At 45.0% G+C, this 117,442-nt stretch overlaps 7 protein-coding genes across 18 annotated transcripts; 3 read left to right on the top strand and 4 right to left on the bottom strand.

The window, feature by feature from the left end:
• Nucleotides 1–2,772: 2,772 nt before the first annotated feature.
• Nucleotides 2,773–16,644, bottom strand: LOC101945372 (tricarboxylate transport protein, mitochondrial-like). Of its 8 annotated transcripts, XM_065573020.1 has the most exons (13): nt 16,270–16,287; nt 15,167–15,273; nt 14,681–14,790; nt 13,548–13,655; nt 13,306–13,405; nt 11,599–11,737; nt 10,805–10,889; nt 10,456–10,560; nt 10,091–10,206; nt 9,249–9,322; nt 8,521–8,617; nt 4,248–4,393; nt 2,773–3,846 (listed from the first exon to the last, which is right to left on the bottom strand). In XM_065573020.1, exons 6-13 carry the CDS (start codon nt 11,728–11,730, stop codon nt 3,717–3,719), a joined length of 885 nt encoding a protein of 294 aa, XP_065429092.1. In that variant the 5' UTR covers nt 11,731–11,737; nt 13,306–13,405; nt 13,548–13,655; nt 14,681–14,790; nt 15,167–15,273; nt 16,270–16,287; the 3' UTR covers nt 2,773–3,716. The 8 variants fall into 8 exon arrangements, with proteins under 8 accessions (XP_065429092.1, XP_065429093.1, XP_065429095.1 ...); XM_065573021.1 differs by lacking the exons at nt 15,167–15,273; nt 16,270–16,287 and adding an exon at nt 16,419–16,558; XM_065573023.1 differs by lacking the exon at nt 14,681–14,790.
• Nucleotides 16,645–19,533: 2,889 nt separating this feature from the next.
• Nucleotides 19,534–27,837, top strand: TEKT1 (tektin 1). 2 transcript variants are annotated; one of them, XM_005298926.5, is made up of 8 exons: nt 19,534–19,690; nt 20,661–20,907; nt 21,831–21,996; nt 23,086–23,214; nt 23,770–23,913; nt 24,609–24,831; nt 25,848–26,044; nt 27,419–27,837. In XM_005298926.5, the coding sequence occupies exons 2-8, from the start codon at nt 20,718–20,720 to the stop codon at nt 27,576–27,578; spliced, it is 1,209 nt and encodes a 402-aa protein (XP_005298983.1). In that variant the 5' UTR covers nt 19,534–19,690; nt 20,661–20,717; the 3' UTR covers nt 27,579–27,837. The 2 variants fall into 2 exon arrangements, with proteins under 2 accessions (XP_005298983.1, XP_005298984.1); XM_005298927.5 differs by lacking the exon at nt 23,086–23,214.
• A 713-nt stretch (nt 27,838–28,550) lies between these two features.
• On the bottom strand, nt 28,551–31,057 carry LOC101937644 (F-box only protein 39). Its single transcript, XM_005298925.3, has 3 exons — nt 29,909–31,057; nt 29,524–29,700; nt 28,551–28,725 (listed from the first exon to the last, which is right to left on the bottom strand). Exons 1-3 carry the CDS (start codon nt 30,920–30,922, stop codon nt 28,597–28,599), a joined length of 1,320 nt encoding a protein of 439 aa, XP_005298982.2. The 5' UTR covers nt 30,923–31,057; the 3' UTR covers nt 28,551–28,596.
• A 3,277-nt stretch (nt 31,058–34,334) lies between these two features.
• Nucleotides 34,335–90,419, top strand: SLC13A5 (solute carrier family 13 member 5). 2 transcript variants are annotated; one of them, XM_005298923.4, is made up of 13 exons: nt 34,335–34,425; nt 62,228–62,403; nt 66,112–66,240; nt 68,199–68,335; nt 70,140–70,354; nt 72,583–72,754; nt 74,607–74,729; nt 75,425–75,637; nt 77,726–77,847; nt 78,775–78,893; nt 81,444–81,605; nt 86,108–86,245; nt 87,458–90,419. In XM_005298923.4, the coding sequence occupies exons 2-13, from the start codon at nt 62,299–62,301 to the stop codon at nt 87,584–87,586; spliced, it is 1,764 nt and encodes a 587-aa protein (XP_005298980.3). In that variant the 5' UTR covers nt 34,335–34,425; nt 62,228–62,298; the 3' UTR covers nt 87,587–90,419. The 2 variants fall into 2 exon arrangements, with proteins under 2 accessions (XP_005298980.3, XP_065429084.1); XM_065573012.1 differs by lacking the exons at nt 34,335–34,425; nt 68,199–68,335 and having other exon boundaries at nt 62,262–62,403.
• XAF1 (XIAP associated factor 1) lies at nt 36,259–48,243 on the bottom strand. Of its 3 annotated transcripts, XM_005298924.5 has the most exons (8): nt 48,098–48,243; nt 45,847–45,982; nt 45,006–45,062; nt 43,742–44,000; nt 42,325–42,392; nt 41,207–41,554; nt 38,705–38,774; nt 36,259–37,319 (listed from the first exon to the last, which is right to left on the bottom strand). In XM_005298924.5, exons 1-8 carry the CDS (start codon nt 48,127–48,129, stop codon nt 37,306–37,308), a joined length of 984 nt encoding a protein of 327 aa, XP_005298981.2. In that variant the 5' UTR covers nt 48,130–48,243; the 3' UTR covers nt 36,259–37,305. The 3 variants fall into 3 exon arrangements, with proteins under 3 accessions (XP_005298981.2, XP_042713752.2, XP_008177092.2); XM_042857818.2 differs by lacking the exon at nt 38,705–38,774 and having other exon boundaries at nt 37,161–37,319; XM_008178870.4 differs by lacking the exon at nt 36,259–37,319 and having other exon boundaries at nt 38,549–38,774.
• Nucleotides 90,420–99,828: 9,409 nt separating the features above from the next.
• Nucleotides 99,829–108,080, bottom strand: LOC112058692 (tRNA uridine(34) hydroxylase-like). Its single transcript, XM_024099738.3, has 3 exons — nt 107,847–108,080; nt 101,298–101,406; nt 99,829–100,240 (listed from the first exon to the last, which is right to left on the bottom strand). Exons 1-3 carry the CDS (start codon nt 108,015–108,017, stop codon nt 99,972–99,974), a joined length of 549 nt encoding a protein of 182 aa, XP_023955506.2. The 5' UTR covers nt 108,018–108,080; the 3' UTR covers nt 99,829–99,971.
• A 1,661-nt stretch (nt 108,081–109,741) lies between these two features.
• Nucleotides 109,742–115,822, top strand: MED31 (mediator complex subunit 31). The gene is made up of 4 exons (XM_005298920.5): nt 109,742–109,879; nt 112,323–112,400; nt 113,180–113,276; nt 114,367–115,822. The coding sequence occupies exons 1-4, from the start codon at nt 109,870–109,872 to the stop codon at nt 114,557–114,559; spliced, it is 378 nt and encodes a 125-aa protein (XP_005298977.1). The 5' UTR covers nt 109,742–109,869; the 3' UTR covers nt 114,560–115,822.
• The last annotated feature ends 1,620 nt before the right edge of the window (nt 115,823–117,442 follow it).

Below are 117,442 nucleotides of genomic sequence, written 5' to 3'. Positions count from 1 at the left end.
CTGCCACTGCCATCCTGTGTGACCTGGGCCAAGTCACTTAGTCTCTCTCAGCCTCAGTTTCTCATCTGTACAACGGGGAAAATAGCACTATCCTACTGCCATGGGGTGTTGTGAGGATAAATACAGTAAGATGTGCTGATGCTATGGTGATGGGAGGTGTATGTGTTCCTAAGATAGATATAGCTCGGATTCTGTCCCATAGATCATCCTGCTTCTCCTCAGTTGGCTTCTAGAGCCAGCAACTGCTGCCTGCCCTGCTTTACCAAAAACTGGCAACAAGATTCTTTTAAAAAGGTAAATATTAGTTGAAACTACAGGTCTTTTAGCATGTACAGTTCAAACGCCAGACCTGCTAAATATCCCAGGCCAGATCCTCAGCTGGGGTCAATCTCCATGGCATCCTTGAAGTCAATGGAGCTACAGCAATCTGGCTGACCTATGTCATTGCATTCCCCTTTTGCACAATGCACACGCTTACTCAACTGAGTCAACATCGAGGGACAGGAGGCTGGACACTCACTGCAGAGTTAGGAGCCAGCCCAAGAGGGATAATGATGCTAACACTGATTGCTAAATGCACCATCCCTGGAGGATTTTCACTACTTTGGCCACACTCCTATTCCTGTTGAATGTCAATGACAAAACTTCCCTTGGTTTCAATGGGAGCAGGATCACTCTTTTCCTTATAACAACTACACTGTCTGAGCAACCACTACAGAACCAGCACGAGTCAACGTGTGTGCAACTGTTGAAAAAAATTACTAAGCAGGCTGAGATGGTTCAGGCAGGTCCAGATCTGTTCATCCAATGGACTGAACTCAGCAAATGAATGTACATGGTCAGATCATAGTTTGTTGAGTTACAGATCTTCTCCCCCTCACTGCCACGTTGTCTCATTTTATCCAGCCTATTTTATTCCAAACATCTGAAGCAAGACTTATACATACCGTACAGAAATAATTACATCACAAGCCTAGGGCTGAGGCCCTCCTGTGCCCACTGCATAGCAATGGCCAGGCAATAGCTAAGTATTCTCTCACTACAACTTTCTAAAGTTTGGTTGTTCTAGATTGTGGGCCAGTGGATAAGCTGGTGTAAACAGGGCAACTCCATTAATTTCCAAGGCGCTGCTCTCAGTTACTCAGCCTAAGTTTGGCCTGAAACTGTGAACAAACCAACACATGGGGGTAGGGCGGAGGACAACAAGCAGAAGAGCTATTGACTATGTAGTTACCCCCACTTCCCTCATGGTTTTCAAAGGGAATCCCTCAAACAAGAAACACACACTGAAGTTTCCAAGTTGCATCTCAATTGTGAAATGTTTTGTATCCCCTTTATGCTGAAAAGTGTTGTCTCAATTCAATCAGAGAGATGAGCCCAAGCTACACCATTCCAATCTGGGTCTGAACTTCCCCAAAGTTCAGAAGGATTTGGATGGAGAGTTTTCTTCCAATCCAAATAGTTTGGACAGAGTTTTGGATCAGGTACCAAACAACCCAAAGTTCAATGGCGTTTGGAGTGGGAGTTTGGCTCAGGCCCCATCTCTTGTAGAATATATTATTGCCCAATATAAACAAGGCTGAAGCTCTTGCTTTTCTAGCAGACTGAAAAAGAATAAGGAAAAGCCATTAACTGAATACGTAAACTGACAGTTCAAGCTGGGGAGCATCCTCTGCTGTTTATAATGCAGATATCCTGTTGCTAATGTCACAGTGGAAACAATTCGAAAGCCTTTATGCACATCTGAAAAATATAAGGTGCCACTGGCGCCGCACCCCAGTTACCGCTAACCTTCTAGCTTTTACGGAAGTGGAGAGAGGTTTGGCACGCTTTTGCATACTTGTCAGATAACGTTTTGGTGTTCTGAGTTTTAACACGGTCTTGAATGACCAAAATCATGATGGAGAGTAAATGTATACACACACACACACACACACACACACACACACACACACACACACACACAACTATTGCGCCACAAAATGTGTTCTGAGTAGGAAAGCTCTAGATTTCTATTTCACAGTAACAGTTAAAGTCTTTTTCCTGTTGAAATGCTATGAAAGCAAACCTGTCTTTAGAGCCAGACCATACTGTGGTTACAGACCCTTTCTTACAGCATAGCATCACTATTTTCTCCATTAACATGGTCAGTAGGGCATTACCGTAGGATTCTTACTAGCCATATACCTTGCATCACCCCGGATTCATTCATATAGGCCCCCGCTCAAAGGGCTTGCGTTCCGTTGATTTCAATAGGACACAAGCATAGACTTAGGTGCTTTGCCAAATCAAGGCCAAATGCAAATCTACTGAGGCACAGAAAGCTGAAATGACTTGCCCAAGGTCCTCCAGCAAACCTGAGTTATATTCCTGGCTCTGCTACTTGTATGCCCCAGTTTCCCCATCTGTAAAAATTGGGATAATGATAGTGACCTGATTTGTACAGAGCTCTGTGAGATACACTGATGAAAAGCATTACTAGACAGTATTTGGTCCTGCCATGAGGGCAGGGGACTGGACTTGATGACCTGCATTTAGCTAGCAGCAAGTAACTGCTATGCTCCACCCATGAAAAGCTTATGCTCCAATACATCTGTTAGTCTTAAAGGTACCACAAGACCCTCTGTTGCTATTATCTTACAATTATGTTATATTCTTGGACATCTGTTTAAAAGCAGTAGAAATATTAGAGCTCATTATAAAAAATGAACCCACTTTCAACTAAATTTAGCCTTGTCTGAAGTTCCTTTTGATTTAGAAAAAACAAAAAAAAACATTGCAAGTTTTGAAAATTTTCAAACCAGCTCTAAAACACACACACACACACACACACACACACACACACACACATATATGTATCTTGCACCGCAACTTTTACCCATTCTTGATTTTGTCTGCTTTCTCAATTTGTTAACTGTACGTGATCTAATTTATAATGAAATATAAAACTAGTTTTAACGCAAGCACATGCACAACTAAAGCCTTTAAGTGACACCTCTGCCGGATTTCTTTATATTATTTTTCTGGCTCCACAAATACCTATTCTTAGAAAGGGAGAATAGGAAACCAGCATCTAATAGAAATTAATATAAGTGGTATACATCAGATTCAACAGCAAATGGCAGTTTTGAAATAGATAGCTCACCGGTTTTCTAATGTCCTTCTAAAACTTCAGAGCCAGTCCACAATGCATACAAAAGAGAAATCATATTATTCAGTGGCAATTCGAGCCTCCTTGTAAGGCCAGATTATTTTGCATTCAATTTCTGCAACACTCAACGTGTTAATTTTTCCTTTTCAGAGATTTCCTGGATTTCAGTGTAACTGATTAGGGGGCCCAAGCCTGCAAATCCTCACTTTTGGGAGCAGGGTTTGCAGACTGAGGCCTTCAGTAAATATAGTTATCAAATTGTAGGCTCCTTAGAATAGAGACTTGTCATGTTTTATTTGGTTGTAAAGGGTCAGTCACACCTATCTAAATCAGCTGCTTACTACCAATAACAGTGACTGAACATTTCCCTGATGTACTTCTTTCTAAGCATTTGCAGTAGAACACTGACCTCTAATGGCTAGAAATCAGTTCAAGATCACTCTGTGGAGTGCAAATTCAACTATGCAAATGCATTTGAACACATTCCCAAATTGCATGTACAGTTTAGAGGATTGTTTGAAATATCTGTAATGACGTTTTAAAAAGTGATCAATAGTAACTTTAATTACATCAGAGACAAAGTAAGATACATGTGTAGCACCAGGGGGATCTGAATAAATAAAGGAGATGTCACATTGCCAAGAACGCCAACAAACTTCAGTGCAGCCAGACCGTCACTATCGTACCTGCCTCCCCTAGTGAATGCAACAGGCAACACTCAGAAGAACATGGTTTCACTTTCCATTCCCCCAGACTCTCTCAAACCTTACCCCTATGCAACCCTGCTAGTGAGAAGTGAGAAACCCTTTAGAAGACATTTGGGACTGCATTCATAAAAGTTGTGCACACACTTCCATTTGGAGTGCTTGAACATTGTAATCTTATCAGTATAGGTTGTGAATATGCATTTTCATATGATGAATTTCTATATATCAGTTAGTGTGCAGCCTACAAGGAACCCCATATCTAGATTTCAAGAACCAATTACCACTGTATCTATTTAAGGGCCCCAAGTGTGTCTCCATAGTAAAAATGCAGGGATAGAACAAGTTAAATTAAAACAATCACCTTCAGTAGCTGAATAGATGCTTCCTACCTCTGTTCCATCCAGTAGTTATGTGGAGTTTCTAAGGAGAACACTGCCAGTGATGCTGAATGAGAAGAGGATGTCCAAGCATAATTACTTTCCCATCCATATAATTCTACTGAATTTCTGAGATGGTTTCCTTCTGCACCATCCAGCTGTGGAGAATACAGAGGTATATAGAACAAATATCTTTTGCAGAAGGGCTTGTGTTAGTTGGATATATTTACCCAAATAATATGAACTACAGCACTAATCAGATCACAGTGGCAAATTCTGCTCTCATTTATTTGTGAAAGCAACAAGATTGCATTGGTTTAAACTTTAAAGCAAGAGCAAAATTTGGTCCATTATCTTCTCACTCAGTGATTAGCACTTTTGAAAGGTATCAAATTCTCATTTGTTTTCCCTGATAAAATCCACTTAAACAGAAATTTAAGAAGCTCCATATTTAGATGTTTTTATTTTTTTTGAAAGAGAAAAGATTGAACTTGTAAACAATTATTTAACATTAAAAATAAATGTCGCAAACAAGTTAGAAATGTTAAAGAAACACTAAAAAGGCACAAACATTAGAAAGTGGCTTTCCTTGAAGCATTGATCAATATAGCATTCCCTGGTTACGGTGCCCAGTAATGGATAAAATTAGAGACCTTCTTGTAATTCCATGCATTACCGACCAGACCAACTGGCAAGTCCATATACTACTGACCCAACCAATACTAGGTATCGTACAAATAAGCATAACTATGTACAGTATTTTTACTTGCCAATTTGTAAAGATGCTGTCTGTAGGTAAACACAATCATTCTGATTTTGCCACAACTGAAAATGACGAGTTTTTATTTCTGGTCCAGCAGATTCGGGATAACAAAATAGGTGGCTTATGAGCCAGTATGGCTAAATGAACAAAGCTAAATACACTAAGTCCCTAAACCCACATACAACTCAACACAGCTGTCAGTATTTCTAAAAGTCACCCCCCTCAACTTTTAAACTTCATGATCAGACTTGATGCTTTCCTGTCACTTCCTCAGCTCTCTCCTGTTTAAGGGTAATGTCCTAGTATTTAAAGTTTTATTGCGATTTCTATTTGATAGGCCAGAGCCAACTCCCATAGCCACTGTTATAACTATTTAAGTCACTGTAGTTTGTCATGTTAGGCGTTGCTTCCTCCTCAGCTGAGCTCTGAAACTAAGTGGCCACTAAAGCCATTTTTAGTAATGAATCATACTTAGTCTCTGTGGCAATGAGGAACTTGGAACATTTACAAAGGCTCTGAACTGGTTATCTATACCAGAGCTGAAGTGGCTGATGCAGCTATAAATGGCAGACACCTAAGGTTGAAGGTAGAGCTGTAGAATCAGAGAACAGTCGGCCAAGAGAACTCATCTGGTGTCCCTTTGATGGCGCAGTTAAGACAGATGGGTCACTGGGGATCAAGAAGTTTCGGCAACTACAGAGTGATTTTAGTGGACACAATTTTGGTCAATGTGAAAACTCCAATCAATAGCGCATGGGGACAGCCTTGCTGTTTATTGAGACAGTAAAGAGGGTTGTAATGACTTTGGCAATAAATTATTCTTTAAGTTATGAAGGTGGAAGCCCTGCCTATTCTGGAGGTATCAGTGACTATGTAAAGGAGCCATATTATGGCAGCTATGAAGTAATGCATATAGCTTTAGAGCTTGGTGTCTTAAAATTTCAATAATTCAGCAGACGTGTTAAATACAGTATTCCTTGATGGCCAGTTAAAAGCAACCTGTTATAGGTCTTAACATGGCTCTCAATTCTAGAGGAGTTCCTAATATGCTCTGTATGTCCCCAACCTCGACAGCATGTGCTTTGTATTTACCAAAACCCAGCAGCAAATTATCTGCAAGTCTCAGATTATAGAACTACTTTAATATCGAATGTAAATGGACAATTCATAGAGAAACATGCACCACTTGGTTGGCCAATGCTTGCTGAGAGCAAGTGAGAGTGGACTGGCACAAGTTTCCTGTACAGTAAAGGAAGCTTCTACAACTAAGTTTCAAATTTTAATTGATGCAATATGGCAATCTCTTGTACTTGGTGACAAATCCAACCAAATGCTAGTGGTGAGAACCACAAGAGGAAGGAATGTTCAGATACTACAGGAGACAGGACAGTACCTTTGCTTGGACATGATCCTTTGCCTAAATTGCCGTGAGTTTAGCTCTAGTCAGACATTTTCTGGCTTGTCCAAGTCTAAATGCCACAGCAAGTCTATGCTATAGGATACAGTATGTTAGATGACATTATCTCTACACTGATTTGGTCCTTTCCTCAACTTTTTTTAATGCTTGTCTTTTTTAAACTGTATGCACCTCGGACCCAAATTATCTTCAGATTCACTGGTGTAACCCTTGAATTAATTCTGAAATTACACTAGCGTAAGACAGAGGTATTTCCCCCACCCCCATTCCCCAGAGGAGCCATGCTCACAGATTAAAAACGTCTTCAAATGCCTTAATGATTAACGTACCACCAAAATAAAGAGGTCAACTGGGATCATTTTTGAAGAACAAGTGTTATAATGTCTGAAGTTTATTCTCTCTTTCAGGGACAAAAACCCCCACCTGCCATGCTCAGTGTTCCAGTTTGGCAGGCTGATTACTAAAGCGTATCTTAAGAACCAACATATTTATCCATTCATAAATACAAAGACTACAAAATATGTTTTAGGGCATTATCTAACCCTTGAAGATGCAGCTCCCTGAGTTCCTATTCCAGACAGAACATCAGAGCAACTTTCAGTGATGTCCCTCAAGAAGCTGGAAGCAGGGGCTAGTGAAACCTGGGGCCAGATCTCCAGTAAGATTGCAATGGCAAAGTAAAGTTACCAGAATACAGACAGAGCATGAAACCCTGTAGAAGTTTTGGAAACTTTATTCTGCAATTTCAGAATAGCGCTAGACCTGCAGTCCTTACTCAAGTAAGCCTCACTGAATTCAACATGAGCTTTATTTAAGTAAATATAGCAGGACTGGGCCCTTAGAGAGTAGGGATGTAAAAGGTTAAATGGTTAACCGGTAAGCATTAGACTTATCGTTAACTGGACCTTAACCGTTAACCCCGGGGGCCGGCTGTGCTGGGCCAAAGCAGTCCGAGCTGCGTCGGGCTAGCTGGCTGGCGCAATCCCAGCCCCACAGCCCCAGCCAGGCCCTCAGCCCCAGCGGGGCCCCTGCGCTGGAGCGGCGTCGGTTAACCAATTAAATGATATAATTTTAATAGTCTTAAAGGTTAACTTTTTTAACCGATATTTACATCCCTATTATAGGCCAGTGATCTGGTCCCAAGTATTCCTGGCCACTTCTAGTGCCTTGGATCAGAAAGCTGGTCTAGCATTCTCACAGCAGGAGCCCAAAAGGCGGCTTCCTCCTGGCCCAGAAATCCAACTCCAAAGTAAAAAATAAATAAATAAGAAATAAAGCTATTTACACAGTTGCTATTCAGCCTGACAGATGCTGTCAGCCAGCATGGGAAGCGTGCGCCCTTCTCCAATTTTTCAGCATATGTGATCTTTCAAGAACAGTGAGGCAGACTCTGCTCTCAATTATACCCAGTGGAGGTAAACAGTAACTCTATTGAAGGCACTCAAGCCTTGTCTACACACACAAGTTGCACATATTTAAGAATCAGATTACCTAAACCTGTTCTGGAACCAGTGCACTTTTAATTAGACATAAAACTAGTTTATGTGGTTCACCCTGCGTCAGGGTAAATTTAGCTATACAAGCCTGGTTTAAATTAAAAGAGAGTGTCCATACATGGGTTAATGGTTTAACTAAAATACATTTAAAACCAAACCAAACAAAAGATTTCTAGTTGTTTGACACAGCATTGTGTTTAGATGGGGCCTCTTTGGAGTTTAATGGTCAACAAAATTAATCCAGAGATACACTCATGTAAACAGCAGAATCTAGCCAAGTGTTTTTACTTTAATTGGTTTTCTGCCTACCAAGATCACCAATTTCAGCTGTGTTAGGAGCCAGCATGTATGCAGTTAGTAATATTGCCCTACTAGCCTTTTCGCTACACCATACAACTTATAAACTTTGAAGTAGTGTAATGCCTGGATTACAGTTTTGTCACTTTAAAGAATGAAGATGGAATAATAGCGTTTGCATTTCAAACACCTATGATAATAAACCACAGGCAATAAACTCAATTTAGATCTGCACTCATTGGACTTGGCTAGCCAGCTATCCAAACTGTCCTCGTCAGCCTTATACAAGCAGCATCAGGCAGTTTTCCAGACCTTGTTGAGAACATTGACCACTTCTTCATAAATAACAAACACAATTGCTACATCCAAACAGACTCGGCCAAGACGGGGAACTGTTCCTTTGTAAAATCTGTAGGTAGAAGAATTATAAATAAGAAAATGCTTCACAGAAGGAAGAAGATATTTTTAGTTTTTGGAATAAAAAGTCAGACGACTTGAACAATGAAGTTTCGTATACAGCTATAAATCTATTTCACAAAGTCAATTTCAACGGCAAGTTGAACTTTTACAGTTTTGCAAATAGTTTCTAATAAGTATTCCTAAAACAAGTTGCCTACAGTAACTGATTATATCAGATTCATAAACTGGCAAATAGGCAACAGTTCTTATAGAAGATCAACATCATAAACTGTTCCAGACGCGTGTATGGAAAGGAGTGAAAGTTATCAAATATGCTTCCACCTTCTTTTCCTCTGGGACCAGTGTGCATGTGACAGACATATAGTCATTTGGGGCAGGGGAGGGTAAGGAACAGTAGTTGTAAATGGCATATGCTAGTTCTAAACTGCACTAAAAAAAGTGAACCCATGAAAAAAAAAAAAAGACACCAAAAGAACAGTACTAAGATAAATGCCATTCTAGCAAAGAGGTGTAGGCTGGGCTAAAAAGCGTCACCCATCAAAATATGGAAAACAATAGTTTCACTGAAATATTGCAGCTATAATATCCCACATATATAGACAATAGTTGAATCTACTTACGCTAATAAGCCCTCCTTTTTGAGGATCTGATAGGCACAATCTAGTGTATTTTTATATTTATGGGCTTCCAGGCCCTGAAATGCAAAATATAAATGAAGTGAGTTGAGTGATTAGAGATCTCAGCTTTTAGCAGATTCTAGTATGAACTGTAATTAAGAAATGGCTTTTTGGAAAGAGGTCACCTCCCCGCCCCTCAATCAGAATCCCAGAACTGTCACAGTACCATCTGCTAAAATGATACGAACAGTGGAAAAACATGGGAGGCCCAGAGAGAAAACTGCAGGATTTCCACAAAATTCTACCTGCCACTTTGGATTCATTTCTCTGTGGAAAAAAAATCCCAGTAACAAATTTTGAAGCCTTTATGCCTAGTTTTCATTTTTAAAGACAAATCCAATGATATGCCATCATTAATACACCTTTCCTTTACAAATGGAAATTAAGCTTGTAAAACTTCAGCAGAAACCAAGCAAATCCAAGGATTTCTTCACAAAATGTGGTTCCCTTTAGGGTAGTTGTGCTGCGGGGTACCTGACACAGCCACTAGCAGAGCACTATGCTAGATCTCAAGTCAAATGCAAACTTTTTGGTTAAATGCGTCTTTTTGCTCGGTGTTTGTTCCGTGCATAGCACACTGGGGTACTGGTCAACGACTAGGGCTCCTACATACTACAGTAATAATAATCCTCAAGAGTCACAATAACCCAGATAGAGTGTAGGTGTAAGAGACCAGCGTATGAGGTTCTTATTGCCTTCTTAAATGAAACATCAGAGCTCTGCTAAGTGTCCTGATATCCACTATCCCAGTTCATTTTAAGATTAGTTTCTATAGTGATTTTTACCTGCATCCTGGTTTTGATGACATCTAATGGAGTATTGCCAAAGACACTGGCTGCACCTGCAGTAGCACCAAATGCAGCTGTAATAAATGGATTCATCTTTTTGTGGGGATTATCACCTGATCAAGTACATATAGGAGATAAAGCAATTAGACCATATACCTCTACAAATGCTAATGCTTTTAGAAATAATTTAGTTCTTAATTTAGAATATAGTCTCATATTCAATTAAAGTGGTCAACAAAACAGTAGGAAGTACTGATCAAACTTTTATAACATTGCCATTTAAGCAAGTTTAAAAAAAATATTAAATAAGATTTTATCTACTTTTCATAATACAATTAAATTGCCAGCCTGACTCATTTTACCTAGATACCAATTTCGAAGGGAAGTCATCACAAAGAAACGGATAGCCTGGTTTGAACCTTGTTTGAGGACAGTAGCTGTCAGCCCCTGATATGTTCCACGTAAGCCTGTAATAGATTACATAATTTTCATTTTATATATAAATTTTAAAAGTGTGAGTGAAAATTAGACAGCCAGAATGAACCTACCAGTCTACTGAAAGACTGGATAATTCACTGGAACAAACCGTGTTCTATCTCAACACATTTATCTTGTACGATTAGGCTCAAATAGAGCCAAGGATGTTTATGGTTCCCCCATTAAGTTATGCAGCGATAAAAGCCCACAGTAGTTTTTGCTACATGATTATACCTTGTTCCCGAACAATCTCACGGACACCTTGGAAAAACCCTTTGTACTTTGGATTTGAAGAGGACTGATCATGAATGAACTTCACCTGTAACAATTTAAAACAAAACTTTAAGCACAACATTGTCTCACGACTATTATCCTCTAGTCCAGTGGTTCCCAAACTTGTTCCGCCGTTTGTGCAAGGAAAGCCCCTGGCAGGCCGGGCCGGTTTGTGTACCTGCCGCGTCCGCAGGTTTGGCTGATCGCGGCTCCCAGTGGCTGCGGTTCGCTGCTCCAGGCCAATTGGAGCTGCTGGAAGCGGCGGCCAGTATGTCCCTCGGTCTGCGCCACTTCCCGCAGCTCCCATTGGCCCGGAGCAGCAAACCACAGCCAGTGGGAGCCACGATCAGCCAAACCTGCGGACACGGCAGGTACACAAACTGGCCCGGCCTGCCAGGGGCTTTCCCTGCACAAGTGGCGGAACAAGTTTGGGAATCACTGCTCTAGTCCATCATTTAATATGAATAGGGGCTATTTTGTTAGGTTCTGCAAAACTGCCAACTTCACGATTTATGGGAAAACTCCCTCTCCTGCCTTTTAAACAAAAATATTTCATAACTACGTAAGTTTGCACAGTAAAGTGATAATACTTTTGTCTAGTTGCCCTAAGACAGATGAAAATAGCACAAGCTAAAATGTGGTAGGCCATTTTAAAAACACAATGAGGAAACAGCGATGGACTTGTTTAGCTGACAGGAAGAAGTTTCCAAGAAGTAGATGATGTTCTAGTCTATGAATATTAACATTCTGCCCACCTTTATAGTTTCCATTGGACAGACTACTAGGACAGCTTCTGCAACACCAGCTCCAAGGCCACAAAGTAAACTCCTTTTGTTGTCTAGTTTCCCATTTGAATCCTTTGCAATATTGCTGAGGAACTCAAACATTCCAAACCTGCAGGGAACATAAGAGTTTGTTTTCTCAACTACAGATTTCCTCAAAAGCAGACAGGAAGCATCTTGAACGACAGTGTCAGAAGTATCCAGCCCACTGTTCTATCCTCTCTCTTTTGCAAAAAAAAGTAATGGTCCTCAGCTATGGATGTTTAATTACTTTTAATGAGGACTGGCATCCAATATCCCAGCAACTCACCAAGACTAAAAAAACCTGTGGTTTGGAAAACTTCTCTCCTTCAGTCCTTTAACCAAAGTCCTTCTATTATGAAAATAAATATTTTCCAAACAGAAATAAAATTGCTAAATTAAATGTGCCATTCTTCTCCCCTATCCAATGTTAGTAAAGTGGAAATGAAGACAAGTTGTGGGTGAGATGATGACTTTGCCACATGCCTGAGAGAAGGGCAATGAACAATTAAGCTGCCCAAGAAAAAGAACAGACCACAGTCCTGCTTACAGCCACAGTATGGTTCCATGATCCCACCATACTCTGGGAGGGGGAGGGAGCAAAAAGAGATGGAATCTGCACCAGCTCTATACCCAGCACAGATTACAGTCCCCTCTGTATTGGTACAACATTGGGGAGAGGGACCCAAGGCTACAGCCACTCCCCACTTCTGCCCTACCACTCCTTGCCTATGTACATGGGAGGCGAAGCACTGTCCAGGCCCACATTGCTACTTACAATAAAGGTAACCCACACGGGGACTGAAGGGCACACCTTACACCACCAAGTAGGGAGAGTGACAATCTTATCCTGTGTGCTTTGGTATGTTTCCCTTGATATTACTTCAGTAATAACTATGACAAACAAGTCAAAAGGAGACTGTGCTATCATAACAGCCTTATTCCAAATGGTAATGCTCAGTAAAGCACCAGCTAAGAAATGCAAAGAGAAGACAGAAATACAGAATGAAACAATATCACGTCTAAGTAGTAAAAATGTCATCTTATTCTTACCAGCAGCAGCCAATAAGATAATGAAGTTGACATTTTGCAGCCATCACTATCTGACCCTGGAATGTTTGATCCAGTGCATACCACAAATAGCCTTGTGATGTTAAATCCATAGTATTTACTACTTTATTTAAAACACTATGATCCCAAACTGGGTCTTTATTAAGAGTGAAAAAGTATAAAATGGACCATTCACACTATTTTCCCCTTTCAAACTGTGTAACAGTCAAACTGAAGTTATGTCTTTTTTCCAGATGTTCACCTGGCCTAAGAATCTGCATAAAGTTTCAATACAGAACATTATTTTTCCAAGACCTATATTGCAAGGCCAATAAAATACAGATGGAGCTCAAGAGAGAGAACTGTACTGAGCACACCGCAGTCTTTTAGAAATTGGGGGGGGGAGGAGGGGAAGAGGGAAAAATGGTTGCAAATGATATAGTTACAAATAAGAAAAAAGCAGAAAGCAAAAACCAGTCTCATTTAGCACTTTGAGATCTATGGATGAAAAAGCACGCTATAAAATGGATAAAAACCTATCAGTGAAGTCCTGCCACAAATCGGACATTTTTATTATATTTACAAATAATAATTTAGAGATCACCTTACCTGACAGCAGATTTTGGAATAGAGCCATACAACAAAGAGCTTAGGCCCCTGTACAGACCCTTCACACCATGTTCCTGAATGGTTAGCCTCACACAGTGACCTGCAAGACAATTTCCAAGTCTTGATAACCAACTTTTACTTTACAAATGAATCACAGAGATTTGCCTGCTAGGCTAATAGTCTACTAGAAACTTTGTTTGATATTTTAAAATGCACATAAATAGGAGTTGTTATCCTCTTACCAATGCTTCTATACCGAGGGGGATTTGCTCTTTCATCCAATTGTAATTGTGTTTTTACGTATTCTGTGGGAAAGGTGATACAGATTTCAATACCTCCAGCAATGCCACCTGCATAGAAGAGAGGTAGAAATGTTATGCTGTTATTTTATAGAAACAAAAAGTAAGCATCACACAAATTGCGCCATACTGCACTGTGCCAATCCACATTGCAAATGATCCTATTAACAGTTTTGGCAACAATGCAATAAGTACAGCAACACAGTAGAAACATTTCGAAACCAGAAAACACCCAGAAAAAACCACTGGCTCAGCCAGTAATTATTACAAACCAAGCAGCCAAGACAAAAGAGGAGAGGATCAAAGAATTCCATTGAGACAATGAGAAATAATTCCTAAATTACACATGCAATACACCAACAATCTGAAAACAAAAAGCATGGTTACTTATAGTGAAGTTTAAGTGCAGTTAGAGAGGAGAGATTCCATTAAAACATCAAAAAGGCAAAAATATTAACTATGGAAATCACAAGGATGGTGGTATAACTTTAGCTTAACACCCATCTCACACATACACACAGATCATTAAACAAACCAATAAACATACCAATACAAATCCAACGGCCACACTTCTTGATTTTAGTGGGAGTTGGATCAGGTGATTTTCACTTTAGACTTCAGCTGGAGTTGTGGGTACTCAGCATTTGTGAAAATCCAGCCCAATATTTTAGATACCCATTTTTGGAAATCTTGTTCCCCATCCCTTTGACTCTTCCGAATATCCAATCGAAAGTTTTATTATTCTTTGGACCATATCTATAAAAGCTTTAAGAGGTCCCCTTTCTCTCTTCACCCACAGAATTCTTCTTAGAGTAATATATTACTCAGCAACAATTAACCAAGGAATATTTCATCTCAGGCTTCTGCTAAATTCAAAATAACCTTTTTAGAAGCCCTCACTGGAATGTGAAATCACTTTTCAGGATCTCCATACAGCCTCATCCTTCTCCCACTGAAGTTAAAGGCAGGATTCCAGTTGACTTTAATGTTAGAAGTATCAGGCCCCTAGTTGTTACATTGCACACATGCTATCCATGCTTTTCAAGAGGTCAGTCCTGATTTTTAAGCTAACTTACCATTTTTACCCCCGTGCCATTCATCCAGAAACCCCTCCAAGCCATTATATTTCAATGCAGTTCAAGGGTGTGTGTTTCCAGCTTTCAAATGATGGATATGATGGATATGACTGCAAATCAATTTTTTTACAACTTGATTCTCCACTGCCTTGTACCAATGTAATCATTTATCCCAGTACAAAACGGTTGTAAAAACTCTACTAAAGCAAAACAGTAGAGTTTTACATGCACTTTGAATATGAATTAGTGATTAAACAAGGTGCAAAGCAGGGGAGAATACAGCCCTTACGTGGGTCCCTAAATGGGAGTTTTTGGAAGTCTGGCCTTCAGTGCCAGGGACTGACAATTTCTTGCAGAAGGGAGGATGAAGGAAACCCATATGGCTCCACTCACCCCAAAAATCTCTCTGCATAACACAGCCCCCTCCTTGCGACCATTCCCTACCCCTTGGGGGAAGCTCACTCTATGCCATTAAAGGAAACGAACACAAAAAGAAGTGGGACTCAGCAGCCAGGTCAGCACCACTGTCTTTGGGACGAAGCTAGAGCAGCAAGGAACCAGGAGCAACATCAGTGCCACCTTCCATGGTGCTCCTAGTACACAGTAAATTACAGCTATCATGATCCTGCCAGCACCCCCTTTCACCTCCTACCAAACCACCCCCACCCCACCCCCAACAGGCCCTCCCTTGCCCAGCCCCACTGAGACCAGCCCCTCTCCTCCAGCCGCACTGAGACCAACCCCCCCACCTCAAACAGGCCCTCCCTTGCCCAGCCCCACTGAGACCAGCCCCTCTCCTCCAGCCCCACTGAGACCAACCCCCCCCACCTCCAACAGGCCCTCCCTTGCCAAGCCCCACTGAGACTAGCCTGCCCTCCAACAGGCCCTCCCTTGCCAAGCCCCACTGAGACCAGCCCCTCTCCTCCAGCCCCACTGAGACCAACCCCCCCCCTCCAGCCCCACTGAGACCAACCCCCCCCCTCCAGCCCCACTGAGACCAACCCCCCCACCTCCAACAGGCCCTCCCTTGCCAAGCCCCACTGAGACTAGCCCCTCTCCTCCAGCCCCACTGAGACCAACCCCCCCACCTCCAACAGGCCCTCCCTTGCCAAGCCCCACTGAGACCAGGCCCTCCCTTGCCAAGCCCCACTGAGACTAGCCCGCCCTCCAACAGGCCCACCCTTGCCCAGCCCCGCTCCTCCAGCCCCACTGAGACCAACCGCCCCCCCCCCACCTCCAAGAGGCCCTCCCTTGCCAAGCCCCACTGAAACCACCCCCTCTTACCCCCACTGAGACCAACCTCACACCCTCACCCAGCCCCACTGAGACCAACAGGCCCTCCCTTACCCAGCCCCACTGAGACCACCCCCCAACAGCCCCACTGAAGCCGACCTCTACCGCCCCCAGCAGGCCCCCGTCGCCCAGCCCCGCTGAGACCGACCCCCCCCCCAGCACCCCACACTCGAGCCAACGCCCCCTCACACCAGCACGCGCTGCCACGCCCCCCCGCATCACCGCAACCGGCCCCCCGCCCCGCCCCGCCCCCCAGCTGGGACTCAGGAAAGCCGCGGCCGGGGCGGGTTACACACGGTGACACCCCTGTGGCAGGGGAGGCGCGGTGCGGGCGGGCACTTAGGGAGTCTGAATTTCCCCCGGCCTATCCTTGCGCCTAGGGCGGGGCGGGCAGCGGCTCCTCCTCCTCCCTCCCTGCGCGGGGACGGCCGGGGAGGCTCCTTACCGGCCAGGATCGCCTTGCCCGGGTGGGTGAGCTTGGTTCCTGCGGTGGCTGCGGCGGCAGCCCCGGCCCGAGGAACCGCTGGCTGAGCGCACATGGAGGCGGCTCTGTCTGCGCCCTCCCGCATCGCAATTCAATCGCGGCCGCGCCGCTGTTCTGCCCGCCAATGTGCGAACGATCTCGGCTGCCCCCATCGGCCGCCCGGCTTTGCATATTCATGAGACCTTATGAATATCGATGAGTGGTGCAGCGGGGCGGGCTCAGCCTGGGGGCAGCTGATTGGCTGCGGGGATAGTGCGGCTCGGGGATTGGCTGGCTGTGGGTGAGGCGAGGGGGGCGGGGCGGGGAGATGCTGCAGGGTCTGTGCATTGAGGGGGATGCTGCAACCAAAGCCCAGTGCATTGAAGGGGATGGGGGCCTCATCAAGCAAAATTCTTCAGCAGGAAAGCAGAGGAGAAGATCAAAGAAGTTGGTGGAGCCTGTGTGCTTGTGGCATAAAGGATTTTGTAATCAAGTTTGAATAAAGACTGTATCAAATGTCAAAATAAAATAATAATAATAATGCCTCCTAGGACAAGGGGTAATGGGCTTAATATGCAGCAAGGGAAATGTAGGTTATATGGAGGGAAAATCTAACCGTAAGGATAGTTAAATACCGAAATAGGCTTCCAAGGGAGGTTGTGGAATCCCCCAGCCTTGGAGGTTTTAAGAGCAGGTTAGACAAACACTTGTCAGGCATGGCCAGGTTGCCTCAGCATGAGGGGATGGACTAGATGACCTCTTGAGTAGAGCCCTGTGCGGATGCAAAATGTGTATCCGTGGATGCTGATATCTATATAAAGCGGAGATCTGTGGAGCTGCAGGGCTCTACCAGGAACCGCAGCAGTGAAACCAGCAGCATGTCGGGTCGCTGCTCACAGGAGCCAGCACCCAGCCTAGGCAGCAACTCCAGCATGGCTGTACCGCCCCCCAGTCCTGCCCACTGGAGTGGGCACCAGGCTCACTAGCAACTGTCCCACGTCACGCTAGCATTTGTGAGCGGCTCCCAGACAGGCGTCCCTTCCACACAGCAGTGTGTGCAGGACCGGCTCTAGGCACCAGCAAAGCAAGCACGTGCTTGGGGCGGCACATTTCCAGGGGCGGCATTCCGGCCATCCTTTTTTTCCGTGGCAGTTGCGCTCTCGGAGCTGCTCCACTTAGATGGGGCAAGGGCGCCGTGCCCCTGGCCGCAGCAGGAAGGGGAAGCTCCAGTCCCGGGATGCTGAACTGCCAGGGCCCAGCCGCTACCTGCAGGGCCGGCTCCAGGCACCAGTCTGGCAAGCAGGTGCTTGGGGCAGCCACTCTGGAGAGGGGCGGCACGTCCAGGTATTCGGCGGCAATTCAGCGGACGGTCCCTCACTCCCGCTCAGAGCGAAGGACCTCCCGCCGAATTGCCGCCGCAGATCGCGATCGCGGCTTTTATTTTATTTTTTTTTGTGTCGCCTGGGGCGGCAAAAACCCTGGAGCCGGCCCTGGCTACCTGGGGAGGAGAGGGCGAGTCCTGCTGGGGAGGCGGGACTGCGCCGCCTCATCTGCGCACTGGCTGCTGCGCTACCTTGTGCCACCCCTTATATCGGGGCTTCTTCGCATGGCCAGATGGGGGAGGGGGTAAAGCCTTTGCAGGCGCTGGGAGAAGGTGACATCACTCCCTCCGCTTCCAGCGCTGCCTGTGAGCCCCAGCCCCACCTGAGCTTGGGGCGGCAAAAAACCTAGAGCTGGCCCTGAGTGTGTGTCCCCTGTCTGGGAGCATGCGAGCTGCTCACACACACTAGTGTGACCAGGGACAGCTGGTGGTGAGCCTGGTACCCCAGTGGGCAGGGCTGGGGGCGGAACAGCCACGCTGGAGGAGCTGCCGGGCTGGATCTTGCGAGCAGCGACCCAACATTTTGCTGCTTTCGCCGCTCCGTTTCCTGGTAGAGCCCTGCAGCTCCGCGGATATCTGCTTTATATCCGCGGATATCAGCATCCGTGGATGTAAATTTTGTATCCATGCAGGGCTCTACTTTTGAGGTCCCTGCCAGCCCTACATCTCTATGATTCTATCTGAGGTTATTAAATACCTTATTTTTATTTATTTTTTAAAAATTATTAAAATCAGAAAAATTTGAAAGATCACATTTCCTTTTCCCTTTATGGTGTTCAGTTGCTTATTTTTGTTTGTTTATTATTACATTTAATTCAAACAGGGAAACTGGACTGCTCAGTTTCTCTTTCTGGATTAGCATGAGATGGTGTCTGGGTTCACAATGGCCTAGGAATGTTAAAAATTGTTTTAATTATTAAGAATAAAATGATTCTGATTTTTAACTTTAAAAAATCCTCTCCATCCATATTAAGTTTAATTAAAACTTGTGTTAACCATAATTTAAGTTAGGGAATAAAATTATTTGATGGTGTTTCTTTAAGGGTTCCCTGTGAGGTTTTAAAAATAAAGAGGAAGTTTTAGATACATAAACCAATAAACAGGATATGTGTAGGCTTGATATTTACAAATAAATATGTTTTACAAACAAAATATTTTGAGAGTATTTCCTCTTGGACTTGAGTTCAAAGTTTTATGTTTTCCCTTCTCCAGTTGATGGCAATAACACAGGTAAGGATGAGGGCTGCAAGAGAAATACAGAACATTTATTTCAGGTAAAAAGATTCACCAGTTCTTAGTGGCTTTACATAATAGATAATAAGCTGCGTCTGACGAAGTGGGTATTCACCCACGAAAGCTTATGCTCCAATACATCTGTTAGTCTATAAGGTGCCACAGGACTTTTTGTTGCTTTTTACAGATCCAGACTAACATGGCTACCCCTCTGATACTTAAAGCTCTTGTTACTAGGTTTCAGTACAAGGTAGATGATAATTCATTTAGTTAGCTAGATTTAAAATAATAAAGCCGCTTGTCCCAGGCTGTAGGCACCCTAACATAATTAATTGTAACAATAAATCCAAGTGCATTAAGTGTCTGCGTGAGAGAGAGAGAGATGCTCATGTACTGGAAGGAAAAGCACTATTATTCTCCAGCCATGTGTCTCTTCCAGAACCCCGCCTCTGTTGCCAAGGTGAAGTGTTGCCTTGTTCCCATAGGAACGCGTTTGTGTATATTCCAGGCTGTTTCTGAGTCTGTTCCTGGAATATTCAGTCTCAGGGGAAAAACATGCTTCACTGCTGCAGCGACTGAGGCTGAAGTCACAATCTGGAGTGAATCTGCTGGTTAAGGGAAGCCAAGATCTTAGAACTGGGTGAGCTTTTGCCATAAGCAACAGTCAGGCCAGTAGCCACACCAGCAAAGTATGTGTGTGGTTTGAGGGGACAGATTGGTGTGGATGGGTTTGGCGGCATAGACTGATTTATGTCTGTATTTGTTGGGTAGCGATGGGAGTGGGATGGATTTAAAGGGAGGGATTGGTGTGTTGTGTGCGTTTAGGGAAGGGATTGTTGGGGAAATAGTAGGATGGAAGCACAAAATCACCTTTTCAGCACAAGGGTATATTCTAATACGTTTATATATTGTACCAAATTCATGTATTTTATCATGACCACTTGGCATCACCATTCCCATAAGTAACAAAAATTACCTTAGTTGGTCTTAGTTTTTGTTTTGTTTTCTTCTGTCCTTCCTTCTACTTTCTCCTTCCCTTGTACCTCTTGGTGTATTTTCTCCTCCATCTTTTTTCAGGTCTGTTTTCCCTTAGTCTAATGTTTCTGCTTAATCCTTTTTAAAATGTTCAGCTCATGTCACCTCTACCCCTGTTCCTACATCTCTTCTTTCTCTTCAAGAGACTTTTTCTGATGTTGCCTTCCTCTCTTTTTTTAATTTTCCCTATTTGTCCCCTGAATAATTTCGCTCTCCTTTTTCTCCTTTCCCCATGTTTTTTCTTTCTTTCCCTATGTTATCTCTCACCTTCTTCCATATTCCTTTTCAGTTTCTCTCCCTACTCTTCCCTGCCCTACAAGCCCCGTCTCTCCCTTTATTCCATCCCCCGGATTTCCATGAGCCATGATTTTGCTTTATGTGGTTTGGCTGCCAGTGCCTTCCTTCTCCCTCATCATCCTCCAAGCTGACCCGAAGTCTGGTCCACGTGAAGTCTTCACCTACTTCATCCAGGGGCTACTACTTACCCAGTTTCCACCCTATCCTCTCTGACCTGAAGGCAGATTGTTTTGCTATCTGTGCCCAAATGACCTGATACAATATTATCCCATTTTCAGGTTCTCCATCCTAAGAGCTAAGCTGCTGCTTTACGTTCAGGATCTTTCAAAAAGACAATGGCCAAACTGTTGCAAGCTCCACCCAAGTTCCTCCCCCCAGAGTGGCATATTGCAAACAAGACACAGTATGCCAGTGCGGAGAGTCAGAGATCCAGGTCAGAGCGACTTGTAGCTGAGAGCCAGAGGCTGGTGGATGAAATCGAAAAAACAACTCAGAAAACCCAAAGTGACGTTAACAAGAAAATAGGTGATCATGTGGGCTTTGTGGGCTTCATTATTTTATTGGAATGATTAAGGGAGACTCCCAAAGCAGGAGATATTAAGTAGTTTTAACGGCTTATTTCTCCTTCCCTGAGAAAAATGGGGATGCATTTCCAAATCCTTTAAAAAATACTTTGTGATGGATTTTATAACCAAACAGTTTCAGGCATCTGTTAGATATAGGGAGACAAATTCAGTCCTGGTGTAATATTTACTAACTAATTGTTAAGGCGAGAGCCTGGACTGAGTAAAAAAGAAAAAAAAACATATCTGGGCTCACACTGAGTCACACATTACATTGTCCCACCATGGAAATGGTGTAGCTCCACCATGTTCCATGGGGAATTCAGAGAGAGATTGTGCATCAGGGTGCCAGGGGTAAGATGGATGCAGTTGTGATTTGCACTTGAGAATCCTCTTTCTTACCCATGTATCTCTGCAAAGGCCAGTTACAATCTGACCCTTTGAAAGCATTATTATTTTTATTACAATAGTACCTGAGGCACCCAGTGTGGCCAGAGCTTCATTGTACACTGTACATAGATGTAGTAAGAGGCAGCCCCCTACCCCAATGAGCTTACAGTCTAATGAGATAAGACAGACAAAGGAAGTATCATTATCATCGCCTCCATTTCACAAATAAAGAGCGTAGCCACAGAGAAATCAAGCAACTTGCCCAAGGTCACACGGGAAGTCTGTGGCAGAGGCAGGAATTGAACCACATCTCCTGGCTCATAGTCCAGTGGTTTGGCAAAACCATTGCAGTACATCAGCATACAGAGCTATGTGCACAGCACTTTTTGGGGCTCGAGTCCTTTTCTGCCCATGGCTAAGGCTGGGCCGTGAGGCTCTGTAGAAAAAGCTGGGCTTTTATTTATTATTAATTTGCAATCTCTCTTCATTCCGTAGAACAGAGACTTGATGAAATAAAATTCTGGAAGCAAGAATTAGACGACAAACTAGAACAGATTGTTAATGAGACAGAGGTGCTGTTGACTTTTAAGACAAGGCTAGAGAAAGCATTGGAGAGCTGTAAAGAGCCACTATTCATCGCTCAAGAGTGTCTCTTGAACAGGTAAGCGTAATAGCCAAACAACAACAACAACAATAATAATAATTAAGGGGGTAAGAAAATTAATTACTAAGCTGTTAAAAAAATGAAAAACCTGACAGTGTTATGGATAAATGATATGTTTGGGCCTGGGATGTATGACACGTAAGGCCCAATCCTGCAAAGTGCAGAGCCCCTGCAACCCCTGCTAAAGATGGAGTTTCTAAAAGGGGGTCTATGGGAAATAGGTGCTGAGCTCCCATTGACATCCAATGGGAGTTGGGAACTTTGCTCTCGTAGATGTCTTTGGAAATCCCAGCCAAAGTCAGCAGGATTTGCAGGCTCGTCATAAGAGAGGCAGACACCCAGAGAGAAGGAAGTGCTTTGTACCCTGCGCTCCAGTAGAGGAGATCTGGGTTGGATTCCCAGCCTCCGTCTCCCATATGGGTCCAGGCCAGCAGGAGCTGGGAGTGCAATGGAGGCAGTGCTTTCAAGCCTCTGTTGGGAAAATAAGGGAAATCCAAGAGCATCCCATTGGGCTGAGCGGAGAGCAGCGCTGATCGGTTTCAAGTGCACTGCAGGCTTCCTCCTCTGGAAGGATGGTGACAATGAAGCGGGTCATCAAGTTGCAGGGTGTAAAGTGGATGAAACTTGAGGAATTCTAGGACTTTGATAGCAGGCCTGGAGGACGGCCCTGAGAGCTCAGGTCCGGATGGATTCTCAACAGTGCTGAGCACCCACAGCTCCCATCGGCTTCACTGCGTCTAAGCATGTGAAGAAAGGCTGCAGGACCAGGCCCATTCGTCGTGTGTTCTGAGCAGATATCCTTGCTTTATTCATCTTAAAAAAACCTTTGTAAAATAAGCCAGGAAAGAGAAAAGCAGCATTATTCCTGACCTTGCAAATGAAGGGCCTGATTCTCTTTTTGGTTGCCTTCCATGGAGTCACTCCTGATTTACACTAATGTAAACCAGAGGAGAATCGGGTCCTAGGAGCAGAAAGGTGACTATTTCCAATCAGTTATAACAAGAACAAGGGCTTTGGGTCTCCAGAGCTGAGCTGCAATACTCAAATGGTCGACACAGAGTGATGGCTCTCTCCTCTTTCTCTTAGGCAGAGGCGAGTTGGGATTGACTTGGTCCATGACGAAGTGGAGCGGGAACTGATAAAGGAAGTTGAAGTGCTCCAAGGGGTTATGGCTTTGCTTGAGCGCACACTGGAACAAACCAATGAGCAAATTAGGTATCATGGGGTCAACAGAGGAACAAACCACCGGATAGCTCAGATTGGGGAGTGCTTCTGGAGAGGTTGTAGGATTGCTAGTGTCAAATCCTCACATGTGCTGAAATCAGAGGGGAGTTGCAGGAGTTAGTACTTCTCAGGGCCTAGACCATGCCATTCGATTTTTAGCAGCACTGATTTCAGTGGAGAGTTCTGTTTAGACACTGACGGCACAATATGCCCCAGCATCCGTTGACTCCCAGGGCCTCTGTCCTGGTCCCACACCACTGAAGCCTGCAGGAGTTTTACCATTGACTTCAATGGCGGCAGCAGCAGCACCATGCCCTAGATTTTTACAACTTGTAACTCACAGTATTGCCTATTATGATAATAACATTCATATTTTCTTATTTATCTGATCCTGCCATCAAGCTGCATGGATGTCAGTGGGATTTTTGAGGGCCAGCGGATGGCAAAATTTGGCCCTTTAATGGTGGTTTACCTCCATTAAAAAGAGAAGGGGATAATTATTTTGTTAGGTTTCAGATTAACAGAGTCTAATTGTTTTCCCCCGAGGTTAAACCGTTCAGCTAAATACAATCTGGAGATGGATCTGAAAGACAAGTTCACCGCTTTGACAATTGATAACTATTGTTCCAACTTGACAAACAATACACCTGATATAAGATATGCCAGAAATGTGGTGAAGGTTGAAGGAAAGTAAGTGGTTATTTCCCTAGCTCCGCATCCAATAGTTATGCAAACATAATATAAACTGTCCCTATAATACAAGGCCTAACATACCCACTCCAGTTTATAATAAGGCTATCTGTCTGTCTGTCTATCTTAGGGATTTATACTGCGGCCCATACCATAGTATCTGAGTGCCTTTCATCTAAAATCAATACTAATAACGAAGTTCCTAATGGACTATAGTTCTGTTGAATGGATCTGGTGCTAATTGTTTATGAAAGCAAAACTCCATGTCACTGGAAACCCACAATGGATTTACTAATCTAACTTCCAGTCCCACATCTTAATGGCTGCAGAGTGTGGTCCAGTAGATTGGCCATTGGAGTAGGATTCAAGAGATCTAGGTTCAGTTTCTGGCTCTGTCATTAATCTGCTGTATGACCTTGGCAAGTTGCTTCCTCTGTTTCCCCACCCAACTTTTGACAATTTCACTCTTAAGCTAAAGTATTTTACTATGTGTTTGTACAATGCCTAGCACCATTGAGCCTAATATTGATTGTGGCCAATAATTATAATGATGCTTAATAATGATGAACATAATAATAAGCAATAATAATACTGCTTCTTTCGTATTAATAGAGATCTTCTGTCGTTAATGCACATTTATGAATACACAAAGAGGGCTGAAGATACATAAAGAGACCTTTTTTATTTTATTATAGTTCTGTGAGCCCTGAAGACTGGGTAGATTTCTCAAATGTAAATGTTGAAAAGGCCGACAAGCAGAGGAACAACTCTTTGGCACTCAGGGCCTTGATTGACCGAATCTTATCCCAGACAGCAAGTGACATGCGCAAGCAGTGCGAGACGGTGAACGTTGCTTTTAAGAACCGGGTGAAGGAGACAAAAGATGCAAAGAACAAACTGGAGATCCACCTTGCTAAGGTAAACACCAGGGACAGCAGAGAAAATAGGACAGGGACATCAGCCAATTCTATTGATCCAATGCCTTGAGCTATTGTGCCTTAAGAATTCAAACTTTGCATTTCCAAGCTGGACAAAGCCCTGTGCTTTTTCTGTTTTATAACTAAAGTACCATTAGCTTTTCCATTCCCAGTATACAAATCCTCATGACTGCATGTGCTACAAGGCACATGAAAGCTTGGAGGCTCTTGATGATAACACAGTGCTACATATTAGATAGTAGCCATTCAGAGGCAGCTATGGTCTAGTGGCAGCGTCTGGACCTGGGAATCAGATGACATGGCATCTGTTCCCAGCTCTATCACTCACTTGCTATGTGACCTTGGACAAGTCATTTAAGCTCAGATTTTCAAAAGTGGCCTCTAATTATGGATTCTTCAGTGTTTGGGTGCCCAACCTAAGACCCCTGGAGTGAAATCCCAGCCCATTCAACTCAACAAGAGTTTTGTGACTGACTTCAGTAGTGCCAGGATTTCACCCCTGAGTTTTAGAGATGCTCTACTCCACAGGTGTCCACAACTCAAATAGATTTGTCCCTGTCCTCGGGAGCCAAAAAAATCTTACCATGTTATAGGTGAAACCGCGTTATATCGAAATTGCTTTGATCCACCGGAGTGCGCAACCCCGCCCCCCCAGAGCGCTGCTTTACCGCGTTATATCCGAATTCATGTTATATCGGGCCGCGTTATATCGGGGTAGAGGTGTACCTCTGAAAATCAGGCCCTAAATATCTCGAATTGAACACCCAAAACATTGAGTGTTAGAGACCACTTTTAAAAATCTCGGCCTTAATCCTTCCCTCCCCAATGTGCTGCAGTTATCCCATCAGTAAAATGGGGGTAATAATCCTCGCTCACCTCTGTACTTTGAGATCCACGAATGAAGTAACGCCTTAGAATTGCAAAGTATCATTATTAAAGAGGATATCAAGTTTTCAAGTGGCACCATGCAGCACTTCCCTTTGTTGCTTTACTAAGGTGATGGATGAGATTACGTCCCAGGAAAAGAACATTGCGGCCTTAAAGAAAGCTATCATCGATAAAGAAGGACCTGCGAAGGTGGCTCACACACGTTTAGAGACGAGGACCCATCGTCCCAACGTGGAGCTATGTCGTGATATGGTGCAATACAGGCTGATCAGTGAGGTTCAGGAGATCACAAACAATATTCAGAGGTAAGTGAAATGGTGAAACAGCAAGAAGTCAGTGGTGTAGGTCACTGGGCAAATGTAACCAGCCAAAGACGTAATAAATCCAGGCACATGTACTTACATGTACGTTCGCACACAGTCACCACACTTTTTCAATATTCTGTATACCTATTTTTCTAGATATGATGGTAGGGTAACAGAACCCTTTTAAGGGTGTGTCTACACAGCAAAAACTAGGCATTGCCTTGTCTACATGAATTAAGTTGAATCCAGCTAGTGAGGGTAACAACAGCTGTGAAGACAGTGCAACATGGATAGTACAAACCCAGCCCAGGCCCTGGCTACATATTTGTCTCACTAGCCTGCTCAGAAGCTTGTGCTGTGCTCTCTTCATTGCAGTCATTACCTGTGTTAGCTGGATTCAAACTACCGTGGGTAGGCTAGCCTGTGCACAGCTTAGCTGTGTAGACATACCCTTACTGTCATGTTGTTTTCCCTGCGAGAGTTATGGATATTACTGTGATTTTTCCACTCGTTAGATCTTGAAATTATGAAAAAGAAGATGTGATGGGAATGCCTGGAACATCCCAGCCCCGGCTTCGCCATTATTGTCAAGAAAAAAATGATACTTTTTACATGTTGTCCTTTCATTATACCATTTCCCATCTGCTTCTGCTTGTGGCTTAGCAACCTTCTTCGAATCATTTTAATTGGGAGAGTCAGTTCTGCAAAATTGTCAGCACCCAGCATGTTCCCGATCAAATGGTGCTGTTTACAAGGGGAGGGAGGTTGCACCTCTTGGATCGTAGGAAGAGACCCTTAGCCAATGGACTTATCCCCTCCCATGTGGAAGTGGGGTTCAGCCACTTCTGGGCATTGTCTCCCAGGCTATGTGGAGTGCTCTTTGCTGATCTGATGATATATCTGGGGGAAGGGCTGGCAGGGTTGTTATGGGGATTTGGGGATTAGTGGCATCCCCCTGTACCCAGCAGAGTTTATAAGGAGAAGGTAATGGAGCCTGGAGCCATATTATCTTGCCATTTGAGACCCCTTTTTAAGAGGGAGAGGGGAAAGGCTCCTGGACAACCATGGCCAGGAGGAGTCCCTGATAGCGTGGCTCTGAAAGAGCAAAAGCGGGACAGAGAGGATCAAACACCTGGAGGCACAGGACCTCCATGTAGGAGGCCACGGGACCTGCAGGGTATGGGCGCATCTGTCCTGCATGGATGGGTCACCCCCCAGTGGAACAATGTGGGGAGAAACCAAAGGGGATCTTCACAGAGATTTCCTCCCGCCATGTCCCATCCTGTGGGTTTCACGTTGGGAGGAAGCGATGCCGCTCAATAGCAAGGAGGTACATGTAGTCAAAACTAATGTCTCGCTTTGTTTCACCCCTAGACTAAAGGACACGTTGGCACAAGCTGAGGTGGAGTTGAAAGGTCTGAGCCGTCGACAGCTTTCATTGGAGGAGGAGATCCAGGTCAAGGAGAACACCCTGTACATCGACGAAGTGCTGTGCATGCAGATGAGGGAGTCCATTTCCATTAACAGCTTCTGAAGCCCTGATGTCAGAGACAGCATTCCCCGCCACTAGGCCAGATTCTGCTGGGAGATACACCAGGGCAAAGCCGGAGTAACTCCACTGAACATTAACCTAGCACTCTGTGTTTACACGAGTGTGACTCAGAGCAGAACCTGGCCTAGGTGTGTGAATTAATTAAAACAGACCTAAATGCCTCCTCCCCACCTGCCTGTGTCCCAGAAAGTCTATTGTAAGCTTTCCAGTAGACATTAAAGTTATGGAACAACAAGAAAAATTCCTTCATTCCAGCCATTTAGCGACTCTTGGGTGCTGTCAGTGTCACTGCTTTTCATTGACAGATTTTTTGAACTACATAAACTAGAACAGATATTCCTACACAAAGTCACTAGTTATGTTAGAGAGACAGGAAGCCAGCAACAGTGCTAGTTAGGGCCAGTTGTGGTGATGTGTACACCTGTCCACTGACAAATGGATGGAGAATGTACTTCAGCCAAACATAGGATAACTGCTGGCAGAAGCAGTGTTGCCTAATGGATAGGGCACTGGACTAGGAATTAGGAGACCTCACTTCTATTCTGGCTCGTCAATGGCCTGATGGGTGACCTTGGGTTAGTCACAGCCTCACTCTGGGCCTCAGTTTCCCCATCTCTAAAATGGGGATAATGATTTCCTTTGTAAAGCACGCTGAGCTTTACTGATCAAAAGCATTATATAAGAGCTAGGTATTATTGTAAATGTGACTGTCCTGGCAGAATAATATTCTCTGCTTCCTTCGGTGCCATTGCAAAGACAAGACAAAATAACAAAGATGAGACACCGCGGGCCATCCGCGAAAGCCAGAATTTTAATACGTGGGCCTCTAAAATTGCTCACTGCTTGTTACAGTTCTAGTGGACTTTCCCTTTCAGTGGCTTTCCCTTTCAGGGACATTGCTAATACTATTAGTCTCCGCACAGACTTCCTCAGAGGAACAGATCAGACATTTCCTAGTGTGACTGGTTTTTATTTTAACTCCTGGCTCATCACACACTGCTCACACCATTGGGTAGGCGATGACAAAATAATTAAGCTCTGAGTCAATCAGGTTTCTGAACTTCTTGTAAATGTCTCGCAGCAGTCGGTCCTCTTCGCTGGTCTCATGCCTGGTTGTGTAAATCCTCACCTGTGTGGATGGACAGCAATCACAGACACACAAAGCAGCCCACTGCAGTTAAGCTAGTAATAGGGAGAAGCCCAGGTGGCTGTTGAGACTGCTAGCTAAGCCAGCCAGCTAATAAATGTGGTCAAATCCTGAAGTCCTTACTCAGTTTTTGCTCAGACAAGATTCCCAGGGACATCAGTGAGAACTTGCCTTATTACAGACTGAGTGAAAATCTAGGCTTCCCTGCCTTTTGGGATTTCAACAGCAGAATAGCTGGGAAAAAGAGTGCCTCATTCTCTGCCCCAAGAACCCCTTGATCCCCAGGATCAGCTCTTGGGTCTCTGCTGGAGGCACAGGGCTCTGGGGTTCTGCTAGCTCCCTGGCAGGATGATTTCCCCTGGCTGCAGCTGTCCCTGCCCACGATTCAGGAGAGCATCCCTATTCAGGATGGAATATAAGCACATGTTTATATGAAGTCAATAGGACTTACGGATGTGTTTAAATGTTTTCTTGAATAAGGACCTTCTTTATAGGGGGCTCCCCAGCACGGGGGGGGGGGGGGGATTCTGGAAGAGGTGACACTGGGGTTATCATGACCTTTTCTGAGCATTCTCTGTGGGGCTGGTCAGGACTTGGGAGACCCGTCTCTGCGAGTGAACCTTGGGAATACACGTAGGATTCTTACACTTCTTCACAACTCCTTTCCCGGCATATTAATGGTAACTTTCAAACCACATTCAGAGGCAGGACTGCATTAGTATGTTCGTAAACTACATTTTGATGGGGTGGAGGGCAGGAGGTTTGGAAAGAGCTTTTTACCTTTATGGTACACAAGACACATTTCCCTTCTGCCCGATTTTGCAGCAGCCTCTCCACAAATGCCACACTGAGGAAGGCCCAGACTTTGAGGAAGAACAGCCTCTCGCACGATAACACAAGCTGCAGCAGCTCCTCATCCAGCAATTCATGGTCATTGTTGAACTCTAGCGTTAATTTCTTGAAAATAAATAACAGTGTCAATGTCGGGACCAACGGGCAGGACAGTTATGTGCGGGACTCATCTCTTGTGAAAACTGCCTTGTGGAGCTCTAATGACCTCATGGGTCAGGGTTTCACTTTTACACTGACAATTTGGTACAACGCCCACACAGCTACCTGGTTAGATTAGTGACAAAACGGTAAAATGTTGCTGTTCCCACTATACCTGCAGAATGTGCTTGTAGGCTGGTAAGAGATTGGTGAGGGTCGGCCTCATCGACCAATCCGGGTCACTGAAATAGCAGCTCCGTAGACTGATGCTCCTGAGTGGGATCTCGGCTAAAAGTATCCTGGCTAGACTGTTATGCTTCATGACTCTTTCAAAGAAGAAGTTCACTTTCAGTTTGGGTGCTCTCTTGGCTAGGTTGGCCCAGGACATCCCCCAAACCACCTGCCCATGAGGGTCATGGATGTGGCACTTGATGTTTATAGTCCAGAGAGAATGGGCGTTGTGCTCGCACAGGATGTCCAGCAATTCATCCGAGATGCAGTTGTAATTGAGAGTCAGGATGACCAGGTTGCGGAACGTGGACATAGTCTGGTGGAACAAGGGGCTGCTGTAGATGGAAAGATGGTGGCTGAAGAAGTCTTCTATGTTGATTTCGGAGGCAAAACTTTTGTTTTTCAAGTAGCTCAAAGAGCTCAAAAGCTCACAGCCTTCTTCCAGCATCACTCTTGCTCCTTTCAGGTTGAGATAATCAAGGTGCTTGCTCATTCTTTTCAGGAAAGTACTTACGTTCTTGATGAACTGAGTCCTGATCCCATTTTTCCAGACCAATCGGTCCAACTCCAGATGCTGAATAGTCAGGGATACCAGGCGGCTGTTACATTTGCCCAAGCGCGAGAGAAGCCCCCTCATAGTCACTTGAAATTTTCGGGTCAACACAGCATTGTAAGGGTTCAGGAACTTGATCTCTAGGTGTTCCAAGTACTTGCCGAATCTCTTGACGTACCACAGAGCAGATTCAAACTCGGATGTGTTTGACCTGGACGGCCGCCCACTGAAGGTGATTGTTCTGGTTCTCCAGAGAGAGCCTGAGTACATGGCTTGATTCCATTTTTTACAGACTAAAGCAGCCCGAGATCTGTCTCTGTCGTCTAGCCACCAGAACATGTTGCTCAGGCAGACGTCAGGCAAATAGGCCCAGCAACTCTGCTCCGGTTCACTGTCATCCTCCATGAAGGAGACAGTCAGTTCCTGTTGGGTGCAGAATCAAACCTAGATGGTTTCTAGATCAGGAAGGCTGTGGCTAGTTTGTTTGCTGCAACGAGAACGTTCCAAGTGAATAACAAAAATCCTGCCTCTTTACATCCGAACGCCAGTGACCACATGAGCTCTTGGGTCTAAACTGTGATCTAACCGAAAGAGAAAATAAGCATTATGCTGTTATGCTGATAGCTGGAGACAATAAAAGGCATGAGGACTACGCAGAGCTAAATCACATGGGTTGAAAGGCTTACTTGATTGCCAGTGCAAGGGGCTAGAGTATTGTTTTGCAAGGTGTGCATACACAAGCGTGCACATATATTAAAGGAAACCAGCAGAAAGCCAGAGACGCCGTTGTGAGTGTAACCTTGAGGTTATGTTCATTAGGAAAAAAGGTGTGTTAACTTGAGTTTACTAAAGTAAACTCCTAGGGAAGACAAGGCAGTTTGTAGTTTTCACGTAAGTTAGCGGGTCGCGTTAAAAACCACCTGCTCACTTGTGTGACAACTTCAACTGCCTCCTCTTCACTAGGATTTACTTCAAGTTATCTAACTCATGTTAAGAATATACCTCGTTTTCTCCAGCAAAGACGAGGCCTGAGAGGAAACAGAGACAGAGCTTCTGGGCACAGAACTTGCTGGAGTGGCAGTCCTGGGAATTTCTGAGCAAGGACTGGTGTCTGTTTCTACTTTGTTCAGGGAGACAGGACTTGCTGTACATTCTTTGTAAGTTAACAGGATTGCAACAAAAAAATACCTGACTCATATAATCAATTTCTCCTCTCAACAGAAACAACCCTGCAAAGCTCCAAGCGTTGGCTCACTGCTCAGGCCAAAGAGGAAATGGTAAAATTATAGCAACAGCAAAGGACACTCTTTCAGTTCCTTGGCCTCCAATAATTTTTTTTTTTTAATGGAGATATCCCATCTCCTAGAACTGGAAGGGACCTTGAAAGGTCATTGAGTCCAGCCCCCTGCCTTCACTAGCAGGACCAAGTACTGATTTTGCCCCAGATCCCCAAGTGGCCCCCTCAAGGATTGAACTCACAACCCTGGGTTTAGCAGGCCAATGCTCAAACCACTGAGCTATCCCTCCCCTCCTTGCTTAATGCTTAAACCTTTGATGGTAAAATGATATAGAAGTTCCAGATCAATTTGTTAAATTTTCTATCTATGCAGACTCCAGAAGCTCCTGGAAAACACCAATGTAATTGAAGATGGATTTTCTGCGTGATCAGTTATTCCTTGAGCAGCCCCAACTCAGCGTGCTTGGTACTGTACAAAGAGTTGCTTTCCGTTGTACTGCACAGATTAACTGCACCGCCTGAGATGAACCAGCGAAACCTGCTGATTTCAGCTGCTCTTCTGGGTTAACATGACAGCCTATTTTGGGTGGCACTGTAAAGACCTGCTGAAGCTTTCCAAAAAACTTTGAAAATTGGTCTATTGAAACATCACATCCAGGGAGTCAGGGAAATAAACATTAAGCTGTTCAGCCAATGGAGTGATCCAATCATTCAGTCCATTTTAGGAGTCCAGTGTGGTCCAGTGGATAAGGCACAGGTAGGGAGTCAGGAAACCTGAGGGAGGGTTGTAAAAATGAGTCGAACAAGGCATATGATGCAAGAGGAATTAGTTACCGGTTCTGATTTCCATGCTGGACTGGTGGGAAGGCATTCATACCCCAGCACTCTTCCCCCTCTGAGCTTGTCCTGGCAGGGCTCAGTGGGCACTGAGACATGTCATGTGCCTGCACTCAGCCATTATGAGGGAACAGCAGATAGCTTCTGTGATGTCGCAGGCACAGCCTGGCTTTATCCCAGTACAAATGGGGAGGAAGTCGGTTGACCAGTGTCCTTGATGTGAAGGCAGGAAGTAGAGAAAGCTGCATTGTTTGGGAGCTCAGTGCAAACAGCACACAAGGAACCTTGGGGGCTGCTGCAGTACATTCTCCCTTTCCCTCTCCGAAACCAGGTGATGCGTCTGGAAGCTGCAAGGGAAGAAAGTGGTGCTTGCTCCAGCTTTTAACCTAGGAGCCCCACACCTCATGCGTGCAACGCAAGCTGGTTTCCACTTATGACAAGATAGTGCTTCCATCCTTTTACAGACCACTCAACGCAAAACAAGCGTATGGAATAATCTGCACATATTTGCTCCGTTTTCTGACACGGGGTTTTGATCTGCGTGAGGAAGATGTTAGGCTATAGTTTCCCACAGAGTTTTCACTTATTTAACATGTTACGGATCAAATGCATCTGAAGCTGGTGGATTGTAAATATTTTTGCACTCATCGGAGAGTGAATTTATCTTTACAGAAAATAGCCCCACAGCACTCAAGCTTTAGGTTAAGTAGCTAAAATCACTTTCAGCCCTGCGGCAGTGAAATTGGAAAGAAAGCTTTGTACTCTCTCAAGCACCACCCACAAGTTGAGCCCCACCCACTCGTGACACCAGTGTAAGGTGCTACTCACAATATACTGTTCAGATTTTCCTAATATGATCATCCCTACATGCTTTGATTAGCTGTGAAGTAAACAAAGCTGACATTTGAACCGTCATTCTTAACTTCAACTTCAGGTTTAACACCCCATTGAGATGAATGAGAGCAACTCCCAGCTCCCCGCGCTATGGTTATAGGCTGTCCACATACTCAAGCAGACTTGTCACTGTGTCAGTACAACTTTTGAAAATTCTCTTTGTAACAACAAGGGATATATATTTATATTTACACAAACACTTAGGTTTTTGGAGCACAAGCTGTCTGTTCCATTCAACCCCAGCCCACTTGGTTTAATTGTTGTACCACAGTGTTTTGTTTTACATGTGACCCACATGCCAGAGAAGTCAAAGCATGAGTGCACCAGGGTTCTACAACCTTGCTTTTAACTCTGATGGGCCTGAGCCAATGCCTATGCTCAGCGAGGCGCGTCCCAGGGTTTGAGGGGGTTGAAATACAGATCTGATTTACAGCCCAAGTTCCATCTCTTGTTTTTTGGTGGCTGTCCTTATGTTACTACACCCAAATGGCTGCTATTAAACAGAGAGGGCGGTTAGCAAGAGAATCCAATTCTGCCCTTAGACTTCAGTGGGAATTGCACACATGTGTCTGAAGATCAAATTTAGCCCATATAGAAGATGCAGCAGTTGGTGGCACGGCTGATCTAGTTATCATACTTATTAGCTCTCCATTACTGTAGTTATCTGAGCACTTCACAGTCCTTGATGTTGTTATTCTCACAACATCCCTGCGAGTTAGAGTAGTTGTAACAAGGTGGCCTGCTCCTCTAAAGGCCAGGGGGTGCCAGCCCTGTTCCATTATCACACCCAGCTGGGAAGGGATCAGGTGATCCCTGTAAAGGGCTGAAAGGGGCTCATTGAGAAGAAAACTACAGAAAGCGAACAGGCTTCTGTGGCAGGCCTCGGAACAGAGGGTGAGGCCTTTGTTGTCTGCTTTGGTCAAGGGACTAGCTTTGTTTGGTGAGTTTTGTGTTTGAATAATAAAGTGAGGAAGAGGGCCTATTCCAGACTCTGGGCAGGGTGTCAGACTAATGGGCTACAGAAATGCTGCTGTTATGCCCCTTTTACAGATGGTAAATTGAGGCCTACAGAGGCTAGGCGACTTGCCTGAGCTCTCACAAGACATCTGTGGTAGAGCAGGGATTTGAACCTAGCTCTCCCACTTCCTAAACTAGGAGCCTAGCTACCAAACTAGCCTTAAATGAATCTGCCTTTATCTAATCCCGGCCCCCTGCAGCTGTGTCTCTATCTGCTTCCCAGGGCTAAGCAAGCAGGGGTTTTTTGGAGTCTCATGTCTTTGGTGGATTCAGTCCATATTGAGCTGTTATGAGTCAAATTCATCCCTGCTATGAGCAGGACCAACACTCCATGAAGGCAGTGGAGTTAAACCTGAATTTGTTCCCATCCGCCCTTGTTTGCAGGGGGCTAAATGCTTCTCTGTTAAAACCTGTACAACTCCATTGACATAAGGGGGGTTGCTGGAGGGGAGGGGGTGCGCAGGGTTATAGCAGACTTTGTTCTGGACTCCCAGGAAATTAATGAGAGGCTGGGGGTGGGGGTGGAAAACTTTTTGTTCCAATGACATTTAAAACATATTGTTCACTCACTCGCCTCCCCCGCCCTTTTCCCCATCTCCTTGGACCCCTCCCATAATCAACCTGCTATGTTAATTATTATTTCCAGTGATGTGGAGCTTAACATGATTACCACAATCAGCCAAGGAGTGTGACCTTCTGCCCCACCACCCCACCCCACCCCACCCCACCATCTGAAACATTTGCTGTAGTTACTGGGCTACATTGCAGCACCGCGGCTCTCCCTCTCAATGGAGGGAGGGGATTCTAATGATGAGTGCTGGTTAGAACAGTATTTCTGTGGGGAAAAAATTGAAGCTGTTTTTAGTTCAAAGGGTTTGAAACAGACCCAATTATAATTCATTTACTGCAAATAAAAGTCTAGGACCCAAAGACCCCAGATCTAGGCCTCTGTGTGCTGTGCAGACAAAAATGAAGAGACTAATCTAGTCGATCTTTCTATTATAATAAAAAATTATTGGAGTAGCGCTGAGGAACAAACCCCAGTCAAGGATCAGGGCCCCGTCATGGTAGGGCTCTGCACAGACAATAAACGCTCTTTGCTTCAGAGACAATACAATCTTATGGATTTTTGCACATTACAATGACTTGGGATACTAAATTTATTATCCTGTGCACACCTGTAAAACAAACACTGAATGTAAAATAATGTAAGAAACTGCTCCAGAGTGTGAGTTAGCCCTTATACCCCAGCTACACACCCATTTCCCCCCAAAAAACCAATTGTGTAGCTATCTATATTCCATAACATGGAGTTGTTCAGCAGATATTTAGAATGGGTTTGTCAAAAGCGATGGACATCTTTAAAAGTCAGCTATTGACTTCAGTGGAAGCAATGAGTTGGCTAGTGCTGGCAGCCTTGGAAAATCCCATCCTGCTTAGAGCTATCTTGTAGGTCTCATTTCGATAGTCAAACTAGGTTCATTCTGATAGCTGGACTTTTGCTGATGAGAACGTGAGATGGGAAGCAAAGTGTATCCGGTCACGTTTTAGTGGCTTGGCAGCCTGGCTTCTTCAGATAACATAAATCAACATTCATTTTCAAATGGATTGATGAACTGGGTGAGAACGCACTTAGCAAACAATTTCACTTGATTGCTGCACTCCGCTTCCAGCAACCAGTGGATAGGATCACATACCGCAAGGAGCACTCCAGCGCAGGGAAAACATGGTACCAATGAAATAACCTTATGTGTTCACAGTTAACATTTTTATTTGTTCCCACTCAACTAGAGTTCAACATCTGCCTCAATATACAACCCCCACTAGTGCTGGAGATTTAACTTTTCCAGCATTTGCCTCTGTCAATTCAAGGTGAAGCAGATTGGGCTCAGTAGTACCAGGGGCTGAACACTCATCTTCCAATGAGGGTGCTCAGCACTTGGGGGCTAAGCCGTGTGGGCTACAGTCCTGCAATCCATGGCTAAGCTCCCATAAAGTTCAATGAGACCAGTAGTTAGCCCTTTGTTGTGCTGGGCCGAACTCACAACCCTGGGTTTAGCAGGCCAATGCTCAAACCACTGAGCTATCCCTCCTACCTTGAGGCAGTGAGGCCCTCAGCTCTCACTGAAGTCAATGGGAATGGCAGATGCTCAGCATCGGGCCCAATACATCTATAGTGCTTCTAAATTCCTTGAGGGGAAATATTTTCCCCAGTAAGTGACCATGATGCATAGGCTGCTCTCAGTGGTGAGGAGTGTGTGTGTGTGTGTGTGTGTATGGCTGGGAGAGAAGGGCTGTGAACGAGCCCAGCAGACCTGAGTACAACCTGTCTAGTGGTGTGGGATGGATCACTATGGGAAGTTAGGGTCAAAGTTGAAAGCCAATACCTTGAAGGCTTCAGTGGAAGCACTGAAGGCCAAGTACTTCTGTTACGTTACTGCACCTTCAGCCGCGACACACCAATATAGCTGAGAGGAGAATGGGATCTTTAACCTCCGCTCTTGTAACAGGCAGGGCACAGAGAACAAGTGAGTCCCTAAGGAGGGACTACATGTTAATGCCCAAAAGGATGGCACTCGTTGGGGCACAACTGTGCAGAGCTTTATGGTGGAGCTTGAAGATGAGCCTATTTGGTTCAGAATAAATTTCCGAGAATGGTTCTTTGTTCTTAGTCTAGTGTAGGAAGCATGACGCTTTTATTCGCTATGTATAAAGCCATGTGTTTAGAATGCCGTTACTAGCGCTGAACTGAAGCCTGTGGTCTGGTGGGGTGTCTCTGGTTCCAGTTTTTTCCAGGAGTGCCTTAGAAAGGCTCCTCTGTAAAACAAACAAAACCCAATGTAATTTTTTTTATTTTACAATGAATAGGTAAGCCCATGAATGTATGCCCTTACCTCCCCTAACCCATTTTGGCTGAGTCCATTAGAACAGTCCAAAGTACAAGGAAAGTGAATACAAACTATGTAATGAAGGGGTAAGTATTTAAAGGTACGATCCTGTAGTCCATAGTCAGCTAAAACTCCCTTTAATTTCACACTGTGGTGCATTCTCTGTTTTAGTTGTATGGCATCTTTCAATGTGTAAATATGCTGCCTCCAGAGAAAGGCAGCCATTTTGTGTTCAGGTTGGTGCAGTTTGTCTGAGGAGAGACATACACTGTATGCTCTTTCATGGACTTTTGTTCTTGGTTTTTTTTCCCCTTGATATAAAACAAGGATAGTTCTGGCTAAAAGTATAAGGTAGCATTTTTGTTTATGGAAAATATTATACAAAGCAATGGGAGATTGTCCTGAGTAAGGACTGCAGGATTAGGCCCAAGGTCCTTACAGTTAGCATCACTTAGGCCAGGTCTGTGCACTGCTTTTGCATGGGTGTAACTGTCAGGGGAATTATTATTATGGTTTTATCAGTACAGTTACACTGGTACAACCCCTAGTGTGGATGCCATTATACCGGTATAAAGGTGCCTTATAGCTTATGCCCCTTTGCATACAGAAATAAACACCTTTAGACTGGTATAATTGGGCCCATTCTAGTGAGGTTGTACTGGTTTTATTATAACAGCATAATTAAAGTTGTATAACACAGGTGGGTGCACAAGCCCTTAATTAAGATGGGACTACTAGAAACTTGTTGGTTCTCAGTTTTGTCGTGCATCTTGAGTACCTAAAATCCAGTCTGCTAGGACAGCTGACGGCCTCATACTTCATACAAAGACAGCAGGGAGCTGATTTTAAATTCCTAATGAATTTATGAAAATCAGTATGAAAATGCTGATATGTTTATTTTAAAGTCTCCCACAGGAGAGTGGCTATAAAATTCAGTATTGACCTGTGGCAGCTTATTCAAGTGGAAAGCACATAAGACTAGATGTTAGGAGCACCCAAGTTCTAGTCCCTCTGCCTTAATGTGTAGCTTTGGGTGGTTGCAAACCAGCTAGGGCCAAATTCAAGCATTCCTACTGAGTTAGCTTGACAAGGGTATGGGGGCCTTGAAGATCAGAGCATGGTTTCTAAACATGGAGACTGTATAGGTATACATACCACTATCCTCATTGAAATACCCAGCTGCCCTGTGATTCTTTGATCCTTAACGTTTCCAGAGGCACCTGCTCTGGGAAATGCCCCATCATCCTGATTAACCCAGCAACTGTAGATGTCTCTAACTGAGTTCTACTGTATTTCTTAGAAATATTATAGTACCTTGTTTTCCAGGACTCCATTTTGGTTTCCTCCTGAGATTTTGCAAAGAAGCTAGACGCAGACATTTTTTCTGAACAAATGAATAATAATGACCATGAATACAAAAGAACATAGCCCTGCATCCTTAATGTATCCACTCTTGGTTAGGAGACAACTGGGTCCCTGCACCAGGCCTTGAGACCTGAGGCTCATAGACTTTAAGGTCAGAAGGGGCCATTATGATCGTCTAGTCTGACCTCCTGCACAACGCAGGCCACAGAATCTCACCCACCCACTCCTGTATCAAAACTATGTCTGAGCCACTGAAGTCCTCAAATCGTGGTTTAAAGACTTCAAGGTGCAGAGAATCTTCCAGCAAGTGACCCGTGCCCCATACTGCAGAGGAAGGCGAAAACCCCCCAGGGCTTCTGCCAATCTGCCCTGGAGGAAAATTCCTTCCTGACCCCAAATATGGCGATCACCTAAACCCTGAGCATGTGGGCAAGACTCACCAGCCAGACACCCAGGAAAGAATTCTCTGTAGTAACTCAGATCCCACCCCATCTAACATCCCATCACAGGCCATTGGGCATATTTACCGCTAATAGTCAAAGATGAATTAATTGCCAAAATTAGGCTATCCCATCATACCATCCCCTCCATAAACGTATCAACTTAGTCTTGAAGCCAGATATGTCTTTTGCCCCCACTGCTCCCCTTGGAAGGCTGTTCCAGAACTTCACTCCTCTGATGGTTAGAAATCTTCGTCTAATTTCAAGTCTAAACTTTCTGATGGCCAGTTTATATCCATTTGTTCTTGTGTCCACATTGGTACTGAGCTTAAATAATTCAGCTCTGTCCTTGCTACAGCATAACCCTAATCACGCTCCCCATGCTGTATGTATGTATTGGGAAGGGAAGGGGGACGAAGGAGATGAGTACCTTGCAGGATCTGACCCTAGAGTCAAGGGGCCTGACTCATAGTTACTCCATTACTGCATTTGAGGCAGGGATGAGAGGGAGAGTAAAGGAGGTTTTAAGCCATCTTTGCCACCTCTGTATTCTGGGGCTATGCAGGAGCTTGTCCATGGTCCCTTATGAACCCTGGGAAGCAGGCAATAGCCATGCGCCTGGTCACACTGCAGATCCTCCTTCTACACCAGGGGATGGGAATACAGCTATGCAGAGACCTTATGCCAGCGCTATACTGGCTCTGCTCAGGGGCTTTCCTTTGGGGGCTGTTTGCACCCCCTTTAAGGCCCCTTTGTGCTGTCAGTAGTGTGAAAGGCCCTTAGCGTATCTGAGAGTCAAGCCCAGTGTGATTTGCCAGACCAGATTCTCAGTTCATTTAAAATAGGCATAGCCCCATTGACTTCAATGGATCTATGCCAGTCTGCACCCATGAGTCTCAGCTGCAAGACTAGACCCTCAATACTAAGTGCTGATTCTCCACTTTGTTACACCAGTTTTACATTGGTGTAACTTCCCCCAAATTAGGCAGAAGACAGATGTTGTGGAGGTCAGAGTCAGGCAGTGTCAATCCAGAGTAATTCCATTAAAATCAGTGGAACATAGGACTGGAAGAGCCCTCCAGGGTCATCAAGCGCAGCCCCTTGCTACCACAGGCAACCCATCCTATAACCCTGTTCATAAGCTTATCAAGCTCCATCTTAAAACTAGTTAGGTGGTTTGCCCTTCCTACTGCAAGGCCATTCTGGAACCTTACTCCTGTGGTGGTTAGAAAACTTCTTCTAATTTCCAGTCTGAATTTATTCATGGCCAATTTATACCCATTTGTTCTTGACAGCCAACGCTGCCCTTCAGCTTAAAGAGTAGTGAAGTTCTGCTGGACTGACATGAATGTAAACAAAAATGGAATCTGGTCGTTTGTCTACTCCATGCCCAGGTCAGGGCTGCGCATGCTGCCAGCTCTCAATAAGTAGGAATAACAGAAGAAGCAGGTGTGACTGTGAGCTGAAGTGTCATTGGTCTCTAGACTGAGGTTGTCTAAAGTCCAGTTGTCCCCATAGGCGCCGACTTCCCCTCTACCCGGTAGGTAGTCAACCCCCCTGCTCCTGGCCCCGCCTCTTCCCACCCCTGCACCGCCCTTGCCCCGCCCCCATTCCACCCCTTCCCCAAAGTCCCCACCCCTTCCCATGCCCATTCCACCCCTTTCCCCCAAATCCCCACCTCTTCTCCGCCTCCTCCCCGAGTGTGCCGCGTCCCCTTTCCTCCCTCTCCCTCCTGGAAAGTTCTAAGCACCACCAAACAGCTGTTAGGTTGCAGGGGGGGGGCGGGAAGCGCTGGGAGGGGGAGAAGTGGGGATGCAGAGCGATCGGGGGCGGGAAAGGAGGCGAGGAGGGGGAGCTTGGCTGTCAGTGGATGCAGAGCACCCGCTAATTTTTCCCCGTGGGTGCTCCAGCCCCGGAGCATGCATGGAGTGGGTGCCTCTGGCTGTCCCCAGCACCCCTTCACTGTCCACCGTCACCAAGAGTGTGCAGCGGGGTACGTAGCATTTCTCACCTCGTGCTTCCTTAGAGTCGGACCTGGGAGGAGGATATTGCACTGGGAACAGGTCACCAACACATCGTAAGTCATTGGGTCTTCAAGTGCCTTAGGCAGTACGGGATCCACTGTGGCAGTGAAAGCAGGGTGGCCTGCTGACTTTTTGTTCTTCAGTGGCTTGAGTGAGGGCCTGGAGGCAGAAGATAAGTCCTTTTCCTTCCGCTTCGGGCGAACGTCCTTCCACGCCACGGCTGCATTCTCACGGGGGGGAGACGTAACCGGAGAGGAAGGTGGGAGCGGGCGGGATTTTGTAACTGACTGGCTGGCGAGAATATCCGCGAGTTTGGAGAGCGGGCTGCACTCAGTCTGTGGCGGACAGTTAAAAAGAATAATGAGAGAACAAAGGAAATAGCCAGATGGTGAACCAATGAGGGGTGCCCTTGATGGTGTTGGGGAAAAGGGATAGTCTGCGCAGCGATTTAATATAAGAAAGAATTAAAAACATCAGAATGAGATAATGGGAGACTAAACGCCAATAAAGATGGAGGTCTTAAAAAATAGTGGGGAGGGAGAAAGGCTCTACAAAATCGACTACAACTAAAAGTCCCCTCTGGGGTGGGGGAGTCACTGTTTGCAGGTGGTTTACAAAGAGAGGAGGATGGAGTCCAGGTAGATGCTCCAATGGGGAGTGAGGTTCTCATTAGAAGCTTCTGCAGCAAAGGCACCATCAAACTGGCTCAAAGGTTAGTGGCAGCCCTTTCAGAATAGAGACCCCTCAGGGCAACAGAGCTGGGGCCTACGTTCTTCAGGGCTTTATTAACCAGTCTATCTCAATGTGCCACTGCCTAGGCAGTGGGTGAGAAGGATGCAGGGGGCATGTAATGTCACAGCTGTTTGCATTCTGCATCAGCAGTGAGAGGCTAAGAGCCCTGCCAAACAAGGACTGGTGCTAAAGGCCAAGCTCATGGTCACGAGGGCATGTGTAGCTGTTGCCAGCTGGCCGTGGGATAGCAATGGCTGTGCAAACTGAGCAGCCAAAACATGTCCTACCAAATCCAACAGGTGGCTTTCGACAGAAAAGGCCTGGCTTGAATGAGGCCCAAGCTCTTTGCAGGTTTAGTTCCCAAATCACTTACCAAGTGTTGGAGGTACTGGTCATCTGGGAAGTACTTATTGCACTGCTGACAAAGATTGTCACTGAGACCTTCAGAGGAAAAAGGGAAAGCCATCTATTGGTAATGCGCAGAGCTGGCACGAGTCAGTAAAATACCGTACCCAGGCTCCTCAAACTCAGGTCACGCTGACCAGTCCTAGAGGCACTTGATCCAAACACCACTGTACTTCAAGGGACCAGAGCCTAAGGCAGATATGGATCTGGATTTCACTGTTGGCCCCCATTAAATAAACTCAGGTTCTGACCTTCCCTCCCTGCTGAACTTTGGAGTGGTTGAAATCTGAGTCTGGATCCACATTTCGCACCTCAGGCCCATCTCTACTTAGTGCTATGCTACGAAGGATTGTATATTTCCCAGTGAGTACGTTCTTGCTCTCTATCCCCCATTGTTCTTCGTGGTACCTACCAATGATTGTGAGGAAGGACACTGTTCATAAATGATCACCCACTTATCCTGTCGCCCTCTGGTCAGGCCTCTTCTCTTACCCACCAGAAAACCGTCCACAGCCCCAAGGGACCATGATGCTATTGAACACTTCAGTAATGTGCCTGGCTGTTGACACGTCAGTAGGAAGAAAGCCCATCTCAAATGTGCTACTTTTAAAGGTCACTGTAACAGGCTGGCAACATGGACTCTAAATATGCTACCAGTTTAGCAGGCGCTGAAGCTGGTCTCTCTCTCTCTCTCTCTCTCTCTCTCTATGAGGGAGGTGGCAGTGCCTGGCTCGAAGAGCCGTCATGCTTGAAGATTAAGCCAAACCCCAGGAAGGGGGTGAATTTGTTGCGCTTTAGTTAGCGTGTTTGCAAAGGTGCTCGTTTAGTCACTCTCAGCAGTTTGCAGTAGAAGTAGGATTGTTATGTCAACTTAATCAGATTGGTTTAATGGGATTGGGGTCCCCGCCTGAGAGAGAACTCTGTCCTCCAGTTCTTGCACACCCAAAATTGCCCTTAAAGCCAACAGGAATTTGGGGGGAAATAAGGAATGGTTGATCAGGCCCTAAAATGTCACTCTAGCTGGAAAAGTGTGATTCTTGTTTACACGAAGGCCTCTTTACGTTGCCAGGGGCCTCTTGTAGACAAAAATAAGGCCCAATGTTTCTGAGTGATGCCACTGCACATGCAGAGCAACTCCACTGACATCAGCAGAGCTGCTCTGGATTGACAATTGTGGATGTAGTTCAGAGCAGAACTTGGCCCTTTAGCTGTGGCTGGTTAGACAAGAACCCCATGTGGGGACTTTCACACTATACAGGGCAACCTGGATTATCGAGAGTCCTAGAGAATTGTGAATACCGTAATTACAGATAACTGGGAGTTTCCAAAGCAACAGGTGCTGGAGTGACATGACCCTGTTACAGATCATGAGGGATTTTGGGTACCTGAGGGTGGGAGAATCGAGGTCTGACGAGGAGACTCTTCACTGGGTTGATAGTGCATCTCACCATTGCTTGATAGCTTCTTGCCATTCTGACAAACGTCTTTGTGCTTGTCCAAGTCCTTGTACATGATGTATTTGTTACACTCCCAACAGAGCTCCGTGCGACTACCGCAGGCCTCCTGGTGCCTCTGCAGCTTATTGAAGGGCATTTCCAGCTCGCAGAATGTGCATTTCATTGATCGCTCATTACATTCATTGGACTGCATGTGGGCAGAGAGAATTATTGCAAATAGTAAATCAAAGCCGAAAGCATAAGGATGTTGGGCTGCAGCAATCGCTGCCAGCTCTGAAAATGTCCCCGCTAACCATAGGCACCAACTTCTCCTGGCGCTGGTGGGTGCTCGACCCTCCCACCCCCGCCCTGACTCCACCCCTGCCCCGCCCCGCCCCCTTCCAACCCCTTCCCCAAAGTCTCCGCCCCTTCCCTGCCCCTATTGGACCCCTAAATCCCCGCCCCCGCCTCCTCCCCTGAGCGCGCCACATTCCCGCTCCTCCCCCCTCCCTCCCACAGCTTGTTACGCCGCAAAACAGCTGTTTCGCGGTGGCAAGTGCTGGGTGGAGAAGCAGGGACGCTGCGCGCTCAGGGGAGGAGGCGGAGAGTGGAGGTGAGCTGGGGCAGGGGCGGTGGGGAGCTGCCAGTGGGTGCAGAGCACCCACCAATTTTTCCCTGTGGGTGCTCCGGCCCTGGAGCACCCACAGAGTTGGCATCTATGCCGCTAACTTCTCAATCCTCATCTTGTTCCACATCTCCTTCCTAACCATTCCCACCGTCTGCTTCTCCCACCTCAGCATTGCACCTTCTTGCAGGTCATCCCTATGCTTGGAACGGCCTCTCACTTTTCAAAGCCTCCTCCCTGGAATTGTGAGAGACGTGAGCGTGGACGGCAGGGCAGAAGTGCCACTGTCCATGAAAAGAGTGGACCCCATGAGATGTGCAGAGGTCATAGACTCTCCTAGACAATCCCTGCAAAACTACATGGGAAGAGGAGGGTAGGGACAGTGCGCACCATGCTTATTTAAATGTAAAATGTTCTGTTAAATTAAACTAAGGAATGACTGTCATGCTTAAGCTGCCTGACTCGGGCGCTGTTACATTTCAGCAGACAGGCTGTTTATTTTGCAGTCGTTCCTTTTCAGTGCATCTCAAGGTGATTTGTCAACGATGATCTGAATAGGAGTCTGATATTCTACATCGCTCTACTCACCTCATGATTCTCCAGCAGGTATTTCTGCATGCTTTGGTGACACAGTTTACATCTGACCTGAAAGTGAAGGGGGGGGGGGGGGGGAGATTTAGTAGGTTGCCTAAGGGAAAATACCAAACAGATCATGAGGGAACACTTCAAAGATGTCCGGTGGCATCTCATGCCATCTCATTGCCTAGGATGGCGTCTCTATTTTCATCCCATTTGATGAAAAGCTGGTGGAGATCGTAGTTTTTGCAGCAGGGACTGAGCTATGTTATGCAAGATTGAGTGGAAAATACAGTTCTGATCTGGCTGTTCAAATGCAGGATTTGGCCATTTTATGCAGGCATCCAAGCCTGAAAGTTCGCCACGCTCAATGCTAAGGACAAGAGCCACAAATTTATTTAGGGTCCTAACTCCCATTGATTTCAATGGAAGTTAGGATTCTATAGCCCTATCGATATAGGGACAGATGCTCCACTGGTGTAAGATACCATCGCTCTATTGACATCAGTGGAGTTTTGATGATTTACACATACTGAAGATGGCTCCAGTAGGACCTGACTCCCCGTTCTGTTACGCTAGTTTTATGCACTGAAATCAATGGCGTTACACCAGCATATAATAGGCGTAACAGAGTGGGGTCAGGTCTGTGTGTTCGAGGCCACACACCCTCAGCTTGAGCATGTAAGTGCCATGTGGCTGGATGGGAGCTGTGAGCAGGGAGGAGAGGATATTTTCTGCTCTTCAGCTATAGATGTTCGTTGCTATTTGACATCCAATAGCATGGCCAGGCTAAAACGAAACCTAGCTCATAACTGGGAGCGCTTGTTATTTCAGGAAATAGAGCAACTCTCACCTGCTTATGTGCTTCTTCCTGATGCTCCTCCATCTCCTTTAGAGCAATAGGTTCATCGCATTCTGGACAGATAGCGAGAAACCGCATGCAGTGGGCCTCGTGGAGAGAGAAATTGGCAGCAGACACATCTCGTTTACTGTGTGGCATGGAAGGGGGAAGGAAAGGAATGTTACTGGACCTCCTTTAACTCAACTGGCTTGTCCCTGAAAACTAGAGATGAATATTTATAGTTGTGCCCTGTTTGGCTGAGACATTTGGACTCCAGTACTGAGGTTGTGCTGTTCTACTATGAACATCTTTAAAGGGGACAGGCACTGTCAGTGGATTTAGGCCCAAAATATCTGGGTCTGATTCTCCTTTCACACACGTGTGAATATATATAAAAAGTGTTTTTAATTGATAAGGGGGAGTCGCACTTGGAGGCTTGCTATGTGAAAAGGGTCACCAGTACAATAGTTTGAGAACCACTGCTGTACCCCTTTCAGGAGACTCTAAAAGGGTTCAAAAAAGAACTAGATAAGTTCATGGAGGACAGGTCCATCAATGGCTATTAGCCAGGATGGGCAGGGATGGTGTCCCTAGCCTCTGTTTGCCAGAAGCTGGGAATGGGCGACAGGGGATGGATCAATTGATGATTACCTGTTCTGTTCATTCCCTCTGGGGCACCTGGCATTGGCCACTATCAGGAGACAGGATACTGGGCTAGATGGACCTTTGGTCTGATCCAGTATGGCCGTTCTTATGTTCTTGGGAGTCTAATCTGTCTTGCGTACCCCCAAGTTTCACCTCACTTAAAAACTACTTGCTTACAAAATCAGACACAAAAATACAAGCGTGTCACAGCACACGATTCTGGGAAAATTGCTGACTGTCTTATTTTTACCATATAATTAGAAAATAAATCCACTGGAATATCAATATTGTACTTACATTTCAGTGTATAGAGCAGTATAAACAAGTCAATGGCGGTATGAAATTTTAGTTTGTACTGACTTCGCTAATGCTTTTTCTGTAGCCTATTGTAAAACTAGGCAAATATCTAGATGTGTTGATGTTCCCCCTGCAGGACCTCTGCATACCCCTGGCTGAGAACCACTACCCTAGGCTGCCATAGGGACCCCTGCTATTAATGGGAGGATGAAGAGACTGATTAGCCTGGATGGGGGAACTTTTGGGGACTTAGCCAGAGAGTTAAGTCATTTTGGTGGCGGAAAGAACCATTGGGCATGAGGGGAGGTTTGGAGGCACCTTGCTACAGAACCCTATTTCAGATTCCATGAAAACTAACTTTCCCTGTTGGCTGGTTATTCCATAATCAGGGAATTCCCTCAGCTTCTTTTGAAGCAGTTGGTACTTGCTGTTGCCAGAGACAGATGAGTCTCTGGTCTGACCCAGTGTGGCATTTCCTGTGTTCCTAGGTGTGTGCACATAGAAGCAGAATGTGGACAGTAACCAACAGGGAAGGATCTGTCCACGATAAAGGAAAAAGTGTGGTTTTAAAATGCAAAAATAGTTAAAAACTCTTGGCAGCTTGTTTGCAAAGTTGAACACAAAGCAGATAACCCTTCCAACCGCATTGCTGCTGGCTGCCTCAACAACCTGGCCTGCCCCTGCCTTCCTCCTCACTGAGAGAGACTAAGGGGAGCTCTTTAGAGCAGTGTCAGAGGGGTAGCTGTGTTAGTCTGTATCCACAAAAACAACGAGGAGTCCGGTGGAACCTTAAAGACTAACAGATTAAGCCCAAATAAATCTGTTAGTCTTTAAGGTGCCACTGGCCTCCTTGTTGTTTTAGAGCAGTGGCTCTCAACCTTTCCAGACTGCTGTACCCCTTTCAGGAGTCTGATTTGTCTTGCGTACCCCCAAATTTCACCTCACTTAAAAACTCCTTGCTTACAAAGTCTGACCTAGAAATAAAAAACTGGCACAGCGCACTATTACTGAACATTTGCTGACTTTGTCATTTTACCATAGAATTATAAAAAAAAATCCACGGGAATATAAATATCGTACTTTTTCACTTCAGTGTATAGAATATAGAGCAGCATAAACAAGTCATTGTCTGCACGAAATTTTAGTTTGTACGGATTCTGCTAGTGCTTTTCCTGTAGTCTGTTGTAAAACTAGGCAAATATCTAGATGAGTTGATGGACCCCGGAAGACTTCTGCATACCCCTGGTTGAGATCCATGGGGCTAGAGCCTCTACAACTCTCAGATATAAATATCACACTGGGGAAATAAAGGATTTCTTACCAGTTCTTGCAGAACTTGCTCTCCTCCTCCATAGTTTCTCTGGGGCTGTGCCCCTCTTTCTCTTTCGTTATTTATTTGGTCGGCCTGTAGGGAGAGAAATGAAACTGAAACTGTCCGTCATACTAACCCAACCCTAAATCATGGGTCTGCCAACAAACTCTGTGAAACAGAAAGAGTGGGTGTGAGTAGGGAGGGGCAGTGTTTGGTGGTGGTTGTTTACCAAGAGCTGGGGTGAGTCCCGTCCTGGAATGGACTCAGAGCCACCAGATCCAACCTTGTCTCCAGATGCTGTGTATTTGGGGTGGTATTTCCACCTCCTTCCTCTGTATCCCAAATTAGTTTGAATACAATAAGCCAGTGACTCTCAATCTTTCCAGACTACTGTACCTCTTTCAGGAGTCTGATTTGTCTTGCGTACCCCCAAGTTTCACCTCACTTAAAAACGCCTTGCTTACAAAATCTGACATAAAAATACAAAAGCGGCACAGCACACTGTTATTGAAAAATTGCTGACTTTCTCATTTTGACCATAGAATTATAAAATCAATCAACTGAAATATAGATATTGCACTTGCATTCCAGTCGGCTCTCTCTGAGCTGAGGAGCGAAAACATCATCTACTATAGAGCAGTATAAACCAGTCATTGTCTGTATGAAATGTACTGACTTCGCTAATGCTTTTTCTGTAGCCTGTTGTAAAACTAGGCAAAAATCTAGATGAGTTGCTGTACACCCTGGAATATCTCTGTGTACTCCCAGGGGTATACGTATCCCTGGTTGACAACCACGGCACTAAGTAATTTTGCCTAGTTGCATGCAGACTTTTCTCTAGGGCTGTGAAAGCCTCTAGACTAGAGGGAGGGGAAGCTCTTCACCTGTTCAACAACAGCCCTGAGGCTGCCTATGATCAGATGGCCAGTCTGCAGAGTCAAACTTCCTTGTACCAGGGGGAAAGCACAGGGTCTGTTCCTCCACCCTCTTCCTGCCTGTTGCTGTGAATTTCCTGAGGACAAAGAAAACATGAATGGCCTTCAGCGGATTCCTTGGTCCTTGGCACATAGCCTTCCTGGTGACCACAAGAGGGCGTTAGAATGCCCTTGTTTTCCCCTTATTTTTCTCTATCCGGGCTTTGCGTGGTAGCACTATAGATCCCAGCCCTGGTCTAATGGGTCTTTCCCATCTCCTATTTAGTCCAGAACCCATGCAAGTGCAGGATACGGTCCTCTAAGAGAAGGTGCATCAGGAATTGAAATGATGTGAACCTGCCCAATATTCATTTGCCTCGGGACAAAGACCTGACAGACAGGGCCGGCTCCAGGCACCAGCTTCTCAAGCAGGTGCTTGGGGCGGCCGCTTGGGAGAGGGGCGGCAGGTCCAGGTATTCGGCGGCAATTTGGTGGACGGTCCCTCACTCCGGCTCGGAGCGAAGGACCTCCCGCCGAATTGCCGCCGCAGATTGTGATCGCGGCCGCGGCTTTTTTGGTTTTGGCTGCTTGGGCGGCCAAAACCCTGGAGCCGGCCCTGCTGACAGATGAAGCAAGATGACCGAAAGGAAAAAACTCCCAGCCTGTTTTCAAGTTGTCACTGCATGAGAAACTGGTAGAATGTTTCACACCTGGGGCATTTTCTCAAAGGTCTTAGAAAGAGCCCGGCATCCGCTGGCTGTTAAACTGACCTTGTATGACATTTTGCTTATAAACGTGCTGCAAGTTTCCCTCCATCCATAACATTTTATCCTAATGGATGGGCACAGGACTAGGAGTCAGGAGACTTGGCTCTAGTTGTGTCGTAGAGGAGCCCTAGTTTAAGTGAGTTTGTGTGGGGGAGAAAGTAGACAGAGCATCATAAAATAAAAAGCAGATAATCTAACACACCCCAGGCTAATCTCGCGATGAATCTCACTCAGTGGGCTTCAGGCTGTCTTGTTACTAGTGTGGAAGATTACTTACAGCTCGGCGCTGGTAGGTAGTTTAGAAAGGTTTCCTCCACCTCACCGATCCCCCATGGTGTCTGTATCTCCTCCAAGCCACATCCTCCTCTGTTAGTACAGCTCACTGGTCTCTGACCATGTGACGATGGCCATTGTTATCTCAGCCAATCAGAAAGAGCCCTATGGCCCGGTTTCCAAGTTCAGTTTCCCATTAGCATTTGGGCCTTGCATCAGGCCACGGGTCTGAATCCCTTTGGGATGACTTTGCTTTCATTCATTTTCCCCTTGTCTGCCCAGAGAACTATCAATGGGAAAAAATTTGCATGTGGATGCAGGGTGCTTCTCCCCATTGAAAGATGGTTGGTACCCGTGGCACTTCCTAGTGCTCATAGAGCACTATTTATCAGTAGCTCTCAAACCACTTCATAAAGAGAGATTATCCCCTTTTTACATACACAGGGGGCCCAGCAAGGTCACCCAGCAAGCCAGGGGCAGAGCTGGAAATAGAGCCCAGATTTCTCAAGTCCCAGTCCAGTTCCACTAAGCACACTGCCTCACTGTGGAGACAAGTGCTGAGTTTTGTGAGCATAACACTTCCAGATCACTCTTGGGCTGGCTTTTTGTTTTGCCTAATAACCCTCAATCCATTTCAGGAGAACTTTTTTGGTATGAAGAAAGGCAAATCTTTAATCTGTGGGCCTCAAACCTCCCCTTTGCCCCCGTACGAATATTGTGATGGTTGGGATCAGTGGGGGCACTTGAACTTGCAAACGCACTCGATTTAAAGGGCAGGGGTCACGACAGGACATTTTCAGTGATTGGTTCTTGACTGTGGAATTCACTCTCTCCCATTGGTCCAACGCAGTTGGGATCTGTTGATGTTTCCAGTCAAACTGCAAGTAGTCTTTTTGTTGTGTAGTGAGCTGACTGGGATATAGGTGGTTGTGGAAGAAGGCTTGTTTGTGTGTTGTGCTGGGATATTTCTTTTTGGTTGCTGATCCACACGAAATTTGGACCAAGTGTAAATCGTTATAAGGCTCTAGATTTCTAGAGCTGCACTTCTAATGAATCGCAGGGAATAAGCTAGGGGGAAGAGTAATAGAATTCTGTTCCATTGCTTCCCTTCCCCAGTTCAATCTTGGTAGAATTCTTTTCCTTAGGACTTCCTGGTGGACAACCTATGTCCTGACGACGAAAAGCCTGTATCAGTGAATGGAAACATGAGATTACTGCAGCACTAATAATGGAAACAAATGGTCACACTTTACATTGAGGTTCCATTTATAAATGGTTTATAAAGAGTTAGTAGGTGTTATAAGTATGTTACAGACATAACAACATGTTAGAGATCGTAATAAGTGCATCAGAGGAGAGTGATATAGATGTTTATAAGCTACCTATTGACTTGTTGGATTCTGTAAGACGCTATAGCAATTGATTAGCCTCTATTAAAAATATATTGGTTAACCTTTATAAATGGAATCTTAATATATTGTGACTCAAAAATATTAGCTGCAAAGGATTATAATTCATATTTATTATTTACTGTAATGCCCATGATCTGCTAGGTGCTTTCCAGACATATAAAACACTCAGAGAGGCTCAGTCTAAGGATGGACAATTGGACAGGTAGATAGACGTCAAGGAAGGAGATTTTCTGGGCAAAGCAACAAGATTTGCTATAATCTGGATTTCTGCTCTTGTACCTGGGCAGCCTAGAGCAGGATTTCTCAACCCGTGGGTCAGGACCCAAAACTGGATCTCCAGAATGTTTCAAAGGGTCACATAGCAGCTCCTGTTCCACGGGGCTAGCTGGGCTCGCCTCTCTGCTCCAAGCATTGCAACTTCTGGGGTCCCAGCGCCACTCAGGTTTAACCCAGCTGTCATGATGATGGGAGGCCGGGTAGGCCAAATTTGAGTGAGTGGCCCTGCAATCCTATGAGCCAGGTCACAACTCTACTCTCACGAATTTGGTCCAGTCAGGGGGGCAGAGCCAAAACTGAATGACACTGCAACCCTGGAGGTTGTAACACCTGGAGTGGAGAGCCACGCCAAGCCAGCCCCACAGCACAGGAGCTGCAGGAGTCATTCAGCCCGGGACCGGGACTTGGACTCTGCATTTCGGGACTGTCCCACTCAATTCAGGACAGGTGGTCACCCTATTTCACATGTGCTTAACTTTACTCATCAATTAGGCCCATGCAAATCAATACTTATGAAAATTAGGTCCTAAGGTTCAGATTCTTCATTGCTTTGCCCTGTGTCATTTGCACCCGTGCAAAGTGAATGACTTTGCACTCCTTTTGCAGGGGCTACAAGGTGCAGGACCATGGTGAATCAGGCCCCTAGTGTCTCAAGTTGAGTACCCAAAATCACTGAACTCTTTGAAAATGTTGAGCCTTTGTCTCTGTCTGTAATATGGGATAATGTTCATTCCTTACTGGGGGGTTGGGAAGAATCCTTAGTTAATGTTTGCAGAGCGTCTCCAGAATGCCCCACATGGGCTAAGTGTTGTTATTAAATCAGTGTTCATTTCGCTCTGGTTAATTTTCTGCCTATGCCAAAAAACAAAACAAAACAAAAAAATCCACTACTGCCCAGACGTGGAAATAATTGTTTATTTGGATAAACACAAATTATGTAACACAGCAGAGAAAAGGCTTTTGAAAAAATATGTAAATGAGATGGCAGCCATCAGGAAGTAATGGAAGGACAGGCAGACTACAATGTTGCCAATTATAATGAAAAAAAAATTTTTTTTCAGTCTTTACTCTGTACAGTATTTGAAACTCTCCTCGGGGTTTGACTAAACTGTACTGGAAGTACCATCTGTGGCTCAAAAGTCTGGCCAGCAAGGGACGGTGACCGAGAGGTTCATAATGAAGGCTTTTATGTAGAAAGTTATTGGGCACAGGGATTGTACCGAAAGAACTGTAAGTTCAGAGTTACAAAAGCTCTTCTTGGAAAAATATCAGATGCTGCGTTAGGAACCCAGTCAAAAGATATTCCTAAAGGAACACTGTGGACTGGCAGAGGCTACAAAAAGTACAAAAAGTGTGGCAGAGGAGGGGAGGAGAAACAGAAGGTAATGAACAGTGATGTCCCCTGAATGCCAGTAATAAATCTTTCAGTTTTAAGGCTTGTGTGTAAACCTTCTAGTGCATAACGTAATCGAACAAGACATGTTTTAGGCGTCTGATCAAATTAAGCATCATACAGAGAGGTAAGTTCTGAACCAGTTCTTTTTTCAGTGTCAAAAGACAGGGTAGTAGAAGTTTTCTGCTAAAACCTAGTACATTTAAGCGTCAGATTTCCCCCCCCCCCACACACACACACACACAAGTATCCAAGCTCTTGCAGGTCTCAGTGAGTTTAATTTCATTAAGGTTTTGTACTTCCAAATGCTGTGTTGAAGCTGCGACGTTTTAATTGTTTTTAAAAAATGGATTGCTTTGATACCAGGATGTTGTGCTTGCAGAATGTGTGCTTATGCGATTGGCCGGTGTTTGAACTGAAGGTGGATGGCGTAGGAGAAATTTCTATCTCTAAATACGTCCACTTGTAAGTCATCTGTGCCAGTGGCCATCCCTGTCTAGTGATAACAGCAGCCACTGGAATCCATGGGTCAGGAGGAGGACAAGATATCTCTGAAAAGCAATTTCTTTGGAATGAGCCGGATTACACCAAATAGTCTTTATTTTCTAATTTCCCCACCTGGAACTCTTACCTCCCAAAGCAGTTTTACCCCTTATTCTCCACGTTACTTAATTCAAACACTGCAATTGTCTTACCCTTTGACAGATATTTTGCTGCAATGTCCCATTTGCTGGTGAACCTGTATTGTGCCATGGTTCTGAAGAGTGTTCAGATCAAATGAAACTGACATTCATGGTTGTATCTATAGGGTAAAGGATGGACTTGTTAAATTACAGGTCTCAGGAGACTGGAGTTCTCTTACCAGCCCTGCCACCACAGATTCTGCATTAGCTTGGGCACATCACTTAACCTCCCTGTGCCTCAGTTTCCCCATCTGTAAAGTGGGGATAAGAATAGCGAGGGTTTTATGAGGCTTAATTCATTAATGGTTGTAAAGTGCTTTGAAAGACTCCAGAAAGGTAGCTCTGTAGAAACACAGTGCATGCCTGGCCTAATCCATCACCTATTAATGGAAGCCGAGTCGTTTAGTCCAAAGGCTTTGGATCAGGCCCCTATATTTGCTTTTGCGCTGAATTTAAAGTTTTTGCTTTATTGACTCTTGTTAGGAGCCACACTATTCTATGGAAGGACATCCCAGTCTAGCCCGAATAGTCTCCAGCTTCCAAACAGGCTGTAAAAGGCCGGGGGAGTGCATGGCTCCGCTTTGGAATCCCTGCCCTGCCCTTAGAGCGGTGCTGACTTGTGGGAAGTGGTTCTTTACATGCCTGCCTGGTGGAGTTATTCACACTGCATTGGGTTTCAGGTCTGTGGGAGGGTCTGGCGAAAGCCCATTTTGAAACCTACCCAGCTCCTGGTGCTTTGGCTTTACAAGCACGGCCATTTCTCTGCAGCAATGCGAACAGCTGTGGGTGCCCCTTAGCCTGCAAGCAGCCAGGGGCCAGGCTCCTGTGGGCCGTGTGAAAGAGCTGCCATTCTCACAGAACCATGGGAGCCGGCCAACATCGCCGCATGCACAGGCTGAGGGGGACGGGGACAGGAGGGAGAGCTGCCAAATCAAACACGTTCCTCTCAACCAGAAGTGCAAGCAACCTCCCAAGAGCAGCTCTTGGGCCTGGGCTGCATTGTAAGCCTCTGTCCTTCCCCATTCTATCCACTCTCACTCCCCCACCCTCTACCCCTGCTAAACACTTCGGTAGGTTGGAAGTTATGTGGCCACCGCTGTCTCCTTTATTTTAATTAGTTCTACCTATCCACCGTCCACATCTTCTCTAATCTATGTTTTTATATGGATAGGTTTCAACACCAGGTCCAATCCTGATGGGCTAGACTGACCTATGTGACAGCTGGGTTGAACTTGGCCCATTGCCTCTTACACAGAGAATTATCTGACTCAGTGAAATAAAACATTCTCTGGGGAGGTGTTTAAAGGCATGGAGGATCTAGTTTAAATGGGAAGGAGAGGGATTGGCTTGCTGGGGTTATCTAGCAGCAATGGGATAGGGAGCTTTTTCACCTCTCAGTTTTGGGTTCTAATTCAGCAGGCTACTAAGTGATTGAAGGCTGGTTCAGTCTAGCAGCTGCTTGGAGGCTCATGTGCAATGACTTGTTGGGTTTCTGTGCACTTCCTAGTGGAGAGAGAGATCCACATCACAGCTGGTGCTACTTAGTACCCTTGTTGGCAGCCTCAGCAGAGAGGTCAAGCAGTTGATGGGCCCCTGTAGGTGGCCTGACCCAGGTCAGCCCTGGGGCTGTTTGGGGAAGCTTACTCACTGCCCATGCAAACTTTTGCCACCACTGAATGGAATTTAAGAAACAAAGTAAATTGTGTAAATTGGCATCGCTCCATTGACTTCAATGGATCTCTGCTGGTTTCCTCCAGCTGAGGATCTGGCCTTAAAGGTGGTAGTAACTCCAGGAAGGAAGCTGTGATCTCTTTTTTGGAGATTGGCACAGTCAACTCCCAATGGCTTTAATTACCAACAAGTCTAATATATTTTCATGTACAGGCAAGATAGTAAGTCAGAATTCTCCAAGCTGGGTGCCTAAAGTCAATGTCCAGGCACCTCAATAGAAGAAGTCTGGTTTTCCAAGTAAGCTGGGCATTTGCAGCTCCCATGGGCTTCAGTGAAGTTGGTGGGTGCTCATCACTCCTGCAAGCCAAAGCGTTTAGTGATGTGCCTAACCCAGATTTTGGAGCCTAATTTTAGGCATCTAAGTTTGCAAATGCAGGCCTTAGTTATAAGATTTTGTGTCTGGCTGGCTCCTGGCAATATTGCAAAGCTGGTACAGGTCTGTCGCATCTTAGGCGCATTTAACACGTGCGATTTCAGCTTTATGCGATCGGCAAAAACAAAACAAAAAAAGAGAAAAATAACAATTTAAATACTGTTTCTGTAGTGCGGGCGATTCCGCCCACCATTACACTCAATGTAATTTTGACTATATGCGATTTTCACTTTAGGCGCTGACTGCGGAACGTAACCCCAGCGTAAGATGAGACAGACCTGTACTACCTGCCTGTTAAAATGGTATTAAGGCAGATCTGTGGTTTTGTTCTGGCCTGTTGGAGATGGGGTCTGAATTTTATAGCTGGCCCCTCTCTTCCCCCAAATTCAGAGGTGTCTGGACTCAGGATTTTGGTTCTAAGCTCTCTCTAGTTCAGCTGCATCTGGTCACGCAGCAATTCAGCCCCTTCATAAACTCAGGTGAGTTATGGTAAGGTCACATCTTTTCAGGTGGATCCATCTGTCTAGATTACTCTCTGCCAGTTTCTTCTTTTGCTCTCTTTTCCTCTCATCTGTTTCTCCCCATAGGGATCCTACTCCCTATCTCCTTAATTTTTTCCTATCTCTGGAACTGCCCAAGACCAACTGCTATCCAGTATGGCAGGGAACTTTGTGCTTCCAACATTCCTTCCCTTCCTTTTCCTATTGAAGACCTAACACTCCATTTGCTATTCAAACCACAGTAGACGAGAGGATCATTCCATTATCCATATGTCTCCTTTTGCGTATCTTGTACCTCTTGCTCTGATTTTCCATTGGTCTATCAATGAAGAGCCCAAGTCTCAATTACTTGGGATTTTTGTTCCTTTTCATAGAATGCAGGCAGTTAAATTATCTAAGGCATGCTGAAGACTGGTTTGAATGAAGCCTCAACACCCCTCTGAAGAAGATGGGGGAAACCGAGGCACAGTTTCCCCAAGTGACTTGCCCAAGGCCACATAAGGACTCAGTGTCAGAACAAGGCATGGGAGCAGCCTCCTCAACCAAGATTTTTCCCTGTATTGATTTAGCTAGTTCATTAAAAGGCATCTCCTACTGCTTGGCTGGTTTTGTCTTTTTATTCTGTGTTTACTGGGAGAGCACAATTGCTGCCTCTCCACTGAAGCCACAAGCCAGTTAACTATGTTTGCATTAATTGCTTGGGTACAGCAAACAGGACAGTTTCTATAAGGACAGGCTTCTGAATAGCAGCCGTGTTAGTCTGTAAGGAGTTACCTATTTGCAGTTAGGTTAGTCTGTATTAGTAGCTGTGTTAGTCTGTATCCGCAAGAAGAACGAGGAGTACTTGTGGCACCCTAGAGACTAACAAATTTATTTGAGCATAAGCTTTCATGGGCTACAGCCCACTTCATCAGATGCACAGAATGGAACATATTGTACGAATATATATATATACACGTACAGAACATGAAAAGGTGGGAGTAGCCATACCAACTCTAAGAGGCTAATTAATTAAGATGAGTTATAATCAGTAGGAGAAAAAAAAATTTGTAGTGATAATCAAGATGGCCCATTTCAGACAGTTGACAAGAGGGGTGAGGATACTTAACATGGGGAAATAGATTCCATCTGTGTAATGACTCAACCATTCCCAGTCTCTATTCAAGCCTAAATTAATGGTATCTAGTTTGCATATTAATTCAAGTTCAGCAGTTTCTCTTTGGAGTCTGTTTTTGAAGCTTTTCTGTTGCAAAATTGCCACCTTAAGTCTGTTACTGAGTGACCAGACAGGTTGAAGTGTTCTCCTACTGGTTTTTGAATATTATGATTCCTGATGTCAGATTTGTGTCCATTTATTCTTTTGCGTAGAGACTGTCCGGTTTGGCCAATGTACATCGCAAAGGGGCATTACTGGCACATGATGGCATATATCACATTGGTAGATGTGCAGATGAACGAGCCCCTGATGACGTGGCTGATGTGATTAGGTCCTATGATGGTGTCACTTGAATAGATATGTGGACAGAGTTGGCATCGGGCTTTGTTGCAAGGATAGGTTCCTGGGTTAGTGTTTTTGTTGTGTGGTGTGGGGTTGCTGGTGCGTATTTGCTTCAGGTTGGGGGGCTGTCTGTATGCGAGGACTGGTCTGTCTCCCAAGAGCTTCTGAAACTTTCATCTGCTGCTGGAGACTGGACACATGAATGCAGGTTTGAGCTGATTCCAGCTCCCTTTCAGCCTCTCCACCTTTGTGGAATCTTTTCTGGGCTCATTATGTTACCCAGAGGGGCTGCTGCTGGGGTTCCAGCCTGCTCCTCACTTCCTTTGTGGGCATTCATCGTTTTAACAAGCAGAACAGAGCGTCTCCTTTTGTGACTCTGACCCTGGAGTGCCTGGTCACTAGAGGCCAAAACCTGCCAATAGTACTTAAATCATCAGCACAGCCCTTACATGGGACGTGCAAACCCTTAGTCACATGAGCAGCCCCAGTGACTTCACTGGCCCTGCATCTGGGTTTGCAAGATCAGATCCACAAGTCCTTGTTCCCCACAGCAACGCACTTCAGATTGTTGTTGACACCTGTGTGCGAAGCAGGAAAAATGCCACCTCACCAGAATTCCCCACTCTCTCATGACAGTGGCCCACTTTGCCCAGGTGTGAATTACTACTCAAAGTGCAAAGCAGTGGAGAATCAAACCCCTTGGTCTTCACTTGAGCAAAGCTCCCCTCCAAGTGAAAAGGACCTGGCGTGGCCCCAGCATAGCCGTGTTTCAGCGCAGTTGAGCCTTGCCCACAATGGAGTAGAGCTCATGCTAACTGGAAGCATGTGTTTAAACACCATTCTTGCTTGCAGGATTGTAGCAGTTTCCATGAGCAACGTGGAGAAGGTTTTTCTTATAACTGTTAGTCTCTAAGGTGCCACAAGGACTCCTCCTTGTTTGTGCTATCAATGACAGCCCCGGCTGAAACACGCACAGGTCTGCTAGAGAGCGTGGCTTTATAACATGAGCTGGGACACACTGTTAATAACAGCCCAGCTAGCAACAGCCCTGAATATGATTATTGCTTGCATGGTTTCAACTGTCATGTTGGAAAAGCCTGGCTAAGCCCCCTTTCCCTTTGATCACAACATAACTCCTCTTTTCAGGCAGCTAACATGGGTAACATGATTGCACTCCAGGGCTTTCAGTGAGCTGTCTTTAGGCTGACCAGATGTCCCGATTTTATAGGGGCAGTCCCAATTTTGGGGTCCTTTTCTTTTATAGGCTCCTATGACCTCCCTGCCCCCTGTCCTGATTTTTCACACTTGCTGTCTGGTCACCCTAGCTGTCATACAAGTACAGAGATAGAGTTTCTGCCACAGAGACAAGGTGTATGAGCCAATCTTTTTTTTTTTTGGACCAACTTCTGTTGTCTTCTGACCTGAAGAAGAGCTGGGTGTATGCTGGAAAGCTTGTCTCTCTCAGCAACAGAAGGTGGTCCAATAAAAGAGATTATCTCACCTACTTTGTCCCTCTAATAGCCTGGGACCAACAGGACACCATCACTGCAGACCGAGTTTCTGCTGTGCAGCCACGAGGGGGCTCTATGAAGCAAACTGAGCTCGGGCTCCTCCTTACCAGTGTCCCTATAGGGAAGGGGGGCAGGAAAAGTGGAGGGGAGGGGAGGGGATGGGGTGGGGACCCGAGGAAAGGAGAAGATGGAGCGGGGGCTGCCCGGCTGCAGGAGGAGAGGGCTGGGAAGGGTGGTCGGAGGAGGGGAGGGGGCTGGCAGGGCGGTAGGGAGGGGGCTTGGAGTTGCCATGCTGGGCGATCAATGCTTTGTACTAGTAGAAAGCAACAGAGGGTCCTGTGGCACCTTTAAGACTCACAGATGTATTGGAGCATAAGCTTTCGTGGGTGAATGCCCACTTCGTCAGACGTACTAGTAGGTTGCTCGGAGGAGTTTGATCCCAGTCCCTGATCATTCCCCAGCGAACTCTTCTCAGCGGGAGCCAGAGGGCGGGCAACCAGCCAGGGCAGAGATTCCCCATTACACCCCCGCCCCCAAGCAGCCACTAGGTTGGGCAGAGATTCTCCCCCCACCCCACCCCCCATCATTACAGGGCCTGGGAAATGCAGCCCGGTTCCTTCATGCAGTTCTCGGGGCTGGTGGCTGCATTTCCCATGGTCCCAAGTCCCACCGCCCCAGGGTTACAGGGGGTGGGTGGGTGTGGGGGGGGGGGGGCTGGGTGAAGGGAGGCCTGGCTCAGGATCACCCACCCCACACCCGCCCCCCCAGTCCCGGGGCTGCCATGGGCACAGGGGGATGTGTGGGATAGGGGCTGGCGGGGACTAGCTGGGTGCCTGGTTGGTACATGATTCCCCTCCCCACACGCTGCCAGTGGCACCGGGCAGGAATGTGGGGATGGGGGGAGGGAGGAGTCTGGCACATGAGCCCCGCCCCACGGGCACTGGATGGTGCTGGGCGGGAAGGGGGGAGCTGGGGGCCGTGTTGGCGTTTGACACCTGATCCTGCCACTCCCCCCGGGGGCTGTGGGTGGCTCATGGGGGCGTTAGACGGGTGCAGCGAGGGGACTGTGTGTGACTCACGGGGGGGGGGTTAGACGGGGCAGCGGGGGGGCTGAGCGTCGCTCACAGGGAGGGGGGTTAGACGGGGGTAGCGGGGGGGCTGTGCGTGGCTCACAGGGAGGGGGAGTTAGACGGGGGGGTAGCGGGGCGGCTGTGCGTGGCTCACAGGGGGAGTTAGACGGGTGCAGCGGGGGGGGGCTGTGCGTGGCTCACAGGAAGGGGGGTTAGACAGGGCAGCGGGGGGGGGCTGTGCGCGGCTCACAGGGAGGGGGGTTAGACAGGGCTGCGGGGGGGGGGCTGTGCGCGGCTCACAGGGAGGGGGGTTAGACAGGGCTGCGGGGGGGGGGCTGTGCGCGGCTCACAGGGAGGGGGGTTAGACAGGGCTGCGGGGGGGGGGGCTGTGCGCGGCTCACAGGGAGGGGGGTTAGACAGGGCAGCGGGGGGGCTGTGCGTGGCTCACAAGAAGGGAGGTTAGACGGGGGTAGCGGGGGGGCTGTGCGTGGCTCACGGGGGGTAGACGAGGGGCAGCGGGGGGGGGGGGGCTGTGCGTGGCTCACAGGGGGGGTTAGACGGGGCAGCCGGGGAGGCTGTGCGTGGCTCACAGGGGGGTAGACGACGGGCAGCGGGCGGGGCTGTGCGTGGCTCACAGGGAGGCAGGGTTAGACAGGGGTAGCGGGGTGGGGGGGCTGTGCGTGGCTCACGGGGGGTAGACGAGGGGCAGCGGGGGGGCTGTGCGTGGCTCACAGGAAGGGAGGGTTAGATGGGGGCAGGGGGGGCTGTGCGTGGCTCACAGGGAGGGGGAGTTAGACGGGGGCAGCGGGGGGGGGCTGTGCGTGGCTCACAGGGGAGTAGACGAGAGGCAGCGGGGGGGCTGTGCGTGGCTCACAGGAAGGGAGGGTTAGACGGGGCAGCGGGGGGGGGGGCTGTGCGTGGCTCACAGGGGAGTAGACGAGAGGCAGCGGGGGGGCTGTGCGTGGCTCACAGGAAGGGAGGGTTAGACGGGGCAGCGGGGGGGGGCTGTGCGTGGCTCACAGGGGAGTAGACGAGAGGCAGCGGGGGGGGGGTTGTGCGTGGCTCACAGGGAAGGGGAGTTAGACGGGGGCAGCGTGGGGGGCTGTGCGTGGCTCACAGGGAGGGGGGGTAGACGAGGGGCAGCGGGGGGGGCTGTGCGTGGCTCACAGGAAGGGGAGTTAGACGGGGGCAGCGGGGGGGGGCTGTGCGTGGCTCACAGGGAGGGGGGATAGATGAGGGGCAGCGAGGGGGGGCTGTGCGTGGCTCACAGGAAGGGGAGTTAGACGGAGGGGGGGGGGCTGTGCGTGGCTCACGGGGGGGGCTGTGCGTGGCTCACAGGGAGGGGGGATAGACGAGGGGCAGCGAGGGGGGGCTGTGCGTGGCTCACAGGAAGGGGAGTTAGACGGGGGCAGCGGGGGGGGCTGTGCGTGGCTCACAGGGAGGGGGGTTAGACGGAGGCAGCGGGGGGGGCTGTGCGTGGCTCACAGGGAGGGGGGTTAGACGGGGCAGCGGGGGGGGCTGTGCGTGGCTCACAGGGAGGGGGGTTAGACGGGGCAGCGGGGGGGGGCTGTGCGTGGCTCACAGGGAGGGGGGTTAGACGGGGCAGCGGGGGGGGCTCCCTCTGGTGGCGGGGCGCTGTGCCCAGCAGGGCGAGGCAGCGGCCCCGGCACTGAGGTCACCGCGGTGCAATCAGGCGGGGGGGCTGGTCCGGCCGGTATATTTAAACCTCCCTCTGCAGCCAGGTCCCTCTCACTCGCTCGCTGCCCTCCGCTGCCGCTGCGCTGGGCTCAGACCCCCGCCCCACGGACCATGGCCCCGCCGTGCCTGAGACCCCTGCTGAGGTTCAAGTCCTTCGTCGTCCTCTTCTGCACCCCGCTGCTGCTGCTGGCGCTGCCCCTGCTCATCCCCACCAAGGTAAGCGGCTGGCGGGGGGGGAGTCCGGATCGCTAGGAGCTGTCGCCTGGGGACCGGCCAGCCCGGGGTGTGTGTGAATGCATAGCTCACTTTTCGCTGCTAGCACAGTCCCGCTTTCTCCGGTTTCCTTCCGGGAGAGCCCCCCATCCCCTTTGTTAATTGCACCAGCGATGCCCAAGGGGATGCTGGAGTCTAGTGCTGAACATCTGCTGGCTCCCCCATTTCAGCGAGCGCTATGGGGGCTCCCCCGGGGCTGCTCCTTGCCCATGCCCGCAAAGCCACACAGGGCTGGCAGGGACTTCAGATGGGGCCAGGACCACGACCCGGCTGGGGCCACGTTTTCGGAAGCGCTCAGCACCCAGCATCAATTGAGGAGACCAATGCTGCATGCATCCCTTCCACCGCCAGCCAGGACATCTGGCCAGGGGTGTGCTCACTAAGGGGATGCCGGCTCCCAAGTTACCTCACAGTCCCTGAGTTACTGCAGCCTTTCATTCACTGGAAGGACAATGCATGGATTTCTGCCCAGAAATCTGGAGAGGGATTTGTTTAAATAATTCCAATCAGCTGACTCAAACATTTCAAATGGGGGGGGGGGGTTGTGTTTTTTACCTTTTACTTCCTGAAATGTAGTTCCTCTTTGGGTGACCAGGTTAGTAAATGTCAAGTTTTAAGGACTAGATTAGGATCACTTGCAGGGTAATCCTTAAACAAGCAAAGGCATTTATGTCCGAGGCTATAGCTCTGTCTAAGGCAGTCAATGTTACAAAAAGAGCCTCTGAAGTAGAATGAATGCAGTCACTGGGGGGTTATAAGAAACCCCTCAGTGCCCGGATCTGGGTCACCCACAGACTCAAACATGAAACATGCCATTTTTACCTTTATAGTCTTACAACTTTGATACCACAAAGACATTGTTTCAAGTTTAGGCCCATGTATGTTGATTTTTGTTAGAAGCATCCACCTTCTAGTGGTTAGACTCCTGGCTTTACCACTGACTTGCTTTGGTGACACCTCTGTGCCTCAGTTTCCCCCATCTATAAAATGGGCATAACACAGGCATGTTATAAGGTTTGAGATTTGTAAAGTGCTTTGAGATCCTCTCATGAAAATCTATGTAGGTGCACACCATTATTATTAACTTGGTGCAGTGAGAAGTAAAACATTGTGCCCGATGATTCAGCGCTGTTGTACCCTGGTGTAATTTGATTTCAGTGGAATTATGCCAGTGCAGAGCTGGAGTAAGACCACGGAGGATCAGGCCTTTTATCTTTTTTTGTCTCTTTGGTAAAATTTGAAACCCATGTTTGCAGCAAATATTATAGTCTGGCATAGCTTTTTAGGGTCTGTTCTAATAATAATGTTACAACTATTCATTTGTGATTGACCTACATTGCTCGGCATATTTTAAACTTCAGAAAAACCTCAGGCATGTTTGTCAACAAAAATGCCACCCCTTCTGGTTTACCTGTCTAATAACAGCCCTGGCTTTTGGTCAGCTCGAGAGACTCCAGTGGAAGAGAAATTCCTATGAGTTGGGAGGTGTGTGTGTGGACTTCAGAGATGTGGTTTAAAGATTAAAAGCTCTAGATAGATGGCAAATATTGTAGGATCAATGCCAAAGCTTGTGATAGGGCGGTGGTATGCAGGAGTAGCAATGCAGACTTCAATAAAGAAGTTTGTAATTATAAAATTTATAATTTAATGAGAGTCTAGTGAGGTATTTTGTATTCAGCTGAAACATTGTGTCATCTTAACAGGAGTTTACAGGATTGCATAACAGTTTACTAGAATTCATCAATGATCACTTTCACAACTGCCCTCCAAGAGGACAGATTGTTATGTTTTTTGTCCCTGTTCAAAGAAGCAAAATCAACATTCTGCAGTTGTTAGTGTTAATCGTGACTATATTTTTCTAACCTTAGTGCTTGCTTTTCAGTTTTCTAAACCGGACTGTGCTTGAATTGCCTGTGTCTATAAGAGTTAATTTATAAGCATTGTTGTCTTTTTGAACTTTAAGTAAATTATTTACTCCACATTCTAAATAACCAGTGCTTTTATTGTGACATTTGTTCAAGAGTAATATTCTCCTTCAGACCCTCAGAGCTGTTTCTATTTTTCACACCATGGCCAAATGCAATCACATATGATAAATTCTAACACTTAGCTACTGCCGCAAAACCTAGAATCACATTATAAAGTCATAGAAACCCTAATTAAGTCTCTTCCCTTGATATTTCTCCTGTATTCTAGCCTATGCAGAATTGTTCCTTACAGAGCATACTCAGTAAATAACTTCCTTCTAAGATGATAAACATTTCCAATTACTTCTAAATAACATGTTCTGCTCATATAAAGAGCTTCTCAGCAAAAATAAGCAACACATGCCGGCTTATAAAAACACCTTACAGCACATTTGTGAATATCAACTTCCTGCCTGTTTGTTTTGCGCCCCCCTCCCAATCCTTAAGACCCAACAAACAGTTATTTCAAACACAAGCAAATTGTGAACTATGGAGCATTTACACCTGAGCCAAAATAATGTTTACAGTCAGTTAATGAATACTTACTTCTCATAAGAAAATTGAATTTACAAAGCCTAGCATCGCTAGGCTATAAAAATGTCTCAACAACAGTTTAACTGGACGTGTTTAGACATTTCTAATCCAGACAACCCTAGGGTTACCAGATAGCAACTGTGAAAAAATGTGATGGGGATGGGGGGTAATAGGCACCTATATAAGAAAAAGTTCCAAAAAACGTGACTGTCCCTTTAAAAACAGGACATCTGGTCACCCTAGACAATCCCCATGTTAAGAAAACATTATAATTTCAGAGAAATAGTTTAATACCTATAATATAATGATCCTCAGTCAGATGAAAGATTTTCAAGTGACTACTAGTGATTTTTGGTACCTCAATTGTCAGGTTTCCAACCTGAGACACCTTAAGGAGGCCTGATGTTCAGAAAGTCAGCATCTGCCCTGTGAAAATCAGGCCCCTTTTAAGTGTCTTAAGATGAGCACCTAAAAACAGACATCCAAAATCATGAATTGCTTCTAAACATCTTGGCTAGTAGGCATGGAAGCTCCTGCTTGAATCAAATGCCAATTGAAAGCTGAACATTTAAGTTAGCCATATGTTTGCATTTCTATGGAAATTCTGGTTTTTCCACACCCTAAGCTTTGGCCTGAAGTCCTCGTGCATTTAAAACACCCCTAGCTTTGCCCGTGCATTGTTTTCCACGCCGGGCTTTAGGATGTGATGTGAATGTTCACTTAAGCTAGTTTCTGAGTAACTGGTTGAGTTGTAAAGATCAAATGTCTCTTTCAGGATTTGGCTTCTTGTGGAGATGGGTCTGGATCCAATTAAATCCAATGGGGAGTTGAAGGTATTCGGCACCACTCAGGATCAGGCCCAAAATTCACTTTGGGAGTGAAATCCTGGCCCCATTGAAGTCTGTGGGAAAACTTCGATTGAGTACATTTTTACCTTTAAAATTTACCAGATTGCACCAGCTGGGTGTCTAAGAATATTTTCTTGGAGAAGAAGAAAACAACACTCCTATTAAAAAGCTCTTTTCCCTCCCCTAAGAGACCACTTGATTAGAGCACTGCCATTTATATCCTGGGATCTACTGGGGGACCCTGTGCATTCAGCTACTCACTTGATTTCCTGTGCTTAAACCCTTGTTTGCTTGTATTCCAGGAGGCCAAATGTGGCTATGTCATCATCCTTATGGCTGTGTACTGGTGCACAGAGGTCATCCCATTGGCTATCACAGCTCTCCTGCCTGCTATATTATTTCCTATGTTTGGAATCCTGGAGTCGAAAAAGGTAAGAATTTATTCTAGGTCAGCCTCGATTTAAGCATAAACTTCAGGGGCCCAGACCAGACTAGACCAGCATACTCCAATGCACCAATATTTCTGTGCCTATCACATTCGCTGAGTTGCTTTTCATCATGAAGGTAGCACTGATAATATCACCTTGTGTGGTTTACACTGCTGCCCCTAAGTTCTGGTGCAGGTAAGGATCTGGTTAGATTTCATCTCTGTACCGGTTTTATTGAGAAGATTTGAGCTGGAATGAGACTTTTAACAGTCAAATCCTGGAAGCAAGTTTTTAAAATTACATTCTAGCAATCGCATGCAGTGTAGCTGTGTCAGTCCCAGGATATTAGAGATACAAGGTGGGTGAAGTAATGTCTTTTATTGGACCAACTTCTGCTGGTGAGAGAGACAAGTTTTCCAGCCAGACATGTGGCTTGAACGCTTGTCTCTCTCACCGACAGAAGTTGGTCCAATAAAAGATATTATCTCACCCACCTTGTCGTTCTAGCTATCAACATCCCCCCATCAGTATACATTGGACATAGGATTCTTTTTTTACTTCCTACTCTTAATGGTCATGTGGTGTTGCTGTATGCTGTTAAATGACCACTGTGCTCTACCCTAGAGGTGGCTGCACTTTGTGGTGAGTGAAGGGATTCCTCCGTATATAGTTTGTAAAGTGCTTTGAGATGAAATGTACAACATAAATCTGATTGCTTTCTGCAAATTATTATTTATATTACAATAGCACCTGAAGGCACCCATCAAATTTGGGGAACCATTGTGCCAGGTGCTGTATAAACACATGGTAAGTGGTAGTCCTATATCTGAGGGGCTTCCAATCTAAACACACAAGATGGATGGGGAAACAGAAGCACAGAGAAGTGAAGTGACTTGCCTAAGGTCACACAGGCAGTTCCTGGCAGAGCCTAGACCAGAACCCAGGCCTCCTGGTCTGGGACTCCGTGCCCTATCCCCTGGAGACACTGTCTTTTTAGAACAAACTGTACTGCTTTTTGTAAGGAATTGTTGCCTTTCATAGTGAAAAAAGGTGTGCTGCTGGACTCGTATTGGAATCTCACACCTTAACATCCATCCCCCTAAACCTCTTTCACATGCCAACCTCAATATTCAGCAAACAAACTTGATGGTGAAATTCTGCAGAAAGATACAAAACCAGCTACATGGTGTGGATTGTGTCCTTCTGTAGTAGCTGGTCCAAATAGAGGAGAACAACCAACTACTGCTGCCATCCGTGGAGTTATTGTTACAGTGGTAGAGATCTGTGCTTTGGTGCTGAAACTCCTGAGTTCAGACTTCTGAAAAGCCAAGGGATCATGTCAAAAGCAACTCCTGATCAGGGACTGACACTTTGGGAGATCTCAGATGCTTGAGACAAGATACTTTTAGCAGGGGATGTATGTAACGTGCTGCCAAAGAGTTTGCTGTGTCCTCCTTTAGTAGCTGATTCTCATAGAAGATAACAACCTACTACTTTTGCCAGCTAATGGGCATACTACTTGAGCTGGAGTGGTGGAAGTCTGTGATTTGGTTCTGAAAGTGCTGAGTTCAGTCCCTGCTGATGATCTATTAGGGGTAGGATTATGGGTCTGATTTTTAGAGGTACCAAGTGACCATCTGGGCCTTAACTTCTCTGAGAATCAGACAGCATACATGCAATACTTAGAGCTACTATACTTCTTACAGTACGTGTCAGCAGTTATTTATATTTCATTAGCATCTAGTGGCCCCAACCATCAGGGCCCCTTTGCACTAGGCGCTGTGCAAACCAGATAAGAGACAGCCCCTGCCCAAAGTAGCTCAGCATCTAAATAGACAAATGGAATTGAGAAAATGTACAAGGCAGCGGAAGTGGAAAAAGGGCCAGAGTACCTTGGCTGTTGACAAATCCAGCCACCCACTTGTGACGCGGACACTGACAGGCAGTTCCTCTCATTGCAGGTGTGTATGCAGTACTTGAAGGACACCAATATGCTGTTTGTCGGGGGGCTGGTTGTGGCAGTAGCCGTGGAACACTGGAATTTGCACAAACGCATTGCACTGAGGGTCCTGCTGATCGTCGGAGTGAAGCCCCCACTGTAAGAGGCCCTGTTACCCCTGCCTTCTATCGGTCTGTGATCAGGAGCAACCAAGCTTAGCAGAAGTGTCTTCAGATGCCAGGAGACTAGGGGGAGAGTGTGAGAACTGAGTCACACAGAATGAAGGCTACAAAAGCCTCAGTTGTTTCGCTTGCTCTAGGAAGGGCGTCCAGCGGTTGTGTATGCCTGCAGGAATGATGCAATGTTTGAAAGCCCAGGATGGCTGGAAAGGAAGACACTCATCATTCCGCTTCCACTGAAGTCAATGGGAGTCTTTCTGTTGAATTAATGGGAGCTTGGTTCTTTTCTGCTTTAATCTATACAGGTTCTTTTATTACACGCATCACTATAGTATCTGCTCAGGCCCTTCGTGCCTCAGTCAGTGTGGGTTTCAAGTGCCCAGTTAAGCTCCTAACGCTAAGTGTTCAAGGGGGCTAAGTCATTTTCCGACCTGACCTGACCCCTCCCACAAACCTGAGTCAGTGCCACCATGGGTCAGCAGGGTGGTAGCTGCATGCACCGGCGGCTGCATGCTCTGCTCCTGCCGGCTGCCACCCGCTGCTGTGCTGGTTGTGCTGCAGAGTAAGAGGTGCTGGACTCCTCAGCTCATGTGGCAGCTGAGAGGAGCAGGTCATGCAGCCACCGCCATGCCAACCCCACAGGCAGGAGGAGAAGACCTGACCCAGGCCTGGGTCAGGAGTTTTCCCACCTGACCTGCCCCAGACCCGACACAGGTAATCAGGTCCCGGCAGGTTCAGGTGTGAAGGGCTCTAGAACAGATCTTGTAAGTGTGTGGCTGAATGCCCTGATAGCCTGTTAAGGCTCAGACCCTGCCCACCTCCCACCCCCCTGGCTCTTAAGTCTCGCAGAATTGTTGTGTAGGGGAGGCAGGCAATGGAGAGATCATCCAGGGGGACTGAGCCCAGCCTGTCGGCTGGGGGGCTGCCTTCCAGGGCAGCTCCTTCTTTGTCTGCACAGAGGGGACAGATGGCAAATGTATGAGCCCCAGAAGGGGCAAGGACATCCCCAGGGGGACCAGGACAGCATATGAGGAGTGCAGGAGTAACAGCTGCTACTAAAGCCATGGGCAGTAATAGTGGCAGTGGCGGTGCTGCTCAGTCCGGGGGGTGGTGGGGATGGTTTTATTCCCCTGACACCAGCAGAGATCATTTGTGCAAATCCCCTGTGCTCAAGACACCAGGATTTGGCCCCAGTATTTAATCAGCATATCAGTGATCCCGAGATCCCTGTTGCCCTTTTCATGAATGCCAAAACCCCGCACCCTGCTCCAGCATAGCAGAGAGGACGCCGTAAGTGGCGCCCATTCTATGGCTTATTAACTCTGGTGGTAACGTTAGTGAGGGAGCGGCCGAGACCACAGCTGGTCCGTGTTAGCCAGGATCCACCGTGCAAGTCGAGCTCACAATATCAGAGACTGCAATTTTCCAGATTTCCAACAATAATCAGAAGAGAGGAAGGCAACCTCGCTTGTGGTTCGCTGTTGTGAAATGGCTTTTTTACGCTGGCTAAATGATAGGTGCTTCCAACAAGGGCGTACATGACAACGGAGTTACTCACAGGGAGTTGCGTGGGGCTAACTACTCTGCTGGAGTGACTCCAATGAAAGCAATGAAGCTGCACCAGCCAAAAATTGGGCAATGGTTTCCTTTCCTGGAACAGGTAGTACGCTCCAGAGTGGGGCCTGCTGTACAGGGTTGCCTGGAAGTAGATTGCGCTGGGTGGAAAACCCAGAAAAGCTTTCATGGTTATTTTTCTTTCCTTCCCTCTGTTTCTCCACGTGCAGCCTGATGCTGGGCTTTATGGGAGTCACCGCCTTCTTGTCCATGTGGATAAGCAACACAGCCACTACCGCCATGATGGTCCCTATTGTCCAGGCTGTCTTGGATCAGATGAACAGCACAGAGCAGGACCTGACGATTACGGACCAGCCTAATGGGCAAGTGAATTCAGCGATCGAGCTGGAGGAGAAGAACACAATGAGCCTGACGTCGGTGCAGGGTAAGGGACCTCCGAGCAGGCCTAATCAGAGTCTGTTTCAATTGCTATATAAAAGCCTGATTCAGAGCCTGCTGACTTCAGTGAAAAGACTTGTACCGATGTCACTGGGCTTTGGCCCAGGCCCTAAGAAAGCCAGGAGCGTTCTTATCCAGAAAGAAACCCATTAAATACATGAAGGCCCAAATTTTCAAAGATGTCCCCCAGTTCTGGGTGCCTCCCAGCTTTGGGTGCTCAGCTCTCGAAAGCTAGGGCTTAATTTTCAACTGTGCCAAACACCCCCTCGACCTCACTGGATGTTCAGAGCCTCTGAAAATTACAACCAATAGGTAACATTTTCAAAAGCCCCTAAATGACTTAGGAGCCTAAGTCCCATTTTCAAAAGTGACTTTGGCACTGTGGAGCCTAAGTGTCATTGAGAGTCAGTGGGATTTAGACTCTTAAGTCATTGAGGCACATCTGAAAACTTTACCCCCTCTCTTTTTGTTTTGTCCTTGATCGGTGGCTGTTCCTTTATCAAGCAAGTTGTGGGGGAAATGATTAAATAATGAAAAACTGGCCGAGCATCGACTGAACAGGAGCTGCAGCTGGTACCTGCACCCCCGTGAAATGTATTCTCACCCTCATGGGGATTCTTTGCCTCTCTTTCTTTGTATTTTGGGAATTTCTGAGACCCTGATCCTGCAATAGGCAGGATTTTTTCTGCATAGGCAGAACCTTGCACCCTTACTGAGTCCTAATGTCTTCGCAGGCACAGAGGACCACCCATGCAGGGGTCATTGTAGGATCAGGACCTAAAGTGCTTTTCAGGGGAGGAAGGACAGTCTACTCTAGGGGGTAGGGCACAAGACTGGGACTCAAGAAACCTGAATTTAATTAATTAGAAAGTGAATCGGCCCCAGATTCTCTGTCTGACGTCGGGTAAGTCACTTAATCTCCCCCATGCCTCAGTTCCTCATCTGCAAAATGGGGTTAGTACTTCCCTGCCTCCCAAGGGAGTTGGGAGGGTAAGATCCATGAATGATTGTGAGGTGCTCAGATACTGTGTTGATGCCTACACAGATTACACTTGGCGCTTTGTAATAATGCTGCCCATTTCTATTTTCAGAGCTGTTGTAATGGCAATAGATTTTCTTTTTGTGTTCAGTGATACACTATTAATAGGGGTGCTGAATAATAATAAAAAAATTCTACCCCTCTACTGTGGGGTCAGTTGCTCTCAGTTTCCATGGTGATTTTATGCAGTCCAACAACATAACGTGTTTCCAAATTAGGCCCTCATCCAAAAGAAGCAACAGGATGGGCACGATATTACTAGAGCAAATACAGGTCTGATGTAAGCAGACACAACTGCATTGATCTTAGTGGTTATACCAAGAATGAATTGGCTCCTATGTTTTCTCTGGATATATTGGAAGCCTCCAATGTTAGTTGTGGGTTTCTGTCCTGGTATTTGAATAGCACCATTACTGTAATATCTGAGCACCTCCCAGATATTAATGAATTTACCTCACAACTCCTCTTTGTGGTAGGGAAGTATTGTTACCCTCATTACACAGAGCAGGAAACTGAGGCACAGCGGGTATGTCTACACTGTATTGTAAACCAGGTCTGTGTGTTTCCAAGCCCATGCTTGAGAGTCCACGCTACATTGTAAGCCTAGGTTTACAATGGCTGGACGCAAGTCACACAGCCACACTAACACGTCGATTCTCCACTACACAGACCTTCTGACTTGGGTCTGCAGCTTGACCTTTATTCACTGTAGAATGGCAGGGCTTGGACCAGAGTCACAGTGGAGCTTGGCCTTTGACCTACCCCCACTAGCAGGGTCGTAGGACCTGGGTCCTGAGCACTTGCCGACCCCAGTCAGATTGATTTGTGTGTAGACGGAAGGGGCGTTTGGGCTCAAACCTGAGTCGGAGCCCGGGCTTATCATGCAGTGTAGACATACCCAGAGAGGCAAAACAACTTTCCCAAGCTCTCACAGAACGTCTGTGGCAGAGCCAGGAATCAAGCCCTGATTTCTAGAGTCCCAATTCAGTGCCACAGCCACAGGACCATCCTCCCTTCTTTTTGCCATAAGTATCATTATAAGACAATATGAGGACATAATCAACATAGCTTGGCATTCATTAAAATAAGAGGCATAGACAAATTGCAGCACCAAGCACATTGCCCCTGTTCTGAGCTTTTGGTCTCCACTGCAAGTTCATATTTGTTATTTCCAGTCATAGGTAATGGTGACGTTCCTGAGGAACCCAGAGCTCTTGGTGACAGGGAAGTGAAGAAACGCATCAGTAAGGGGATGACGCTATGTGTGTGCTATGCTGCTAGTATTGGAGGAACTGCAACGCTCACTGGAACGGGGCCAAACCTGGTTTTGAAAGGCCAGATGAATCAGTAAGTTGTTCTTGCCATTTCTCCTTCAGCCTCTTAAATGGGCTCACTCTCCTTTTTGACAACTGAAAGTCTTAGTTGGTGGCTGCTGATGTTGGCTTTAAGAGTTACCTGTTTATATGTCAAAATGAATAATGTATATGACGTGCTTTGCCTCCTCATCTTCTGCTCCAGCACAAATGGGTAGTTAGAGCTCTAAATCAACGTTTCCCAGCCTGTCATTGTAGCCCACTGGGGCTATGTCTACATTACATTGTAAACCCAGGTCTGTGGGACCTGGGCTTGTGGACCTGGTGTTTCCAAGCCTGTGCTTGAAGTGTCCACACTGCATTGTAAAGCTGAGCTCGCAATTCCTGCACCAGGTCTCACAGCTGTGCTAACGCATCCATACTGCTCTACGCACACCTTCTGACTTGGGTCTGCAGCTTGAGCTGTGTCCAGACTGCAAAATGACAGGGTTTGGACCCAAGTCACAGCAGGACTCGGGCTCTGACCTACCCCCCTGGCAGGGTCCTAGGACCTGGGTCCTGAGGGCTTGCTGACCTGAGTCAAACTGATTTATGTGTGGATGGAAGGGGGACTTGGGCTCAAACGTGAGTCAGAGCCCAGAATTAATGTACAATTTAGACATACCCTGGGAGTCTTTGGAGTGGCTGCTGGTGGACTGCAGAGAACAGATTGGTCACATGGTGCTGGCTCCTCCTTGTTTCCATCTATAATGGAACGAATGGGAAGGGGAAATGCAATGAGAAACCGGAGACTGTGATTAACTCTTTTCATAATGGACAAAACGTAAAAAAGCCAGCTAAAATACAGTAAATATTTCTGTAATATGATTTCTCCATGTAAGCAGTTGCTGTAGAAGCCACCTGGATGTTATGGAAGAGGAGAGGTGGCATCTACAAGATGCTCTTTCTCTGTTAAGATGTTGTCTTTGACTATGCAATAGTTTGGGAACCCCTGATCTTAGTGCTACAGTCTCTGTAGGGGAAATTCCAGTAGACTCCACTGCTATCCTTCAACTGATTTCTGCTGGAGAACCAGTAGCCCCAGCAGGTAGTAGACCAATAGGTTTCAAAAATCCATCCGGCCCAAATGGAACCAGTAGAAAATGTGCAACTGATATTTCAATAGAGTCACATCCACAACTGACTGTGAATGCAAAATTCCAGGCACAAAGTTAGACTGTTTTTTCAAAATGTGTCCTAACTCTTTAGAAACTAAGAGCCAAACCTAGGTCCCATCAAAGCAAATGGAAGTTTTGTTATTGGTTTCAATAGAAGCAGGATCATGCCCTAAATCCCTATCTTCTTGAAGATCCCCTTCGTTCTAAAGAGTTAGGGGAAGGGAATGCTGAAAGCACAGGGGGTTGAGCAGACTTGTTGCAAGCAGAATATTTCCCCAAGTTTTTGATAGGGCACCTGTGGGTCTTTAAACTGCGCTTATGTCATATGGGTCCAAAATAGACAAACACAAGTTATTTGGGCTCAATAAATGGGTAACTGGATGAAATGTAATGGGCTATGATATGCAGGTATTCAGACTAGATGATCTAATGGTCCATTGTAGCCTTAAGCTCTATGAATTATGAAAAATAGCAACATGGGCTGCTGTGTGCAATTAATGTAAACCATTCTATAAAGAACAGTGGAAAGTTCAGTCAAGGCATTTAGGGTACAGTCTGAAGTCCATGAGAGCCTTTCCACTGACTTCAATTGGCTTTGGATGAGACCCTTATGGGTGAGCAATGGATGAGCCCTGAGGCTCTTGTATTATTCCAATTAGCACATATAGAAGGGAGAATATACTCCAATGGTTTGACCTTGGTACAGAAACCATTGTTTTCTCTCCTCAGACTGTTCCCTGAAAATGGTGATGTCTTGAATTTTGCTTCCTGGTTTGGATTTGCGTTTCCTAATATGATTCTGATGTTGACGTTATCTTGGTTTTGGCTCCAGTTTTCATTCATGGGGTTCAAGTAAGTATAAAAATATAATGTTATGGGCCAGATCCTCAGCAGGTGTGAATCTGGCCCTCTTGGTTTGTCTTTTTATCATCAGGTACATGTTCCTGAGATTATATGATGGCTAGGTCTGCAATCTGGAAGAAAAGTACTGTATAGACAAGGAATGACATACGTCCCATAACATTGTATCTTAGTAGAAACTTCACATATCTAAAACCGTCTGTGGTGAGATTGAATTGTGCTTGTTACAACCACATTTGTAATTAGTGTTTATTTTCCAGTAGAACTTAGAGGCCACAACTGAGATTGAGGCCCCATTGTGCCAGGCACTGTACACACACTTAGTGAGAGACAGTCCCTACCACAAAGAGGTTACAATCTAACTAGGTGAGGTGAAACAGAGGCATAGAGAGGTGATGTGATTTGCCCAAGGTCACACAGTAGATCTGTGGCAGAGCCAAGAACAAAATCTAGCTTTCCTGACTCCCAGTGCAGTGCCTGGCCCCCAGACCGCACATCTCAGCAAGAGATGGTAACCAGTGGCAGCTATGTGCAAAGGATAAGTCAGATGTTGTTCACTTTATAACATGCTAGGCAGTAGCTAACATAGTTCTGTGCTTCACATGGCAAGTGTCAAAGTGGATTCACTGGTAATTTTCGCTTGCAAGCAAATATTTACAACTTTTTTTTTTTTTTTTTTTTTTAAGTTTTAGGAAAACATGGGGCTGCGGGATGGAGAGAACTGACAAAGAGAAAGCCGCTCTCAATGTGCTCAAGGCAGAGCTCCGGAAACTAGGCTCCATCTCCTTTGCTGAATTCAATGTCCTCATGCTCTTCATTCTACTGATTCTCCTGTGGTTTAGCAGAGACCCAGGCTTCATTCCTGGCTGGGCCACCTTCCTCTTCAATAAAGATAAAGAGTAAGTTTGAATCCTGCAGTGTTTTGACTGACTTAGTAATACTTTATTTGGCTCTACTCCCGTTTGATCCTTAGGGGCCTTTAATTCAGATCCTGTATCAAGTTACACATGGAAGTTGTTGGACAGGTCTGATTTCTAGTTCTCATTTGTTGCACCGCACCAAACCAACAGATAATTGATAATCTCTGCTCTAAAGAGGCACAGCTGGTGAGGGTGCCGCAGCCTAAGACTGGCATAGCCAATGTGAGGGGAATTTATGCTGTTTGTGTCTCAATCCAATTTGTTTATTCATTTCTATTAGCCCTTCAATTTTAAAATCAGATTGAACATCATTTTAATATGCAGTAATGTCATCTGCAAAGGAGAATCTGTCCGGCACTCACAAGGAAATTGACTCAGTGATTTGATAGGCTTCTCCATCTTCCTCCTATGCGCCTAACCTTGCACCCAGGTTTTAAAGGGAAACATAATTAAGAGCATTTCTTGCCACATCCCACCTATGCTACAGTGTTTGAATTCATCTGGCTTCCTGTCGAGAAGTGTCTTTACTCATCTCACATGCACCAGTCTCACCTGCGAGCTGATGATGATTGGTCACCTGCAGCTGTTTGTTTGTTTGTTATTCTTTTATTTATTTGTATTGTGGTAGCACCTAGGAGTCCCAATCACTCCACTGTGCTAGGTGCTGCACAAACATAGAACAAAAAGGCTGCCCTTACCTCAAAGAACTCACTAGCGAAGGTCACAATTCCAATCTCTAGAGACTAGTGTTTAGGATTTTTTTTTTTTTTACACTTGAAAACTTTCTACATAAATGAATAAAGAGAAAAATGCGTCAACTACACTAAATACAATATATGTATGAGTGAGACACTTTTCTTTGAAATATGAAGGAAACATGTTAAATATCTATGCCCTCGGTGTTGTTTTGAGGATTTGGTATTTGCTACAGTATAACATTTTTAAAAGTACATGAGTGACTTCGGAGCCTAAATCCATTTTCAAAAGTGATTTAGGACCTCCCAGCTTAGAAGCCTAAGGGTAGGTCTACACTGCAATTGGAGGTGTGATTGCACCATGGGTAGATATATGTGAGCCAACTTTAATCTAACTAGCTTGGGTATCAATAGCAGTGAAGCCAAAATAGCTTGGACTTGGGCACAGTCTAACTGCCTGAGTAAGTACCCATGTACAACATGTGTTGCAGTCACACCACTGATTGCAGAGTGGATGCACACTAAGTCCCATTGACTTTTAATGAGACTTAGGGCTTGTCTACACTTACCGTGGATCGACACTGCGGTGATCAATCCACCATGGGTCGATTTAGCGGGTCTAGTGAAGACTTGCTAAATCGACTGCCAATTGCTCTACTACTGTCGACTCCGGTACTCCACTAGAACGAGAAGCATAAGGTAAGTCGATGGGAGAAACTTGCAATACTCTAGATACTGCAATAAGTCGACCTAAGCTTATTCATGTAGCTGGAGTTGCGTAACTTAGCTTGACTTAACTCCATAGTGTAGTCCTGCCCTTAGACTTTACTGCCCAAGTCACTCTTGAAAATGGGACTTCAGCTCTTTAGCCACTTAGTCTGTAAAGGAAATATTTTCAAACGGCCTAAATCCAAGCAGGGTTCTGTTCCTGGCATTCATTCAACCTTTGGCAAGTTAATTAGCATCCCGTGCCTCAGTTTTCCTTGGATACAAGGAGGATGATAACACTTCCCTACTTAACAGAAGTGTGGTAGAGAAGACACTTGGAGATCTTTCAATGGAAGGCATTGCAAAGTGATATTAAGTAAGATGATGCAAATGTGGCTATGTGGAGTTTTGCTAGTCTGGATAGCAGAATCTGCAATATCAGGGTACAAAATATTGCTACATTCTTAAAGACCGAATAGAGAGATTGTACAGACAAAAGTAAATAGGACTTATGGTTACCATGTACTGGGACAATGGGGTGTGTGTGTGTGTGTGTGCTGGATGGATGCCATGTACTGGGACAATAGTACACATGCTGGAGGCATGCCATGTTTTGAGACAATGGCGTACCATATTCTAACCTGCCCTCTGCTTTTTCTTTTAGGTACGTTACTGATGCCAGTGTAGCTCTCTTTGTTGCACTACTACTGTTTGTAGTTCCTGCCACTAAACCCAAATTCAACTGCTGTAGTCGAAATAACTTTAGCCCTGAACAGAACAGAGAAGGTAATGGAAAGAGAAATTGACAATATTGATGCTTGACTTGGAGCTTGTCCAGCTTTATGATTCTGTGGTGAGATCACAACTCACCGTGCTGAGATTGTGAAGCCATTTCTCAGCTCCAGCTGACGGGGCTGGAAGAAGCACTCCTTTGTGACTTAGGGCTTGTCTGCAGGAATCATTAGCATGCGGCAGACTCGGGTGTAAATCTACCCTAGGCCAGCCTGCCACACACTGTCTGTGTGGACCCTGCTGCGGCATGCTAAAAGTTCCCTAGTATACACTGTCCTACTCCTGTTTCAAAGCAGAGTAGATCAGAGTGCACAGCGGAACTTTCAGTGTGTGTCCATATGAAGCCTGGGGACAGTGAGTGTGCGAAAGGCTAGTGCAAGGCAGATTCACACTCCAGCTTGCTGCGAACTAAGTGTTTGTATAGACAAGCCCTTAGTGTGTGCAGTTCCTGGGAGCTAATCCCACTTCTTAGTTACTGCTGGCACTTGACCATAACCCTTGTATATCACTTATCAGAGGGGTAGCCGTGTTAGTCTGGATCTGTAAAAAGCAACAAAGAGTCCTGTGGCACCTTAAAGACTAACAGATGTATTGGAGCATAAGCTTTCGTGGGTGAATACATGCATCTGACGAAGTGGGCATTCACCCACGAAAGTTTATGCTCCAATACATCGGTTAGTCTTTAAGGTGCCACAGGACTGTTTGTTGCTTTTTGTATATCACTGTGCACCTGAAATGGGCACTTTTCTCACTAGCATGCCTGTCCTGGGCTATCACGTACACTGTGTGTCATTGGGCTCTAGTGCTTCCTTTGCCCTGGGGTGGTAGCTACAGTAAGTGCACATCTGAGTATACAGCCTTGAACGAAGTCAGTGTCTTCACCTCCTCCCAGCATTCTTTGCTCTGCTTTTATCTTTTTAGTGATGAAAGAGCCCTTTTTCCCAGCCCCGTTGCTAGACTGGAAGGTAGTTCAGAGGAAGCTGCCCTGGAACATCGTGCTGCTGCTAGGAGGAGGCTTCGCCTTGGCCAGTGGAAGCGATGTATGTCCTCACCTCTATCTGCCATTGAGTCTCAGGGTGACCTTTCTGCTCTGCTTTCTGGTCCCTTGTTAGTAGTAACAGGTCCAAACCGAACCAGCATCTGAACCAGTGCTTAATTTGTGCCAGGGCTTGCCATGGGGGGAGGGATAGCTCAGTGATTTGAGCATTGGCCTGCTAAATCCAGGGTTGTGAGTTCAATCCTTGAGGGGGCCATTTAGGGATCTGGGACAAAAATCTGTATGGGGATTGGTCCTGCTTTGAGCAGGGGGTTAGACTAGATGACCTCCTGAGGTTCCTTCCAACCCTGATATTCTATGATTCTATGGCCGAGCCCCAGCACCTCTGGGCCTGGCAGTTCAGAGCCCTGGCAACTCTAGGCCTGGCAGTTCAAAGTTCTGGCACCTCTGGGCTTGCTGGCTCAGTTATGAATGTAAAAAACTTGTTTGAGAGACGGCATCTCTTTCATTACAAATTAAGCACTGATTTGGACAGTAACTTGAACAATTTAGCAGCTCAGCCCGTTCTCTATTTATTAGCATAATTGCTGTCTGGTTAGGATGGGCGTGCCTCAGGGATTGAACTCCAGGAATTCAAGTGCTTAACTCCTGCTTCTCCAAAACACCTGAGCCTCCAGAATCTGCAATATTGACAGGAAATCTTCCTTGAGGTTTCCTTAGTGCAAATAGCAGGAGAGCGGCCTTCCTTGTTGTATATTGTCACTCCCAGATCCACTCCTGGCCAGACAACAGAAGTGCAGCAATGTATCTAAGCGTTTCAGAGCTGTTTTGGGTTTGTTTAGAAGGGATGTGAATCTAGGGTTACCATATTTTGTGCCTCCAAATGGAGGACACTCCACGGCCCCTGGCCCCGCCCCCAGCCCCGCCCAACCCCTCCCCCTCCCCAAAGTCTCCGCCCCCTCCCCTGCTTCCCACGAATATTTGATTCGCGGGAAGCCTGAAGCAGGTAAGGGGGGTGTGGGGGGAGGAGGCGCGGCCCAGGCTGGCCCCCCGGCGTTCCCAGCCTGGGTCAGCTGGGGCCCTGGGGTGCCGGCCCCGGCCGACCACCCCCGGCCCGCCCAGCACTGCCGGTGTAGCACCGACCCCCGGCGGCCCGGCGCACCCCCCGGCTCCCGGCCCCGCGGGCCCGGCTGACCCGGCTCCCCGCCGGCCCCCCGGCCCGGCTGACCTCCCGATTTTCCCGGACATGCCCGGCTTTTGGGGATTTCCCCCCGGACGGGGATTTGAGCCCCCAAAAGCCAGACATGTCCGGGAAAATCCGGACGTATGGTAACCCTAGTGAATCCTCATACTGCAGGGCATAAAGCAAACATTTACTGAAGGGATTAAGGAAGCAGCTAGGTGAGGTGAAACAGAGGCATAGAGAGCAGCGGTTCTCAAACTTTAGCAACCCAAGGACCCCCATTTTGATTTTAAAAAGTTTTTGGATCCCCCAAAGCCCCCCGCTCATTCCATCCCCCCTCCCTCCATCGCTCGCACTTCCCCACCCTCACTCACTTTCACCAGGCTGGGGCAGGGGGTTGGAGTGCAGGAGGGGTTGTAGGCTCTGGGAGGGAGTTTGGGTGCAGGAGGGAGTGAGGGGTGTGGGCTCTGACTGGGAGGGAGTTTGGGTGTGGGAGGGGGTGCAAGCTCTGGGCTGGAGCAGGGGTTGGGGTGTGGGATGCGGGCTCCAGCCGGGTGGCACCTATCGCGGACTCCAGTTTGAGAAACGCTGCATGAGGGGGTTTCTTGAACCTTTCTTTGAAGTGTCTGGTAGTGACTGACATCAGAGATAGGACATAGGACTCACTGGACCACTACTCTGATCCAATGTTCCTAACTTCAATTCAGCTCTAGAAATAGGCAAGGATTTGCAAGAATCCTGGCTCCATTAAAATTGTTTCACGCACCCCTGTTGAGATGGGTCTGAATCAGAACCCCCAGATCCCCAAACTGCCAAGCTTTGAGGAAGTTCACATCCATCTCCCAAACTTTGTGGCTGGGCTGTTCTTAAATGATGGGCCAAACCAAAGCCCTGGATTGGAACATTGCCCAGATGGTGGTTTTGGACTGCATAGCAGAAAACTTTTGTAAGACACTGGAGTTCATCTCTGATAGTATTCATGAAGGAAAACACAATCATTCAATTGAGTACCTTCAGAAGCCTTAGCAATTCTTTCAATGATTCCTCTGACATTCATTAAATGTCTGCAGTTGTGTGGCTTCCTTAGTCTCTGGTATAACTCAGTATTGAACTTCTACTTGGCAAAAATGTAAGTTCTTTCCGACCAGAATGAGAGAAAATAAATCTGACTTAATTTCCAACTGGCAGGGAATCTCCTTTATTATTATTATTACTATTTTTTAAGAAAGATCACATTACGTGTTCTATAAATGACCTAGTTTGTTTGCTCTTGAATGAGCTAACCACTAATATCGATGGCCTGTTTTCATATGTGTATTTGGATCTGGCAATACATTACATGCAATATGAGCTACTATGGATGGCCTAGAGTTCTGTGTCTTACTGAATTGCCCCTCTTGATTTTGTCAGGCTTCTGGTCTGTCGAAATGGCTAGGTGATCAGATGACCCCATTGCACGCTGTCCCACCATGGGCCATCGCAGTGATACTTTCACTTGTTATTGCTGTCTTCACCGAATGCACCAGTAATGTAGCTACAGCCACCCTCTTTCTACCTGTCTTTGCGTCCTTGGTAAGATTTTTTTCTTATTGGGTTTTCTCACTGCTGATCTGGAAAATTGACTTAAAAATCAAGGAAAATGGATAAAGTCTTTAAAAATGGAGCAATACCACATTTAGTGTCATGAGCCAAGGGACTTTATATGCAAATAGGGTTACTCCGGAAAGCATCTAGCAAACAACCCATCAGATAGCAAAGCTGGCTCTAGTGCTGGTGTGGGGAAAAAGGCCAGACTTGCAGCCCTGGAGTCCTTTATTTATCCACAGGATAGGTATCAAACAGGCAGCGGCACTGTAGACTTCCCTGGCACTGCCCTGCCACTGTGCATCAACCTTGATGGTCCAACTCCTGGAATGAGAAAGTAATTCAGCCTCCTTGGCTCCTCTCCTGAGATTGCCTATCAGGAGGCCAGTTAATGCCAACTGCAATGGTGGTTTGTGTGATGTGGGCACTTGTCCACTGGAAAGTGGACTGAGCCACCAACTCATTTAAAATAGTTTACCCTACACCAGTCACCAAAGATTTTTGGTCACTTGAGCTGTATTCAGCCAGCAGCCTGGAGGTTAAAAGTTCTATCTTGCATTCCCCCCATGTGCTAGGCAGTCCCCACCAAAAACATTTCACCTCTTTAGTCTCTCATTCAGGGGAGCATCACTGAAGTCAATAGACTCTAAACACAAGCTTAAAATTAAGCACATGTGACGTCCGTAACCATATGCATATGCTTCAGTGCCATTGAAGCCAATAGGGATAGACTTTAGCATGCCATAAATGCTTTCCTGCCTTAGAGAGGGGCAAGTTTAGTACTGAGGGCTTGGTTTTTCCATTGCCTTGCGCCTTGTGTGCTCATTTACCCCAGTGCAAAGTGAGTACAAAACGTGTGTAAAGCCCCACCATTCTGAGTTTAACATTTTACCCCCACTTTGCACAGGTGCAAATGATGACCCAAGGTGTAGGGCAATGGAGCCTCGAGCCGTGAATGTATATAGTTGGTGAAACACTTTAGGATCCCTTGGGATTACAAATGCTGTATACATGTAAAATGTTATTTTTCTTTGCTGTGACAGACTTCCTGCAGGGCTCTAGATTTTTGTTCTCCTAGATTTTTGTTCTCCTTTGTTCAAATCCAGCCCCCTTCATTCATTTCCTTGGATGTTTCAGCCATCTCTGTCTCTTTTGCACGGAAGACAAGAGCATCCGGATAGGGTTCATTGTGTCATTTCTGCCGAGCAGAACAGACCATTTTTAAACTCTAAGAAGACACACAAGGAAAGGAATAAAAATGATCACAGCCTTTTTTGAGCAGAGTTGGCACCACAGCGAATAGATAGTTTTGTCTTTATTTGTAAAGAGTTTTAGTCTGTTCTTTCAAGTAAAATTATCCTGACCCAGGCTGCTTAGCTGGCAGTGACTTAAATTGACACACAAGTTCTGGGGACTGGAGAATCCCACAAAACAGGCAGAATGTTTAAAAGTTTTGCTCTGTGAGCCTAGTAATTATAATCAAGTTCCTGTGTCGCTCTGACAAACCCTCTCAAAATGTTGTTAGAGATCAAACAAAAGAACTCCATATAAATTTGACCAGAACCCCAAATTATACCATGCAGAGGGAAAAAAAGCATCAAGTATCATTTTTAAATGTTACTCTGCATCTGCAGTCAAAAGTGAATTGTGAAGTGAATTAAACCGGCCATGGAGCAAGCCGTATTTAGGAGAAAAAAATCTATGTGTGGGAACGTAGAAGTTAATGGAACCTATCCAGTGTTGGCAGCTCTGTAAATACAAAACTGGAGAGAATACCTAGAAGATCCAACAGGACAGAGCAGAGCTATAACTAGGAATTTTAGCATCCATATTTGTGCCCCCCCCGGGGGGGGTGTTCTGGCTTTTCTCCGCCCCCATGGCTTTGCACCATGGGCAGCTGCCCTGCTCACCCTGCGCTGGTTATGGGCCTGGGACAGTCATTGTATATATTTGATTTAGAAGAGGTGGACAGTAGTAAAATAAGAATGGAAAGCCAGCATGAGAAATACTGATTCATCAAATGCAGCTTTTTAAAATACAACAGATATTAAATGGTGACTATGGAGATATTTAGTTGAATGCAATTTCAGGGCAACAAGATTATACCCCATATGAAACCTGCCTGTACAGAATTCATATAGAGTGAGATTCAGTATATAGTGAAGTAATAATGAAATTTGGCACTCTTTGGACCAGATCCTCATCTGGCATAAATTAAAGCCGCTTCCTTGAAGTCTGTGAAGCTACACAGATTATATCAGTTGGAGGTCTGGACCTCAGACCTTCTTTCCAAACCTCACAGGGAGGTTGTTGAGGATAAATACATGTTAAGGGCTGTGATTAAGAGGACTGTCACCAATTGTCCTCCATGTTCACTGAAGGTAAGACAAGAAGGCTTAATCTGCAGCAAGGGAGATTTAGGATAGATGGTAGGAAGAACTTTCTAACTGTCAGGGTAGTTAAGATCTGGAATAGGCTTGCCAGGGAGGCTGTGGAATCCCCATCATAGGAGGGTTTTAAGAACATGGACAAACACCGGTCAGGGATGGTCTACGTTTACTTGGTCCTGCCTCAGTGCAGGGGGCTGAGACCTCTCGAGGTCCCTTCCAGCCCTACATTCCTAAGAGTCTATGACTGTGAGGCACTCAGATACTACGCTCATGAGGGCCATATAAGTACCTCAGATATATTGATAGATCATCTTCAAAGGGCTTTGAAAACATTATGGAGCCAAATTCTGCCCTCCGATATGTCTGTGCAGCCGCCTTTGGATTGGATGGGAATTGGGTGCCCCACTAAGGGCAAAATATATTATTATTGTAGAGCCTAGGAGCCCCAATTGTGGACTAGAGCCCCAATGATTTAGATAATGGCATAGAGAGTGCACTTATAAAGTTTGCGGATGATACCAGGCTGGGAGGAGTTGCAAGTGCTTTGGAGGATAGGATTAAAATTGAAAATGATCTGGACAAACTGGAGAAATGGTCTGAAGTAAATAGGATGAAATTCAAAAAGGACAAATGCAAAATACTCCACTTAGGAAGGAACAATCAGTTGCACACATACAAAATGGGAAATGACTGCCTAGGAAGGAGTACTGCGGAAAGGGAGCTGGGGGTCATAGTGGATCACAAGCTAAATGAGTCAACAGTGTAACGCTGTTGCAAAAAAAGCAAACATCATTCTGGGATGTATTAGCAGGAGTATTGTAAGCAAGATACAAGAATTAATTCTTCCGCTCTACTCCACACTGATTAGGCCTCGACTGGAGAATTGTGTCCAGTTCTGGGCGCCACATTTCAGGAAAGATGTGGACAAATTGGAAAAAGTCCAGAGAAGAACAACAAAAATAATTAAAGGTCTAGAAAACATGACCTATGAGGGAAGATTGAAAAAATTGGGTTTGTTTAGTCTGGAGAAGAGAAGACTGAGAGGGGACATGATAACAGATTTCAAGTACATAAAAGGTTGTTACAAGGAGGAGGGAGAAAAATTGTTCTTCTTAACCTCTGAGGATAGGACAAGAAGCAATGGGCTTAAATTGCAGGAAGGGAGGTTCCTAACTGTCAGGGTGGTTAAGCACTGGAATAAATTGCCTAAGGAGGTTGTGGAATCTCCATCATTGGGGATTTTTAAGAGCAGGTTGGACATACACCTGTCAGGGATGGTCTAGATAATACTTAGCCCTGCCATGAGTGCAGGGGACTGGACTAGATGACCTCTTGTGGTCCCTTCCAGTTCTATGATTGTGGTAGATGCTGTTAAAACATAGAACAAGAAAATTTAGCCCTAATCCTTTACCCTAATCCTCATAAATACCCTTACCCATGAGGTAAATAAGTGTTTATTTTACATTTTACAATGGTATCCCCATTTTACAGATCGGGAACTGAGACAGAGTTCTGGAGGGCCTGATTTTTCAAAGGTACTGAGCGCCTAGAGCGCCCATGACTCCAGCTGAAGTGGTGGGTGCTCAGCAGGTCTGAAAATCAGGCCTTTAGGGTGGGATTTTCAGGAGAGATCAGTACTGGCCTAGAGTCACTCTTCTTGAAGTCAATGGTGAAGTGCCCATTGCCTTCAATGGGAACTGAGCTAGGCCAACACTGAGCACTTCTTTAAATCCCACTCCAAATGACTTGCCCAAGGACACAGAGTCTGTGCCAGATCCAGGATTAGACCTGAAGACTTCCTATCATCTAGTCTTGCATTCAAACCATTAACCCATGTCCCTCTCTCTGGAAATAGAATGGAAGCCTTGACCTACATCAGTAACGTGCAGTGTGCAATACGCAGGTCTGGTTAGAATGAACTTTGTTTAGTGAAGCAGCCCTTTGCTATGAGAGGAGTCCAGTGCATCATGAATTTACGGTTCAGAAGTGACTTATACAGGGGGATGAACTGACCTGTTGTGTCTGTGGGATCTCACAGGCTTTCTGCCTGCTTCTGTTTCTGAACAGTACTAACACTACGTCTGTTCTCTTTTCCCCCAGTCGCAATCAATCGAGGTCAATCCCTTGTACATCATGATCCCTTGTACTCTCAGTGCCTCTTTTGCCTTCATGCTACCTGTGGCAACACCTCCAAATGCGATAGTGTTTTCCTACGGTCACCTCCAGGTTTTGGACATGGTAAGAGGATGATGATGATTCCCTGGTATTTTACTTAAGCTTTCCATTACCCTCTTCCGTAAATATCATGGATGTAGCTTAGTTTTATGGTCCTGCATTTCCAAAGTTCCCTTGACTGTCAAGAGATACATGGAAACAACCTCAGCTCTAATGCTACCACCCCACGTTATGGTTGCGTTGTAATAGGAACTCGTACGTAAAAAGCAGTGGCGCTTTGCTCCAAGTAATTGCCACGCAGGATAAAACTGCTGATTCTGCAGTCTGTCGTTTTGTCTTTTATACGTACAGGGTAAAATTGTGCTCACCTCAACCTCGTTGTTTTCAGTGGGTTTGCATTAGTGTAGCAGGGGGCCTGATCCTGGGCCCATAGTGGCCAATAGCAGAACATCCTCCTCAACATGAGTAAGACTGATCCTGCAATTGATGGCGTGCAGGCGAACTGCTGCACCAGGCGGAGCCATACTGAAGTCAATGGGGCTCTCTGGAGTCCACCCATGTGCCGGATTGGAATCTAATCTGCACCGATGCAGCTGTAAACTCTCTAGTGTAGCCGTTCTAAGACAACGGGAGAGAGCTCTCCCATCAGCTTCATTACTCCAGCCCTGCGAGTGGCAGTAGCTATGTCAGCGGGAGAAGCTCTCCTGCCAACATAGCACTGTGCACACCAGCGCTTAAATCAGCATAAATTATGTCACTCAGCAGGGGTGGCTAATTCACACTCCTGAGCAACATAACATGTCAACTTAAGCTGTGGTGTAGCCATGGCCTCATTGTGGCCGAATCTGGCCCTTAGCCAATAAATGCATCTTGTTTGACAACAAGGTGGGTGAGGCAATATCTTTTATTGGACCAGCTTCTGTTGGTGAGAGAGACAAGCTTTCAAGTTGATCCAATAAAAGATATTACCTCACCCACCTTGTCTCTCTAATACCTTGGGACCTACACTGCATACCACAGTGGAAACTATCTTGTTTGACAGTCTTTCAAGATTCCAAACTAATTACAAAGCTAAGAGTTTGCACCATGTTCCATGGCAGTTCCATTTACAGAAGAACACAGAACTGCCAGCACAATGGTTATCTCTCTGCTTTAATAGGATGAGGAGCTTAAGAACACCTTCAAGTTTCTTCATTGTGTTTATGCTCAAGAGTTCTGGCAGGTCTTTTGAGACTCATTTGTGCTGGTGTTTTGTTTTTTGTTTTTCCCCTCCAGGCTAAATCTGGAATAGTGATGAACATTATCGGAGTCCTCTGCATCACTTTGGCCATCAATACCTGGGGACGTCCCATGTTCAGCTTGGACACGTTCCCATCCTGGGCCAATGACACAGCTGGAAAGTGAGCAGTAAAGAATTTATCAGAAAACCCAAAGGAACCCTAGTACTGTTTCCTCCTGGCCCCACGTCCTGTCTAGAGCCTTATCAGCACCTCAGATGCTGGGTTAGGATGAATGCAACATTCTGAGGTCTAAATTTCAGGTCAAATGCAAATCAACTCATTCCAGCTGCGACTGAGCCGTAAGTGCTGCTTCCGCACCGAAGTCTGAGGAGCTGTGTCCGTTTCATGCCTGTGATCTCTGTTTCTCTCCAAGCAAGATGGGGATGTAGCTCAAGATTTTATTTAACTTTATTAAATGGAAGAGAGGCTGCGCTGCAAAAAATGAATCGCACCTCCGTGTAACTAGTGTGCACTTGGAAATCATTAGCATCGGACACTTCATACAGTCTGAGGCCTGCTGCAGTTCCTTAACGTCCTCCAGTGTCCGCCAGTCAGTAATTGCACTGAGTGTCCCAGCTGTCACTTGCAGGCTAACGCAGGAATGGTTCATTTAGACTGGGCTCAGCCGTGCGGTGTGGTGTACTTCCAAGTACAGAGCCAGCAATGTTCCCTGAGGCCTTGTCATCACTCCCAAATCCTCACAGTGAAGAGTCGGGTTGACTAACACCAGGCTGACTGACCATGACTTGGCATCAAGCAAGGCTGAATCATGGTCAGCTTCACGTTGACGCAAGTTGCACTCAGAAGTATGTGTGGTTTCAACAGGGCAAGTACTTTATTAGACAGCGTGGAAGTGATCAAGATGGGCGGCAAGACTTCCAGGTGTAGTTAAACCTCCGAGATTAACCCTCTAAGTGCCTACCAGCAGAGTGCTAGTTAACTCGTTAATTCTGGGGCGAAGACAAGGCCTGAAAGACCAGCTTTTAAGCAGGAACACTCTTCCAACTTGTATCAAAGTATAGCAATAACCAGAGAGTGAATTTAAAGCTATTTGTGGACTGAGTCCTGAAATCCTTATGCATGGATCCCTGTAGGACTGGGTCCAGGGGCTCCAATAGCAGTTTTGTCTGATGAAGGTCCTGTGTGTTAAGTGTTTTGTAGCACCTGGTTTATAACTGGAATAGCACTATGATTTCTCTCCATTTTCTGAAGCAGCTGGTGGCAGACAGCTACAGATGTATCTGGCCATACGTCTGTGCCAGTGTCATGGGGAAGGTTTTAATTTAGTATTTGGAGACTAAATTAATGGAAGCCATGGCCACATGATCTAGTGGAATGGCCATAGGACTGGATGCTGGGCACCTCCTGAGTTCTGTTCCCAGACTCACTATGTGGCCTTGACCAAATCACTTCACTGCTCCGTGCCTCAGTTTCCCCAGCTGCAAAATGAGGATAATGATACTTACCTACCTCACAGGGGTGTTGTGAGGCTTAAGAGCCCAACTCCTGCAGCCCTGGGAGATCGGCCTGAATAAGGGCTTCAGGATTTGGTCCCTAATGAGTTAATGTTTGTAAGATATTAAATGTTGTTGTTATTATGACTTTCTTTATAGAACTGGAAAAAATAATTAATTATTGCTTTGTCTTTAAAAACAAGGAAACTATTTATCCACAAAAACCTCTGGTGTGAGAGCAAGAGGCATGTCCTGAAGGGAAAACACTTTAATAATGATTTAAATTCATTGTCTAAGGGTCTGATCGTTTAAGGTGCTGAGCACCCTTGACCCCATTGACTGCAGTGAGAGTTGCACTTGGCCTCTCTAAAGGACATGCTCATCTCAGGTAGGATTGCCAACCCTCCAGGATTGTCCTGGAGTTTCCAGGAATTAAAGATGAATCTTTAATGAAAGGTTATGTCATGGGATGAAACCTCCAGGAATATGTCCAACCAGAACTGGCAACCCTAGGCTTAAAGAGTCTGTAGTGTGGCCAAGGGCCCAATGCAACCTGGGTGGCCCTCTCCCTATAACTGCAGGGTGACGACAACGCAGATTAGCTGTTGGGTTCTGTGGCTGGTGAACTTCACCTAACAAGCAATATCTGTCAATCTGTTAAGGAAGATCCCAGTCCAAGCAAGAAATAATATGGTTGTGGGCATCTGATCAACACTTATCTAAACAGATACACGAAATTAATGGGTGTTCGGCACTTACTTGCTCAAGTGCTTTTGTAAATCCCACTTTGCACCTCTCTGCATCTTTTGGTGCCTAAATCCCTTTGTAAATCTGGCCCAATGTGCCTGCCCGGAGATGCTGATTGCCCTCAGCTCACAGTGACTTCACAGGAGCTGGTCCAAGGACCGTTTTGCTGGAGAGGATTAACTTACAATTCTCATTTTTGACTGGTGGGATGAGAGCTGGGTGAGACTTTCCAGTCAACTTGGTGACACCAAAACTTGAAGCAGATTCATTTCAATATTTTCAAAATGAAGCATTTCAAGTTTTCAGTTTGAAACAACTTTTCCTTTCCAAACTTTCCTTTCTTTTATTTAAAAAACTCAAATAAAATTCAAAAGAGTTTGCAAATGGACAAAATCAAAACAAAATCTTTCTTTCCACCCAGAATATTTTTTCATGACTTTTCAAAATTTGCCAATGAACTGAAAATAATCATTTTTTCATCCCGCTGTAGCTGGGATGTAAAATCTGGTAGCACTAGAATGCTAGGACTAGTTCTTAGTTTTCCTGTCTAAATTAACTGAATTAAAAAATTTGCTCTGAAATGTAGGTTTCTGAGAAGGGCCTTAACTTAGTCATTCCCCAGCTCTGTGTGCAGGAGTGAGCTGTGGGGAATTTTTGTAAGAAGAGGAAATGAAGTTGTTACTTGAGTTCTCATGTCAGTCAGGGCATCTTTTCCCTGTATTGCTGCAGAAGTTGAAATTAAACTTTATTTTCCTATATGGGCTTATAAGACTTTTTTTATCGGGAGTGGGAGGGGCAGGAGGAACATATAGGTGTGAAAAGAAAGAACCTGGTTTCAAAGGGTTTGAGCCCTTTTTATTGTAATCATTGAGTCCTCTTCATACATGTCATGGTCCTAGGGCCGGCGCTTCCATTTAGGCGGGACCTAGGCGGCTGCCTAGGGCACCAGGATTTGGGGGGGGTGGCATTTTGCCACCCTTGGCGGCAATTTGGCAGCGGGGGGTCCTTCCGCACTCTGGGTCTTCGGCAGCAATTCTGCGGCGGGTCCTTCACTCGCTCCGGGACCTGCTGCCGAAGTGCCCCAAAGACCAGGAGCGCGGAAGGACGCCCCCCGCTGCAGAACTGCCGACGACGACCGGGAGCGCGGAAGGACCCCCGCCTAGGGAGCCAAAAACCCTGGCGCCACTCCTGCATGGTCCTTCAAATATCAACTCTTTCTTTCTAAGGCAACTTAAATGGAAAAGTCACAGGATGTGAACTTGCCAAATAACAAGTGGGTGAACTCCATCTTCTTCCCAGCATGGCTGGTTTTTCTTGTTACCCAACACAGGGCTTGATGACATTGCATTACACTCTGTTGCATTACATTGTATGTTGGTGTCAGTGCATTGAAATCAGTGGAGGTAAATGGGGTGGAGAATCAGCCCCAGGGATGATGATCTGGTTTGTGGGAAGGGGGCAGAAGCGGAATTCCAGGCCTTGCCCGGACTAGGATTCCAAGGTGGGCTGTTCGTGTGTTAGCTAACACCTGCTAAAAACCAGTGTAGACTTCAACACATGCTAAACTGGTCAAGTTAAAGCCTAGACCCAAGATGGGGCTTAAAATGGGAGGAATTGCCTCAGACACATGAGTACCCTTAATTGCTGAATGCAAACTTTACACGAATGCTTGGCTTACTTGTCATGTCAAAGCTGTCCCCTCTCCCCCAGGCGGCAAAATTAGTGGCTGATAATCCAAGTTTACACTGCTGAGCAGCCATATGGGAAAGGAATTTTTATTTAGTGCCCTTCAGCCACCCATATTTGTGTTGAGTAGTTCCTTGTTCCACAAGAAGTGCCATTCATTTCAATGATATTACCCCGTAGAGTAAGGTACTATCTAATCCAAGTATAGGTGTCAGAATCTGGTCTTGTACAATGTCTCCAGTGTAATAGGCACAAACAGGCTTTTCTTCAGCATCAAGCATGCGTATCGTCTTGTTCCAGTGCCTTGAGTAAATATATATTGGCAAAGCAAGGAGAATTGCACTCTGTTTATGTCAGTGCTAGGTTATGTCTGCTGCTTGCATTCCCGGGTACAAATTGTTATAGAAATCCATGTTAGGAACATGTCTTCTTATTCCTTCTTACAATGTTAATGCTTTAGATCAAGTGCTGCAATCGGAGTTGATGGCCTTATGTTTCTGGTTGCCGTGCTGGGCACGGAAACCAGCCTTTCCCCACGCAGCGGGCTCCTAGCCCAAAATGTTTGCTAGTGACATCAACAGAGGATGGGGAAGGAGCAGCATTCAGATGTGGCAGCATCAGGGTTTTTAGCCTGAATGGGTTGTGCAGACAGAGTAATTCTCTCACCTGGGCTAGAACACCATCCACATGCTGACAGAGCCTGCCTGATTCTTTGGGGATCAATGTGATGTCAGATGACAAGGTGGCACAAAACTTTTGCGGTTCCCTCTCAGGAGCAAATCCAGTGCTCTGTTTGAAATCCCTCTTCTAGTACAGCCTTGGCCCTACCCTGCTTTTATGCTCATGGAGCTGCAGTCGTTCAAGGTTCTTTTTGCTGGACACTGAGCAGCTAATATTGCTTCCTACCGTCTAGGAGATCAGTGGGGTTTTTTGGTGTGGAACTCCTGAATGAGAGAGGAAGTCCCAAAAGGTGCAGGACCATGGTAAATAGCTTGCTGTGATATAGGGCTTGCTCCTGAAAACAGTTATCTCTAGATGAATAGTGCTTCCCATACAGTCCCACTGACTTCAGTCGGCCTCTGTGTGGGAATGACTGTATATGCTATGCAGGATGGAGCCCTTAGTTAGCAAATGAGCTTTCAACCCACAGGAGAATCTATGAAGGAAGAGAAAATGTCTTTCCTGGTTGGGTGGTGGTTGGTTGTTTAGAGCTAGGGAAAAGAGTAGGACAGTTTTCCTTTCTCCTTGCAAATAAATCACTGTATAAGATGCACAAGTGATTGAAAAAAAGCATTCCAGTAGAAACAGATCAGAGTGTAATATGGATTCAGGGCTGAAACTGATTTCCCTCCAAAGCAGAGAAGAATTCTTCTTTGACTATAGAGAGAGGTTTGAGCCGTGAGCTCTGGATGAAATTCTACAGCCTGCGTTATGCAGGAAGTCAGACTAACTCATCAGAATGGGCCTTTCTGGTCTTAAAGAGTATGGGCCAGCTCCTCAGCTGGTGTGAATCAGCGTAGTACCATTGAATTCACAGCAATGCTGATTTACATCACTGAGGCTCTGGCCCCCAAAAGAATATGAATCCAGATTGGTAAAGTTTTGGCAGTTTCAGATCTTGTGTTCCAGCACAGGCTCATCTCTGCTCTAAAGAGTGAAACCTCAGAAGATGGTGAAAGCCTTTGCTAAAGATTTTTTTGCATCAGGGATGGGGGGTGGGAATCAGTTGCGGGGGGAAAAGCCTACTGAATTGGCTTTAGAGTCTAATGTAAATGCAAGACCAAGTCCTAAAATCAAACCAGCCAGGGTGTGTCTTTTTTGTTAAAATAATGGCGGACAAATTGCATCTTTAACAGACTAACTGTTGGTTTTTGAACATTCGTGTTCACAGGGCCGGCTCCAGGCACCAGCTTGGCAAGCAGGTGCTTGGGGCGGCCACTCCGGAGAGGAGCGGCAGGTCCAGCTATTCGGCGGCAATTCGGCGGAGGGTCCCTCACTCCCGCTCCGAGCGAAGGACCTCCCGCTGAATTGCCGCTGCAGATCGCGATCGCAGCTTTTTTTTTTTTTTTTTGGCTGTTTGGGGCGGCCAAAACCCTGGAGTGGGCCCTCTGTGTTCACTATGGAAAGAGGCGTGCAATAGCAAATCCTTGATGTTAGAGCTGCATTGGCCGTTCCATAAAGGTGGTGGATTGTTTTGTAATGTACTCTAGTGTGTCAATAAATGGGTGACTTTCCTATATTGTTCAATCTGATCTGTGCCATTGTGGCACCTTGATGTACTAGAACAATCCAATCTCCGGCTAATTATGGACAATGGCCACTCCTGCAGCTACTGGTATAACACATTAGCGGAGCAATAAGCACCAACTTGCTTGAGAGATTGAAAACTCTGCCAGAATATCAGTAGCAGCAGCACATTCTGTGCCTGACTGGTTGGCTGCTTTCCCTGTTCAAAGTATTGTTTGAAGAAGCCTATGCAATGCACCACATGGCATCACGTAGTGAGAATAATTGCACAGAATAATTGGGATTGTGTCCTGCCTCAGTTAAATTTTTCCCTATTTCAATTGTATAATCCTGGAAACTCTACTGCCCTGTTACATCACATTCTAATGAATCTGATCCGTCTTGGTGTTAAAGTTCCATTTATAAAGGATTAATGAATGATTAATAGATTGTTATAGAGCCCAACAGGTCTATAGTTTATAAAACCATAACTTAAAACCACGCATAACACCTTCTACTGATGTGCTTATAACCATCTATAACACATACTACTCATGGCTGTAACAGGAGTATAATGTTAACTGTTTAGTAACCTTTGTATAAATGGAACCCTAATACACAATGTGACCCAGCCTCTTTCTAATATTCCTTTTGCTGCTCATCATTAATGCAAGGTGCTGTTTACTGATATCATTTCTTTAACATTTAGATTTATATACAAATAAAAATCAGTGACCATATCCAATTACTATATATTACTTATATGGAATCTTTTTATCCAAGATTCTTGAAGTACGTTGCAATCCTTAACAAAGCCTCAGGATATCTCTGTGGTAGGTAGGTATTATTATTACCTCTGTTTTACTTGTGCATACGAGAAGGTAGAGAAAGATGAAGTGATTAAGCCAAGGTTATTCAGCAAGTCAGTGGCAGAGCCAAGAATTGACTCCAGATGTCCTGGCTTCCAATCCACTGCTCTAACCATTTCCACATTGCATTAGGGAGAAACACAATATTAATGAAAAGTTAAAATTACTCAGTAAATATTTTTTCAATGTCTGGAAATGCAGACATTAAGAGTCCCTCAGTAACACAGCCACTCTACACATATTCAGGCACTTTATTTTCCAAACTGACTCAAATGACTGCTAAAAATTTCCAAAAATGTTTTAGGTAGCTATAAAAGTTTATCACTATTGTGAAATAAAGTTATAACCACATGAAAATGGGGGAGGCAGGGAAGGAATTATAATGGACATAGCACGCCTGATAAGATAAACAAAACTATCCCTAGGAATAATACTGCAATTTTTTTAAAACCGTGTTGGTGATTGCATCATAATACCAGTATTAAATCTATTTTTGTTCATCTGAGTTTCTTTGCTGCAATAATAGTGGCCATTCATTACTCAATAAGGATCCTTGTATCCCATAGATCTTTGTCATAAGCAGCTGACCATTTCTTTTACAAGTAAAAAGATGTTATCTTCCCCATGTCTATTCACTTTATTTAACCATGAAAAATTGCTGCCTGGCCTTCTTTGCAATGTAGCTTTTCAATGAGTCAGACGGCAATACGTTTTCAAATCATACCTCATGCCAGAAATGTGATGTGCAGCTTCCAAAGAGCAGTGATTCTATAGACAACCAGATTCTTGAAAAGTCAGGAGAGACTGAATGTTCCTTATAACAAAACAAACCTCCTCTGCTGACTACTGACCAATAATGGGTTTCAGTGACTTAATATTTAGTGAAGCTGGTTGAACATTTTCTGTCAATTTTAATTTGATGGGAAATTGAGTTTTCAGTTAAGTTATTATTATTATTTATTATTATTTTGGTGTAGAAGGTGACTGTTTTTGTTGAACATTTCTGATTATTCATTGGAAACCAAAAGCTATACTGATCTGAGCAAAAAAACAAAAAAAGTTTGATTTTTCATCTGGAAATATTTTGGTTTTTCCAGTTACAAAAACTTAAAAAAAAAAAAAAGTTTCAGGTTTTTGATTAAAAGTCAAATTTTTCAGTAGAAAACAATTATTTTCATTGTCATTGAAATCTCCCCTCCCTGCATTTTCTAACCAGCTCGAGTATTTGTCAGTAAGAGTGGGATTTTCAAAATTGTTCACCTTTAGCCTAATCCTGTTCTTATTGAAAGCAGTGGTTCATTGACATGAGTTAGGCCAGCACTGAGTGCTTTTGACAATCTCACCCTAGAAGACACAAAATAGTGATCCAAATTTGGAACTGACTCAAGGTCTTTTGAAGGAAAGATGACCATGTGGCAAGAACAAGTCAAGTAGGCAGATTATCCGGGTGTGATTCTTTGCTCTGTCATTCCTGTGTGACCAAGTTGCAAAGGCCAATATTTTCAAAAGTGGCTACTGATTTTGGATGGCTCCATTTTGACACACCTCTCAAGATCTTGCTGGCCCACAGGTGAATTTAAATCTAGCTCTGCAAAACTCCACCACAGAAATGCATCTCTATTGACCCATTTAAAAACTGGCCTGAGATTTTACAGCAGATACTGAGGTCTGTGTAGATTGTCACCGTTCTCATCTTTTTGAGGAACATACAAAAAGTGGAAATTACAGGAGATTGATGTGAGGAAACCAAACTATAGTTTGAAATCCCCTTCCTGCAGAAGGCAAAGTATTGGATGAGGTCCCTAAACAGTATTGAGATACACATGTCGCCAACCTTTAGGCCACCCTTATTTGCATTATGTAGATGAAAATCTCTAGGTCCGCTTCCTTTTTGTAAACTATTTATAGAGCATATATAGTTGGGTCATTCTGTAACTAGCAGATTGCATAGAAATCAACTGCGTTTTGGGTCATGACGATCTTTGAATAAAGTCCATCTGGAGAGAGCCTATTACAGCTGAGATAAGTGAATCTGGCAAATTGTTAACTCATTAAGATATTAAAAGGATTTGCATAGTGGTGGGGCCTCTCTCTGGCAGTCTTTACTGTAAACTTACAGAGAAAATGCAGGATCTTCTAGATTGTCTGTGGCTTTGACTGCTAGACAACACTGTCCTTCCAGAGTTGGGACTAGAACCCAGGAACCCTGATGCCCGGTCCTGCTGCTTTAACTACCACAACCCATGCTCTTCTCTTTTCTTACCATTTCCCAGTGCAGACATCTCCCAAAAAAATGCATGCTCCCAAAATGAAAACTGATCTCAGTCTGTATATGGACCTATTCCCTCTACTCTACCTTTCCTAGAATAGGCCCATTAAAGATTACATTTAGCTGAAACAAAATGATCAGTTTGACATGAATACTGGGTTAAGAACAGTCCCTAAATAGAACCACTCAATACCACTATCTCTGAATTAGAGATGGGAACTGTGTCACAGAGCTGGACGCCCCCTGCTGGTCCAGGAGAGGAGTGAGTGAACTTCATACCTACCTCTCTGCACTCTGAAGAAATTCAGACAAGTGCTGTCCCAGAGGGGAGAACAGAGTTTGCCCTCTCAAAGGCCTGGGAGAGAGAAAGAATCTGCTCCTTTTTGCTTATTTTAATTCTCTGGATAAGTCTTTTTCTTGTTCTTGTTTTCCCCCTCATAATAACCTACCCCCCCCCAGCAGTTAATCCGCCCCCCGCTACCCTGTAAATGGGTTCATACAGCATCCTTTGTTAATTTCCACCGTTATCTTTGTTGTTAGGAGGGATGGGCCCAAACCAAAAGCCCAGATCCAAATACCCTGAACTTTGTAGATATTGAATATGGATCCAAATTTCCAAGAAGAACAGATTCTCTCCACCTGTCAAAAGGACTGGCTTGTCTCTGCTTATTTTATTTCTGCTGACTGCATTTTTATGTTAAAATCTTGGAAATAATTAGTGGAACATGGAACTTTGGGGCTGTGAAGTTAAAATCCCTTGATTGTCTCCCCCTTAGTCAGTGTGGGTAAATGATGTGGTTTGTGGTTTCCTTAGGAGAACTGCCAGCACCTCATTACTTCAGGAAGAATCAGGTTTTGGGCGTTTTCAGTTGTTATTAATTATTTTAACTCTGGAATAGGCCTTGATCTCTGATTAATCCCAAGGAAGCAATTGGGACCTGCCCTCTCTGACATGCCGAAGTGCTGGGAAGAAACTGGACTTTATGTGCTGGTCCCAGTAACCTGCCTGGGCCGGGTGACAAAAGGGGTGCGGGGGATCAGTGTCACCAACTCCAATAGCAACCTCTACATCATGGGAGCAAATAGTGATCAGATTGTATGGTGAACATTGACATTAAGCTTAAATATAGTAACCAGGGCCGGCTCCAGGCACCAGCCCACCAAGCAAAGGGAGGCACCTCCCTTTTGTAACAGCTCCAGCTGTGTTTCTTCTATACGTCGTTCACCAAATACCAAACCTTGTTGTCTCGGCCGCTCAGGCTGTGTGGCTTAGATATTTCATTGTATTTTTTGTTCATCAATCTGATCATTCCAAACGCTGACTGCTCCATCTTCAGTCGCAGTCAGACTAGTGTCCTGCGATCTAGTTTTTGACTGACTTACTCTCTAGAATCCCCAGGCTCCTTCTCCAGCTCTTTTCAGTTCCGTTGCCCTAGCAGCTCATCGTGAGTCTGATCCAAAGCCCATTGAAGTAAATGGAAAGGCTCATATCGACATTAATGGATTTTGGATTAGGCCCTTAGAGCTGTAAGGTTTGAACGTTAAGACCAAAACCCCTCAAAACAAACAAACAACAACCCACCGAACTACTCTTGAGATTGGGACGATTTTTTTTTGCCAGAGTAAAACTGCAAGATCAGGCACCTTGGAAATTATAACAACAGTTTCAGATTTCTCTTAGTTGTAGTACTCCATGTACAACTATTTAAAATAAGTCAACAGCTTGCTATTTTTAAAATAAAGTGGTCAAGGAAAAGACAGAGGTTCAACCAGTGATGCGCTATTTTCACTCACCTAAAATGTCCAAGTTGAGAGGTGTGTATATTTAGAAATGCTTCCAAAGGATTTCAGAGCTGCAGTCAAGATTATACAGCAATTGAGCAAATAATAAGCACCGACAGGTTGGTTAGAGTGCAGTTAACGAGCGGGTTTATACTTCTTCCCAAATATTTATTTAAGCCTCCATGAAACTGTAACTATTTGTGCATCACCTTTGCAAGGACCAAGAATTAAAGTTATTTTCATTGTATATGGGTGAGCTTATGTATGTTTAGAACCTAACTCACTAGCAGGAAATAAGCTCACTTAATCATAGCATTTTATTTACCGGTTACTATGCATCTCCAGCTGGCGCTCTCTTTCTCTTTACCTAGGTGACTGGCCCAACTGTTATTCCCAGAAAGATTAGATGCATCTAGACAAGCTATCTGGTGAATACAGGACTGCACCAGCAAATTTAAACAGTAACAGAGATGCTAGAAATGCAGTTCTTTGCTTTTCCATTCGTCATGAATTGGATCGTGGGATTCTATCTGTATTTTTTATTAGATATTATTTTTTAAAAGATTCTTATGATAGGTGCCAGAGTGACAGACCTGGAGACTGAAGGAAAAGGTTCATAAAGCTAAAGTGTTCTGTTCCATCTTGGCGTAAGAGGAGGATTGATGTGCCTTTATTACATGCTATGGCACAATAACCTCTTTCAGGCTTGTTCCCAGCATTTACCAGGACTTCTCCCTTTTCACCAGACGGCACATGGATTCTGTATTGTCCCCAGGGCCGGCTCCAGGCACCAGCCCACCAAGCATGTGCTTGGGGCAGCGCCTGGAGGGGGGTGGCGCGGCGGGGCGCTCCGGCCTGAGAGCGGGGCCGTGACTGGGCTCGCCGCCCTCCCTGCGGCGTTCCGGCCGCCGGGGAGAGCGGAGCCACAGCAGGCTCGCCGCCCTCCCCCGGCTCTCTGGCCGCCGGGGGCTCTCCGCCCTCCCCCTGCCACTCTGGCCGCCGGGGAGAGCGGAGAGCCCGGCCGGGCTCTCCACCCTGCTCCCGGCGCTCCAGCCGGTCGGGGATTGCGGGCCCGCAGCCGGGCTCGGCGCCCTCCCCTGCCGCACAGGGGAAAGGGGGGGAGGGCGGCGGGTGGCTTTTTTGCCTAGGGCGGCAAAAAAGCCAGAGTCAGCCCTGATTGTCCCATGCTCTTTGTTAATCTAGATTTCAGTCTAGCTGGTGTAAATTGTCATATCTGAATTGACTTCAGTTCCTACTCCACTTTAGACCAGTTGAAAAGCTGGCTTAGTATCTTTAGCCAGTTCTGCCCACCAATTAAAACAACTACAATACATATTGTAATCCTCTATTATTAGTAGCATTATGGTTATGCCTACAAGACACAGTTGAGGTTGGGGCCCCCATTAATTCTTATTCTTATTATTAATTTGTATTTCACCTAGAGGCCCCAGTTAAGATCAGACTTGCAGAAATGCTTTAGATCTGTGCTTGCAGCTCTGGTTCCAGTAGTTTTGCCCATGCTGCACTGTAGGGGTGAACGAGGTGAATGGGCTGCTCCTGCTTGTCCACCATCAGCCTTCTTTCACTGGCCCATTTCACCAGTCCTCCTTCTGCATTATAAACCTTCAGGGAAGTTTGGGGGGTTTGGCTGGCTTCACTTGACAAGAACTCATTCATGCTCTGGGCAGTCATGGAAGACCTGTATCCCACAGTGCAATAGCAAATGATATTTTTATTTTTACTCTCTGAAATAGAACGGAAAAAACAAGGATGAAGTTAAAAGCCATGTACAAGGTTTTTCTCACTAATCTAGTGTTGCCAACACCAAACGGGGTAACGCATGCTCTCAAAAATCATGAGATTGGCTTAAAACTCATGAGATTTAAATAATAATAATAATTAATAATGAATTTAGGGTCCTTTTTATTCGATGTTTAGTTTCTGAGCCTTTAGGATATATGGTGGATGGTGTCACAGTTTCAAGCTTTGCTTCCATAAGTGCTGAGAACTTTTTTTAAAGCTGAGATTCTCACATATTCACTTGACTCCGGAAGCTGGGGCTTTTAAAAACATTATATTTTTATGAGAGTTGGCAATATTTCTAGTCTGTTGTTATGATGATTATTTCAGCAATAATGACCTCCGCACAGGGCATATCCCAGCACCTTTGTCAAGCCATTTAGACACAAAATTTAGTTTGTCTCTTTTTATATAACAAAATCTAATATTAATGATGATTATACGTGTTCGTGTTTTTTAATAGCAACGAAAATGGGTGTTTCAGATTGAAATGCCCTTTAGAACTTCTTTACCCAGGTTCTTCAGCTCTGTGCCAGTGTATGAGAACCTGAATGTAACATTGAGTAGAAATTGCCAGTCCAGTTATACCATCTAGGCTGAGTGCCATACAGAGAATAAAATAATAATAATAATCCAGAATATGTGATGAAAAGTAAATTAGGTTTTTCATTGGTTTAGTCTTCATAATCCTGAGTGTTGTTAATAAACCAGGTAAGGCTTTTTCTTTTTATTTATTTATTAATATTAGGGCCCAGATTCTTGGCTCTGGCTGAGAAATAGCTCAGGAGGGTGGTGAAAAGGTGGTCTTTGCACTGCCCCAATTCTCAGCTGGTTGTGTGCCAAGACATTCTCCAGTCATCTCCAGCACCCCACAGGCTGAGCACTTATGAAACTCTGGCCCCAGGTGTGCTCACTGTGCTCTTTTGAAAATTTTCACCTTAGAGCAGCTTGAAAGTTGTTTGCAACAACAAAGAACGAGTTCTACTGAGATCTTTTCTGTACCTGGAAGGAGCCGTTTCTGCAGAAATTCTTGCAGTGTATCACTCTGCGGGTCAATAAGTATTGCCCCTGGCAGATGGCTGACTTCAAATTCAGCTGCACTCCGGGTGTCCTAAGAACAGAACATTGACCAATTTTAACTCATTAAAATAAAACCAACAATTACTTATGACTTTTTAAAATACGCAGCATGATGTTTAATATCCGATCTATTTATGTTACCTCTTAGTTGTCTGAAACTGGAATGAACCATAGGGGACATGTGCTCATGTGACTATGTTCACAAAAAGCTACAAAAGCTTGAGTCTTGGGACAGCCAAACTTATGGCTTCATTAAAATTTCATCTGTGTCTAATAAACTCCTGATGAAGATTGTTTCAGCAAAGGCTATCACAGGATGGGCTTTGTGAAAAGCATATTTCACAAAGGAAATGAACACTTGAGAAAAAGAAACTTTTTCATTTATTGGGCTGTTCATAGCAGTTAGGTTTCAAAGACACTACACCTCTACACAATTATGTGTCTAGACTGGACACATCGGATGCGATTATCATTGAAGGTTTGGAAGGATGGAAAGACACCTTCTTCATTACATTGTGATGACGAGCCCACCACATTAGAGATAGAAATACCTTCTTTGGAATGATTAATTTCCAAAACATGGTATCTATGTTGGGTTTGTAATTTTTTATTAACTAATATTGTAAAGGTCTCATTCTTAGATGGGTATAAGGCATTGCACACATGGTTCAGGACATGGAATGAGTCAAAATTGTCTTGACAAATTGTAGAACTGGTCTGAATTCAACAAGGTGAAATTCCGTAAAGACAAATGCAAAATACTTCACTTAGGAAGGAAAAATTAAATGCACGACTACAAAATGGGGAATAACTGGCTATGTTGTAGTATTGCTAAAAAGGGCGTGGGCGTTACAGTAGATCAGAAACTGAACATGAATCAACAATGTGCTGCAGCTGTGAAAAAGGGTAATAGTCTGCATGCATTAACAGGGTTGTCGTATGTAAGACATGGGAAGTAATTGTTCAGCCGTACTCTGCACTAGTGTGGCCTCAGTTGGAGTACTGTGTCCAGTTCTGGGGACCACAGTTTAGGAAAGATGTGGACAAACTGGAGAGAGCAACCAAAAATGACAAAAAGGTTTAGAAAATCTGACTGATGAGGAAAGTTTAAAAAAATGGGCATGGAGCGGGAGATCTGATAAGTCTTCAAATATGTTAAGGGCTGTTATAAAGGAGACGGGGATCAATTGTTCTCCGTGTCCACTGAAGGTAGAACAAGAAGTAATGGGCTTAATCTACAGCAAAGGAGATTTAGGGTAGATATTAGGGAAATCTTTCTAACTATAAGGGTAGTTAAACTCTGGAATAGGCTTCCAAGGGAGGTTGTGGAATCCCCTTACTGGGAGTTTTTAAAAACAAGGTGGACAAACACCTGTCAGGGATGGTCTAGGAGGTTTACTTGGTCCTGCCACAATGCAGGGAACTGGACTTGATGACTTCTTGAGGTCTCTTCCAGCCCTACATTTCTGTGATTCTGTGATTCACATTACCTGCCAGTCCCTTGACCTCAAAAATAAAACTCAAGCGAACAGTTAAGCCTTTAATTAAATATGTTCTAACAATCATTTCAGTCAGCGATAACTATGATCTCACTGCTATTGAGCTACAATTATAGAGTTGGAGTAAAAAATTGCAGACTTTGTACAGGCTTGTTATAAATATAACATAATGTGCACCCTGTTCTCTATTATTTAACCATATTTGAAACAGGATGTTCTAGAGTCTGCACAAGGTCTGTCTGACCTACTATGAATACAATTTTTCAAGACCTACTGACAGAGATAGTGACAGGACTGCCTTCTAGGTGGGGAAAGACATTGAAGGTGCATAGGCTGGAGAAGATGACTTCTACGGGCTAAGCAATGGTTAAGAAATACTAACAATTTTTGGGACTTCTGGTTTGAATCATGGCAGTGTTGCTTCAGCCCATTATCATTCTGAGGTAAATAAACAGATTTAAATATGCTAAAATCTTGTAGACGAGATCTTAAGCAATATACGGTTTCCTCTAGGTAGAATTTGACTACCAATGGCACTTTGTATAAGAATAAGGTTTTATCCTTGCCCAACGTATCCCTTTTCGCCAGTGTATGCTGGATGATGGGGTACTGGCTTCACACCCCAGAAGGGGCTGCATTTAGTGATGCTATAACTATATAGGGCCAGATTCTGTCACCCTTACTGACATTATGTAGTAGCTTACTCCATGAGTAGATCCATTTTCTTCAATGGGATTATTCACAGTCAAGTACAACTCAGCATGAGCAAATTGACAGAATCTGGCCCATAGTTTATAATGTTCTGTATAAACTCCATGAATGTAAGGTCTGAGTGGAAAAAAAAAGATTTTTATAGAATCCTTATTACAAAATTATCCTTATTTTGTCAGTCACAACTACTCTTCAGTGTGAAAAATGATACAGTTGTCTCATACAGTCTGCTTTTATAAAGTTGTAAGGCTGTTATTTCCACCTCTAATTCCTCAGAAATCCCGGGAAATGACTTTGAAAAGCACAAGCACCATGTAAAGTTCTTAGTGTGATATTCCACCGTTCACACAGAAAGCACCTTGTTTTTAACATGAAACTTACCCAGTGAGTCCTGCAGAGGAACAAGTACCTTATGTAATATCTCAGGTTTTAAAGGGAAGCCTTTTCCAATCCACAGAGAAGCTACATAAATAGACAGTATCAACTGAGTCTGAATCCATTTGTGGTGGATGAAATTAGGCGGTGAAATTCTGGCCCTGTTGAAGTCAATCGCAAAACACCCATTGGCTTTATGGGGGCTAGGTTTTAACCCAGGATCTGGCAAGATCTCTTGGTACCTGCTATCTTTACGTGTCACTAAACAGAATAGTTATAATAACATGGGAAGAGCTTAACTTTATTGCCACTTAGGTGCAGTGGAAATTACATATAGTAGCAATGTGTCATTTTTACAACACAGCTTTCACTTACACAGGTTTTAATTTCTTTGTGGCAGGGAACTCATCTTCCTACGTTTGTTAATTACAATCCACACAAATGCAATTTTATAAAAATAAATAATCATTTAAAGCAAACAGTATTTAACATATCCCTTCAACATACTTTAGAAACAATCAGGATCTAAGTCCGCAATCTTTGCTTACATGAGTCGTGCCATTGAACTTACAGGCGTAAAGACTGCATCACTGGATCTCAACTAATAAACAGCCCTAGCGCTGAGATAGAGTAGGTAAGTCTGTACTATCACTCCTGTTCTATAGATGAAGACACTGAAGCTGGTTGGTTGTTATTTGCTCAAGACCCGTATCAGTGCTGAGAGTTCTGGGCTCATAGTCACATGTTCAGGCGTCTCCCATACAAACTAACAAACCCCGATGCCAACTCTGTCCACATATCTATTCAAGTGACATCATCATAGGACCTAATCACATCAGCCATACCATCAGGGGCTCGTTCACCTGCACATCTACCAATGTGATATATGCCATCATGTGCCAGCAATGCCCCTCTGCCATGTACATTGGCCAAACCGGACAGTCTCTATGCAAAAGAATTAATGGACACAAATCTGACGTCAGGAATCAAAATACTCAAAAACCAGTGGGAGAACACTTTAACCTGTCTGGTCATTCAGTGACAGACCTGCGGGTGGCTATATTACAACAGAAAAACTTCAAAAACAGACTCCAAAGAGAGACTGTTGAGCTAGAATTGATATGCAAACTAGACACAATCAACTCCGGTTTGAATAAGGACTGGGAATGGCTGAGCCATTACAAACATTGACTCTATCTCCCCTTGTAAGTACTCTCACACTTATTATCAAACTGTCTGTACTGGGCTAGCTTGATTATCACTTCAAAAGTTTTTTTTTTCTCTTAATTAATTGGCCTCTCAGAGTTGGTAAGACAACTCCCACCTGTTTATGCTCTCTGTATGTGTGTATATATATCTCCTCAATATATGTTCCATTCTATATGCATCCGAAGAAGTGGGCTGTAGTCCACGAAAGCTTATGCTCTAATAAATTTGTTAGTCTCTAAGGTGCCACAAGTACTCCTGTTCTTCTTTTTGCAGATACAGACTAACACGGCTGTTACTCTGAAACAAACTAACTAGTTGTTTTTTTTTTTTAATATTTCCCCAGAGAATGTTCCTGGCCTTTATTTCTTATCCTCGATTTTCAATTTGTTCCTGATATTGATGGCCAAGAACTGAGATTCTTGACTTGATTTTGGCAAACCTACATGCTAATTTGATTCCTGTGAGTCAACCTTTTCATAGGGTCCTCTCCTCTGAAGTCACTATTGGGAGTGAAATCGCATTCCAGAATAGAAAAGCAGCCACGTGGGATCTGTCTGATCTCTCCTTTTAGCCTCAAGTCTGTGTTTACCAGGGAGTGACTTTCTACTTTTCAACATGATAATGGCAGTATCCCACAACCACAAAGATCCAGTCTGAAAAAAGCAACCCTATTATATTAACAAACGCTAAGAACAAGTCGTCCTTAGCTGTTTTTATAACCCAATTCCCAGAAAAAAAAATCCATGCTACATGTTCGTTTGTAACAGATACTTTTATAGGCAATTCCTAACTGAGACATTTTAAAATATTTTAACCTATAAAAATAGCAAAGTGCTTACAAAAAAAAAATTCCAGGTTCTAGGTAAATCTGTAAATACCATTGTTACTGCAATGTAACATCAGCAGGAGCAGTAAAACTTAGCTAGCTTGGCAGCTGAAAGGCTGATCTAGGCAGAAACGTAACATTTGGAATAAATATGCAACCTCAGAAGTGGAGTTCCTGCCCAGGGTGCTGATGCAACAATGCAGCTCTGCTCTTTCAGAGAGTTCCATTTATTAACTCCTTTAACCGGGGTCGGCCCTAGACCAAATGGTGCCCCAGGCAAGGAGCGTCTTCAGTGCCCCCCCCTCCATTTGTTAAACTGTTGAATACTTACAGCACCCTGAGCTCAGCGCCCCCCCCAAGCCAGGCCGTCACCTTGGTTGCCTGCGCCTAAATCCAGCCCTGGCTCTCACTGTGACATAACTTGGATGAATGAAACTTTCACTGTAGAGCCTGACTGACCTTTATAGTTTGTGTTCCATTAGGAAAAGGCTGAAGAACTTGGCTGTTTTTGAAGTGGGGTTTGCAACTGATTTCAAATTAAAATTAAAACTGCCTGTCTAAGAGGTTAACAGTGTAACCTGCCAAAACTATTGTTTCCTTTCTTAGAGAGGCTTCTTGGCACCCCACCTTTTCTCTCCACTCAGTTCCCTCAGTTGGAATCTAGAACTTGGCAACATCTGGTGCAATATGGAGTTGTAATGAATCAATGAACTGCAGATACAATTACTAGATATATATACTTCTCACCCCACCAACTGACCTACACAACTGGGAAACCAGGCCTAAAACCCCAGTCCAAAAGCTCCACAAAATACAGGCCTCGTCAAACAGAGCTCTCTTACCTGGCAGCAGTTCCTTTCCAGGGGCAGAGCATGCTGCCACTACATTCCTTTTTCCTGCACCATCATGTGCTTATGCTGGGCATCAGTACATCTCAGACACTAAAGCTGGGATGGTTAGGTTCTGGGTTGGGAGACCTCAGTGGAAAATCCAGGTGTTGCAAAAAAGCGATGTTAATGATTCCCCAATGCTAGCAAGGATAGAAGCACTAACGTAGGGTTAGATAGCACAGTTGCACAAACAACTTAACCCCAACTACAGTGGCCCTTACACTAGGAGCAGCACCAGTGCTAGATAGGCAGCATGAAAAGTGTAGTGTACACCTAGTGTAGGTGCCCATACAGTGGATTTAAAGGAATAAATTGAACCTAACATAAGTAAATGGCTCTCAGATCCTACCAGAAACACTATAACAATGCCTGTAAATAAATAACGGGACGAGAGATTTTATTTGTTTTCTTGAAGAATCCCATGTGCGAGCCTGTGGTTTTCAACTTTCCTCCAGATCTTCAGTTGGTGTACATCGCTTAGTGCCACTGACTTCAACAGTGCTACCTCAGTTTACTGCAGCTGAAGCGCTAACCCTATGCGTGAGCTTGACTATAACTTTCTTTTTATTTAATTTGTCACAGTCATGCACACATCACAATCAGGTCAAGAAAGAATGATAAAAAGCAACTACATAGAGGACTGAGCCCAGCATGCTTTGAGAGCCTTGGGTACACCAGGCTATAAAGGGGCAAAGTGTTATTAGTGTCCTATACTGCACCCTGCTTTATGAGGCCCTACTTGTGCAATGTGGAAAGGGTAAGACGTGAAGGGAGAAGAGAAAAAAGAGAGATCTGACATAAGATCATAAATTAAAAAAAAAATTCTACCTGAACAGCCAGGTTACACAAAATACTTGTTGAACATAGAAAAATGTTACCCTCTTAAATTGGGTAGTCAGGAGACCAAGACTGATTTTAATTACAGAGTACTTGCTCTAATGCATAGGTAATAATCACTTACGAGAATGATTAATTCCTCTGGCTTCTCTTCCATCCAGCATTGCAATGTCCCTGTGGTAACTGATTCCACATTTGGAAATGTCTTCTGTACCCACTTTATAGCTAAACTCATCATTTCTTTGGGGTCACTTATATTTAAATTGTCCATCTCCTGCAGAAATTGTGTTGCCATTATCTTTGAGGTCGCAAAGAACTGTGAAGAATATGGTCTCTAAAGATTTCCTACTTTCTTATCTAGGTAGTAGGTCACATGGCTAGTATTCATTTGGATAATACTAACAGAATTTTAACCCTTATAGTCAATTACATTAGTGGCAAAAAAGGAAAAAAATTATAATTTCTTAGGGAACAAACTTCAAAAATGTAGATATAAAAAATTCTTATTTGTCATTATAATCACTACAAAACAAATGTTATATATAGCACTGTTTTTCAAAAAGCAAAAGCTCACAATTTTTTGGCAAGCACCATCTGAAAAAGAGTGCAAATCGAGGCCATTGATTGCAAAGGGAGGTTACTGATGCAAAACTGAACTTTGAGTCCTTTGATTCTAGAGTTTGTGCTTTAATTTTAGCAGCCCAATGCAAACTTTAAAATTATAGGCAGCTATGACTGAGCAAGGGATATGAGACTAGGTACAAAAGGTAGGAGACATTTTCCTGCTGTTTTTATTTTGGATTTATTTTTATGTATACAGCTGCATTTGGTATTAAAATACATTAATATATTACTTCTTCCCCTTAACCAACATGGTGAACTATGGACCCAATCATGCTCCCTGCTGTTGATTTTGTTGGGAGCAGTATGAAGCCTTTGATCTCCAAAATGTGGGTTCTCACCTGTGTTATTTTTTCTGTATCATGTTCTACCTTTATTTTCTGTGTTGTTTCTGAAGAGAGACCATTTCCCCTTCTGTGTGCTGTAGTTTTGCCTACTTATTGGAAACTCGTGAATAAAAATTATCAACATTTTTACAAAGGGTTTGTCATTTGAGATTTTAAAAATAATGTTGTTTTGTTAATCATATACACAATTTGCTTTGAGATCTATGGATGAAAACCACTGTACACGAGATTGATTGTTATGATCATCATCATCAGAGTATTATATCAGAGAAGAGAAAGAATTGTTAGAGCACCTGATCTCGCTCTTTCTCTGACACTGTAGCACATGTTTTTATGACCCAATTTTAAAAATCCAGAGCAATGAGGCTTTCACCACTTCCTTTGGGAGACTATTCCACAACCCAGTATATCTCGCTGTCAGGAAGTGTTTCCTGATATTCAGCCTAAGTTATCCCTCTTATTTTCACCTAATCACTTTCAGTTATTTCCCTGTGTACCACACTGAATAATTCCTCCATTTGCTTGGTGTTTGCAAATTGCACACAGTTATCATGTCCCATCTTAGTATCTGATTCTGCAATGAGTTCCATCCGGGCTGTTCCTAACACATCCTGCATTGTGATGCAGTGCCCTTGATTGTGATGTCACACACAATGTGGCACCTACACAATGTGGTATCCTACACAGCATGGCACCCCAGCACTGTGGTGTCAGGAACAATACACCACTGCCATAGTGCAGCGTCAAGCTCAAGGCAGCAGCTTTTCCCCAGTGTGAGGTCATGAACAGCGGGCGCAATACCCCCCTGCTGTGATGTCATTCACTTACTGCACTGTGATGTCATGATCGATGCAGCATTCCCTGATTTTATGTCATGAGCAGCACCACACACCCCCAGGGTTGTGACGTCATCCACCTGGCGCACTGTGATGTCATGACACCGCAGCCCTGCTCGGGAGCTGAGTTCTCCCGCACTCAGGACACAAAGGGAGGAGGAGCAAATCACTGCTCCCCGCCCCCACCCTGGGGCCAGCGTATTCGTTACCCTAGCAACGCCCCCACGCCGCGCCTGGCTTCCCAGAATGCACCAGTGCTGCCTTCCGTGAGGCTTCCGTCCAGTACGGGGCCGCCGCCATCTTGTATTCGGGGTGTCTCGGCGCGTGAGAGGGGCCGCCAGCCATGGAGACAGGTGAGCGCCGGGGGCGGCTTCCTCCACTCCCGTGCCTTGGCCACCCCACCCCCAGCTAGGGGAGCCTCCCCTCGGCTCCTGGCCACAGAGCCCCCGGCTGGCGACCCTGCGAGTCTCCCGCTTCGCTCGGAGACCGTGCGGCCCTGCTGGGGCGGGGGAGAGAGAGATCGCCCCCTTCTCACCAGCGTCTGCCCAGGAGCATCCGCGTCTCACTCCCACCCTCCCCCTGCTCTTTCCCCTAAAGGGAGCGCGCCTCGCCTTCCCTGGGGGGCTCGCTACAAGAAGCAGGGCCTGGGTGTGATAAGCCCCCCCCCCCGCACTGCAATGTTGCCCGCCAAGATGACACACTATTGTATTGGCGCCCAAGCCGTGTTAGGCTGTAGCCACAACAACAGGGAGTCCGGTGGCACCTTACAGACTAACAGATTTATGTGGGCAGAAGCTTTCGTGGGTAAAAAAAAACACTTCCTCAGATGCATGGAGTGCAAATGACAGCTGCAGGCATTATGTAATGACCCATGAAGAGAAGGGAGTGAGTTGCTTGCTGCACTCGGCCCCTCACGGCTGCTGGGGCGGGACTCCTGTGCCTGGCCTTGGGAAGGAGTGCTCTCTAGCGAGGGGAGCAGGGAACAGAGGCCAGACACTGGGGGAGGGATGGGTATTTGGGGATTAGAGCTGGCATCTGTTCCCATCTCTTATTCAAGTCTGGGGTTCTGTTCACCTGGGTTTTCTGCTATTACTTGTCTGATATTGGATTAGCATGGCTGAGTGGTTAAGGCACTCGACTACAATCCTGAAAGGGAGGAGAGGGGGGGCCGAGCTGTGCTGCCTTTCACACTGAAAGGCCACCTCCAGTTCACCAAGCTGCAAACAGGATGTCTGATCCATTGGGTTGGGGCACTTAGAGGTGGTCGGACCTGATGCGGACCACAGCACTCGCTTGCATACCGTTGGCTGTGAAACTGATTGACGTGCCTTAACCGTGTCAGCCCCATGAGCCTTTGGCTCAGGAGAGCTTTGACACTTCTTTACCCTGGTTCCCCATTTTACGGGATACCCATCACCCAAAATCATGGAAAGGCTGATATGGGATATGGTCAGTAAAAAAGGATAGTCACATAACTAATGACAGTCAACATGGCTTAATGGAAAATAGACCTTGTCAGACAAACTTTATATCATTTTTTATGCAATCATAAATTTGGTTGAGAGAACTAATATATGTAGACTTCTATAAGGCATTTGATTTAATCCCATCTGACATTTAACACCCCTCTCCCCCCAATATACAAGTGCATGCACCCATATTAAATGGATTAAAAGCTTGTTAACTGATAAATCACAAAAAATATGTGTAAATGGGGAATTGTCATAGGTGGCGGGTGAGTGGTTAGTGGGGTCCTGCTTGGATCTGTTCCTTGCAAATACTATTTAATTTCTTTGTGATCGGAAAGAAAATATAAAATTTGCAGATGACAGATTGGTGGAGTGGTAAATAAAGACTGACCTATCTCGCTTGGTTTGTAAGATGGGGGGAACTGTAACCTGGAATGCAATGACATTGAAAGACTGGGGTCAGGGTAGATAACAAATTGTAGCTAAGAGGGCAGATATTATCTTTGGATGTATAAGTAGAGCAATATCGAGTAGGAAGGTCATATTACTTCTGTATTCAGTATTAGTGATGCCATTGCCAGAATCCCATATTTTTAGAGTTTATTATTTGTGTTCAGTGTGTTGTGTTCAGTTTGGTGTTGGTGCCTCAAAAAGGATGTTAAAAATTGGAAGGATTCAGAAAAGGGCAATAAGAAAGATTCAAGACCTGAAAGACACACTTTATAGTGAGAGACTAGGGAAGCTAAATCTATTTAATTTATGCAAGAGAAGATTAAGAGGTTACTTGATTGCAGTATCTACACCCGGAAGAGATTTCTGATAGTAATTGGCGTTTTGATGTAGCAGGAAAAAGGATGAGATCCAGTGATTGAAGCTAGGCAAATCCAAACTAGAAATAAGGTATACATTTTTAACAGTGAAGGTAATAGATTGTTGATATAACTGACAGGCACGTGGTAGATTTCCCATCACTTGAAGTCTTCAAATCAAGACTGGATATCTTTCTAAAAGGTAGCATATTGAAGTTATGGGTTTGGTGCTAAAATATTTACTGATATGACAAACGCTTTGTCAAATGAATCAATATCTCAGGTTTGGTAAGAACTATCTTACAAAATGAATCAATATTATGATTTAATGGGGGGAATATATTGCTTTATCTCCTACTAACTCCAGATGGAGTGCTTCTATGTGGCTCGTATTGAGAAGCAAACCTTTCGTATTCTGTGTATAGCTCAGACTCTTATTGTTTTCATATGCATAGAATGAATGAATGGTTTGTTTTGTTTTGTTTTTTGTATTGACCTACTTTTCCCCCCAACTTCAGATGATACTGGAAATCGACTTCGGTTCCAACTGGAGTTGGAATTTGTTCAGTGTCTGGCAAACCCCAATTACCTCAACTGTAAGTACTTGAAGTGAAACATCAGGGACTTGAGTAATGAATATTAGTTACCAATGTTTATTGTTTCTGGATTACTTAATATTGAGAGAGGGTCTAATACAATAAGGGGGTTGGATCATTTAAGTTATTGATATATAAAAAAATTGCTCGGTCTTTAACACTTCTTGTTCGGACAAGCTTTATAGCAGGAATAGTTTTTTTTTAAATAATAAGTTCTATTTTGTATAATTGTTTTTATTGATGAAACTCCTTGGGCGCCAATATAAATTCCTAAATAAATAGCAGAAGCAGCTAAAGGGCATATTAAAATATTTTTAAGTTATTTAAAGGGACACCATCAATTTGAAGATCAGGCAATTAAAAACAAAAGAGAATTCAAGTAATTTTAAGGTGCTACCTCTATCCTTGCCCCTCAACCTTCTAGCCAATTTTTATGATGTTACTAACACATTGTCCTATTTTTAAAAGTCTGTTCTCTGCCTTGTTGCTGTGTGACAGACCTATACAAAAGGGGAAAGGTGACTAAGTTGCTATAAACAGAGTGCTATCATATGCAAAATAAACAATGAAAAAAGGAGTATTTTTCATCTCTAAGTAATCTGAATCTTGGGAGTGATTTGTAACAGTAGTTGGTTTAAAACATTTTAAAAACAGAAGTGCTCTTTAATAATATATACTAAGCCACGAAGAAAGAAGCTTTTATATGTGCATTTCTAAAGTTTTAAATATAATTTGCTTTCTTGCATGTGCAGTTGATACTCTTGTTTTGTTTGTTTCAGTTCTTGCACAGAGAGGGTACTTCAAAGACAAATCTTTTGTAAATTATCTTAAATATTTACTTTACTGGAAAGAACCTGAATATGCCAAATACCTGAAGTAAGTGTTAAATTATTTTGTGTTCTGCATTGTAATAATATAATAGGTACCTTATATTGTGCATTCTATAACTGTATACCAGTATTTGTTTCCAGTCTGCTGATTTGCATTACTAAGTTTGATACATACATGGCCTCATGAGAAGACCTTGTATTTAATGACCTAGATAAGAAGGTGGCACTTACCTTCGCTCTATTGTGGAAATAAATCGTGATTTGGTAGCCTGCATAGAAGCTTCAGTGTTTGCCGATAGTAAATATTCTTGAACACTCGGGTACTACAAAGCCTGAGTCAGGCACAGAAAGAACACTTGCAGCGTTATTTTGCAACACAGAAAATAAATGATATAAAGTACAGCATGGTTGTGCACACTTCTTAATTTTGAAGACGTGTTTAAAATTTTGAGTAAGGAGTTTCTTCTTCTGTTTTTTCCCCATGAGGTTCTGAAACTGATAACTACACCTCTACCCCAATATAACGCTGTCCTCGGGAGCAAAAAAATCTTACTGTGTTATAGGTGAAGCCGCGTTATATCGAACTTGCTTTGATCCGCTGGAGTGCGCAGCCTCGCCCCCCCGGAGCGCTGCTTTACCGCGTTATATCCGAATTCATGTTATATCGGGTCGCGTTATATCGGGGTTGAGGTGTATTACAGCTGATACACAGAAGCTTTAATGGAAATCTATGACTAACTTTAGAAAAGCCACTCTAAGAGAAGGGTGAGGGGGGTATGGGTGTGTTTCTCAGACTGAAATTATCAGCAACATGATTGAGATCATCTGAGTACATTACTGTATATAAGAACGTTTAAATAAGTGGATAATCTAGAGAGCCTCAGTTAGATTTTGGGGCTGTTTTCCTTCTCTAATATTGTCCGTGTCATCTTAAAGAATACATTACCATAATTAATTATTTGAATTATAAGTAGCAGAGCTTCTCAAAACATGAATATCTTGCATATAAATATTGTAAAATAATAAACTGTAAGAATATGGGATTTTTAGTACAGAAAGTGGCAGTATATTAAATCTAATCTGGGCAAACCTGTAAAAGTTTGTATTAAAATATATTCTGCTTGTTTTTAATCTAGGTATCCTCAGTGTTTGCACATGTTAGAGCTGCTCCAATATGAACACTTCCGTAAAGAACTGGTAAATGCTCAGTGTGCTAAATTTATTGATGAGCAACAGATCCTTCACTGGCAGCATTATTCACGGAAAAGAATGCGTCTCCAGCAAGCACTGGCAGAGCAGCAGCAACAGAACAATACTTCTGTAAAATGAGAGCGTTTGACACAGTGGCAACATTTACTTCATGTCAATACATGTATTTGCAAGGGAAAATTTGACTTACTTTTGTAGCTTTGGCATTAGTGATATACATAACTTCATGTGCTAATGTAGACAGAGAACATTTTTGGTTTATCAAGTGACTGTTTTCCTATCAAGTAGTATCCATGTTAATGGGATGTAGCTGATGTATACTTTGTTGAACCTTCAGTGATGGGTTTTGTCTTTTTCCAAAGAAAGAGTACAGTCTTAAGATCACTATAGACCTTCATCCATGTATCTATTTTGAAAACTAAATATGGTTATCTAAGGTCCCTATTACCTTGGTATCTAACTATGGAGTTAGCTTACTGAAAGAATTTGTAGTTAAAAAGTCTGTGTTTGAAGGCATATTATCTCAATGTTTGGAGGACAGTGGCATGGTATAAGGTGACTCTAAAAGCAGGGCTGGGAGCCCCCATGTGATGCGGAGAGCTATTTCTGTTATAAGGGCAAGGTATGCACAATTGAAATGAGATCTGTTACAGAAAACCTTAATTGTGCACATGTCCATATTGAAGCAGAGCTGTCCTATGGATGATACTGCACTTCTGTTTAAGTCCGTTAATGATTCATTATTTACTGCCCTCGCTGTAAACTTAATGCAGATTTGCTGATACCAAAATTTGAGGCATAAACCGAAGTGGTGAGAATAATAGAGGTTGCAGGTGATGAGGGGAGATTAGTACTAACTGAAAAGCCCTTCAGTGGGAAATAACCAGTGCAGACACAAAATGGGACCATGACAGTTGTACCCATTTGGTTATCTTGTCTCTTTAGTGTCAGCAAGCTTGAGCTGTGTAAGGCTCTTGCAAAACAGTGGCTGTTAGGAAAGCTTAAAGGGAGTAGGTATATTTCAGGTAGTTGTACATGTTTTTAAGGCTTGTATGTGAAAGGTCAGAGGTAGAGAAGTATTTATCTTTAATATAACTGTTTTCTTTATAAGAAGGTGACAACCCCTACAGACACCGCTTAAAGCCTTAATTAAAAAGAAATAGGGATATCTTACAACTGTGTAATAACCTAACTGTAGAAGAAAGGCAGGGATTACATTTTTTCTTCATGGCCATTAATTGAGGTGAATGTCAGTTATAAAGAGTGAAGTTCTTACTCTAGAAGTAGAAAGTGAAGTGGTTTTTATTTTTCATGGACTCTGATGTTACTTTTCAGCAGGACTGTGGCTGTTGTTGAAACTATATTTAATAAAAAAATAACAAAGCTTTGTCCTGCCTGACGTTTTAATGGGCTCATGCCCTGTAGCACTAATGTAGCTGTCTTCTAAAAGGGTTAAACGTAGACTACCTTCTACAATGAAAAATAGCCAATTTGTAAGACTAACCCTTATTTTTCTCTTTCTAAAAGCATAACTTGAATGTAACAAGCACCTATAAGAGCACAGCAAATATTGCCAGCGAGCTTTTGAATTGGGTATGTAGGCTGAAAGGTGGAATTGTTTTTATAGTATGTGTGCAATATCTCATGTTCCTTCTGTTAAGGATGTCTAGAATAACTCTGGTAGGTTGACTTATGAAAAATCAAAACTGATACATCTGAATTTCATCCTCACATCCACAGTGCTTAACTCTACTTTATGTAACTCTCCCTTTATTCCACACCAAGGACTATACTTAATCTTTCAAAAGATTAGTAAGGTTTAGAGACTGCTGTTGAAGGTGTGACCCTACCCTCTAAAAACTGTTGGCCTTTAATGTTTAAAATCTGTACACCGTCTGTGTATCAATCTTTCTCTGTTCACAAGCTTGTGAGGAGTGAATGAGCAAGACAAGCTTTTTACAAGATGAGTCAACAGCTGTTAGTAGGCCACCCATCTGCAAAGCACAATACCGAGAGGTTACAGCAGTGAAATGTGAGACAGGAAGATTAGAGAGAGAGATTATCATCATGGCAGTTGGTACTCTGAGTTAAGCATATCTCCTTAGTTCTCTACCACCTTTTATTTCTGGGGGAATTCTACACCACTGCACAATTTTGCAGAAATGTTTTTTGTGCAGACTTTGCTTTTCCCCAACAGAAGTGGGCTGCAGTGCTGCTGGCTGCCACTGAACCAGGCAGAGCCCAGTTCACACCTACTGAAGACACTACCAGGGGGAGGGTTCCCAGCAGCTGCAGTTCCCCAGATGCCCTGAGGGAAGGAGGCAGTGGCAGAGGAAAATCCACCCAAGCCTGGGACTAAGCATCAGGCTGTTTTATGGGTGGATCCCTGGGCTCTGAGGGGTGGGCATCTGGGGAGGGGAGAGACATAGCTGAGCTTGTAGGGAAGGGGTGTGGGTATCTGGGCTGGGTGGCCCAACAGCTGGGCTCTGAAGGAGAAGGGGTGCAAGCATCTCAGGTGGGGGGGCCATGGCTAGGCTCTTGGGGATAGGGGATTCAGGTGTATTGGCTGGGGAGGGGTTGTGGATGTCTGCCCCCTGGCAGGGGGAGGGCAGGGAAAGAGAAACAGGAACTGAGCTATCACAGGAGTTTAACTCCCTATTACTGGGGGGATTTTTGTGTGTGTATTTTTACAGACATACTTGCTGACAGGTATTTTGAAATAAATTACCAAAATAATTGAAACTGGCATGATTATGTAGTATTTTTTTTACATAAAATTTGAAGAATTTTAAAATATTGTTAGCTTTTTTTGGCACAGAATTTCCCCACGCATAATGTTTAGAGCAGAAGTTTAGTCAAAATTTATTTATTTATTTTAATATTGAATCTGTACCTAAGTGAAACAGCTATGGCTAAACTGTAAGTAATATCTACTAAAGAGTGAAGTTAGAAATAAGACTAGAAGGGATTTATATTGTGCCCCTTGCGCATAAGTCATAAATG

Source organism: Chrysemys picta, chromosome 19, assembly GCF_011386835.1.
Source record: "Chrysemys picta bellii isolate R12L10 chromosome 19, ASM1138683v2, whole genome shotgun sequence".
Classification (NCBI taxonomy): Eukaryota; Metazoa; Chordata; order Testudines; family Emydidae; genus Chrysemys; species Chrysemys picta.
The sequence above is the reverse complement of the archived record's forward strand: the minus strand, read 5'-3'. Positions and strand labels throughout refer to the sequence as shown.

Coding starts and splice junctions, on each gene's coding strand:
- LOC101945372 (XM_065573015.1), bottom strand. CDS start 16,542: ATGCGGGAGGGCGCAGACAGAGCCGCCTCCATGTGCGCTCAGCCAGCG. Junction 13,406..13,547: donor CCCTCGGTATAGAAGCATTG/GTAAGAGGATAA, acceptor ATTGTCTTGCAG/GTCACTGTGTGAGGCTAACC. Junction 3,847..4,247: donor AACTACTGGATGGAACAGAG/GTAGGAAGCATC, acceptor TGCATTCACTAG/GGGAGGCAGGTACGATAGTG.
- LOC101937644 (XM_005298925.3), bottom strand. CDS start 30,922: ATGGAGGATGACAGTGAACCGGAGCAGAGTTGCTGGGCCTATTTGCCT. Junction 29,701..29,908: donor CCTACAAGCACATTCTGCAG/GTATAGTGGGAA, acceptor TTTATTTTCAAG/AAATTAACGCTAGAGTTCAA. Junction 28,726..29,523: donor GTGTCTTGTGTACCATAAAG/GTAAAAAGCTCT, acceptor CCATCCACACAG/GTGAGGATTTACACAACCAG.
- SLC13A5 (XM_005298923.4), top strand. CDS start 62,299: ATGGCCCCGCCGTGCCTGAGACCCCTGCTGAGGTTCAAGTCCTTCGTC. Junction 68,336..70,139: donor GTCGGAGTGAAGCCCCCACT/GTAAGAGGCCCT, acceptor CTCCACGTGCAG/CCTGATGCTGGGCTTTATGG. Junction 77,848..78,774: donor CCCTGAACAGAACAGAGAAG/GTAATGGAAAGA, acceptor TTATCTTTTTAG/TGATGAAAGAGCCCTTTTTC.
- LOC112058692 (XM_024099738.3), bottom strand. CDS start 108,017: ATGGCAACACAATTTCTGCAGGAGATGGACAATTTAAATATAAGTGAC. Junction 101,407..107,846: donor CAGAGGAATTAATCATTCTC/GTAAGTGATTAT, acceptor TTCTGTTCTTAG/GACACCCGGAGTGCAGCTGA. Junction 100,241..101,297: donor GCAGAAACGGCTCCTTCCAG/GTACAGAAAAGA, acceptor GTTCTATTTCAG/AGAGTAAAAATAAAAATATC.
- MED31 (XM_005298920.5), top strand. Junction 112,401..113,179: donor AAACCCCAATTACCTCAACT/GTAAGTACTTGA, acceptor TGTTTGTTTCAG/TTCTTGCACAGAGAGGGTAC. Junction 113,277..114,366: donor GAATATGCCAAATACCTGAA/GTAAGTGTTAAA, acceptor TTTTTAATCTAG/GTATCCTCAGTGTTTGCACA.
- TEKT1 (XM_005298926.5), top strand. CDS start 20,718: ATGGCCAAACTGTTGCAAGCTCCACCCAAGTTCCTCCCCCCAGAGTGG. Junction 23,215..23,769: donor CAAACCAATGAGCAAATTAG/GTATCATGGGGT, acceptor TTTTCCCCCGAG/GTTAAACCGTTCAGCTAAAT. Junction 24,832..25,847: donor TGGAGATCCACCTTGCTAAG/GTAAACACCAGG, acceptor TGCTTTACTAAG/GTGATGGATGAGATTACGTC.
- XAF1 (XM_042857818.2), bottom strand. CDS start 48,129: ATGGAGGAGGAGAGCAAGTTCTGCAAGAACTG. Junction 45,983..48,097: donor AGCAAGTTCTGCAAGAACTG/GTAAGAAATCCT, acceptor CATGCCACACAG/TAAACGAGATGTGTCTGCTG. Junction 45,063..45,846: donor AGGAAGAAGCACATAAGCAG/GTGAGAGTTGCT, acceptor CTTCACTTTCAG/GTCAGATGTAAACTGTGTCA.